This window comes from Schistocerca americana, chromosome X (genome assembly GCF_021461395.2).
Source record: "Schistocerca americana isolate TAMUIC-IGC-003095 chromosome X, iqSchAmer2.1, whole genome shotgun sequence".
NCBI classification, from domain to species: Eukaryota; Metazoa; Arthropoda; class Insecta; order Orthoptera; family Acrididae; genus Schistocerca; species Schistocerca americana.
The window spans coordinates 804,105,075-804,249,253 of record NC_060130.1 but is presented as its reverse complement, the minus strand read 5'-3'; the positions used below and the strand labels follow the sequence as shown (position 1 = coordinate 804,249,253).

Here is a 144,179-nt window from a genome sequence, read left to right as displayed (position 1 = left end):
GGGGAGGGAGTAGAATCAGATATGGAACTTCAGGTCATGGGTTTATGAAACATGTTTCCCCTACATGACTGAAATTAGAATCAGCTGGGGGAGACTTTTTAGAACAATTGACAGCTGTTGAAATATACTTTCTTCAATACATATCCCAGCACAGAGGCAAGTACTTGGGTTCTTCGAAATACAAAAATATTATTAAACTATTTAAAGGCAAAGTAGATGTTATGTTTGCCTGTACAGGTGCTCAAAAATGTTCAAGATTCATTGGTTTCCTTCAGAAGACAGATCCTTTACTGCATCTAATCTATAATGAGCTCAACTACACCATCAGGACACTCATGAATAGATTTTGTGTTAGTGCTGCTCCACTGAGTCTGGAAGCATTTTGTGATAATTCTTACTTGCCACTGAAAAACAGTCTTCAACACTAGAGAAAATGAGCATCTCAAGAAGCTAAATGCACAAGAAAGATGCTAAATTTCCATGCGAGCTAGAAAGCACAATGTGTTTGCTTCTACACACATTTTCGAAAAGCCTGTTTTCGATAAACCTGTGTTGTGGTGTCTGACTTTGGATCCTGCAGTAGTATCGTACACAAAGGTAGTGACATTAGCTGCAGTACTTCCAGCTGAGTACTGTGAAAACTCACTACTTGATGAATGGGAACTATTGACATTAGAAGATGACTCAAATAGTGTCAAGCACCCAGTGGACTTGAATCAGTTTTTTGAGAAAATATATACCTCTGAAGAAAAGAAATACCCTATTGTTATGAAAATTGTGAGGGTTTTACCTGCACATCCACAAGGCATTGTCGGGGAACATCTTGAATGAAGACACCGCAAACTAGTGTGAATGAACATTGGATACCTATTTGACTGTAAGAGATGCTGTGGAGAAAGCTCACTTCGGTAATTATCACTCAGTAACTTCTTCAATTTGCACGCAGAGCCCATGTCAGATACAAGCAGTAGTGAAAGATGAGAAGAGGGTGGCTGTGGCAGGATGGAGGAAACTAGAAAAAGAAAACAAAATATTGCAAGAGAGTATATAGAGTAAGTTTGAAAAAGAAAAAATAAGTATTTAACATGGTGAACAGCCACTGAAGAAAATGAAAGAGGAAGGAAAGAAGAAAAAAATGACTGTGACAGATTACCGGATGATGCAAAGAAGGGCTTAAAAGAAGCAATACATAAAAAAGGGTTTATGGGAATTAGTGTGGCCCAAGCAACATTGGGGAGTACTACAAAAATTATGCGACAAGAAGTGAAGAAAATTGAAGACATGGAAAAGGTACCAAAAGCAGCTGATTAGCAAAAAAAGCAATGTTATAACAACATTTCTTCACAGAAGTAAAAAAGCGAGACCCAATGACCTAATTTTGTAAAGAATGCTAGATGATTTTTCACACTACATTTAGAAATTAAAAGTTGAAAACATTTTGTTTGTATTATTCACAAAATGGTGCTGTACAGCTGCACTTTCAAGCTGATTCTAGTTTTAGGTATATTTGTGTTGAATAGGAGCATGCCAGTGCTATTGCAATATATTGAAGTGATGTTACATGAACTTTCGGGTTATTGAACACGTATCAATAATTACGGATTTCTGTAGTTGTATATCTACGTTTGGATGTAGCTGTATTGCATTGATGTACTGGTGGATATTGTGTGGTATGACTCCTGTAGTTGATAGTATAATCGGTATAATGTCAACTTTATCCTGATGCCACATGTCCTTGACTTCCTCAGCCAGTTGGATGTATTTTTCAATTTTTTCTCCTGTATATTTGTTGTATTGGGTATGGATATTTCGATTAGTTGTGTTAATTTCTTCTTTTTATTGGTGAGTATGATGTCACGTTCGTTATGTGGTGTTGTTTTATCTGTTATAATGGTTCTGTTCCAGTATAATTTGTATTCATCATTCTCAAGTACATTTTGTGGTGCATACTTGTATGTGGGAACGTGTTGTTTTATTAGTTTATGTTTATGGCAAGTTGTTGATGTATTATTTTTGCTACATTGTCATGTCTTCTGGGGTATTCTGTATTTGCTAGTATTGTACATCTGCTTGTTATGTGATCTACTGTTTCTATTTGTTGTTTGCAAAGTCTGCATTTATCTGTTGTGGTATTGGGATCTTTAATAATATGCTTGCTGTAATATCTGGTGTTTATTGTTTGATCCTGTATTGCATTTATTATTATTATTATTATTATTATTATTATTATTATTAGTATTTTAATTCTGTAATAGTTTTATAACTAAACCTCATAAGGAGTACAATAGTGGTATATGTGCAAGAGCTTTGGAGTACACAGTTCATCACACATTGTTGACCTTGAGGATCTGCAAGAGGGGATCCTTACCTGTCTCAATGTTGACCCAATTAAATCATCAATTGCTATTGCAGTGGGCACAGAATCATCAAGATTGGAAATTGTATCAATGGAAACATTTCACCTAGTCAGATTAATCATTTATTATTACATTAAGTCATTGGTGGTCTCCAGATATGTTATTAGCCAGATTAATATCTGCTCAAAACATACACTGTACCACAGATGCAGGCTGGTTGCTGTGAGGGACATTCACATGTGCTTCCATGGGCCCTGTGGTAGTAATCAAAGGCATCATGACAGCAGTTGACTACATGAACTTTATTGGTGACCATCCGCATCCCTTCATGCTTCACATCTTCCCTGACAGTGGTAGTGGTGGTGGTGGTGGTGGTGGTGGTGGTGGCAAGTTCCAGCAGGATAACTTCCCATGTCACAAGGCCAAAAATCTGCTACAATAAAGTGAGGAGGACGACAGTGAACTCGCATAGATGACTTGTCCACAAAATTTGGCTCATATGAATCTGATGGAAAACATGTGGGATCCTCTCTCTTTCTCTTTCCAAGCATTAATCCCTACATGCGGGGTCTGCTGTTATGGATAAACTGACATGACATGTTAATTTTTAAGTGATAGTTGGATGCCCTTCCTGTCGCCACCCCGTACCCCCCGGCACGGAATCAATGTACCCCAGCTGTCTGCGTCTAGTGTAAGCCATGGAATAGCGTGAACGATCCAGGATGGGCCCTTGTTGGTAGTCCACCGGGCAGATGCTAAAAAAAAAACTGCAGATTTTGAAATGTAGTACAATAGAACTTTTTTTTTTTACTAGTACAAATATTCTATTCACACTTTTAAAATGCATAGAAAAGCGTTAATGTTTTAAGATGTCTCGATTTCAGAAATATCACCCCCCCCCCCTTTTCCCCGTGGAAAGGCACAGTACCTTAACTTAATTTTTTACAAATCAAGCACTGCATACACTTATTACTGTCTGAATTATTTTTTACCTGAGATTGCTAATTTTCTTAATTTATATAACTGACTGATCTCATCTGAATTTATATGAACAGGTAAACTTCCTCTAGTGACCAGTTTTCTGCTAAAACTATTTTACAAGCTGCCTTACATTTATTACTGGACTGAGAAATGCAATATTTTTTAATGTGGTTCAGGCATGGCACTAGACATAAGAATGACATACACCAGCAACCAAAAAATCTGTCCCTGGTGCTGAGAGTGCTAAGTATGATCATAAAATATTTTCAACTTTCTTCTCGCTGAGCTTAAAATCTTAATGAATAGTGAGTCTCTTCTCAGAACTAACCTACACCAATTTCTGTTGGCTTATTCAATTTGCTCTGGTGAGGAATTTGTGAATGAGAGGTTACCGAAGAAGAGATACAGCTAAACTGTTGTATCATTGTCAAATGTTAACACAAGTGTTTTATGCAGATCATGTTATTTTCATTTAGTCATTGTATAGTACAAATACGCATTTTTACTGTATATGTATGTATTGTTGAAATGACTGTCCTGAAGCATGATATCAACTGTACCATATTGTTCTGAACATTTCATCAAGAAGGTGTGAGGATGGCAACCATTTATTGTTTTATTTATAATATTGTAGCATTTATTGTAAAACTGTTGAGTAGTAAATTGTAATTAACTATACCTATAAATATATGTAACCTTAATCTTGACATATTCCTCATCCAAGGGAATTAATTAGTATCTGCTACATGGATCAGCACAGTGAGGAGCTTGCCTTGGATGTGGAATATGTCAAGATTATGGTTAAATATATTTATAGTTACAGTCAGTTACAATTTTGCTATTAACAGTTTTACAAAATTATGTTACAATATTACACATAAACAATAAATGGTTATTGTCTTCACACTTCAATGACAATATGTTCAGAACAATAGGACATGCACAGTTGCGTTATGTCTCTCGAGGCAGAGGGCCAATGTGTAGGCTGGCCGCATGGCCTTGCCTGCTCACCCTTGAGTGAACAGGTGGCTGTTCCTTCAGCAGCACCTGACCAGAAGCACGTGGACAGAGGTTTGCTAGTTACTAGGAGCTCCAGTGTTAGGTGTGTTATGGAGCCCCTTACGAAGATAGTGTTCAGGGCTGGAAACAAAATATGTCTGTCAAGGGGTCTCATTTGAGATGTGGAGGCGGCCTTGCCTGTGGCTATCGAACATACAGGGTCCAGTTGTCTGCAAGCTGCGACTCGTGTGTCACCAATGACATCTGATGCATTGGTTCTGAGACTATACTCTGTTATTACAGTTGGCTGGTGGAGGTGGTGAAGATTGCTGGCCTCGCATGCATGGTGCAAGCAGAGCTTGCAATTTGGAGCATTATTTCCAGGGCTGATCAGGGTCCTTTGATTTGGAGCTGAGTGGAGAGTCTCAATCAAAGGCTTCATCATCTCTGTGATGGTCTTGTCTGCAGATTTCTGGACCTGCATTATCGTGTGGGGATTTGGATTGTACTTGTGGAGTGCACGAAGGGTTTTTTAAGGCTAGGCAGTAGTTTGAGATATTCTCATGAACACTTGCCAGTCAATATGCATACAGGGAAATCAGACCGCATTCAGAATAAAGACAGTTCGATTGTAAAAATTTTATAAGTAAATTGTCGAAGTATTTGTAACAGAGTTCTTGAATTTACTGCCTCCAGGAAAGTTCTCAACCTCAAATTATTCTTGGGACTGAGAGCTCACTAAAATGTGAAATAAAAAGCTCTGTGACAATTAGTGAGTCTTAGAATGTTTATTGGAAAGATAGATTAGATGCTGTCTGAAGGGGAGTGTTCATTGCAGTTGACAAAAATACTGTCTCTACTAAAGTTGAAACAGAGTGTGATAGTGAAGTTATCTGGTCACACATAACAGGTCTAGGTGACACAAAGTTAATTGGTGGATGTTTTTACCAACCACCCAACTCTGCTGTGACAGTTCTAGAGTCATTCAAAGGAAGTCTATGGTCAGCTGCAAAGAAATACCCAGATCATGGAAAACTAGTTGGTGGTGGCTTTAACCTACCTAGTATAGATTGGGACTTGTGGGGGTATAGACAGACAGTCTTGCAAAGTGCTTTTGAACACGTTTTCCAAAAGCATGTCTTGAGTGGCTAGTTTGGCAGCCCACACACAATGGAAGTATCTTGGTGTCTTGGACCTTGTAGCTACAAACAAGTATTGATGGTGTCAATATCATGATTTCATCATAGTGACTGTATTCAAAAGTTAATGAATCAATCAAGAGGGTTGGGAGAGTATTTCTGCTAGAAAGAGCAGATAAAATCCTAGTATATTTTACATTACTCTTAAGTTAATCAAGTATGGTTTATACCATGCACATAATCCACCCTTCTGTTCATTATGGACATATAATCAATCATGTTTTGTGAGGAGACAGTATTAATCAAATGTAGTTATGATGGTGTGCAAGAAATAATGAGAGAGTTTGTTCAGTGATACATTCTTCATAGCAATGGGACAAAAATCTTTCTTGAACCTAGTTGATTTTAGGAATACGCTATCACTGTCAGGTAGCACATATTTAACATCATTTATATTACATCCTCTTTCCAATTTCCTTAAATGAGATTTTCTAGACATGCATTGTGCCTGGTTGGTTTATTGTCAAGGCAAAACAAATTAGTATGCAGTCAAAGGCTACTTTCAGGATTTCTCAGAGATTCTTCAGCATTGGTGTCACCAGCAAACCAATATTCAGATCCAATGAGATACTGGTTTACAGTTAACCAATGGGAGAACTGGGAATCTGCTAGAGAATGTGTTGACATCCAGAAAATCCAGTGGGTGCTTGGAATGTTTCAATGGTTCAAATCACCAAGCCCAGATGGAATCTCTCTGGCTCATCTACAACAAGCAATACAGGGATGAATGAGATTCCTATGCAGACTGTTCAGACTCAGTCTAGCAGGAGTCATTCCTCACAGTTGGAGGACAGTGACGGTCACTCTCATTTTGAATTGGGGGGGGGGGGGGGGAATAGATCATGCCAATGCTAAGGACATGAGACCAATCAGTCTGTCTTCTTTTCTTCTAAGAATGTTAGAAAACTGCTTAACATGCACGTTAGACAAAGGATGTTATTACATAACAACTGACATAGTATCAACCAGTGAATCAGGCAAAACAGCACCATATCAACTTTGGAAGGTGAAAAAAGTTCTATACTTCCAGGAAATCACTCTCGGCATCTTCCTGGATATTGAGGTGTCTTATAGCAATATCACCTCTGAATCTGCTATCAGAGTTGCAGAAGAACATGGTATTAAGACAGGTGGATTAAGATCATGTTGAGTAGACGAAAGAGCAAAGCCACCATGATGAATGAGAAAATGGTGATCACCATTACTAGAGCATGTCACACAGATGGCGTTTGTCCTCAGTAATGTGGAACATAGTGGTGGCTGAACTCATCAAAGAGTTAAATGCTAGATGTTACTTATGCCTAGGATATGCTTAGTCATAGTAATACTTGGCAAATTTGCAAGTACCATTGGAGGAGGAGGAGGAGGAGGAGATTGGTGTTTAACATCCCATCAACAACAAGGTCATTAGAGATGGAGCAAAAGCACGGATTGTGGATGGAAATCGGCCGTGCCCTTTTTTACAGGAACCATTCCGGCATTTGCCTGAAGCGATTTAGGGAAATCACAGAAAACCTAAATCAGGATGACTGGACACGGGTTTGAACCATCATCCTCCTGAATGAGAAAACCATTGGAACAATGGCATAATGTGCTCTTAAAACTGTGCAAAACTGATGCAGGAAACAGGATCTAAGGGTCAGTCTCAATATCCAAGACACAGCCTGGAATTCTACCAGTGGAGGGGGTACTGAAGTATCTAGGAGTAACTGAGGCTGTGAAACTATCATGGACCCCTCACCTAAAGAATATATGTTCCAAGGCATAGGATGCTCTTATGTCCACTAAAAGAGCCTGTGGTAAAAACTGCGACCTAAGCCCCAGGAGCCACTACACCTCTGTAATAAGACATATGATAAATTATGGGGTTACAGTTAAGTGGAATAAGGTAGAACAGAAGCTTGCTGTTAAGAGGCTTGGCAAAGCCTCCTTAGCCACAGTAGGCAGAATTAGCAGCACACCCACTACTGGGATGGAGACCATTCTGGACATGCCACCACTACACCTTTAGGTTACAACAGAAGCAGCAGCAGGGGCATATAAATTAAAAAGTGGAAACATTTAGGATATCCAGAATACCACATCAGTATAATAAACATGGTACATACAGGAATGGCCAGGAAAATGTCAGGTGATTATACAGTAACTTCCAGCTGCTTCAATAAATCTTTCAGTATATCAGTTGGAAGGAGGGAGCAGTGGAAGAATGAACCACATTAATGCTCAGGAGAGACAGTCTGGTTTACTGACGGAATGAAAACAGACGAAGGTGCTGGAACATGGTATAAGGGTATAGCCTATACTAGACAGGGCAATCCCTCTAGGAAAGCTGGACATGGAATTCTAGGCAGAAATATTTGATATCAGAGTGAGTGCAGAGGAGAACCTATGTGTATGCTACAAGGGTCATGGCATCTAGATTCATTTGTTCATTCATTCATTCAGCTGAGCAGCTCTGAAATCTCTATCATTCCCAGCCACGAGGACAAAGATCATTGCAGAATGCCATAAAGCCCTTGTCTGGCTAGGAGCAAAGCAACAGGGTAAACCTACTGTGGGTCACTGGTTATTCAGGAATTAGTTTCAGTGAGCAAGATAATTGGCTGGCCTTGAAAATGCAACAGCTCCAGTGTTGGACCAGAAACTGTCACTGGTTCAGGAAGCAGCACGCAGAATATTGGACTAAATCCAGAAACAAAAACACAACAAGCTAATGATGCTGAAGCCATATTTTGAGAGCAGCTCTGCCACCCTGGGCTTCCACAGGAGACAGAGTAACTAGTGGTAGGTCATAACTGGTCATGGGAATTTCACAGAACAACTGCACATAAAAAAAAGGATATGATAAATTGAATAATTTCAATATAAAACTCCTGGTGCACAATGCTATCCTCTTCATCTTCTTTCAGCACAATTAACTCATATTAAGATGACTGTTGTTTTGTCTCCCTGTGTAAATCAAATAAAATGTCAGCAAAAAATGAAATATTATGCCTCTTGTATCTAAGTAAATACATTGACAGATTATCTATACATTCCACAACATTGTTGGAACCAGGTTTTTTTTTTGAGGGGGGGGGGGCACTTAACATCTTTTCACTAATATTATTATGATCATATTTAACTATTATGTATGTGCTACCATTTTCTTTATTTTATTTATAGTAACCTGTTAAGAATTTAAAGACAATTGTACTGTAACATGAATCACTTATATAAAGTAGTTTAACTTCAGGAAGTTTATTTCTTACTGACTGTATATTTACTTAGAAGAAAGAAAGAAAGAAATTTACCATTTTTAGTTTCTAATCCAAACTTATGTTTGTCATTACATGCGCATTTTTCCTTGTAAGACCCATGCATTTCATAGATCTATATTATCTAGTGACACAACATGTAAGAATCCCACAGGTATCTGTCTGTGAACCTGATGATGATGATTTCGATTGTCAGGTGAAGTCTTGGACATTAGAGTCAGTTTCCTTTAAGAAGAGACTTATATTTGAGACTGTGGATGGTGTTCTGGGATTTTAATTTACCACTTCTCCAATTTCTTCACTTCAGAGTAGTTAAACTTCTGACCATTTCATGTGTGATGACCCCTTTAAAAAGTACATGTATTTATGAGTGACAAATATGTAGGAATGTTCTGGTAGAATGTAAATAATGTAGGGGTACAGCAGACCACTCACTGATAGGAGAAGTGCACACACACACACACACACACACACACACACACACACACACACACACACACACACACACACACACACCCGCGCGCGCGCGCACAATGCAAGTAAAGGATCACTTTTTCAGAACCCCTTAACTGTCTCCCAGCGGAATGCATGAGTTGGAAATGTGGCTCAAAGGCGCCTACAACCTTCCTCTGTAACTATGTGAAAGCGCAGCACCCTGTGATATCAAACAGCAAGGAGTCAACACACAATGCCAGAGCTCAGAAGTTCATGATGTCACATTGGCACCATATCTCACTGCAATTCTATCCAACACTACCATTGACATGTCACACACTGGGAAGGTCATCACACCCCTTCTTATCCACGTTTTACACCTTCTTCTGATGCCTCTGCAATGGAGGTCAGAACTGTGATGCACATCATTGAAATTGTCTAATTTTCTTATGGGTCACCAAGAAAAACTTTTCAAACACAATCAGCACGAAAGGCCTTCAGGACGGGGCTAAAATGGCAAAAATGGAACTACCCCTTCCATTGGGCTGTCGATTCCCACACATTTTGAGGTTGAAAGCAACAATTTGCAAAGTGCTGAGCAACAAAACAATGTTTTTGACAACATTCAACACTGATGACCTGACCTTCCATGACCTGACAACCCCCCACCAAACACAAATGATTTAATGCTTTTCTAAAGAAATTGTGGGGCTGCAGCCCTAACAAACACGACCTGCCCTCTGTGAAGTGTAGCATCATTGCAGTTTTTCCATTTTTGGTCTGGTATACAGAGTGGAACCACTAAGGACCATTTAAAACCCTTCACCAAAATTCTAACATAATCCACAGAAGCAAAATATGTTTATGGTTTTTAGCTGTTTCGTACTTTTCTTGTGATGTGATCACAGGGGAGAGGAGGTGGAGGTGTGACACTGGCAAATGCATGAATAAAATGGTGAAAGGTCTCTCTGAGATGCCACAATGTGGCAACACCCATGTTGTACCCAATGCGCCTTTGTTGATTACATAAAAATGTACCTGAACAGAGACTTCAGCATCCATTAAACCGAGTAGCTCTACACTGCTACTCTAGAGCCTTGCTTGTAGGCACACAGAATCTAAGTGGTGTCAAAGGAGTTGCCTGCCCTCAGGCACTACAGCAGCAGTGGTGTGCAACTCATGTGAATGGGTATTTAAGTCTCCGTACAGGTACATTTTTGAAGTGCTCAATAAAGTTGCATGGTTGGGACTGAGGGCAATGGTAAACTGGGGGGACTTGGAGGGTTCCATTGCTATTTGTTCATGCATGTGTCAATGTTGCACATCCCCATATACACACCACAGGGGTGTGCAAAACAGGAGGGCTAAAAAAGCATAAACATCCTTTGATGCATCGGATCGCTTTTAAATTTCATTGAATTGTTTTGAATGGTCCCTAGTGGTTCCACCCCATATACCAGAATAAAAATTGTGATTGTGCTAACTCCAAAGGGGTCAAATCATGTTCAATGGGTTTGCAGTTCTACAATTCCTTAGAGAAGGTCTGAATCATCTGGGGGAGGCAGTTATCAGCAGTGTCAAGAGTTGTCACCTTTTTATCATCACACTGTGAAGTATTATTTTAGGCCATGAAACGTTCAGGTGTCAATGTCCTAAGAGGAGAGGAGGTTTCATTGATGCCCTTTATGCCATCTTCCAAAGGGTTTTTGTGTTGATTCTGAGCTGCAGTGGGTCTGCAAATACACCTCTCCCAGATTAGTTCAAAGCAAATCTCAAAAATATTTGAGAAAATTAACTTTGAAGTTTTCTGACTAATTTTTATAGCTGAACTTTGGCAGTGTCCTTTCAAGAAGCAGTGTGGCTATGTGGTACAGTGCTCACCTGACACATGGGGGGGGACATGGATTCAAATCATGGCAGAATCAAATTTTTAAACAAAGATGCATGTTCTGTGAGCATTTAGGTTAAGTGTAAAATACAAAAGTACAGAAAAAAAATTTAATTTGTAATTTTTTTAAAAATTATACAGAAGTGATTAACAAAAGGTTGGCAATTAAGAATTTTTATTTGGAATTTTTTGTGATTAATATATAATTAGAAATAAGACAACATGCACTTTTCATAAAAATAACAAATAGATGCGTTAACTAGTTTATATCTGATGAAATTTATATTTAAGTGATGTAAGTATTCAAACAGAATGGAAAAAATGGAAAAAAAAATGACTCAAAGGCTAATCGATCTAGCAATTACCACTCTTGTGTGTTTCTTTGTATTCTGTGCTTCACGGAAATGCTCATGGAACATGTCCTTTGTTTAAAAATTTGTTTCCACCTGGTATTGAATCCAGGCCCCCACACACTGAGCAGGCACTATTCTACAGAGACAAATGGCTTGTTGAAAAATGTGTTCTTTATTTTAGCATATCAAACTTGGTTGGAAAACTTCAAAGTTGATTTTCTTGAGAATTTTTTGGGAGTTTCATTGAATTGCTTTGGGAGATGTAGATTTGAGTTCTGGACTTCACATAACATAAATACAAAAAATTACAAAAATTCAACTGTGAAATGTTTTCCTCAGCAACCCATGAGAAAACCACGTGATTGACATGCTGGGAATTGCAGTTCTGATCTCCATTACAGAAGCATCAAAGAAAGGGGTAAAATGTGGGTAAGAGGGAGTGTGATGACATTCCCATCTTGTGACACATCCACAGTGACTTTGGGCAAAATTGTAGTGAAATTTGGTACCAGTGTGACACCATTAACCCATTTTGCACATCTCCACCCTCTGTCTCTCCCCTTCCTCCTGCTCCTCTCCCCCCCCTTCCACAATCCTCTTACTCTTCTCTCAGACCTTGAACCTTGTTTATTGTCACTGCAAATGAAACCTTGATTCAGAAGAGAAATCACTTAAAATCAATAGATAACTCGGTTGGGATCAATGGAATACGTGGTATGAAAGACAACCCTCCAGCTCTTGGATCTGGATGACAGTAGCTTCAATGACAGTATTTCTCATGGTTTTAATCTGTGCATGGGTAGTATTAAAAATTTTCAGATGATACAGATTCTGTAGTAATTATAAGCTGATAAACCATAAAATCAATTTCCCTGTTTTCTGTAAAACTGATAGCGAGGAAGGAAATGAAACAGCATATTATGTGTATACAATTTTTCTTTGAATAATTACATAAGGTAAAAGAATATAAAAAAAGGAGGAACAGTTTGTCCTATCACCTACATGCTTTCTTAGCATAGTTGAAACAACTGACTGAGAGAAAGAAATCTAAACCACCCATTTTCACAGCACAGTGTATCGTTTTCTTTCTCCCATTTGATTTTAACAGAAAATCGGTACATTAACATTTAAAAAAAATATATAACCTATGCTTGTCTGACAGTTTATGAGAATATCATGAGAAATATAACATGCATAGTCAACAACTTTTCCTCTTTTTATATAAGACACACACGGACGCGCACGCACACACACTTTCTCTCTCTCTCTCTCTCTCTCTCTCTCTCTCTCTCTCTCTCTCTCTCCATATGTTCATTAGAGTGGTGTGATTTTTGGCAACATTTACTATATATCTGGTCAAATGTTCCTTAGAGCATCATGTAAAAATTTGAAGTAAATCAGTCAAGCACTTTTTGAGATTTTTTGGTTATATATAACTTTTCCAGTAATAATTTACGACAGACAGTAAAATTATGATTCAATTTAATTCCTGCTGTAAATGTCTCAACCATGGTACATAACTGCTTAAAAACCTCCACTGATATCTTTATTTCATGACGTTTTGGGACTGCAACCAGACGATGTAAACATCTTATCATAATATTTTGGCTGACATACATTCATCCACCTTCAGGTGAGTGTTTTACACATACCTTTGTAGAAAGGCTTAATGAATAAAATTAGACTGCAAAACCAATATTCCATGGACTCTCATACCATGGCATGCTGTTCCTTAAGTTTGATGTTAATACTTGAATAGGATGCAAAAGGTACTGAGTTCAAGAAGGCTAGTCAGTAAAACAAAAATTGATTATTTTACATTACTCCTTAAAAACATTAAATAGAATGATTTATACATTGCTCATAACCTGAATGAAAATGCAACTGCTTATTAATAAAGTCTTTACCTTATTTGAAAGCTGCTTTACCCCAAAGGTAATTCAAATTAGACGAAAGTCTACAAAAGAAGTCCTGTCTCTTAAGGCAAAAAGGGAAATGTCTGTCAGTCAGAAACATCTCTGAGGCAGCTATAGCTCATTTCAAGACATACTGAAAAATACTGAAAGAGGTAGTGGTGGCGGCACAGACATAAAAGAAAACACATAATGAGGAAAAGATAGTCACATCCGGTGCCAAAATATAAACATTACCGGATATAATGAATGAGTGGACTCGTAGAACAAGACAGCATTTAGGGTAAATGGTACAGTGGTAACCCGCATGCAGTATTGCAATTTTTTTAAACATGCATTGTACTGCATTTCATTTCATTCCATTACTGTTACTAAGAAGACATGGTTGTGAGGTTCAGTAAATGCTTCTATAGTATAGCTCAGATCATGTTCAGTAACATGAATACAGCCTTCACTACACCAGTAAAGGTGGAGGTGGACGTAATGCCAACCATAAAATCTTTAAAAGAAAAAAAAAGTCAGTAAAATATCAACATAGTTAATTACAGTGTTCATGTGAGTTTAGCAACATATCAAGTTATTTGCATAATCAGTCATTTAACAGTGGAACATTTCCTGCTTCACTGAAATATGCTGAAGTTAAGCCTTTGTATATGAAAGAACATAAAAAAAATAAGATAAATTACCATCAAACCTGCTTCCAATTTCACTTTAGCATTCTCGAAGATTTTGGGAAAGGTGAAATATATGTGGCTTCTTAGCCATCTGACTACAAATAATATATTGTCAAAGTCACCATTCTCATCCTGAGAAGGCTATTCACACACATGGTGAGAATGTATTTAATTCATTAGACAATGAATTTCAGGTTAGTGTCATATTGTGAGGTGTGTAAAAGCATTTGACTGTAAATCACAATATTTCAGTGTAACAGGAAATGCCACTAATTGAGTCTCTCTGGAAAGAAACAAAGGGCTTCTGTATTAAACTGAAATCATTCAACATGGAAGTAATTTAAGGTGAAAGGTGACTAATTTTCTAAATGGGTGGTCACTAACATATCACATGTGGTGTCCCACTAGGTTCATTCTTAAGGTAAGTGTCCCAGGAAGAGCCGGCCGAAGTGGCCGTGCGGTTAAAGGCGCTGCAGTTTGAAACCGCGAGACCGCTACGGTCGCAGGTTCGAATCCTGCCTCGGGCATGGATGTTTGTGGTGTCCTTAGGTTAGTTAGGTTTAACTAGTTCTAAGTTCTAGGGGACTAATGACCTCAGCAGTTGAGTCCCATAGTGCTCAGAGCCATTTGAACCATTTGTTTTTGTCCCAGGAAGAATGGTCAATATTCAAGGATATGACAGAAACAATCATTCAAAGCAATGAGAGTCAGTAAATATGGGTTGTAAAACGCATACCTTAAAAGCTATAAGAACTTGTTTATCTTCAATAGTGTGAAACATCTCTTTTAGTGAAGAAGTGCCCGTAGCTCTTAATGTATGCATTTTAGAGCCCAAATTTACTAGACCTTTTTGCTTTGAAGGATTGTTTCTGTCATATCTCTTAACTTTCTTTAAACTTTCCTCTCAGGACAGCAGGGGAGGGGGGGAGGGGGGGAGGGAGAGAGGGAGAGAGAGAGAGAGAGAGAGAGAGAGAGAGAGAGAGAGAGAGAGAGAGAGAGAGAGAGTGTGTGTGTGTGTGTGTGTGTGTGTGTATTTTGTCTGCAGATTATTCAAGCACTACAATAACAGTGTTAGAAAAAGCAGTTCATGAAATTTTCACAGACATGCAAAATGGTTCCTATCCAATACTTTGTCATTAAACTTTGAAAAGACACGCTATATACAGTTCAGAGTATGTACAAGGTTTACTCTCACTGTGTGTCTATAATATGTGAACAAACAGGTAGAAGTTGCCAGTGCTAAAAGCTTGGGATTACAATGTGCTAATAAATTCAGTTCTGAGGAGCACGTAACAGAACTGCTGAAGAGCTTAAACAAATTTTTATTTGAAATGTGAACGTTGTCAGACACAGACGATACAAAAATAAAAAGGCTACCACACTTCACATACTTTCACTGTATGTCGCACATTTTTTGGGGTATCTCATCAGCCCAAGCTAAAGTTTTCTGAGTCCAAAACTGTGTAATATAAATTATTTGAGATGTCAATTCGAAGAGGTCCTACAGACACCTTTTTCAAGCAACTGGGGATACTTGCTATCACCTCCCAGTAAATTTTTTCCTCAATGAAATTTGTCAGATACTGTTTATTTCCTGTACAAAGAAAATGTATTTCTCCTGAATTAGATTATTACTTGGCACAGGGTGGGTGTAATACAGCCCTGTAACAGACTGTGAGCACCGTAAACTCTCAACAGAAAATAATTGCTGAGGGAATTGATTACTCATGTGACTGTCACTTTCTGTGGAAATATATTATTACAGCAACTGCCTTTAGTGGAATGGTTCAACACACTGGCAAGGAATGTGTTTCACTGACTAACATTAATACCCATTGCTTTGTTGTGTCTTTGCTCAAACACACCAACCATCCGTCTTTTCTCCAGAAGAGCAATTATTGTTTGTTCTAGTTGCCAATTTTTACAAGGAAACATCGGCAACTTGACCTCATATCTTATGGAGAATATAAAGCGTACTTGCAAGATATAAGCCCCTGCAATCAATCATGAGTGAAAATTTGAGCCATACTTCTGATAGTAAGCAGGTATGGTCTGAATGTACAGCTTTTAATCATGCATACCTACTGCGTTTCACTTGTGCTGCCCCCTGCAACCACTTAGTGCCTCAGTGGGAAGTACTGTATGGTGGAGTGAGTGAAAGGTTTGTGAAATACTTTGACATTTGTAACATGCTTTGTAACTGCTGCCAAAGATCTCTCTCCTTTGAACATTTGATGATGTGATTCACAAATGCAGTGTAAACAAATGAGTGTCATTAAAGAAGTAGTATGCACTATTTAATGATTAACATCACTGTTATGCAATATTTTCTTTGGATTTTGGAGCTGAATGCTAAAGTTTGGTACCTTTGCAGCAGAGGCACAATTCTTCACTGTGATTGGCATGATTAAATAGTAAATCATTAACTACATTTCAAAAAATTCGTAAATTGCTTAGGTCTATTCAGTTTCATTATATATATATATATATATATATATATATATATACACACACACACACACACACACACACACACACACACACACGAGTGCATACCTGTCCTTTTTTCCCCCTAAGGTAAGTCTTTCCGCTCCCGGGATTGGAATGACTCCTTACCCTCTCCCTCAAAACCCACATCCTTTCATCTTTCCCTCTCCTTCCCTCTTTCCTGATGAGGCAACCGTTGGTTGCGAAAGCTAGAATTTTGTGTGTCTATCGACCTGCCAGCGCTTTCGTTCGGTAAGTCACCTCATCTTTTATATATATATATATATATTTTTTTTTTAATATTGGATGTAGATGTGTGTGGGGTTGATGTATTAAGTACCTATTTTTTTCACATAGGTAACATGTACTATTACAGCATTTTGAAATGCCTTGAGCAGATGTGTCCATCCAGTAAACATGGAATAAAGAGTTTTAGTAAGTGTAAAATTCAATATTGGTGACAAGCATTTTTGGACCCACCATGCTTTGATACCTCTGTTGTCATTGACCCAGGATCGCTTCAGCAGTGGCTGCCACAATAACAGGAACAGCATCAGTTGAATAAGCAGTTAGTGGAGCAACAGCATCAGCACTTGGTTTTACTACAACAGTTGTCGGCATTGTCTCGTCCGCAGCTCTTCTTCCGTTTCCTTCCTTTCTGGATGGCGTTGGCCAGTGTGACATGTATTTACACCACCTCAACCATCATTCTGTGGTGTACCAGGTAATTGACACTGATCGCCCCATGAATCCTAATACTTTGTCATTCCCAAAAATTTCCACTTTGTTGTCAGACCACTGTGGAAGGTCGTCTTGGGTGGCATATGCTAGGTTGCAATTTTATCAGCAGTGGAAGTTGCCATCAAAATCTTATAAGGATTGGGCCACTGAGCTTTGCGACCTTGCTCGTCTTCGTGCTTTCACCTGCTCAGCAGATGTTTGTCTAAGATTGTATGCCATTGATTAGGGATTCTCTTCTTTAACTTGCACCAGATAGGAAAATTCACACACAACCTATGTGCCATGGAGATCTGTCCTTGGATGAAATTATCAAGATTGCTATGGCTTTTGACTCACATGGGACTCTAATTGTAGAGGGAAGTCTTGTTTTGCCATGTCGGCCATGATGGCAGTACAAATACCACGAGTAGACACCAGGAAAACTGGGGTATGCTATGGCATTCTGAGTCGGAGTTGGACAGAGACACATTGAGAGGTCCCTGTCATAGTTCCTTTTTGGAGGTTGCATCTTCTTTCTTGTGACAAGCACACGAGGCATCATTATCTTTCCTCGTGCCCTCAGTGTTTTTATCAACACTTGCACTTGTACTGCCGACACCTGTTGGCTATCTGTTTTGCCTATTGCCCTCATGGCTACATTGGTTCAGTGTGCCACGCCATGCCCGCACAGTTGCTTAGTGACATTGTGGTCATGCACACTGCATCATGTTTTCCAGTTGACTCCATTCAAACCATTGACATGCTCACCCCAGTTTCTTCCAATCAGTGGGCTTCTCTCCTCATTTTCATCAAAAAAACTGGGTGGTTCTCTCAGGCTGTGTGGTGGTTTTAAGGCTGTGAATGACTAGTTGATCTTCGATTCTCTTCCAAGTCCACAACGAGGTCCTGTCCTCCAAGTCACAGAAGACAGAGTATTACATGAAGATTGACCTGTTGGACACACATTTACAGCTGCCATTACATCCAGATTCCTGAGACCTGCTGGTGCTTAACACACCCTTTGCCCCATATTAGCGTAACCGAGTGGCCCAGCTGTTTTTCAGCACTTCGCGGAAGAACTGATTAAGGGCATTCCCTCATGCGGCAATTATTTAGATAACATCATAACAGGGACATCTATGGCTAAGCTCCTTCAGAAACTGCACTCCTTTTCTCAGGAATCAGCCGAGAGCCTGAAATGTAACCTCAGTAAGTGTAAGTTTTTACAGCCCTCAGGGAGTCCCTTTGTTTCCTTCTCTGTAAACAAGGCACTTGTCTAACCAGAGATCACATATGGGCCATCAACAATATGATTCCCACCAAACTCTGAAAGAACTACAGTCCTTTCTGGAGAAGATTAGCTATTACAGTCATTTTGTCCTCCAGGCTGCCTAGCTCACCACCCCACTCAATGTCCTGTCTAAGAAGGGAGCTCACTTCGTGTGATCACCTGCGTGTGAGGTGGCGTTTCTTGTGCTGAAGCAGATTTTGCCATGTCTTATCCCATACTCTGGGCTGTGCTCTCACACCAGATCCCCAATAGCTTTCAGTTGCTTTCGTTTCCAAAACTCTCACCCAGTCTCAACACAACTACGCAAAGATACAGAAAGAGGTGTTAGCTATTGTCTATGCAGTGAAGAAGTTCCATACCTACCTGTATGACATGAAGTTGCAGTTGATCATGGACCACAAGCTGTTACACGCATTGTTTGATTCACTGTCAGGACTCCCTGACATACTGGCATGAAAGCTTCATCATTGGGCTTTGTTTATGCCCACATATGTGTATGACATTCTCTGCTAATCTTTCAGTTGCCAAAAAAAAATATTCTTTGTCACGTGGCGTCTGGTGTGGATCTCGAGTTTGACACTCAGAAAGTCGCCATTTTTCAACTAGACTGTCTCACCGTTGGCCCTTCACAAGCATCCCCTTGATGCTTCAGCAGTTGTGCCTTCAACATGAGTAGGTCCTACATTCTTCTGTTGGCCAGAGGATTCAGCATGGTTGGCACAAGAAATTGCCCACGGACACCTATGGTCCCCTAAAGACATAATTTGTCCTCCAGCCCTGATGCCCTGCCATGAGGCATTGAGAGGGATACTGAGTCAACGATTGATCCTGAAGCACTGACCCACATGCACCCACCAGCAGATGCTGGCTTTCTTAATAACAAAATTTGTGACTGTGCACCACAGAAATGTATTATCACTTTTTTTGATAATACGTCACAATGTAAAGGTCTGCAAGGGCACAGGTCCTCACAGTTAAATAAAATGATGTTGGTCTTACCATAAAATACTGCTTTGTGGAATGTAGATAACTGCACAAAAGACATGAACAGTTTCCCAGTTTATATATCGAAATGACAAGCCATGGTATAGCAATATCCACATATACAGAAGGCAGTAGTATCATGTACACAAGGTATAAAAGGGCTGTGTATTGGCAGAGCTGTCACTTGTACTCAGGTGATTCATGTGCCTGCATGATGGCACTTACACTTTGAATGCGGAATGGCAGTTGGAGCTAGACACATGGGACATTCGATTATGCAGGATTCCAAGAGCCATAGAGTCAACAGTGTGCCGAGAATACTAAATTTCAGCCATTACCTCTCACCACAGAGAACGCTATGGCTGATGGCCTTTACCTAATGACAGAGCAATGGCGTTTGCATAGAGCTGTCAATGCTGACAGATAAGCAACACTGCATGAAATACATGTGGGGTGTATGATGAATATATCCATTAGGACAGTGTAGCTATGCTAGCAGACGACCTACCAAAGTGCCACTGCTAACAGCACAACACCGCCTGCAGGATTTTACTTTGAGACCATTTGCAGCCATTCATGGACTTCAGGTTCCCATGAAAATACACAATGTCACTGGGCCACAATTATTCATGATTGGTTTGGAGAACATTCTGGACAGTTCAAGGGAATGATTTTGCCACCCAGACTGCCTGAACTGAATACCGTCAAACATCTATGGGCCATAATCTAGAGATCAGTTTGTGCGGAAACTCATGCACTGGCAAAACTTTCACGATTATGGATGGTTATAGAGGCAAAATGTAGACTGGCAAAGGAAAGGAAAGCCTTTCTGAAGAAGAGAAATTTGTTAACATCGAGTATAGATTTAAGTGTTAGGAAGTTGTTTCTGAAAGTATTGGTATGGAGTGTAGCCATGTATGGAAGTGAAACATGGACAATAAATAGTTTAGACAAGAAGAGAATAGAAGCTTTCGAAATGTGGTGGTACAGAAGAATGCTAAAGATTAGATGGGTAGATCAATATAACTAATGAGGAGGTATTCAATAGAATTGGAGAGAAGAGAAATTTGTGGCACAACTTGGCTAGAAGAAGGATCGGTTGGTAGGGCATATTCTGAGGCATCAAGGGATCACCAATTTAGTACTGGAGGGCAGCGTGGAGGGTAAAAATCGCAGAGGGAGACCAAGAGATGAATACACTAAACAGATTCAGAAGGATGTAGGTTGCAGTAGGTACTGGGAGATAAAGAACCCTGCACAGGATAGAGAAGCATGGAGAGCTGCATCAAACCAGTCTCTGGACAGAAGACCACAACAACAACAACAACAACAACATAAACATCAACATCATAGAGGCAGCATGACTCTTAATGCCAATTTCTCAAAACATTTTAAAACCTGTGCCAAAACCATCCAACAGCCACTTAAAATAGAGAGCATACTTGTTCCAACCATTTCATGCCATCTTATTAGTATACAAACACCACTCGATTAAAATATGGTACAATTATGATTTGTTGCTTTCTGGAGGCTCACTACGACAAAAGAAAAGGCCGTGGTTTAAATTAGCACCCTGTTGGTTGGTTGGTTGGTTGGTTTAAAAGGGGGAGGGGGGGGGGGGGGAGAGAGGGGACCAAACTGCTATGTCATCGGTTCCTTGTTCCAAATAAAACAATGCCACTAGGGCGAGAATAAAACAAGCAAAACTGGCAACACAAAACAGAGAGAAAGGAAAAATCACAAGAACAATGGAAGGGCAACAAACACTTAAATAGACAAAAGAGGAGAAGAAAACCGCAGAAACAGGTAGAAGAGATTAAAACGACAAAATAGATTACCATGGCTGGCTGACCATAAGAATAAATAGGAGAAGCCAGCCACTCTGCAACACATTAAAACCTCCACCCTAAAAGCACTAGGGTGGAGGACACAGAGGGACAAAGGACGTGAACTTAAACTTAGATCAAATGATAAAACCCAACCTCATGAATAAAACTTAAAACTATATCAGCCGATGAGGCATTGTCAGATAAAATTAGCAGCAACGAGTCAGATAACCGAAGATTTCGTCGCAGGGCAATCAAAGTGGGAAAGTACACCAAAATACAGACCACTGTCTACCGAGCACCGCATCGACACTGAGGCAGGTCTTCACGGTGCAGGAGGTAGCCATAGGTCGCCCAAGTGTGGCCAATGCAGAGCTGGCAGAGAACCACACAGTCCCTGCAAGAGGCCTGCATTGAGGATTGCCACACATTCGTAGTCTCCTTAATGGCACATAGTTTGTTGTGTGTACTGAGACTATGCCATTCCGTCTCCCATAGTCGAAAAACCTGGCAGCATAAAAACAAATGCAGGTCAGTTATTGGAATGCTGATCTCCATAAGTGGTTTCCGTGTAGCCTGTTTGGCCAGCCTGCCAGCAAGTTCGTTGCCTGGGATTCCGACATGACCTAGGGCCCAAACAAACACCACTGAACGACTGGACCATTCCAGGACATAGATGGACTCCTGGACGGTCATTACCAAAGGATGACAAGGGTAGCACTGGTCAATAGCTTGTAGGCTGCTCAAGGAATCAGTACACAGAAGAAACAACTCCCCAGGGCATGAACAAATGTGCTCAAGAGTATGAGATATGGCTGCCAGCTCTGCAGTGAATACACAGCAGCCACGGAGGACATATTGAATGAGACCATCCTAACCAACAGTACTCAAGTAGCTAATGTATTTAACAACAATTTCTTAAGTATAGGAGAAAAAATTGGTGAGAATAATTCAAAAGAAAAAATCCAGGCAGTACATGGAAGAATCAGCTTTGAAAAATTTTAGTCAGATTAAGTTTCACCTAACAACCTCTTGTGAAATAAGTAAAATTACTAAATCTTTGAAAAATAAATGCTCTCTTGGAGTAGATGACATCTCTAATAAGATATTAAAACAATGTGGAGCAATTACAGCTGATGATCTGACACACACATGTAATGCATCACTAACTCAAGATATTTTCCCAGACAGGTTAAAATATGCCATTGTCAGGCCTCTCTGCAAAAATGGGGATACCACAGATGTCAATTATTATTGGCCAGTATCCTTGCTTACAGCATTTACAAAAACCTTCAAGAAAGTAACGTACTCAAGAGCGATTAGCCATCTCAACAGTAATGGGATACTTAGTAAATCAGAGTTCGGATTTAAAAAATGCTGTTCCACTGATACAGCAATACACAACTTAACTGTCCACATAATATAGTCTTTAAATAGTAAAATGTCACCAATAGGAATTTTCTGTGACTTGTCCAAAGTATTTGATTGTGTGAACCATGACTATCTTACAGAAATTACAATTCTATGGTATAAATGGAATAGTATACGAGTGGTTTAAGTCATACCTACAGAACAGGAAACAAAAAGTTTCTTTATATGGGTCAAGTGATATAAATAAGTTTGCCACTTCATCTAACTGGGATGTAATTACGTTAGGCGTTCCACAGGGTTCAATCACGGGTCCCCAGTTCCTTCAATAAACATAAGACATCAACCGAAGTCAGTAGACAGGGTACAGCATACTAAGTTTTTGGGTGTTCAGATAGATGAGAATCTTAATTGGAAAATTCATATTTTGGATCTTCTAAAGCGACTAGGTTCAGCAACATTTGCAATCAGAATAATTGCCAATTTTGAGGATATAGAAATTATTAAGCTAACATACTTTCACTCTCTGATGTCATATGGAATAATATTTTGGGGGTAACAACACTTAGACAAAAAGTATTCACTGCTCAGAAGAAAGTGGTTAGAATAATGTATGGGTTTCATAGTCGCACATCTTGTAGGCACCTATTTAACCCTTTAACTGCTCTGGACGTGTTAATGCATGCACCTTTGTACCTGTCCTGTGTGCTCTGAATGTGTGTTTACACGCGCCGCCAGTCCTTCCACCTGGTACTTTGAAAGTGTCTAAGTGTAGACATGTTCAGAGTACCAGGTAGAAGGACTGGTGGCGTGTGTAAACACGTTCAGGGCACACAGGGACAGGTACAACGGCAAGGTGCGCGTCTTAACATGTCCAGAGCAGTTACAGGGTTAAAAGATTGGGAATTCTTACAACAGCCCCACACTACATTTACTCACTAATGAAATTGTTCTCAACAACATGGACCAGTTTAAAAACAACTGACATTCATGATTATAATACCAGAAAAAAGGAAGACTTACACTATCCTTTACACAACCTATCTTTGGTGCAGAATGGGGTAAAATATGCTGCTATAAAAATTTTTGACAAATTACCAGAGGAAATAAAATGTCTGACAGACAGCAGTAATAGCTTCAAAAATAAATTGAAATCATATCTCCTTGACAACTCCCTCTATACCATAGATGAATTCATGAATAGGAATAAATAAATCTAAACATATAGTATATGTATGTTGTGGCATTTAAAGGAATGGGGTACATTTCTTGTGCACTTGACACGTTCCACATCATAACGGCTACCGTACGGTGCAATTGATCAATGGAACATCCAACCAACCAACTGCCCGCCTCGGCACATGTCAAGAATCGTGATGAAGTGACAGCGGATAGCTGCGAGGTGAACTGAGTCCTTTGGGCCATGTGAAAGGTACAGGCGAAGCCGCGGCATAGGTGTACCCCATGGAGCCAGCAGACCACCTGACTCCAGGACCCAACCTAACCGCTGACACATCATGCATTCCAGCATCTTACAAAGAATGTTGGTGAGGCTGATGGGCCGATAGCTATCCACATTTGCCATGTTTGAGTACTGGTGTGATGGTGGTCTCCCATCAGTGACATGGAAAGACACGATAGCACCATATCCGGTTAAAGATGACGAGGAGATGTTTCATCAGCTGATTGTGGATCTGATCTGGCGCAGGAGCTGTGTCAGGGCAATCTGCAGGGACACTGAGGAACTCCCACTCTAAATGGGGCGCTATAGGGTTCATTGTGGCATTTAGTGTATGAGAGGACTTTGCCTCCCATCCACTGTTGGAGAGTGCAAAGTGCTGGGGGTAATTTTCCGATGCAGAGGCGTGAGCATAGTGCTTGGCAGTTGAATTTGCGTCGGTAGATAACACGCCATTGATGTTAATGCCAGTAACACCTATCGGGGTCTGATACCTACAAACACGGCTGATCTTCATCCAGTCTTGGAAAGGTGACGTATGGCACCCAATGGTCGAGATGTACCTCAACCAACACTCCTATTTCTGTTGTTTTATAAGCTGGCAAACGGGGGGACGGAGCCGTTTAAAAGATATTAGGTGCTCTATGGAAGGATGCCGCTTATGTCGCTGTAAAGCTTGCCAACTCTCTTTAATGGTCTCAACGATTTCCGGCGACCACCAAGGTACTGACTTTCGTGAGGGGCACCCTGAAGAACAAGGGATTGTGTTTTCCGTCACAGAAACAATTGTTCTAGCAACCTGTTCAACTACCACATTGTTGGTACCTTGTGGGGGAGATTCAACGCTTACAGCAGAGGTGAAAGCTTCCCAGTCTACCTTGTTTAAAGCCCATCTTGGTAGATGTCCAGGAAATGGTGTTGAGGGAGTGACAGGAAGATGGGAAAGTGGTCACCACCACACAAGTCGTCATAGGCTCTCCAGTGGACAGATAGAAGACATCTTGGGCTGCAGAAGGATAAATCAATGGCTGAGTAAGTGCCATGAGCCACACTGAAATGTGTGGAGCCCCAGTATTCAAGAGGCAGAGGTTGAGTTGAACCAGGAAAGTTTCGACATCTCTACCTCAGCCAGTAAGCACGGTGCCACCCCACAAGGGGTTATGGGTGTTAAAATCTCCCAAAAGTAGGAAGGGTTTAGAGAGTTGATGAATCAGTGCAGCCAATGTGTTCAGGGGTACTGCACCATCTGGAGGAAGATATACATTGCAGACAGTTATTTCTTATGTCGTCCTTATCCTGACAGCCACATCTTCAAGGTGTGTTTGAAGGGGCACAGGTTCACTGAATACAAAGTTCAGGACATAGACACCAACTCCATCTGACACACTATTATAGTTGCTATGGTTCTTGTTGTATCCCCTATAGCCGCGGAGGGCAGGGGTCCGCATCGCCAGGAACCACGTTTCCTGGAGGGCAATGCAGAAAGCATTGTCCCCTCTGTTTGGGGTGGGGGGGCTTGTTCCCGAAGTAGGTACTTTGGGAGCAATGGAAGGAGATTTTCCCCCTACCACAAAGGAGGCGGATGTATTCAGGAGGCCCAGAGGGCCCACTGTTCGTTGCACATATTGTGGTACAACTGGTACTTGTGATGGTGGTGATAATGTAGTTGCAGCATATGTGGATGTCAACCGAACAGGATGTAATCGTTGAAATTTATGTTTATCCTCTTAGTAAGTCAACCAGTCCAGGGTCTTGTACTCCATGATTTTCCACTCCTTTTGGAGTACTGTACAGTCTGGCGAGCAGGGGGAGTGCTGCTCTCTGCAGTTGATACAAGTTGGAGGAGGGGCACAGGAGTATACGGATGCAGTGGATGTTCACAATCTCGACATGTGGCAGTGGAAGTGCAGCAGGAAGATAGGCTCCCTAATTTCCAGCACTTAAAGCACCGCATAAGGGGAGGGATGTATGGTTTAACATCACAGTGGTAAACTATCACCTTGACCTTTTCAGGCAATGAATCATCCTCAAAGGCCAAGATGAAGGCACCGGTAGCAACCCTGTTGTCTTTGGGTCCCCTGTAAAGGCACTGGATGAAATGAACACCCAGTCGTTCTAGATTGGCATGGAGCTCGTAATCAAACTGCAAGAGGTCGCAATGAAAAATAAACCCCTGGATCATGTTGAGGCTTTTGTGGGGAGTGACGGAAACAGGAACATCCGGGCACAAACGAGTAACGCCCGGGATTGGGCTGGGGATGCTGTCTGAATCAAGACTGCACCGCTTCATATCTCTGACAGCACTGTCATTTCCCCAAACTTATCCTCAAGATGTTCAACAAAAAATTTAGGCTTTGTAGGTATATCTTCTTTCTGTAGCCCTACATTCCCCCCATGGTGTAGCGAGGGAGGAAATGATTTACAGTCATGCGTGTCAGCATTGTACTCGATCTTACCTATCTTAGAGACTGCTGGTGCCATAAGGTCACCAGCAAGAAATGACATAGTCCGGTTCATGGCGGGTCATCCGCCCTGAATGCCACCCACTCCGATCAGGGGATCTCCCCACGGGTGCCACCCAGCCACAGCGAAGGCCACGTGGCATGATGACTGTTGCTGGGAGTCCTGATGCCCCAAGAAGAGACAGACAGACATCTACTCCTTGGCTTATGTGGGGAGTTTAAAGCTCAGCCGTCAGCAGCGTGATCCCTGTGTTGTCAGGGGGCTACCACCAAAGCGGTACATGACAGCCCCACCACAACAGACTGGCTACCGTGCTGGATATTAGATGCAGAGAAATCCAATATTGTCATGGGGGCCAAAGAGGACAGGAGACAATGGAAGATGACATACCCAGGGAAGTGTCCTCACCAAAACAGTTGAATTGCAGCTGAAGATGCAAAGCCATGACCAGAGGTTCAGGAGATAGAATCTAAGGGCACTCTGGATAACTAGTGTACCACGTAAGGTGTCCTTCCCCATATTGCCTGCACTTCTGTAGAATTTATAAAGTGGCAGGTCAAACCATAAAATGTGACCTGAACTTACCAGGCCCAAAAGTGCGAGACTCCTTTTAGTCACCTCTTATGACAAGCAGGGATACCTCGGGACTATTCTAACCCCTGAACCCACAGAGGGAAGCACCCTGTTGTAGTGGTCTTTCAGTAGGCTTTAATTAGACTCCTGTTGCTTGAATTAGTACTTTATTCTGTTGTTATATAGTGCAACATGATATGAGATGGATGAGAATTGTGCTTTTTGTGAGTGGTTAGAGCTAGAAGCTGTGTAGGCCATAGCCGACGGGCTTCAGTGTGCCGCCTTCAATTCCAGGGATATTGGTGAATCTGTGGCAAAGGCTCTGGCATCTTTGTTACTGACTATCAACCATGAGGTACCTGCACTTTCTGATGTGGATAGCCAGGTCAATTCATCCTCTCCAGTAGGTCAATGCAAGTAAGAGTGGATTTGCAAATCTCTGGGTGTAAGGCAAAACTGAGCACTGAATACAAGATTGTCTCCTCCCTCCTTAGCAACAGACACAATGTACTGCCCATTGTTGAAAGGACATCTGAATTAGTACAGGATGCATTGTTCACTGGGCATTTAGTCAATTTTCATGCACATAAAAAGTCCACAAAATGGATATGTCAAACATTGGGAGCCTGAGTGTTGTGTCAGGTAATGGAACTCCTCACAAAAATAGCAAGTGCATCTACTGCAGAGTCTTCTACAAGATGTGGAGTTGGCTATTTAATGCACCGAGTCGAACCAATTGAAAATTGTATATCATGCATGAATGATACTTGCCAATTATGTTCAGCGGCCATCCTAGTTCCTTCTGATGGCCAGCTGAATCATTGGAAACAGGTAGCGTCAAACACAGGGCACAAACAACTCAAAATTTGCAGCATTATACCCAAAAATGATCATGATCCTCTTGTTTAGAGCTGAGTCGAGGGCTTCAATAGAAGTTTATGTTATTTTGTAATGATTTTGGCTGTGAATTTGTTAACCTCCACAATCAGGCAGATTACTGTAGAACCCCGTTAATAGGTCAAGCTTGTACTACATACAGGAAGTAGCTACTTAGGTATTTGAGTAATTATGGCCTGCATATTTACATTTTTAGGTTATTGTGCTATAACCACACAAATTACTAATCAACCACATTAATTATAGAGATGAACATTTGTCCTTACATATCAGAAAAGGAAAATATTATTGTGGTAGCAGTTAACTGCACAAACATTCATGCAAGGTCCTAAAATCGGTGTCCCTCTACGATGCCACCATAGTGCGTAGAGCACAAAGCTTGCCGAAACCTGATGTGGAGAGCTGTGCAATCAAATTCCGATTGGATTATATATCACAAGGATATAGTGGATACCAACGGAGTTGGTTTATTTGTTATGCAAAGCGCTCAATAGTATCTAAGTTGTTACACATTCTCTAAATGCAAAATAATATGTGTGAAAATGCAAGCATAAAAGGGAAGTCTAACATGGTAATTCAAGGCTATTATACTCTACTAGTCTTGGGACCCATAGTGCCAGAATGATCAAAGGAAAACCTGTAGACTGTCACACACATATTTCCTTAGCATTTTATGGTAATAAAGTGAGATTTGAACTTACACGTTATAGAGTTGCTCTTGTGGTCAGTCGCAAATGTGGAAGCCAATTTGGTAAAATGAAGAAATGGCACCACAGTTGCTGAACCAATCATATTGTATACATGCCCAGTTTCAGAACACTATGTTCCATCATCTGGCATAAACTGTAGTAATGGAAATATTGTGTTACAGAACAATCGGAGGGAACCCACAAGATTTTTTAAGTGTCAGATAAGCAGCTATACAGTTAGAATTTCTAAAATAAAATGGAGAACAGGATGTTACATACAAATAAAATTACTTAATCATCTGTCATCTTCCCCCAATGCTGTCATAGGACAAAAGTTCCATGTCAATAGAGTAAAAAGGGGGACTTAAAAAACACTGAATGTCACCAGAATCATAAAACCTGTAAGATTCAGTAAAGATGAGAGCAAAAAACACAGTGTGTAAAAGTGCTTACATAGATTCCATAAAAGCTTGTCTCCCATGCCACCTGCATGGGGAAACACTGAGAAGATAGAACCATCACAACATTAGGAGGTAAGATAACCTGTTCAACTAAAAACAAGGAAAAATATTAAGTCACATATACACCTCAATTTGCCTGAATAATGTCATAGTTACCGAAAATATTTGTGTGTACAGGTCAGTGCATTCATTAACGGCATCAAGATTTCAATTTGTTCCAGGACACTGAGGATTGTAACTCACTCTGCTGTGTGTAACACAGTTCTGTTATTACCCTGCTGAAGTTGAAGCTGGTTGTCAGTCAAATGCTTTGTCAAAGCTGTCTTGGAATTGGCCAGATCTAAAATACTAGTGAAGGGTGGGGAGGGCGTATACATATTGGAGAGGATGGGAAAGAAACTTGTCAGCCAACATAGTTCCAGCATTTTTTCATACCAGAAGATTTGTGCAGTAGGTTAAAGAATGATATAGTTTTCAGAAAGGATACTTTCACCTATCCTTGCATGTATTGTATTGAGTAAGCCAGATGTGAAAGAGCAAATATATTGACCAGACAGGTAGCAATTTTGATACTAGATTCAAACACCAAGATCTCCCCAATTCCATGACAGCTTTTACAAATCATTTGATTAGCAATCAATATCACCTTTAGCAGGTTAGTGACAACTTAACTGTCTTACACGCTGCAGAGACATGTTGGATACTTAGTGTCCTGGAAGAAATTGAAATCTTAAGGAAGTATGTATTCCTATCCTCTCAGTACTATTAATGAACACACTGACCTGCATGAAACAAATATTTTAAGTGTTTACTACTCACATATCTGATTCATACTGTGCCTGTGTTATGTGTCGCATGCACTCAGGCTAGCAAGTACCTACTATTACATAGTTTTTGTGGTGGTGTTCCCAGTTGGGCAGCACAAGGAACAGTTTTCAGGGAATTTATGTGAGCAATTCCACACAATTTGAGTTTTTCCATCTAGTCTTCATGTTTCCATCTAGTCGTCATGTTTTATAATTCTGGTGAGTTTTGGTGTCTGCTTGTGATGTCTTTATTATTATTATTATTATTATTATTATTTTATGTCCCCTTCTTACTCTCCCGATACAGAACTTTTGTTCCACGACAACATTGGGAGGAGGATGACCTCAGATTGTTAAGTGATTTTATTTGTAAATAATGTCCTGTTCTCTCTTATTTTATTTTAGTAACTCTTAGTGCATAGTTCCTTATCTGACATTTTTATAAAAAAACTTGAGAAGCCCCTCCCTTTGTCTTTTAACCCAAAATTTCCATTATTACAGTTCACACCAGGTGATGGAACTTTTAGTGTCCTGAAATTAGTTATGTATGCAATAAAAGATTTATTCAACTGTTATGCAGTTTCTTGATGTTACAAAATTATATGCTTTAGATTGAGAGAATGAATGATTTAAAAAGGTTCCAGGGATAGGGATTCAAGTGAGACTGTTATGAATGTCTTTCCTGAAACTTACTATTAGATGCGGAACCGAATTTTGACGGCAAAGTCCTATTACTCTTTTGGAGAATGAATCTGTTCACTGTACACTCTGTTTGACCTTGAGGTACAGAATTCTGTAAATAACTGGACTCCGCAATTGATACTGTCTTCCTTGACTTCTGGAAGGGATTTGATACTATCAGCTAGAATAAAAATGAGCTTATAAAATACTGGCTCAGCTTTGTGACTGGATTCCAGCAAAATGCGTGATATTCCCAACAGACAAAAAAAGTAATTTTGGGCCCATCCCACAAAAGTGTTATAGTGCCATTACTATTCAAAACATACATACCTGAACTGGTGGACACCTCTAGCATTCTGAGGCTGTGTGTGGCTGTCACTATATACAGGAAAGTTGGAATGCTAGAAACCTGTAGTGAATGCAGGAAGACCTTTGTGAGGGACTGACAGATAGGAGGAAGGATGATCAGAGGGGGGACTACAGATACAGGTATCTGTAACAGGAAGGGAGGAGGGTGAGGCTAGGTGTGAGTGTGCTTATCAGGAAGGCCAGTGCATGTGCATGTTTGGCAGGTAAAGAGTGAATATGGACATACCCCACAATGAAAAAGACATTCCAAGGGATGAAGAGGCTTCAAAACAATGCTTGCACTTGGCAGAGGGTAGAAGGTCTGAGAGAAAACCTTTCATTAAAATGACTTTAAAGAAAGTAGTCACGTAGGCTCTAGACCCACATTACAAGTAAACTGTGTGGTTTTCTCAGTTTCAGTTTTGGGTGCCATAAAAAATACGTATGAAAAACATGCAGATGCATACAAGCAGATGTGTCATCTGACACATGTTTTACAAAAATTAATAAACAATGAAATAAATTACACACTGGTATAAAGAGTTATATGCACGGGCAGAAACAAAGTTTAAGAACAAAAATTGACAAACACTTTTATTTTAATATAAAACATGAAATTTTTCAACATAAGAAATCTTCAACAAACTTTAAATATCATATACAAATTAATGTCTGTCACATATCTGACAGCTGCTACCTGCCAGATTCATACTTTACTATTCTCTCAATTGAGCAGCACACAAATATATCTGCAACTTTTTATCCCCAAAATCAAAGTATTTACCTGTTTGCTAGTTATTCTACAAACATAGTAGTTCATAGTAAGGAAGCAATATGACGTTACTATCGATGTTTAGTATTCAATCTGAACTGTCAAAAGTAGTAAATGATATGACATTGTCTTCATCAAGGCAACAACAAATTTCTTCCCCTATCACAGCTCACAAAAATTGATCTGAACTGATTACTAATACTGTCATTCAGAACAACATTATTTCTGCCTACACACTACAGATCATAATAGTTATTTTCATTTCTGTTTTCAAATTAGCAGCAGGTCTTCAAAGTACCTGACAATCTCCTTATTGCTCATCTGGATTTGCTATGCTTCAACTTTTGAGATGTTTGTTCATATCTAAAAATTTAACCTTGTCTTTTTTTACGAACTTTCCTTGTACTATCTCTTAGACTAAATTCATGTGTGTTTAATGGTAACAACTGACGTTGCCACAACTACTGACAGACACTAAATGTGGTGGATGTTTCTAAATATGCAGACTCCAAGGATGTAGCAAAATGAAAGACATAAATACGGCAATCAGTCAATCACTGGAGAAAACAAAACATCTTTTATGAACTTTTCTGTTACAGCTGCTTGTAATGATGTACAAATAAAATAGCTAAAATGAAGAAAGAACGTGCATTGTGATGTTGTAGACTTAGAATGATTGCTCAAGTTGTCCGAGCTGCAAAACTTCACTGTTGACTTTATTATGCAGGTATACTACGGAACTGCACTACATGGTGAGAACAATCATAGGTTTTTGACAAACTGAAGACTACCTGAGACTTGGAGTTTACAGCCAAGAATACTGACTACGTTGATTGGTTTAAATCCTGTTACCCACGGGATTGCACATCTTATGAAGGAATCTGCATTGACAGCAATACAGAGTATAATTACTACATGCTGTGACATCAGACAACAGACCAACAAATACAGAATCAATCACAAGATGATACAGTCATCAAGTTATTGTCCAACAATACATCTTTCCACACCATGGCAAATTTTATCTCCAGAACATTTGGACTGCAAGCCACTTCTAAACAACTTTTACACCCATAAAAAGGAAATAGGCACTAATCACTGCCCAGACTAATAACTATTGTTCTTTCCCCCCCTCCTTTTGTTATACTTACTGTGGCCATCTATTTCTACCCGTATTTGGTGGTTGAATTTTTATGTAACCTCAGGAGCTTGACTCTCCACATTCCTCAACGAATGGAAACCAATGAAGAGGTTAGTCAAACTCAAAGAAAAATCCAAACGTGTTTCTATGTATAGTATGTCCACTATAATTAAAACATTTAAAATTCTTTAGGAGATTGCACAAGAGTCTCAACAAATATGTACTCAGCCACATTATTTTGAATAAGCTGGAAGAAAAACAGACTTTAATCACCCACCAATGACAATGTCATTACAGACAGAGCTAAAGCTCCGACTCGAAAAGGAAATCGAGTGGGTTCTTTCAAACAAACCATTCTGGCATTCACTTTAAACAACTAATGGGAATAACTGGAAACCTAAATGTGGATGCCCACACAGGGATCTGAAATGCCACCCTCTCTAATACCAGTTCAGTGTCTTTACCACTGTGAAATGTCACTCAGTCATAAGCTGCACTCACATCATCACAGAAACTGACATGGGACCTTATATGCGAAATCGTCAGTCCAGCTTGGAATATATTCTTTAATACTTGAGATATCCAAATTTTACTTGGGCATTACATATGGATTTCTATTCATAAATTTTATCTGGGCACTCATATTTGCTTTATCACTTCTCAACAATACTGCCCAATGAAACCATCCACAGCTCACTAACATGAATGGAGGCACTGATCCATTACTTAATTTTCTGTGTGAACAATGATGCAAACAGAATTATACTGAATTAAACAGCTCCAAAAAAGTTACATTTTCTACTTTTTCTCAACAGTACAATTATACAGACAACTCACTTAGCTTTACAGTTAAATACCTGTTTTAAAACCACATCTGAATTTAGAAACTTTCATTACCCATTTTTAAGCACATTCATTCACTAAATAAATTTACTATTTTCATCTCAAAAGACCTCAGATAGCACTCCATTAGATCAATTCTACCATGAAAACTACAGAAGAAACACTCCCTGCACCATGTCTCAGCTGTATACAAATCGTTGTTTGCAGCTACTGAAGAAATGTTACTGTTACTGTTCCCATCAGCAGTACTTCCAACAGAGTCTGAAGTTTTTGTACTTTCCACATGTGTTATTGTTTTTCAAATCCTTTTACACTTTGTCAGTCCTTTGCACTTTACTCCAAAACAGTTACATTTTCTACACTTTTTCTTAATCTTACAATTTTATGAGCAGCTTACTGCATGTATTTGTTACATATGTTTTTGGGTAACAATTGGATTTCATGACTATTATTAATTGGTTGTATGACTAAACACACCTTAAAAATGCGAAAATTTGCTTTCACCAGTGATCTTTCCTGATACACATCCAAATTAACTTCAAACAATACCACTGAAATTATTGAAACATGAATTAACAATATAAGAATTTAAAAGCTTCAATTAAAACATTTTGGAGATTTCTTTTCCTCACAGGTCAGCCAGACAGCCCTTCAGGCATAGCTTGGCTTCTGCATGCCCTTTTCCCTGGCCACAAGCGAACAAACATGCACACATACACACTTTACATGTATATGATAACAAATTTTGAAATATCTGCACCATATAAAAATACATTTTCAGAGATAGTACTACTGTCTTTGGAAGTGGAAAGTGACTGAGTATTATCTCAGATTTGGTGTTCACACAATTTCAGGTGTCACATGAACCATCACAAAAAATATGGTGTCGTCGTCCGAGGTGGTATAACTCGTTCAGAATCTGGAACAGCTTGGAAGAGTTTTGGTTCTTTGTTATCAATTGTGGTGAATTCAAGGATAGAAGCAATATTACCACATCGATAACAATAATTTGGTGCTGACCAGACTGTGACCAACTTATCATCAAACATGTACTTGTAACCTGGAAGAACAACAAAAATCAAAATTAAGACTCATACAATATGAAGTTATAGCACTTAGCACTATTACTAGCAGTTTATTCTCACAAAGTCAATATAATGATAACCACCTAGAAAATTTGTCCTACATAAAGCTGGAAAGCAATGGTTTTGATTCAACCTGAATAAAAGATTTCACAACTTTCCTCCATCATGTGATGCCCTAATTCCATTCTAACTTTGAATTTCGTTTCCTTACAATTCTGTATAAATTGCCATAGCCTGTATGTCCACCTTTATTTTCATTTTTACAGATCTTAAAAGAAAAATTTACAATGTCTGTTGAGTAAACTGAAAGTAGTATGAAAAGTTAATCCCTCTTAACATTTTTCACTCTTTTAGAAATGCTCTATATAGAAGAACTAACAACTTTGCTAAGATGCTTCCAATTACCTTAGAGATACTTTAAAAGATAAAAAGTAGACACTACCAAAACACTGTAAAAGTTGCCACAGTTCCACTTCCTGCACACAAAATACAACTTCTGCAAAAAGTTGGAACACACCACCACCTTAAAGCTAAACCATACTTCAGTGAGACATTTTTTTTCAACTATACAGAGGTTTAGCAGACAGAAAAACTTCCTAATGACTGAAAATGTGCCCTTGTCCGCCAACCACACAAAAATGTGACAAAAAGGATTTAAATAGCTTTCAAGGAATCGCCCTTCTCCAAGTTATATACAAAATTTGATCAAAATGCCTCCTCCAAAACGACCAGGAACAAATCTTATAACAAAACTGGTGAATGCCAAGCCAGCTTCTGCATTGGTCAAAATTGCATAGAACAATCACTCAAGTTAAAAACAATGCCTTCCGGAGGGCGGAGAGGGGGGGGGGGTGAAGGGGCGGAGAGGGGGGGGGGTGAAGGGGCGGAGAGGGGGGGGGGTGAAGGGGCGGAGAGGGGGGGGGTGAAGGGGCGGAGAGAGGGGGGGTGAAGGGGCGGAGAGAGGGGGGGGTGAAGGGGCGGAGAGAGGGGGGGGTGAAGGGGCGGAGAGAGGGGGGGTGAAGGGGCGGAGAGAGGGGGGGGTGAAGGGGCGGAGAGAGGGGTGGGTGAAGGGGCGGAGTGAGGGGGGGGTGAAGGGGCGGAGTGAGGGGGGGGTGAAGGGGCGGAGTGAGGGGGGGGTGAAGGGGCGGAGTGAGGGGGGGGGTGAAGGGGCGGAGTGAGGGGGGGGGTGAAGGGGCGGAGAGAGGGGGGGGGTGAAGGGGCGGAGAGAGAGGGGGGGGGGTGAAGGGGCGGAGAGAGAGGGGGGGGGTGACGGGGCGGAGAGAGAGGGGGGGGGTGACGGGGCGGAGAGAGAGGGGGGGGGGTGACGGGGCGGAGAGAGAGGGGGGGGGGTGAAGGGGCGGAGAGAGAGGGGGGGGTGAAGGGGCGGAGAGAGAGGGGGGGTGAAGGGGCGGAGAGAGAGGGGGGGGGTGAAGGGGCGGAGAGAGAGGGGGGGGGTGAAGGGGCGGAGAGAGAGGGGGGGGTGAAGGGGCGGAGAGAGAGGGGGGGGTGAAGGGGCGGAGAGAGAGGGGGGGGTGAAGGGGCGGAGGGGGGAGAAGGGGCGGAGGGGGGAGAAGGGGCGGAGGGGGGAGAAGGGGCAGAGGGGGGAGAAGGGGCGGAGGGGGGAGAAGGGGCGGAGGGGGGAGAAGGGGCGGAGGGGGGAGAAGGGGCGGAGGGGGGAGAAGGGGCGGAGGGGGGAGAAGGGGCGGAGGGGGGAGAAGGGGCGGAGGGGGGAGAAGGGGCGGAGGGGGGAGAAGGGGCGGAGGGGGGAGAAGGGGCGGAGGGGGGAGAAGGGGCGGAGGGGGGAGAAGGGGCGGAGGGGGGAGAAGGGGCGGAGGGGGGAGAAGGGGCGGAGGGGGGAGAAGGGGCGGAGGGGGGAGAAGGGGCGGAGGGGGGAGAAGGGGCGGAGGGGGGAGAAGGGGCGGAGGGGGGAGAAGGGGCGGAGGGGGGAGAAGGGGCGGAGGGGGGAGAAGGGGCGGAGGGGGGAGAAGGGGCGGAGGGGGGAGAAGGGGCGGAGGGGGGAGAAGGGGCGGAGGGGGGAGAAGGGGCGGAGGGGGGAGAAGGGGCGGAGGGGGGAGAAGGGGCGGAGGGGGGAGAAGGGGCGGAGGGGGGAGAAGGGGCGGAGGGGGGGGAGGGGGCGGAGGGGGGAGAAGGGGCGGAGGGGGGAGAAGGGGCGGAGGGGGGGGGGAGGGGGCGGAGGGGGGGAGGGGGCGGAGGGGGGAGGGGGCGGAGGGGGGGAGGGGGCGGAGGGGGCGGAGGGGGGGAGGGGGCGGAGGGGGGGAGGGGGCGGAGGGGGGGAGGGGGCGGAGGGGGGAGGGGGGGAGGGGGGGAGGGGGCGGGGGGGAGGGGGGAGGGGGCGGGGGGGGGGAGGGGGCGGAGGGGGCAGTGGGTGGGGGAAGGGGCAGAGGGTGGGGGAAGGGGTGGAAGGGGTCGAAGGGGGATGGGAGAGGGATCATGGTAAGAAGACTGTGTAGTGGGAGCCACAAGGGGAGGATAGTGTGAATTTGGTTTGGAAAAAATGAGGTGGGGGAAAGATGGGGGGCGTTGGCTGTGACAGTCACGTAATTTGTAATCATATTAACAGGATATTGGCATTCTTATTTTTTCTGCATCTCATTTATATTCTTGTCTCCTTTTCTTTCTCAAAGACTAGGTACATTGGTGAATGTGGAGGATGTTGATCCACACAACTTACACACTAAGGCAGTTGTTCGCAAGAGCTTATTTTGTGGATTCACATATCTGAAGAGTTTTAGACTCTGCAGCAGAGGCAGCTTTAATCAGTAGCTATCCAGTGTTCCTTTTTCTCAATGATTCAGCTTCTCCAAATTTATCTTCAATGAGTATCACAAAAAAATAATGATTTCATTGCAGTAAAAGTATCTTAACCTGTCCGAGAACGTACCAGGTGTTGGCTTCTCTCTCTTCCCATAAGGTAGGCAGGGTAGGAAAAGCAGTAATGTTATAATTTCCTGCATTGAAATTTCTACTCTTGTCTGATGAGATGGCATGATCAGAATGGCCATTGTTCTGGTTTTATTTGACACGTTTCGTGTGTAATGTCTTCCCTGATGCCACCCACTCTGATCAAGGACTCTTTTCACAGGCGCCACCAGCCGTACCAAGGTCACCTGGCATGACGGTCATTGCCGGGAGACCTGATGTCCCAGGAAGGTGGGCATCTACTCCTTAGCACGCATGGGGACCTAGCAGCTCAGACATACGCAACGTGATTCCTGTGTTGTCACAAGGATCTACCAAAAGAGTATGTAACGACCGAACCACAGCAGATTGGCTACTGTGTTGGCTTTTAAGCAGATATATGACTATGCAGTTATTGTGCAAAGAGTTTTAACACTGTATGCAGGAGGCACTATTTCAGGTGTTTTTCTCCAGTTGATCTATACTACACAAAAATTTTTGAGAATTAGGGTCAAACAGAAAACAGGGCAAAAAATTACTTCAGCCGAAAGGTGATGTAAAGTGAAGGAATGACAACAGTGAGCAAGGAAAGCAGACCCTAGGGGATAGCTGGCTGATCATCAAAAGTTGCCAACAAGTAAGACAGAGAAGCAGGATAGTCTGAGGTAAGATTGCAGCACAAGTAGTAGTAGATGCTGCCCCATACTCACCGCGCATGTACTTGTGGAAGAGTTGTGAGGCCCTTGAGGGATCTCATTTCCTTTGTTTTATCTGTATTTACCTTGGGGTCAACAATCTCTGTGAGTTTAATTTAGCTCTCATAGCTGTCAGCTTTCGAGCTAATAAGACTATTAGATTTACCTTCTCAAGCCTGCTATTCCTCGTCACAAATGAGTCAAGGACAAGTAAAAAAGTGTCTGACACCTGCCAGACTCTGGTTATTATCTCTTTTTGCTCTGTGAAATTTCCCTTGTGGAGCACACATTTATAGCCACCATACAGACCTTTAATGATGTTTAGAATCTTTTACAGTATAACGTACTTCTGCAACACCTGCCACAGCATTTGGCATCCAAGGGCTTTTCACAAACAATGAATGTCAGGTACGTGGTCACCAGGAGTTCTTTATTCTGTTCAAAGATGATCCTCTATGTATTAATAAGATAAACACAATTTTGCTGTTTCTGAAAACTGGCCTGTTCTTACGCAGTCAACTATCAAGTTAATCTTTAATCCTATCTAAAATAGGATTCCCTTTTTTAGGACCTTTACAACCATTCATTTTCCACTCCTTTGGAGATTTCTCTTCAAACCAAATATGTCTTAACAAGTGATAGTACATTTTAATAGTAATTCTGATATCACTTTTTAAGAGCTCTGGTGCTATGTTGTCTAGGCCTGGAGCCTTTGTATTGTTTAGGTTATCACACAATCCTAATTTTGTCCATTGTGGGGCACTGCACATTTATATCTTTATCTGTTTCAGCTTCCTCTGGAACATCTCTTACACGTTCCTCATCATTATCTTCATGATTTAACAGATACATGAAATGCTGCTCCCATCCTTATGGCTGTGCCTCCTGGGTCTTAACAACCCCATCCTTGCTCGTAACTGGCCCTTCATGTCTACAGTTCTTCATTGACAACCATTTGGTAATATTTTACAGCTCCTGTCTTGCTGCCTCTTCTGCTAAGTGTGATTGCTCATCTATGCATTTTCTTTTATTTCTCCTCGTCCATATCTTCACTCTTCAGTTTGCCTCTGTATATTCTTTATGCACTTCAATCTTCTGCACTTTTGTTTTATAAAGATTTAATTTTTGTTTTAGTTCTGTCCTGCAGCTAATTTCATTCCATGTGTCACTGGAGACCCATTCATTCCTTTGATGTGTCTTACATCCTAAGACATTCTCTCCAACATCTAGATAACGGTGCCTACGTTTTTGTCAATCTGTTTGAATTACTTCAGGAATAAAGTTTTATTCAGAGAGGTTGAAAAATACGGAATTTGTTGTGGGACACTGTGGAATATTCCCACTTCAGCCTCTATGGTTTCATGAAGTTCCAATAGGTGGCAGCACTATATGTAGCCTTCAAAATGGCATCTGTAATGGAGGTGCATTCCAAGCAGAGAGCTGTCATCGTGTTTCTTTTGGCAGAGCATCACAGATATTCATAAGCACTTGCAGAATGTCTATGGAGACCTAACAGTGAAGAAAAGCACATTGAGTCATTAGGCGGGGTGTTTGTCGTCATCGGAACGAGGTCAAGCAAACCTGTCCAATCTCCAGCGTGCTGGCCGGCTGCACTCAGCTGTGACTCCTTCAGTGCTGGAATGTGCAGACACACCCATTTGAGGTGATCAATGGACTGCAATCAAATGCCACACTGCTCAACTGGACATCTCTGTTGGAATTTTGACACCCTAGTCCACCAGTTGGTGTACACAAAGGTGTGTGCCCACTGGGTTCCTCTCCACTGCCCAACAGAAGACCATAAATACCAACAAAGGATCATCTGTGCAGAATTGCTCGTGGGTTACGAGGCTGATTGTGACAATTTTTTGTCGAATGTTGTCAAAGGTGATGAAATATGGCTTTATCACAGAGGTGAAAACAAAATGGCAATCCAAGGAGAGGCACCACACCACCTGTCCCCTGAACAAAATGTTCAACGCTGCACCCTCAGCTGCTTCTGGGACTTTGAAGGGGTTACTCTGATGTCCTCCCTCACGGTGCAGCAATCAACTCTGTAATGTATTATGCTAGTCTCAGGAAATTGAAGAAATGACTTTAGCATGTTCATTGCCGCAAAACTGCGAAGGGGCTTCTCCTCCTCCATGACAATGCAAGGCCTCACAAGTCTGCGCACCTGAGAGGATCTCAAAAAACTTCACTGGACTGTCCTTCCTCATCCACCCTACAGCCTGGATCTTGCACCTTCCGATTTCGAGCTGTTTGGCCCAATTCAGGATGCACTCCGCAGGATGCAGCATGTAGATGATGGGGATTGATGCAACACAATGACAGCTCTCACATTGACCTGTAGAGTGGTACCTGATAAGGTGGCATAAAACTGTCACATTGAACAGAGTTTTGTTTTGTAGCCACAAGATTGGGAAATAATATGCTGTTTTAGAGTCCTGAGTAAAACCAACCTGATTGTATATGGCTGTCTTCATCAAGCCAACTACATACTTCCTCCTCTATCACAGGTCACAAAAATGGCTCTGAACTGATTCAGAACATAATTTTTGCCTGCACATTGCAGATCATAAGAGTCCTTTTCATTGCTATCTTCACACTGGGTCTTCTAAATACCTGAAATCTTTTTATTGAACATCTGGATTCACTATTCTAAACATAAAATATGGGCAAATTGTGAGAATTCCATACTTTTTTAGGAATTTTAGCGAAATCCTGGAAAAAAATGATACCGAAAAATATCAGGCAAAACCTTAGAATAGCTTGCAGTAAAACATATACCATCATCTACAAAAAGTTTATGTCCATACACATGAAAATCAGGTACTTTAACACAGTTATAAAGGCGAGAAGCCTCGTACACTAGCGAAACGCTTACACTCTACAGAAGTGGTGATCTGGAAGGTAGCCTAGAAGAAGAACACAAAATTCTAAGGAAAGTACTTGGCCCCAAAAGAACAGAAGATAGACACAAAGTACAGTCCCGAAAAACAACTGAGGCAGTACCTTATCTTGCAGTAGCCATCAGAGAAAGAAGATTGAAATTTTACGGGCATATCTACTGACTCCCAGCAACAAGACTGACTCACAAAACTGAGATCCACATAGAACAACTCGAGATCATACCCTGGATCCAGAAGGTTAAAAATGATTTTGAAAGGCTCATTTAAGTCCATTAGAAATTTTCAACACAAACTTGGAAACAAAAAATTAGCCAGAGAATAACATCACCACTGGACCAGTACACAGTGGACTGAAGACTAGACTCCAAAGATAACCAATGAAAGCTTTGTGGGATACAGCTGAACCTATTAATAATATGTGCATCTGATGATCATATGTTTTAGACTGCCAACACTAATGTCTATGTAAAAATTACATATGTACATAAGGAGTTGTGTGTCCTAGACATCCTCTCTCACAGTAAGCAAGCTAGGCATTGTATGAAAAGAAGGCGTAATGGACTCCTTTGGAAACAATGCGCTGATGACCAATTCAGCATCCATTGTTTTTGGTGGCTAAAGTAGGTTACAATTTGATGTAAAATTATTTTTTACAAGAGTCGCATGAAATAGTTCTTTGGCATGAAACAAGGGAACATTGTGCACCAAACTGTGTTCATATACACACACAATTTTTTGGCAGAATACAACAAAGTTAATATATCTTTATCTGCATACGTACTCTGTAACCCACCATACAGTGCATGATGGAGGGAACCTGTCGCACTGTTAGTCATTCCCTTTCCTTTTCCACTTGCAGACTGAGCGAAGGAACAGTGATTGTCTATATGCTTCTGCACTAAATCTGATTTATCTTCATTTCATGGTCTTTACGTGAGGTGTAAATTGGTGCAGTAAGATCATTTGGCAATGTATAATGAATGCTAGTTCTCTAAACTTTCTAAAGAGTGTTTTGCAGAAAGATCATCATCTTCCCTCCAAGGATTCCCATTTGACTTCAAGGAGCATTTTTGTAATACTCAGTGTCACAATGTGCATACCTTCAGAGTAACAGTGACTGGCAGTGGTTTATGCAAGATTGCTGTAACTTGTGAACATATACTCTTATTTCTGAAATATGGCAGGCTTCGATACGTCAGACAGAGTGCAAATCATCACGACCTGGAAGAGTGTCTCGCCTTTGGCCACCACCGTGCTCATGCACGTGCACACACTACATGCGGCCTTATTTAAATGAATATGAAGGCTGGTACAGCCAGTTCATCTTACTTTGCTGTGTTATGCTGTTGCATATGCCATCGACAGAGTTACAACCACACTCTGAACTCTGGACTAGCATTTTGGTATATTCTACCATTAAATGTCTATGCTTTGTTAAACTAACTGGGCACTCTTTATCGGAATGGACTTTGGCTTGTGAATTGAACTTGTATTTTCGTGGTGTGTGTGTGTGTGTGTAAAATAAACATGTGTCAATACTGAGCGTGTTTTTTCAGTCATAACAGTTAAAACCATTCTATATCTTTATTCTTCATGTCAACATATTTATTTCTCAACATAGTCACCACGCCGACAAATCCATTTATCCCAACAAGAGATCAGCTTGTTGTAATTGTCACGGTAGAATTTTGGACTTTGTTGACTGAGCCACAACCTCATCACTGCTTGCACTCCTTAATCACTATCAACATGAAGTTCTCGAAGGTGTTCTTTACGTTTTGGAAACAGACGAAATCAGATGGGGCCAAGCCAGGAGTGCATGGAGGATGATCGAACCCAAGGCATCCGATCACTGACGATATTGCAGTACTCGTGTATGGTCGGTCTGGCATTGTCAAGCTGAAGGAGATGGTGCTCCATGTGTGGACGAACTCTTTGAATTTAAAACTATTACAGCACACTTTCTGATGCACTAACATAGTTACATTACACTCCATGTTATACACTACAATTAGGAGCCCTTCAGCAGATAAGGGCTGCAAGTATGTGGACATGAAGAATAAAGATGTAGAATGTTAGTAACATTTGTTTTATTTAAAAAGCTTTATGAGTTTTCACATAAAAAATCTGGAATCATTACTTTTCAGTGTGCCTTCACATTATATTTTTAGATGGACTGAGCAGCAAGAAATGTAGGTTTTATGAAGAATAGATGTGCTCTGAGAGGCACGATTTACAAAATCAGCATCATGAAGCAGTTGTACGAACATTTGTTGTAACAACTATAGGCACACAGAAGAAATGCTGCTGAGCCTGCTCTCACTGCAAATACATGGTGGTGGATGTGCATATTCTGAATTATAACTCCTCCAATCCTTAACTAATGCAGCCATGGCAGTGTATATATGAGACTGTAGTTTGAATTTATTTGATGAGAGAATGCTGCGAATCCTCTCTTTATAAATTTAATAGCAGCACTATTATAATGGTCTCTCTAATGTAATAAATGACATCCAATTACCCTGCCACTTGCTTTTAAACTGCATTAAGTGCCTATACTGCAATACCGTTCACACTAATGAGTATCTCAAATTCAATCACCACCAATACATAACAAAGATTGCTCATTATCTGTCAAGATGAAACCTTTCACTAGTTCAAAACAATTCTTCCACTAATCTCTAAAGATCTGATTTTTAACATTTCTTCAAAATTAATCACCACAAATGTTTCCAGTTTGTTGTTCATATGTAATACCTACACTCCTGGAAATGGAAAAAAGAACACATTGACACCGGTGTGTCAGACCCACCATACTTGCTCCGGACACTGCGAGAGGGCTGTACAAGCAATGATCACACGCACGGCACAGCGGACACACCAGGAACCGCGGTGTTGGCCGTCGAATGGCGCTAGCTGCGCAGCATTTGTGCACCGCCGCCGTCAGTGTCAGCCAGTTTGCCGTGGCATACGGAGCTCCATCGCAGTCTTTAACACTGGTAGCATGCCGCGACAGCGTGGACGTGAACCGTATGTGCAGTTGACGGACTTTGAGCGAGGGCGTATAGTGGGCATGCGGGAGGCCGGGTGGACGTACCGCCGAATTGCTCAACACGTGGGGCGTGAGGTCTCCACAGTACATCGATGTTGTCGCCAGTGGTCGGCGGAAGGTGCACGTGCCCGTCGACCTGGGACCGGACCGCAGCGACGCACGGATGCACGCCAAGACCGTAGGATCCTACGCAGTGCCGTAGGGGACTGCACCGCCACTTCCCAGCAAATTAGGGACACTGTTGCTCCTGGGGTATCGGCGAGGACCATTCGCAACCGGCTCCATGAAGCTGGGCTACGGTCCCACACACCGTTAGGCCGTCTTCCGCTCACGCCCCAACATCGTGCAGCCCGCCTCCAGTGGTGTCGCGACAGGCATGAATGGAGGGACGAATGGAGACGTGTCGTCTTCAGCGATGAGAGTCGCTTCTGCCTTGGTGCCAATGATGGTCGTATGCGTGTTTGGCGCCGTGCAGGTGAGCGCCACAATCAGGACTGCATACGACCGAGGCACACAGGGCCAACACCCGGCATCATGGTGTGGGGAGCGATCTCCTACACTGGCCGTACACCACTGGTGATCGTCGAGGGGACACTGAATAGTGCACGGTACATCCAAACCGTCATCGAACCCATCGTTCTACCATTCCTAGACCGGCAAGGGAACTTGCTGTTCCAACAGGACAATGCACGTCCGCATGTATCTTGTGCCACCCAACGTGCTCTAGAAGGTGTAAGTCAACTACCCTGGCCAGCAAGATCTCCGGATCTGTCCCCCATTGAGCATGTTTGGGACTGGATGAAGCGTCGTCTCACGCGGTCTGCACGTCCAGCACGAACGCTGGTCCAACTGAGGCGCCAGGTGGAAATGGCATGGCAAGCCGTTCCACAGGACTACATCCAGCATCTCTACGATCGTCTCCATGGGAGAATAGCAGCCTGCATTGCTGCGAAAGGTGGATATACACTGTACTAGTGCCGACATTGTGCATGCTCTGTTGCCTGTGTCTATGTGCCTGTGGTTCTGTCAGTGTGATCATGTGATGTATCTGACCCCAGGAATGTGTCAATAAAGTTTCCCCTTCCTGGGACAATGAATTCACGGTGTTCTTATTTCAATTTCCAGGAGTGTATATATCAGTGTGTTCTCAACTTACCACCTGAGAAGCACTGCTCAAATCTATGGTGAATATCACCATTAAAATACTTTTTCAAAGATTTTTCTTTTTCTTTTATAGGACTGGTTTATGTCTGTTGATTAATTCAAGTAATATCTTAAACTATAAGAAATATTTTAATCAAAGTGATTTTAAGAACATAGGTTACTAACTTAAGACTTATTTCCTTCTACAGTGCAGATTCCACTTCCAAACCATTTTATACTTTGTAGCGCTTTCTCAGCGTGTGAATCATATATAGCATATTCAACACAAACTGTGGTTGTAAATGACTATTTTTATTGTTTTCAACCAAATGAAACTATTTTAAATGAAGTTTACTTACTCTGTAACGAATTGGTTTAGCACTCTCAGATTTAAATACTCATGTAAAATATGGCAACATTTTATTGGTCCCAGAACGATGACTTGACTGTACACTTAAAAACCTATTTTACTACAGCTTATTTATTTTCCACACTGCACCTTTTTTTGTCTGTTTCACATCACTTCTGAATCTCACTTCTAAGAACACTATGCTGCCAGCGCAATGTGTCACATTGTAGATGTTTGAAGACAGACGTTATGCAGATGAACATCATGTATTTCCTTCCCCCTATCCTCATTTTCTCCAGTTAGTACGAAAGAGAGAGAGAGAGAGAGAGAGAGAGAGAGATGCAATGAATATGCTCTGCAATGCAGACATTGACCTTTCTTTGCCAATGTTTAAATAAATCTGACATCTTATATAATCATTTTTTCTAACGTGAAACTTCAGTATTTTCAGCCTTAAAAGTAGCTTTGGCTCAAATGGTCTCATGGAATAATATGAATTGAACTAAAATTATTCACACCCAGCCGCTGCATACTTCATTTGCATGCCTGAAGTATGAAATTTCTCCATATTATTTCATCATTTATCCAAGCCTCACTTTCACACACAGCTTGTATTCCCATATATTTGTTGATTTCCTCTTTAACCTGCCTTGATTTATGTCTGTGGAATCCCATGAGAGCTGCTTTTTGACTCCCTGAACCCCCCCCCCCCCCTTTTGCAACATCTCCCCTTCCCCTCTGACATTTTCTGTTAGATTAAAGACACATCTAGTAGTGGAATTTAATGTAGTTGTTATGTTTTCTACGTCTGACTACATAAGATTTCACTAGCTTTTATCACCGAAATATATGAACTAACATAGCAATGAGTAAAACATTGTTTAAAACAATCATTAGTTATGACAATAAGGTATTTCATTATTTTTACCTTCATGAACGAGCTGATGTGCCCTGCATATCAATTTGAGGCTGTTTATAGACATGAACTCGTGTGTCACTTTTGCTCCAAATAACCATCCCGCTCCTCTTGGACTAGCAGCCCATGTCTCCACATCATCAGGATCAGACCACACCAAATCACAAAAGGCACCTAGAGAAAACACACAGCCTTTATTTAAAGCTTTGCACTACAGACTTATTAACTAAACAATATTAAAATGAATAGTTTTGCAATACTTGCTTTTTAATGTACAATAAAGAAGAGCCATTTCGCTGAATAAATTACTTCTTCAGACACACGGTGGACTTATTTCTGCCAATTTTCAGTATCCAACATAATGCAATGAAATTTTGAGTACAAAATTCTGGTGGAACATATTAGCATTGTGATTTCCAGATGGTTATATTGATTTCACCAATACTGCATATTTAATGGGCAGCAAATACTGAAATATTTTCACCTGGGTGGTGCAATGGTTCACTAGGGAAGCCAAAAGTAATGAAATGTTAGGTTGTACGTGACAACAACACTTTATGAGTCAAGCAATATGTCTTTAAAGAATTTTTTGTGCATGCTACACTTTAAGATACATCACACAAATGTGCCAGTAAAATTTTTAACAGGCATCGTCATGCTTGCACAGCCACGATGACGCAGGAATCCCGTACATTTGTACATGTAAAATATTATAAGATCTTACATTATGTCATAAAAGAAACAAGACATTAGAGGATACTCCAAGAGCATGGGAATTTTGTGAGCCGTACTAAAATGCATAATTTGGCTTAAAGTGCACATTCGTATGTCCAGATGCAGATGTAAATTTTCTTGGAGGACCAGTACTGTATTATCTCATGTTTGGTTCTTTATTATGGTATAATGCCATACGTACTAGAAGATGAAAATGTGAACTTGAAATGCAGCTAATAGTTGAAACTAGCCAATAGTCTGGAATTAAACACTAAGTTTCAAATAAAATGACTGCCTCAACAGAAAAGATTAATAAGAGTCAAATTTCTTTAACAAATCAACAAAAATAACTTCACTGTTCTGCAAGCCGATTACCGCTTGCAGTCAGAAAGCTGGAAACAAAATAAAATCTGAAACTGATAACATATTTTAGCCTTCTGTAATTATGTGAATATATTTTAATTCACTCGATAGCGCCCGGCCACAGAAATCCATTTTGTTTTCATTTGACGTGAGAGCAATAAACGAAGAGGAAACAGCAAAATCACTTCACGTAAACACGGGTCACTTGGAGACTACCACCTCTCCACTATAACTCGGACTGCTCTGTGCATCAGGTCCAGATCTACAACATTTCTGAACTGGGGCAATATTAGATAGTGGCGCTCCACCTCTCTCGAGTGTTTGAGGTAGGACACCAAATATTTAAAAAAGTTGACTTTTCAAAAACATCATCTATTTTGTAGTGCACATCTTTCTGAAGAATCTGATATATTTTATATATATGTTTGATGGAACGTAAGATATGTTATTTTGTCTTAAGTGTGCCAAAGTGCAGTGCTAGGCCTCTTCACACAGCATTCTTCCATCGCATGTCTCTGTATTTCGCTCTGTGGAATTAAAAGGTGTAATATTTTGTAATGGGTTCCATCAAACTATATGCAGGACAATAGAAATTAAAATGTCCTGTGGTGCATCTCCTGCTCCCAGTAGGCCAGTTTGACATCCTTCCCCTCTTTTTTTTTTTAAAAAGAAAAAACCCCTCACAATTAATACTGGATGGGATTACTTGTAATCGGCAGAACAAGAACTCTTCAGAAAATTTGCAGTCTTTACTGCCTATTAGCTAATAACTTGCTGTTTTGTGTGACATAAAATTAAATATGGGATACATAAAACGAGTAAAGACAGGAGACAAGCACGACAGTACACATTTCTTCAATCCTTAAGCCCTAGGTCCCCCCCCCCCCCCCCCCTGTAATCTTGCCACAGCTTTATATGGCTTACTTTCCTTTTTGGGAAAGGATCAATTGCCTCATCAAAGTTCGTCAACATTTTGCTACATGAAAAAACGAAATGTCGTCTAATACTAGAAAGCTGTTAATACAAATAGTACCCAGGACTGGTGTGGTTTCTCGATCTGATTACGTGTATTTTGTCACTGTCTGGTAGATAAAACTAAACAGGCCTGCCTAATATTGCAGCAATTGTTACACACACCAAATAAACGAGACTATTTTGGTACAAATGGTCATTTTTATAACACAACGGAGTATAATTCATGCAGTACCAATACCAAATGCCTATTAGGCCTACTAAAAACAAAAAGTTTTATGTTATGAAATGGTTTCACATTTCATTCATACACTCTAGCTTCTGAAGCACGAGATCGAAAAGTAGTAGTGCGAAATTTTTACATAAATTTGGGATCGTCATATTCTTCGGTAATTTGCGCGAGTCCCCGTTTCTTCTTCCTTGTTTAAACAAACAACACTGTCATCACTAATTCTGTAACTATTCCTGCCAGTGTCAATACTTATTCTCCGGTTAACTTCACTAACCCTGCCACAACCACCGGTTTAGTTATCCTGCATTTATCCTCTGGTTAGGCGTTATTACGTGTTCTTACAACGCATTTTCCGCACTACTCCCAGAACAGAACTTTACAGGCTGCTAGCCGAGGACTGAATAACTAGCCCTCAGTAGTGTAGAGGTCTGGCCAAAAATTTTCTGTCAAAATTTCATTATCTTGGATACATGGAGAAGACAATACGTAATCTTAGTTGCCTGTTATTCCTGTTCGTCATTTATTTCCAATCTGGTAGTCTGAATCTATGGAATTTGCTAGTAATTATAACAACGCTGGTCATTTGCAAACCCAGTCAACCACAAACAGCAATTGGCATTCCTCTGTTCGGCTTTATTCCGCGCAAGTCGCATAGACCCATCCACTTTTGTCTGCAGGAAAGTTTATTTCTAGAGGTGACGGGGATTCCCCTGGCGGAGACATCATGTACACTATGCATGCATTCAAAAATCAACTTATGATTCACTCAGAAATCAACTTAGAATTTGTTCAAAAATGTTCAAAAACGAAGAGGGATGCATTCAACACCATATGAGTAATTGATACACCAATGTGTGCTGGATGCTACGCACAAGGTCTTTTTCCTCAATAATACGAATTTGATGCCCCCGCCAACACCCCCCCCCCCTTCCAGAAACTGCCGCCAGGGGCAGATACCCCAGTTTTCCCGCACCCCCTAGTTCCGGCCCTGTTGCGCATACGTGAATCTGGCAGCTTAGGCACACCAGTAAAATTTTTCTGGATAGCATCTGGCAGCTTGCTGCTATTGCTTACACAGCTAACTGCCACACTTCTGTAGCCAGAAGCAGGAGAAGGTAGTACTTATATGCGACTCAACTGCACATGCGCATAAGCTTGCTCGCAACCGCACAAACGAATGTAATGTAAACAGTTGGGACATCACGCTCATCGGAGGTAATTTGTTGTTATGAAACACTGCATAGTCTTTCTAAAGCCTTTGACTCATTTTGCTGTTGGCGGACACTTGTTAGAGCACTGTGTTTTGTTGTTTTATTTGGTGCATTTCCTTTGCAACATAAGTTTTATTTTCGTTTCTTTTCCTCTCGTTCATTTTTTATTTTCTCAAAATACATGAGCGACTGATTATGTAGGGTCAGTAGCTCTCTCAGCTTGCTCTTAACAATGTCATCGTGTGTGTGTGTGTGTGTGTGTGTGTGTGTGTGTGTGTGTGTGTGTGTGTGGGCGCGCGCGCGTAGGGGGGGGATCTATTTTCCATTAACGCACATTTCCAAATCTCTCTGTCAAAAAATTATCCAAGAAATGTCACCTTATGTGATGTAAAAATTGAGGGTCAGAAATTAATTCTGAATACTCGCTTTAAATTCACCCAAGGGCCATAAGACGACGTTTCTGAACTCACGATCTCCATATGTTCAGAGACTTGCCTTGCCAGTCTCTGGCATTACTCATTTCAGTGAGAACTTTTTGCTTGATTCTGTTGTCAGGTACATGTGGACTGTACCAATGTAAAAAAGAGCAAATACACAAGTTCGCAGGTATAACCAAGGACTCACTGGATTTCCATTACATACACAACTTTTGGGCATGATGACTATTATCTACCAATACAATGATTGATCATTTTGTGAGCTGAATACTGATGCAAAATTTATTAAAGCTTTTTACAGCCACCACTTTTCCTTTAATGCAGCATATTTGCAACTGTATACACTGAAACACCCAATTTTTTCCTTTCATACTCCGTAGACTCACAAAAAATACTTTCATCAAAAGCCATCATATCCCTAGAGAAGGTGCTACAGTACTACACTACAACAGGAACATTGTGCATCCAACTTCTGTGCTACATCATGGCTTTACACCCCTGCAAGCTTTATTAAGGGGGAACCACTGACCAAGTAGGAAACCACTGTAGTGCCATCATTCTCAGACTTCGTCGCAAAACTTCAGTGGGACTGGAGGAAGCCAGTATAGCACTCACATAACAATGTCACGCTGACTTCTATGCATGCAACCCTAAGCATTGGACTCGTATTTACTCAATTTCTGATCTCTAGTACACATTCATTCAGTAACAGTGTCAACGTAAAAAGATGTTACAACTTAAGAACACTTTTTTTTTTTTTAAATTGCACGTACAAAAATCATATGTACCTTTATGAGGGATTTCTTGATTTCGTTCTATACTTCGAATCTGGTCCAATGTTACAATGTCAGGAGAGAGTCCACCATGAACACACAGAACCTGCTCATCTATGAGCTGCAGGAGAAAACAATAAAATTAAAATTACAGTACTTTCAAATGTGCAAACACATACACACAATTAGTATTAAGTTACATGTTTGTTTTACGCAATATCTCCCAGGAAGTTAGGTCAATATTCTGGGAGGTGATAATCATCTGAAGCATGAAGGTTCATGTAGTTAGTGAGTCAGACACGAAAATACTTATCATACTTAAGAAATAGATTTATTTTTATATGCCCATTCTTTCTTTGTTAGACTATAAATGTAAAGCAGCTTGTAGTACATTTTCAAACACAGACAAGATTTCTGCAGAAGTGTGAGGAACATTTGTATATGTAAATAATAGTTGCGTGCTACACAAAACACGACGTGCTACAGGCTCTTAGTGAGTTCCATACCAACATCAGACAGTTAACTTCAGTGCCTGCAGTTATCTCATACAGTGTTCTGAAGACTAACTTCTGCTGCAGCAGTCACTATTTACAACTTCAATTATTAACAGTGTGTCTGCAAACATTACATCAGTTATACTTGCAGTACCATACAATACCGAAGTTAAGCACTATTTCATAACATACTCTTTCAAATGTTACTTCTTATTATGTTACCACATCTTTGTTACAGCACTGCCCTATCAGACAAGTGTTCAATCATTATAGTGTGCGAACAACCACCAGTAAGGAACTGTTGCAGGGGAACATTTTTGTGGTACCGTGGATGTTTAGGCTGAATTAAGAGTAGCATTCCACCACTACATTCATTCACAACGGGTGAATTTTTGAATACATATTATATGTATGTGTTTCATCATTCAAATTGAAGTTACAAGCAAACTACCTGTGTGAAAGGTCAGTATGAAGCCATAAACCCACTGAAGTGTTTTCTCTTTAATAAAAAAGGACATCAGTGAGATATTGAAAACATGAACCATTGAACATTATGATACATAACTTGTTTTATTTTTATTAATGGAAATGCACACAACATGTAAATGCAAAACTGAGTCACATTACTCTAGTTTTAATTCTATTATTTACATTTGTCTTTTCTGCAAAAACAAAAGACTAACTAACTTGTGGGACTGGTTTACTGTCCATCCTCAATGCAGTGAGTGTATGGAAACAGTCACATTCCCTACATGAAGTCAGAAGAAACTTCAAATGTTTTTAAACAAATCCTTCTCTTAACTCCGTGAAGCCTCTGGCAATTATCTACAATAACTGGAGTTTCAAGCACTTTGAAATTATGTCTTAAAATTACAATTTGGCATCAGTGTATATTTTAGCCTAGTGTACTTAGTTACTGAATTTGGAATTCATCTAGTCCTCATTTATTTGATAATGTTTATTACGTATTTCCACTGTGATATCATAGCCAATGTCTTACATGAAAATAATACAGGATACATTTGTAATGTTATAAATCAGATGCTGAATTAATTCCATTCTCTACATTTCATTTCACAAATGCTGGAAACTTTTCATACTTTTATTTTCCATTTTATGTAACAATTTAAAAAATTAGAATGGCTTCAAGATTTCTTCTTACTGATCTCTATGGCCTTAAATTCCAAGTTTCAGCTTTAATCATTATTGCACTGCTTCTTAGTGGAGCTTCCTTCTGAAGTTCTTGAACATTCTTTAAGGTAAAATTTGGAGAGTGCCGATATGATGCTGTTTATCACTCTGTAGCTTCAAAAATGTTGAGCACAGTTATTTTTTCTTTTGAGTATCTCTAAATGCAAATAACATTAATTCCAGGTGATGAAATCAGGATTTCTCCTCTTTAAATATTTTAATAACTTTTCCTAACATGCTATCGTATTCATTACAGTGGTATCAATGGTACACCTCTATTTGTCCTAACCACACAGTAAATTTCCCTTTCATTCCAACATATAATTTCAGAACTGTGTTGCGCGAGTGCCACATGTAATTGTTTCCTTCAGGAAAAGTGAGCTAAGTTAAAAATATGTATCACATTTTTGGTGCACATCACTTGCTGCTACCTTCTTTTTACTTTTTAGTGTTTCCAGTTGTGAAATTGTTAACTGCTTTTAGTTTTTAAACTGATATTTCATTTGACGAACTGAGATATTAACATTATTATTTGATCAACTTGACCACAGAATTTTAACATTTGTTAAACTCGTTTAAAATGTTTTATTTTTCTGCTCAAACTCAGTATAGATGTGCCAAAAAATTAACAAGTAGCAATACTGTTTTGGCATACAAATACCTTTATTCTCTTCAAGATATTTTATTCAGAAAATACATACCAAAATTGCCAGAAATTAACATAAGTGGTGAACTGGGCAAAGTTCAGTTTTTTTAATTATAAGAAAATTAACCAATTTGGATCTGTAGTACTACACTGTATCACTCCAAAGTTGTTACAGACAAAAAATGAGCAGTTTTGTTTAACTTTGATCCTGTAATCATTTTCCACATTAATTTAGTATAGCACAAAGCACCTATTAAAGTAACAACAAATGTCACTTGCAGATATGAAGGTTACTGTCACCAAATAATGCATGAATTTTTTTAAAGTCTTTTTGACTAAAAAGACTTTTTAACAATTAAGTCTCTGTATAGAGCTAGCTAACCATAAAGCATAATTACCCAGAATTGATACACAGTGAATGTAAATATCTCTAAGTTCTGTTGTTAAGGTGTAAGCCAATGTTTCAAGGGGCCTATGGCCTCTAGTACCTTGCTGGAGATTATGAATTAGGCTGATGACCCCACAAAGAAAATGATTACCAATTATCGCTGTTTCTATCTAGAAGCAGTTCAAAACTTCAGTAAATTGCACAAATGAGTATCACGAACTCTTTACGATCCTCTTCGGTGTCTACATGACTGTTGTACAATATCTGCAGCTAATATGATATTAGCAAGCAAACTAATGGTAATGTCATAAATGAAACTTATTCCCCTAAACTTGTCAAAAGTGATTAAGTTGGACCTTTTAGGCAACCAAAGTGACCAACCATCCTTGACCAAACTATATGTAAGTCCAGTCTCTAATTGTACCTAAAAATTATGTCACTGTTACTGGTAGCCCATGCAGAACATGTAGGAGGGCATGTTCTAGGAATATTTTACAAGTAATTACTTCCCATTTATACATATGGTCAACTGACAGTAGCTATGATTAAGCCATACATTTTAAGACTATTTCAGCTAGAAATCTAGGTGTAGAAATGTGAACTGGATCACTGTACCACTGTACTAGATGTCGATCTAGCTGGCACCTGAAGTTACTGATTTACCTTCTAATCCACTTAATAGATTGCTATTACACATATGGCAAATAGTTGCAAATGTGCATATCTACCTCACCTTGATGACGGGAAGCACTTAGCCTTGTTGTACATGAAATACGACACTGATTTTTTGGGACTTTTGCCATATTGGAAGTTACATCAAAACATGAAAAGACTCTGTAAATACTTAAAAGCAGTAAACAGAGCTGAATATACTCTCCCTGGCAACTTTCTGGATTGTGTACAATACAGAAGCTGAAATAGTTAGTTCTCCACTTGCCAAAAACATTTGCTAATTGCATCCAATATGGAAACTTCCACAGCAGTAACATTTGAACCTCCTACTGATGATACAGTTGTAAACTGTGATTGTGTAGACAGAAAAACAGACTAGTAGTTGGCTTACATTTGCATGTATGGCTATTTGCAGGATTGTCAAAACTCAGACAGTAGCAATCTCTCTTCTACATGACAATTCTGCAGCTGCATTATGCACAGACATAAGCAGTACAGTCATTTTTATGGCCATAGTTCTGTATAATGTTATCTAACAGCTTACACATGAATTGATAAAAAGAAGAAAAATTATCACTAAAAATCATCAAAATACTCAAGCATTACCCTTGGCTACTTCCTCAAAAAATTTTAGCACATTTTTTTATCTGCCTCAATTTTCAGAACATTTTGATATCTGCCTGTACAGTAGTACAACTAACTGTTTGCCATAACTACATCGTTTCTAATCAGCTTGCTCACAGTTAAGTGAAACAGTCTCAATCCTGAGAACCTATGGATCCATCAGGGTTAAAAGTCAAAAGAAACTGAAGAACTAGTTTACAGCCATCTAAGGAAAATAACGTTATCCTGTGTCCCAGAAACAAATGTTTTAGTCTGAAGCATATGCTATAAGCCAGATACAAAGGGCAATCCCTACCTGAACTATTCATATTGCTTAGAAAACTACAGATACAGTGAAGTAAACTTAAGGGGAGTACGTATGGTGGAATTGGTCAAAAAGTGACATTTTCAGATTATTATCTCTTATTAATATTTGATCTCTCCTGAATAATTTGATGCATTATTTGTCGAAAAATTCCAATTGGAAGTGTAGTTTTTATCATTTCAAAGTTAATAGTGCGTGTGTAAAATTATCCGGTCGTTCTGCACCGACTTTCCTAAGTATTTCTATCTCGAACTATTCAATCTAGAAGGCTGTGGTTTTCAGCTATTTATTCCTTGAAATCATGTTAATGTTCGTGTTAAGAGGTTGGATGCACTGTGTAAACAGAAATGGCAGTATAGTACATGCATTTTGTTTATTTACTTTGTGGTTGTCGCGTTTCATAAGTTTTGAACTGAAAACATAGTGGTTTGGTGTGTTGTTATACGCTCTTATACCTCTTTTCAACATGACAAAAAGAAAGGGTTGTTTTAAGAAGCGACGTTTCTGTGGAAATCAGCATATCACAAAATCTGCATCCAGTGTTGATCCTGAAATAGATTTTTCACAGACCTGTGATAAGGACACGCCTACTAGTGCTTCGAAGAGGAAACTTTGAGACCATGAGGATTTATTTATTGGCAAAGATCAAAATAGTTTAGGTTATGTTCTTTTAGATTTGAGAGTGTTAGGATAAGTTTTGCAAGATGCTGTGTCATCTAAGGTTTGTGGTGGGCAGATTAGCATCTCTGAGTACTCGTCTGCAAGGACTGAACTGGCTAACGAACTTGTTATTCAGTGCAAAGTTTGCAGGCAATCGATATCATTTTGGACTTCTGAAAAGTGCAAAAATGACTTGTTTGAGAGCAATGTTAGATTCCTGTATGGAATGAGGTGCATTAGGAAAGGATTGACTGCAGCTGAAGTATTATGTGCAATGCTCAACTTGCCAAACCCACCAACCAGATCAAGTAAGTACACAGAAGTAATTGGTGAATGTGTCAAATCTGTTGCTGTTGCTTCTATGAAATCTGCTGCTAAAGAAGCAGTAGAATTAAATAACACAACAGACTTAACTGTAGCAGTTGATGGCACATGGCAGAAGAGAGGTCACACATCAAAAAATGCAGTTGCAACTGTCACTAGTGTTGACACAGGTAAAGTTTTAAACATTGAAGTGCTAACTAAATACTGTCATCAGTGTAAATCAGTTGATGAAACAAGTGAAAGCCATAAAACAAATTGTGCTAAGAATTATGAGGGAACTAGTTGGGGTATGGAGGCTACTGCAGTTGTTTCTATGTTCAGACGTTCACAACAGGAGAGAGGTGAGTGTTACACTGAGTACTTTGGGGATGGTGATTCAAAAGCTTACAGATCAGTAGTGGAAAGCCAACCTTATGGTAATAAGCAGATTGTTAAGACTGAATGTGGGCCACATTCAAAAACGGATGGGAACACGTCTCCGAAAATTGAAGCAGACAAAAGGAAAAGAGAAGTTATCAGATGGAAAGACTCTAAATGGTAAAGGAAGACTTGCAAACAAAAATATTGACGAACTCCAGCATTATTATGGAATGGCAATAAGAAACAATACACATGACCTACAAGAAATGAAACGAGCAGTGTGGGCTACATTCTTCCACTGATGATACACCTATACATGGTCTTCGTCCAGCTGGTGCTGATTCATGGTGCAAGTACCACAAAGCTCAGGCAGCGGGTAGCGAGGAACAATTTAGGCACAAAAATAGCATACCATCTGCAGTGATGGAAGCTATTAAACCAATATACAGAGAATTAGCTCATCCTGACCTCCTTTCCAAATGTCTCCATGGTCGAACACAAAACCCGAATGAGTCTCAATAATGTAATTTGGACCTGCATACCAAAAAATGTCTTTGTAGGAAGAAAAACTCTATGCTTGGGTGTTTGTGATGCTGTGATAAAGTTTAATGATGGTATAAAGGGAAGAACTGGGGTACTAGAGGAACTTGGTATCACTCCAGGTGCCAACACACTGCAAACCTTTCAGCAAATGGATCGACTTAGGATCATGAAAGCCCAGCGTGGAGCAGAGGAAATGACTAAAGAAGCAACAGGCAGGAAAAGAAGGAAGCTTCCAGGTTTGCAGGATAGTCAAGAACAGGATCCAGATAATGCTGATTATGGGCCAGGCTGTTTCTAGAAGCTGGCACACCTCCATGTGTAAGTTAATATCAAATAAAATGTTTGAACTTGATTTACCGGAAATGACATTTTTAAAATTATTTGACCCATTATCTCAGGAACTATTACAGATATATATCTCTAATTTTACACTTGTTATCACTTAGTATACTGCAGCTACTGAACCTCCCAAAACATCTCTACCTCTACCGGTTTTTTACTTATGGAAGAAAAAGTGGACTTTCAAAAGAAAATATTGAACAACATTTTTACAAAAATCATAACTAGCTAATTATTTCTCTGTACATTCTGATTCTGGTTCAGTAATCAGGAAAGGAGTGATACTACACATTCCAAAAATTTCAGATCTCTATCTGTCACAAGTTCTGAGATAATGGGTCATCAATATTGCAAATTTAACACTGTGGGTATAGGACATACGTACTCCCTTAACCAAGTTAAAAAAAATTCCAAGTCCTTGGTAACACGACCTGAAAGGACAGCAAAAAAGAAAGTTGCATGTTAAATTATGGTTGAATGATTTTACACAAGAATGTAAACAAAATTTCATTCAGTCATATGAATTTTTCCACACCCTACTGAATTCTTCACAGAACACTTTCTATTTGTGGAAGTATCTAAACTTTTGAACAGGCAGAAAAATTTAGTTTTGTCTGAAAATGAGCACACACAAAACTTATGCAAATTAAAAGTAAAATCGGAGAAACTAACATCAAAATAACTATCAAAGCAGGTGCAAACTATACAAAAATTTCTTCTTTATTGACTAACAAAAACAGCAGTAAGTTAGCAGAATGGCATTTTATGACTCAGCACCCTGTCGACATGGAAGTCATTAGAGATGATGCACAACTTCAAACTGGGCAAGGAATTTGGCCATAATCTTTTCAGAAGAAAGATTCATCTTCTTTTCAGAAGAAAGATTCCAGCATTTGCCTCAAACAGTTTTGAGAAACCATCCAAACTTACATATGAATAGTCAGGCAGGAATTTTAACACTTTGAAGATCAAAGCTTAGGCAGTGTTTTTCTCAAAGGGCGAGCCATCTAGTGCTTGAAAACTGGACTCATTTTGTACAAGAACAATGTCAGGACATCTCGATACCTGTCCCTTGACTGATCAATTTATAGGACTGAAAGAAACATTAGCAAATGTAATGTCATGAATAGCTGAACAAATATGACCACACTGATATAATTCTGTGCATGTACTCACTGGGTTTCGCAGTTTGCTGAAATTCTGCTGCAAATAAATCACATTCGTTGTGAGAGCACGAAATTTTGGATGCTCAAGACAAAGAAATCGCTCAATAACTCATCTCCTACTTTTTTCTTGGGGGGGGGGGGGGGGGGGGAGGGGGGGGGGAGATAATTACATTTTATTTATTTTAGCATTTGTAATCTATTATAGAACTAAAGTGAATACGAAAAATAAATCACAGCACTAGGTCCTTTCTTAGTATGTGTTACTCTAAGAAACATCAACTACATATATGCCAATAATGTTTTAAATAACAGCATAAATGTTCAGTCTCCTACGCCCGATATTCTTCTAAGTGATTGGTCTCCAAACTCTTAACCACCATCCTCCCAAATGTGAAACCTGTGTTTTGAGCAATGTGCCCCCTTGTCCAGCAGCTACTAGTTTAAGTACATTTACTTCTGATCCTTTAGAAAACAGTCAGGGTGGTGTGAAAGCTCCACTCCACTGAATTTCAGATCGAATCTCACACTGGTATCAGTAACTTGCATTAAGCTCTCCTGCAAATCTTCCACTGATACTTCATTTGTTGACAGTGATTATGAGTCAAAAGTGTTACACAAAGTGGCACTTCAACACCAACCCTGACAAATCTCAAAGTGAAAGAAATGGATAACATTAAATAAAAACACTAAAACAGAAACAAACAAACACATGTTCTCCCCACTCTCAATCTATTAACTGAAAACTAAGGAACCTTAAAATATAGCACAAAACTAAAACTTTAGTGATAATGTCACCCAAATTTCAAAGAAACTTTTTATGTATCTTATTTCACACATCATTGCAAAACTAACTGAATGGACAGTTAACTGTACTTTTATTTTCACACTTTATACAGTGTGAACTTACGTGTGTTTTCCTTCATAAGATTCACATAACAAGAACTTTTTTAATTGTTCAATAAAGAATGTAGAGTTAATCATAGTGAAACGTTTTGAGATACCACTCAAGTTACTTTTGGTTTGTTAAGATGCATTAATCTTAAGTAGTGATTGAGAAGTTTCACAAGCTTAGTTAGCAAAAATATTCTAAAAGTGGTTGTGTAATCTGCATGTTTCACCACTTGGCTTCCTAAATTTAATCAGCTATGTGATTATTAGATTGAATTAGTATTATAAAGACTATTTTGATCCCTACTGTTACTCTAATTTGTGTGCAGCTTCTTGTCAATTTGCTGACCTTTGTATCTGACTGCATGTCAATAATCTGAAAACTGTCATAGGTCAGTACAAACTTGGGTAGGTCACAGTCCTCTCCTAGAACAGCAACTTTTGTAGTAGGAAAGATAATAGGATTTTACAGTGCAGTGCGAATGAAGAAACTAAGCACAAATATTTGAATTTAAATGCGTATTTCATAGCATCTGTGATTTCATATCAACGGATCACCTGAAGATAACATTCAAAAGAAATGACTACAATAATTGGCATAAACACAATGCACTATCGAGCAGACAGAACCTCCGTAAACCACTTCATGAGGAAGAGAATCCAAGAGCAACAATATCTCTCAGAATGGAAAGAGAGGGCGAAACAGAAGCCCCTGAAGATGAGAACCCAGGTATAATCTCTTAAGAAAACGAGTGTAGCGAAGCACTTGTGAGCTGAAGTCTCACATGTAAAACTCTATTTCTTTGCAATCTGTTAACAATGGGTGCCACTGCTTTGTCAGCATAATGTAGAGATATCCACACTGATGCACCTTTAAGCTTTATGTAAGAAAGTAAGGGAAAGAGAAGAAATACTCATTACATATCTCAGTCTGAGTGATACTCTCAGAGTGAAATGATTCAACTGTGTAATCTGCAAAATCTTTAAGTCTGAGTACTGATTCTCAGTTAACAAGTGAAACTTTTAGTATACGTGACAGTGGGTGTGGCCTAGACCTAGACAATGGTGGTAACAAAGGCCTGAGTAGTTGGAACAAAGCCCTAAAAAAAGTGAAGATGACATGACAGACAGTGGTGAGGGCAAACATGTTGGGGCAGTGAAATGGCTGCAAAAAGAAGTTGACTGGCAATGGGAAAAAGTAGACAGCTTGTACATGCCTTCAGAAACACGTATTTCCTGTAGCAGATGTGTGTAAGCCATTTTATTTATTTATTTATTTATTTTTTTTTGCGGGGGGGGGGGGGGTTACACCCCAGAAGCAATTATGAGTAAAATAACTTGTTTAAAAATTTTAATTCCATGAGGATTGATATAAAAGCACATTCCTGCCTTCATAATTAGAGGAATGTTTCTACAGATGAGTTGTGTGTCTTTTGCACTGCAGATATTGACAGGAATTTTTCGCAATCAGGCCATAAAATCCTATTTCAGCAAAAATTTACTTTTGAACAGACAGATTATGTAGCAAGACAGATTGAAATGGCTTTGCAGGTTTCTTCATTTTGGAAACCATGACAAAATAATGCATTTCAGGGGAATAACAGATAGTTTAAACTGGGATCAGACATTCAACACCTTTAATATCTTTAAAAATTCAACCAACCCTTGAAAAAATACTTCTGAGGATGAATCACTTACATTACGAAAAGAATGGCTGGCGACAAAAACCTACCTACCTACATCTAGCAACAGTTAAATTTGGAATAAAGTCCTACAACATATGTGAATCACCCACAAGATAATGTGACACTGTGTGATTTATAAAGGAAGTTCCACAAGATAGAAACAAATTTATTTCTACTTATACTCTGAAAACCAGCTTGACTGTTGTAATGCTTGTTGAGCCTCTTTTCAATTTAGATCACATCCTCTGGATGGACAATTATAAAAGTGTACATTTGTCTCACTTTTTGAAGAAAAAAATTCTATGAATGCATCTAGGACACTTTGAACACAAACAAAAAATGTACCTGATGTCTTCAAAAATGCTACAGTGAAGAGAAGTGAACTTTTATCCTATTACACTGTGTTACAGTGCTAAAATGGATAGACACGAGTGCCCTTAATATAAACATTCCATAATGATGCTGTTGCTACAGCAATCAAAAGGGGGCAACAAAATAAGAAAGCCTCAATGTATTAAGACATACAGTTCTATTATGGGCAGTATAAATCTTCAGAGATCAGAAACTAAAACTTACTTTCATGCAAAGGAGGAAAGTGTTACGTACACCATCAGATTTTCAGAAAGACAAATATTTCAGTGTACAATGTACTTCCTGTTTATCATGCTAGTGAGAAGGAAAAAGTACATGTAAATTCAGGCCACTTCTCTTAAAAGGACTGCTGGAAACATGGTAAGAGGGGATCTTCACCTCAATGAGAATGACCTTAAAAAATAACAACACTAACTGCTTACAGCAATGTACGTCATTGAGAAGGTACCACGTGCAAAGAAGAAGAGTACACTTACAAAGAGATGCTCAATATCCTGCAACACAATGGGGAAATGAAAAAGAGACATTGCTCTTACAGAAACTGTGTGTAGGATTCTGTTTTGAACGTTTCTTTAAGGTACACCACATTGAAAGTTCATTTTAAGTGGTCATTCATGTTTTAAATGTAATTGAGATCTACTGTTTACAATTTCTGAAAATTTTATTTGGAAATGATTCCTACACTAGTGTAATTTAAACAAGACACAGCATTGTTTTACCAGCTGGCTGTCAGAATAACCCCCAGTGGATTAGGCAAGAATAAATAAACCAACTTAAAAGTTTTACTCTTAATTATTTCAGTTTATCAACAGTACTGCTTGGAAGTCTTAAGGAGTCTTTCATTGACACCAGTAGACCCAGGAGGAGGCCCCTGCAACCATGGCCGAAACGTTGGTTTTTTTCCTGCTGCAGTAGTTTTATAAATTATGTCGCAATACCATACCCAGAAAACTTTTACGTCGAGACTTTCATCATTGCTGACAGACTGCTTGTGACTCACCATTTGAATGCATTGCAATCATCATCTACAGGGTTAAAATCAAGAGACCTCACTGATCAGACCATGCAATTGGACACTAACAGCTGTTATGCCTGTCTCATATGGAGTCAGATTTGTTGGAATCTTACATGCCAGCTCGTGCGATGGTTCCCTTGAGGGCTCTGTCATCTGCTACCTGACTGTCCTGCCGGGTGCTGTGGGTGTTTTCTGTAATAGGTCTGGTGCTATTTTACTTATGTGCCCTAGTTGGATTCCCTGCGTGCTACCGGCACACGCCAATCAGGAGCCCCGTTTGGTGGCTGACATCACAGCCTACAGGGGTGGGAACTCTTGAGACAACACCAGTTAACTCTCAAGACCAAACAGAATGTCACATGCTGTCAGCCGACCTGAAATCTTCCTCAAATGATTGTAAAAAAACTATCTGGTAAAAAAAATTTGATTCATGCACATCTTATAACTTCATCAGCTTCATGATGAACTGCTTATGTTCTCATTAATGGTCATATTTATTATGATACTTTACGATTAAGTAAACTGCGGCAAGAATTACAGAAAGTTTGCAGTGAAAACAGAAGTTGCTATGGATTCACATTTGGTGCATGTTAGGTCAATATTTTGCTGCATATGAAATGTAGTTAACACATTGAATTTTCCTCTAAACTTTGAAGGATATTGCTACCTATTATCAATTTCCAAAAAAATGGTTCATATATAAAGTGCTTTGCCCCGAACTCGCGTGCCAGCACAAAAGCCAGAATGAAATATTCACTAAACTTCTTGTATCTCTTAGACAGTGTATTTTACCATATGATTAAGATCAATATGTGAAACTTCCGTATCAACTGTGATATTCCACCAACTACAGATTTTTTTCAGTGAAACGATATAATATTTAAGTAGCGTCAATAGCTGGTGAAACAAGAATTATTGTGGGTTTGAAACAATACATGTGAAGAAATAACATGTTTATCTGTATACTGAGACTGGGCATTTTCATGAACTATTGATATGGCTTTACATCAATTGCTATTTTATGCTTCTTTCACAATTTCAACTGCATTAGAATGTTAGTGAGATGAATATTTATAGGCTCAGCTGTATTTTGGTGATATAAACTAATTAATATGGCAACAAGAAGTCTTACGTATTGCTCAAAACTCACCACCGATAATGTTTCTCTGAAGAAAAATGTAGGTGATGATAACTCAGGGGAAAATAATCACCACTTCTGTTGAAATTTCGGCAAAATCCCATACCACAGTTTACTTTTAACAATGAATTATATGGACTGAAACCAGGGAATGGATCTTATTTCTACATCTCAATAATTTAAGATATAGGTAAACAATTAACAGCACATATGATCCCATCTTTTCTTTCTGATCCATATACACAGTGAGGGATATTACTTTTTCACCACAAACATATTTGTCAGTCAAAGATATCGGTAACCTGTTTACACTTTGATAGTGTAGCTGACTGGATTTTTGCAAATTTAAACGTTTTCATAATTCTCAGCTTTCTACTTCGGGTTTCAGAAAGCTCTTAGTAGCAAGAATAATTTGAGTGCTACAAATTTACTAGAGCACAGTAGATTTGGTAGTTTTGTTAAGGATTCTTCAATAATTTACTGATAAAATTTTGACAGTTGAAGTGTCTTTACTCTGAAAACAGCCCAATTTCGCTATCTGCATGTCAACTGGTGAGTGTTCATCAGTGTACCTCAAACTACTGCCGAGCCTAGAAAACCCTACGTGTACATCACAAGCAGTCTGCTACCTGAGTAGCTGCTTCCTTTGTGTAGCGCACCCACAACTGAGGAAGTGGAGTCCTACAATTCCCCACCCCACAACGCAGGTCCAGAAATCTGTAAGTGAATTTTATCCATAGTGGATGCTGTTGAACTCTGTGACTGTTCCTTTATAGGGTGTAGAAAAATTTCCACTACCACTCACAATAAAATATTATTTATTCATCACATGACCGGTTTCAGTTTGTGCCCATCCTCAGGTGTTTATAATTCAAGTAGATGTTTATATTGCTGGAGATCACTGTATAGATACAAAGAATATTATTTGCTGGTGACTAAACAGATACAAGTGGAACAGTTTTAAGTGGCAAGGCAGCATTTGTCAAACATATGTCTGTACTTACATAAAGATGAAGCATCACTCTTATAATTACACTGTGCTGAAAGTTCTTGCACTTAGTTGAACATTTGTTATCATTTTCACATCCATGTTTCAGTTTTAGAAAATTTAGCTGCATATTTCACTATTGTGATGTGCACTCGTGACATACCCTGCTTTTACAGAAAAATATGTAGACTATGGACAAAGAACTTAGACATAGGCAGTGCAAAGATGTTACTTGTGGTGTCACCGCCAGACACCACACTTGCTAGGTGGTAGCCTTTAAATCGGCCGTGGTCCGCTAGCATACGTCGGACCCGCGTGTCGCCACTATCAGTGATTGCAGACCGAGCGCCGCCACACGGCAGGTCTAGAGAGACGTCCTGGCACTCGCCCCAGTTGTACAGCCGACGTTGCTAGCCATGGTTCACTGAGAATTACGCTCTCATTTGCCAAGACGATAGTTAGCATAGCCTTCAGCTAAGTCAATTGCTACGACCTAGCAAGGCGCCATTTATCCTTTGCTATGTATCTAATGAAGCATGTACAGTAACAAGACCAATGTTCACCAATTGTGGATTAAAGTTAAGTAGTCCAGCAGCTACGTACTTTTCTTTATAGCATTCATTACGTATACTGTTTCAGACCTCACGACATCCTGCGTGAGCTTATAGCGTGCATTTCGGCCTCCTCAAACAACACGGTGTTGGCACTTCTGCCGACACTTCATTGCTCATACAGAAACATGTAGGTTATGGTCAATGAACTTAGCCATAGGAAGTGCAGGGATGTTGCACGCAGATACTTAAAAAGCTATTGTAAATTTTGAAGTTTCTTGATCCACATTTTTGCCAGAGAACTTAGATATAGGATGTACAATGATGTTATACACATGAAATTTTTAAAGCTATTACAAATTACAAAAATGACAGTTAAAGTTTGTGTTTAGAATATGACTTTTACAAATTACAATAATGATACTTTAGCTATTGTATGATTACTAAATCAGATTTCCGTATCATGTAACTTTGTTATTATACACACATCAAAAAATGTTTTGCATCACCTCAGTTCCGAAACCTGTACAGAAAATTGGAAGAGAGATCAACATAAACATCATTTCTGCTGTTTTTATTGCTCATGAAAACCACACATTTCATGTTGTACCACCATAGAGCGAGACCTTCAGAGGTGGTGGTCCACATTGCTGTACACTACAGTACATCTAATACCCAGTAGCACGTCCTCTTGCATTGATGCATACCTGTATCCGTTGTGGTATACTATCCACAATTTCATCAAGGCACTGTTGGTCCAGATTGACCTACTCCTCAACAGCAATTCGGCGTATATCCTCAGAGTGGTTGGTGGGTCACTTCGTCCATAAGCAGCCCTTTTCAATCTATCCCAGGCATGTTCGATAGGGTTCATGTCTGGAGAACATGCTCGCCATTTTAGTTGAGTGATGTCATTATCCTGAAGGAGTCATTCACAAGATGTGCACGATGGGGGCATGAATTGTGTAATGTAATTAAATGTCGGAGATAAAGTTTATCTCATGTGAAAAGTACGATGCCCACACTAAAGAGTTAAGATAACTTCATTATGTTGCCATACAATGTATTTAATTTATTTATTTATGAATATTTTCTTTTATGATAAATAATGGATTTGTTTGAGATGTTAAATGTTGTATATTTATATGTATTTATTTATATGTGTCTTTGGAGTGTATTAAGGTCAGAAGACCAAAGAATCTGGAATGCAGGAATGTCTGCAACTTCCGGGCACATGTTGGCTTGTCCGCCACTTCTTTGTCGGTATTGGAGGGAGATGGACGTGTTTAAGTGACCAGTACAGTATAATGCATTTTTAGGGTATCAATGTTCGTAGTGAAAATATTGTAGTGACTAAACAAAAAGTACGAATAAATATTATTTTTAGCCGAAAGTAATTCGAATCCGGTAGTGTTTATTTCAAACAAGAAGAAAACCCAGACCATGCTTGTTAGAGTAATGATTTTGCAGACAAAACTTCGAAAACCCCTAGACAAACGAGATCTGCAGTGTGTAATCTTTCAGCAGCTAATAATAAATAAGCCTTGCTGAAATTGTGCTGGAACTACTCGTATTATTATCAATTACAAACACGTGGTGCGAATGTGGTCTTACCACAATATACCGCGTAAGATTCCACATCATTCAGTTATCAAGAAACCAGATAGGTAACAACCAGTACAATTGTCATCCATGAAAATGGATGCCTTGCCAATTTGCTGCTCATATCGTTGCACTATCGGTCGGAGGATGGCATTCGCATATCGTGCAGGCGTTACGGGGCCTTCCATGACCACCAGTGGCATATGTCAGCCCCACATAATGCAACCCCAAAACAGGGAACCTCCATCTTGCTGTACTCACTGGACGGTGTGTCTAAGGCATTCGCCCTGACCGGGTTGCCTCCAAACAAGCCTCCAACGATTGTCTGGTTGAAGGCATATGCGATACTCATTGGTGAAGAGAACGTGATGCAATATTGAGTGGTCCATTTGGCAAGTTTTTGGGCCCATCTGTAATGCGCTGCATGGTGTCATGGTTGCGAAGATGGACCTCGCCAAGGATGTCAGGAGTGAAGTTGGGTAGCAAGCAGCCTACTGTGCACAGTTTGAGTCTTAACATGACGTCCTGTGGCTGCACGAAATGCATTATTCAACATGGTGGCATTGCTGTCATGGTTCTTCAGAGCCGTAATCTGTAGGTAGCGGTCATCCACTGCAGTAGTAGCCGTTGGGCGGCCTGAGCAAGTCATGTCATCGACAGTTCCTGTCTCTCTGTATCTCCTCCATGTCTGAAAAACATTGCTTTGGTTCACTCCAAGACACCTGGACACTTCCCTTGTTGAGAGCCCTTCTTGGCATAAAGTAACAATGCGGACACAATCAAACTGCGGTATGAACTACAGACAACACAAGCCGTGTACCTCCTTCCTGGTGGAATGACTGGAACTGATCGGCTGTCAGACCCCCTCCGTCTGATAGGCACTGCTCACGCACGGTTGTTTACATCTTTGGGTGGGCTTAGTGAAATTTCTGAACAGTCAAAGGGATGTCTGTGGTACAATATTCACAGTCAATGTGAGGAGTTCTAGGAACTGGAGTGACGCAAAACTTTTTTTGATGTGTGTATCAGAGGATAATGAGCTATTGTTTTCGAATATTTTATGAAATATGTGGAGACTAGATTTGTTTGCAAGCTCCACTTGTTCATTGAGAATAAGGTGTGGCGAGTTAGAGCTGTGGATGTAAATTTCTAGCTCTTTGAGCAGATTCATTTTCTTTCCCTTGTCGACAGTGTGTAGTATTTGTAGGTTATCTGTAATGGCTGTGGCTGAGTGACCGTGGTCTTTTAAATGCATTGCAAAGGTGAATTTATCAAAGTTATTTAGCCGGAAGGCATCCATATGCTCACAGTACCTTGTAGTGAAACTCCTTCCAGTTTGGCCTATGTAGAACTGTGGGCAATTGTCACATAAGAGTTTGTAAGTACCTGATTTGTGGTGGCATTGGTTAGTTGTCTTACTGGATGATGTGCTGTAGTAGCTTGTAGTTAGTGCTGAAAGAAATTTGAAAACCAGTTTTCTGAAAGAGGTTGGCAATTTGGTATGAAATTTTAAATTTTACCTATAAAGGGTATGCCGGCAAACAAATCTTATCTCCACATATTTCTTGAAATATTCAAAAAGAAAAGCTCATTATCCTCTGATATAATAACAAAGTTATGTGACATGGAAATCTCATGTAGCAATCATACAACAGTTCAAGTGTCATCATCATAATTTGTAGAAGTCATATTGTAAACACAAGCTTTAACTGTCATTTTTTAAGTTCTCTGACGAAAATGCGGATAAAAAAACTTTGCAATTTATAACAACTTTTTAAGTTTCTGTGTGCAACATCCTTGCACTTCCTATGGCTAAGTTCTTTGTCCATAACCTATATGTTTCTGTATGAGCAACATCTTCCCACCTCCTACATCTTAGTTCTTTGAACAACATGTTTGTTTGTAAACACAGTGTATATTGCGAGTGCATGATGCGACAGTGAAATATGCAGCTAATTTTTGTAAAATTGAAACATGGACGAGAAAATGGTAACAAATGTGCAACTAAGTGGAAGAACTGTCACTACAGCATAATTATAATAATTATGCTTCATTTTTATTTAAGTACAGACGTATTTTCAACAAATGCTGCATTGCAACTTACAACTGTTCCACTTGTAGTCACCAACAAATAATTTTCTTTGTATTTATACAGTGATCTCCAGCAATATGAACATGTACATGAATGTATGAACACCTGAGGATGGGCACAAGCCCAAAACTGGTAGTGTGGCGAATAAATAATATTTTACTGTGACTGATAGTGGAAATTTTTCTACAACCCAGAAATCTGCAACCAAAACTGTCACAGCGTTTGGCTGAGATTCTCCACTCGGCTGCAAACCCAAGGATCCCAATCAATTTTGCAATGCGGCTGAAATTATGAGGAGCTCTGCTTGCACCCTGCTTGTGCTGCCAGCAGTCTTCACCACTTCTGCCAGCCACCTGTATGAAGTAAAGATAGCATCACAACCCATGTGACAGGAGTCACTGGTGAGCCACAACTTGCAGACAACTGCACCCTGTATGCTCGACAGTTGCAAGTTGACTGACATACCATCATAAAGTGACTCATTTGAACTGTCACCCGGGCCTGTACATTTTCCTGATATGGAGAATCAGTCACATCAAAATGACCCTCTTCGAGTAGAAAAAATCATTTTTTCGGAGTATTTAGCTTCAATTCAATAAAGTTCTGTGTTGTCTCCACTTCTTTCAGCACTCTAGTACCACAAGTCAACAATATATCACAAATATTACAGTTTTTTTCCACTTGACATTGCACTTCAAATGCCAACACCACACATTATATTCATAAATGGAAAATTCAATATGTAACTTCAAGAACAATTCTAACATTTCAAATGAAAAAATAAAAATTGACAAATTAACTTTTAATAGTCAGAGTATCAAAATAAAAATGCTTGGAAGTAGTGCAGCAATCTAATTTTTCTCCATAATACACACTGGAATTTTCTTTGTGCCCCATGCTGGGGAAAAAAAAGGGGGGGTGGGGTCACGTTGCTATTGTTACTGTGTTTTGTTCACTCTTTTTACCACAGATACTTTGTATGGGAACTCAAACAGTGACAACTAATAATGTGCTTGCCAAAGTGAGAGCAGCAACATCTACATCTACATTCCACAAGCAACTGTATAGTGTACGGTACCTTGTACTACTGTTAGTCATTCCTTTTACTGTTGCACTCTCAAATAGAGCGAGGAGGGTGGAAATGACTGTCTATATGCCTCTGTATGAGCCCTAATCTCTCTTGGAAATGACTGTCTATATGCCTCTGTATGAGCCCTAATCTCTCTTATCTTCATGGTCCTCACATGAAATTCACATTGGCAGCAGTAGAATCATTCTGCAGTCAGCTTCAAATGCTGGTTACCTAAATGTTCTCAACAGTGTTCCTCGAAAACAACATTGTCTTCCCTCCATGGATGCCCATTTGAGTTCACGAAGGATCTCCACAATAGTCGCACATTGATCAAACCTACCATTAACGAATCTAATAGCCTACCACTGAATTGCTTCAACGTCTTCCATTAAACTGACCTTGTGGGGTTCACCTAAGTTTCAGAATTATTCTATAGCACAACACTTCAAACGCTTTGTTGTTGTTCTTGTTTTAAAAATTATTCACTCCCATACAAATGCTGTGCTCTAAACCAAAATTGGAGCTTATGTTTGATACTTTTAGACTTCTTTCAGCCAGGAATGCCCTCCAACTGTGCTACTCAGCTTTTCACGTCGTCCTTGCTTTGTCTGTCATGAGTTTCTTGCTTACAAGGCAGAAGAATTCCATCACTTTGCTTACTTCATGGTTTCCAATTTTGATGTCAATATTACTGCTACTCCTCATTACTCTCATCTTTCTTACATTTATATTAAGTATTTGGTGTGTACTTATTAGACTGCTTATTTAGTTCAACAGGTCCTGCAATCCTGCCTCACTTTCAACGAGGATAGCAATATGATCAAGAAAACCTTATCACTGATACCATTTCACCCTAAATTTAAATTGGTTGGTTGGGTGTTAATCTTGAATTAATGACATTAGCAAGAAATTTGATTGAATTATGAAAGCATGTAGGCATTTAATATCTAAGCATTGGAACCAACACTTATTATTTATTATGAGGAGGCAGTAGTTTACCCATTGTTCTATCTCTGAGGGAGGATAGGTCTTATTTGCAGCTGCAAATCTGCACCTTGGATGGTCAATGCTGATGTGCAAGTAGTCACTTTTCTAGCCAAATGGTCACCTTGTTCATTCCCTCTGATACCTATATGACTTAGGGACCAAAGACATCTGCCTCACACTTACTTGGCTGTGGTGATCAGTTATATAGTCTTATCACCAGTTTCCTTTTCGACACTGACATTTTTGAACCAGTACTGAACAAACAAAACTTTTACAAATTTGAGAAATGCTCCTAGCAAATGTCTAGTTCGGCAAGTATTTGCTGCAAGATGCACGCAACTGTTCCCACTAACTTGCATCCCATAGTGTTATCAGTTTGTGCAAATAGCTAGACTTAAAATTATGAGGGTGGAGAAGTTTACTATTTCCTTAAGTAAACAGCTATGACTTAGTCAATATGGAGGACAGGTGGCAGCCAGGTGTTATGTCAAAGACTACTCATGGTCAGATTCAACAATTAATCTCTAACCAATAAAATGTTAGCAAATTCACACGTTCGTTTACGAATTACCAAAACACACAATCCCATTGTAACACGAAACTAGGAACTTTAATAAAAGCAGAGTATTATTGAAGATAAGCTGCCAGGTGATTTAAAAAAAGATATTATTTACTAAAATGTTGACATACCGCTGCAACTGTAAGAAGATCAAACACCCGACAGCAGTAACGCCATGCATTTGGATTTCCATATTTGTTCTGGCACTCATCTGAAAAGTTAAAGACAGACATGTATCTGTGTTTCGTAACACTAATTGCTTAACACAAACTGATGCACTGAATTGTTGCATCTGATGTACTGCAACTACATTACCAAGATTACTATGATGCAAGACTCATTTTGGAATTCTGGATCATTAGTTTCTTAACATAGTCACGTTAAAAGTAATCCTCACCATTACTACTACTACTACTACTACTACTACTACTACTTTCTGAAAGCAACGTCCCTAATATGTTACCATGTTTTCTTCAATGTAACATTAATTTCGAAATTAATATGCAACAGTTGAGAACTGTTGCATCTGTATACAACTGAACTAAACCTAATTGAGTCAACACCCAAAAATTACATTAATGTAATTTCAATTACAGGCAGATGGAATTACAGGCAGATGGAAGTGGAAGTTTAACACCACCAACAATAATAATCTGAATACATTTGTTTGTAGTCCCTTACAACATGGAATATCTGATATAGCCAGTATTAATTTTAAAAGACCTTTACTTATTGGCATTCAAATGTTCCCGAGACTGTAAACGAGGTTTCAAGCTATGTTTACCAGTTTTATTTTTGGCCATCCTGTGTAATTGCAAAATGATCCTTGGGCAAATAAATTACTATACTGTTACAGAGCAAAACAAGAGATTATCATTGGTATGGCAAATGTACCTCAAAAGTACAGGGAAGTGTACAAAATGAGAAACTCTTCAATTGTGCAACAGTTCTTTGTGATTATAGAATGGAGACTTACACGGCCATTACTTGTGTTACATTTACATGTAAAAGTAACACAAATAATGGCCATGAAAGCCTGAATTCTATAATTACAAAGACATTGTTGATATTTGTTTTGTGGGCATTAAGCCATGGTCCAAGGCTAATCTTTTGTCTTCTAATGCTGGGGACACCATCAGAGGTTTTAATGACTCAAAAAGCAGTTGCAGTCTGAAACTTAGTAAACCAAACTGTTTCTGTGTATCCATGCAACGGTCAGTTCATGATGGCATCAGACCACTGTATAAGATCACGGAGTTGTGCCGATGTATGTTATGGATCTAGTGGTGGAAAAGTTTTGTTTTATTTAGCACTAAGGCCCGCAACTTATCTAATTTCACACTGCATTAAAACCTGAGCTTTCTGGGGTCAAGGCATGTGACATCATGCAAGAGGTACCTAGTGCTGCTACAAGGTGTCACACTCAATGCGTAGTCTCGGTAAGAGTGGCCAGCACCATCACTGTACGGCAGCGTAAATGCAGTGGCACATAAAAATTGACAAAAGCAGAGCACGAACTCTGACACTGAGGCAAAACATAAGCAGAAATGGCAGAAAATATCTTAGTAAGCATGTTTTTAACTATTGTATGAATACGGGACCAAAAATAGATCACTCTAGCACTATATATGCTAACAATATATGGAGCTTAATACAGTGAAAGCAAAAGATACTTATGCAGTTACATATTTCTGCTTTGAAGCTTGTTCGGGAAACAAATCACTGAACTACCAAGAATACAGACAACAAATTTAGGTGTTTTAATACTTGTTTTCCATGACAAGTGGAAGTATTTAAACATGAAACACACATTATTCCAGATAAGATAAAACCATACAACATATATTAATGCCTTCATATAGACAGCAAATCCCTGTGTGTACTATTTATGGGACTACAAACCTCACAGATTTAAAGTGTTGTCAATCCTATGTGTTCACCAAAATATCTTCAGGTGGACGTTCATTTACAGTAGACAGTGCTACAGCCACCAACTACAAAGGCAGAAAAAAGGCATCTAGTAGATTCAAGCATCTGGATATTCAAAAGGCTGGACTGTATCTACAGAATTGGCTGGTCGACTGCAAATGCATTTTCCCTGGGTGTTTTGTATCTCCTCCATTTACTGCTAATGCCCACTAATTTATTCTTTCTTTGTTCTGCAGAGAAACGAGTATACAAAATGCATCAGTATCATTGGTGTAAGTCATTTCACATGTCTGTATCAAATTTTAATTTGTTTCATGCGACCTTAACTGAAAATAAAATCATGTTACCTTCATTAGAAAATTATGATTCAATACTTGTTTGTTATTGTTTCTACTTGCCAAAAAATACAGAATTTAAATAAAAATAAAACAAAATTATTGTATAGAGGTTCGAACCTGAAACGTGTTTTTGGTAAACACACTGCGACGCTATTTATTAAGCTGTTGTAATGCACCACATTGCTTTCTACTTAAAAGCAGTTGGAAATCGTCTCATTTTTAGAGGTAACTCTTTTGACATCATCTTTTGTAAACTGTGTTGCAGTGTATTAGCAAACCAATACCTGGATACGGACTTCCATATCCCATAAATATAGATAAAAAATATCTGAAAGGGCCAGTCTATATGGTCCCCTTCCCAGACAAAGGTTCATGCACTGAAGTGGCAAAGAAACTGCTATAGGAATTTGTATTCAAATACAAAGATATGTAAACAGGCAGAATATGGCACTGCGGTCGGCAATGCCTATATAAAACAAGTGTCTGGCACAGTTGTTAGATAGGTTACTGCTGCTACAATAGTAGGTTATCAAGATTTAAATGAGTTTGAATGTTGTGTTATAGTCGGCACATGAGCAATGGGACACAGCATCTCTGAGGTAGCGATGAAGTGGAGATTTTCCCATACAAACATTTCACGAGTGTACCGTGAATATCAGGAATCCGGTAAAACATCAAATGACCAACATTGCTGTGGCCGGAAAAAGATTCTGTAAGAACGAAACCAAAAACGACTGAAGAAAATCGCTCAGCGTGAAGGACGTGCAACCCTTCTGCAAATTCCTGCAGATTTCAGTGTTGAGCCATCAACATATGTCAGCGTATAAAAACATTCAATGAATCATCATCGATATGGGCTTTTGGAGCAGAAAGGCCACTCATATACCTTTGATGACTGCATGACACGCCGCTTTATGCCTTGCCTGGGCCCATCAATACCGACATTTTACTGTTCATGACTGGAAAAATTTTGGCTGCTCAGACGAGTCTCATTTCAAATTGTATCGAGCAGATGGACGTGTTCGGGTATGGAGACAACCTCACGAATCCATGAACCCTGCATGTCAGCAGGGGACTGTTTAAGTTGGTGGAAGCTCTGTAATGGTTGGTTGATTTAAAAGGGGGGGAAAGGGACCAAACTGCTTGGTCATCCGTCCCTTGCACCTGTTAAAACAATCATACAGGGGAAAGAAGAAAACAAATGAGATGTAAAGCACAATACTGAAAGGAAGAAAATTCAACAAGAACAGAATGACAAAGGCAACAAACTCTACAAAGAATAAAAGAGGACAATAAAATCACAGAGATGTAAGAAAGAGGTAGAAGAGATTAAAACAAGAAAGCAGATTACCATGGCTGGCTGACCATGAGAATAAAAAGGAAAAGCCAGCCACTCTGCAACACATTAAAAACTCCACCCTAAAAGCACTAGGGTGGAGGACACAGAGGGGCAAAGAACATTCGCTAACACTTAGATCAAATGATAAAACCCACCATCACAAATAAAATGTAAAACTAAAGCTGCTGTTGAGGCATTGTCGCCCAACACCGAAGGTAGGGTCCTGGGAAAGTTAAAAGCCCGCCGCAGAGCGGCTAAAAGGGGGCAGTCCAGCAAGAGGTGGACAACAGTCATTTGTGAGCCACAGCGACACTGAGGTGGGTCCTTGCAATGGAGGAGGTAACCATGAGTTAACCATGTATGGCCAATGCGGAGCTGACAAAGGACAACTGATTCCCTGCGAGAAGCCCGCAGGGAAGACTTCCACACATTTGCAGTCTCCTTAATGACACACAGTTCTTTGTGTGTACTGTTATGCCATTCCGTCTCCCAAAGCCAATAAATCTTGCAGCATAAAACAGAACTCAATTCAGTTTCAGAGATGCCCATATCCAGAAGCGGTTTCCATGTAGCCTGTTTGGCCAGCCTGTCAGCAAGTTCCTTGCATGGGATTCCGACATGTCCTGGGGACCACACAAACACCACTGAATGACTGGTCTGTTCCAGGGCAGAGATGGACTCCTGGATGGTTGCTACCAAAGGATGGCGAGGGTAGCACTGGTCGATAGCTTGTAAGCTGCTCAGGGAGTCAGAACAGAGAAGAAATAATGCACCAGAATAGGAATGGATGTACTGAAGTGTAAGAGATATGACCACAAGCTCTGCAGCGAATACACTGCAGCCAGCAGGCAAGGAATGCTGTTCAATATGGCCTCTGTGGACATAGGCGAAGCCAACATTACCATCAGCCATCGAGCTGTCTGTGTGAACTACTCAAGAGCCCTGGAACACGTCAAGAAGCGAGAGGAAGTGGCAGTGGAGAGAAGCGGGGTTAACAGAGTCCTTAGGGCTTTGCAAAAGGTGTACATGAATGGACAGCAAGTAGAGGGCTCCCGTTCAGACAGAAGGGATCGCACGCGAACCACAATCGTTAGCCCTGACCTGGGCTACTGATGCGGAAGATGAAGTGCTGCGGGTGGGAAAAGGAGACGGTAATTCGGATCCTCAGGAGAACTACGAATGTGTGCAACATAACTGGTGAGCAGTTTTGCACATCACTACATCACTAACTGCAACAACTGGCGGGGCATTACCCTATTGTCAGTACTGAGCAAGGTACTTTCGAGGATCATTTTAAACCGTATTACGGATTCTGTGGAAGCACAACTGAGAAGAGAGCAGGCAGGTTTTAGAAAACATAGAAGCAGCATGGACCTTATCAATACTCTCAGAATTATTCTGAAACGAAGCGCGGAGTGGCAACACTCCCTGTACCTTACCTTCATTGACTTTGAAAAGGCTTTCGACTCTCAATCTAAGAGACATGTCGGATACTCTTGCAAAACATGGCATTCCAACAATGATTATCATCATCATCATCATCATCATCATCATCAAGGAAATGTATGAAGACCATGAATGCCAAGTACTACATAATGGAGAACTAACAGAGCCTTTCGAAGTTAATTCAGGAGTACAACAAGGGTGTATTCTTTCGTCAACACTATTTCTTTTGGTGTTGGACCATGTGATGAAGAGAGTGATTTTTTGGGGGAGGGGGGAGGGGCGGAAGAGAGGTGTACAATGGGGGATGTGGGATAGGCTCCAAGATTTAGACTTCACAGATGACATTTGCTTAATGGCACAATGATATCGAGACATCTAAGAGAGAGGTGGAAATTGCAGGCCTCAAGATAAATGTTCGCAAAACTAAAGAAATGCGGATTAATTCGACCAACACAAATAGGCTGGCCATTAATGAAGAGGATGTAGAACAGGTCCAATCTTTGCTTTATCTCAAAAGTATAGTCACAACTACAGGAGGCGCTGAAGAGGATATCCGTAGTCGCATCCACAAAGCAAATGGTGCATTTCTACAACTGTACCCTGTCTGGAGAAATAGGAACATCTCAAAGAAGACCAAACTCCAACTTTTCAATAGCAATGTGAAGGCCGTTCTGTTGTGTGGTTGCGAAACGTGGAAGGTGACTAACCACATCGAAAACCAGCTCCAAGTTTTTATTAACCGTTGTCTCCGGCGTATTTTAAATGTGAGATGGCCAGATATAATGACAAATGAAGATCTTTGGAGGGAGACAAATCAGCAACCAATCAATACACAAATCAAAGAAAGAAAATGGAACTGGATTGGGCACACGGCACACATTGAGGACACCTGATGGAGCTATTGAAAGGATGGCTTTGGATTGGAACCCTCAAGGAGTTAGAAAATGTGGTTGTCCCAAACAGACGTGGAAAAGGACGATCAAGTGAGAAGCTGCGAAGGATGGGAAAACCTGGAGTGAAGTGAAGAAATCATACCAGGTGGAGGAATTTCGTCACGGCCCCATGTTCCAGAGGGAACGACAGGAACTAAGCAAGTAGGCAGTTTTGTACATCCGATCTGCAATGGAGAGACTCCGGCCTCCACCAAGACACTGGTCACCGGGCTCATTCTAACAGCTGCCGTCGCTGGGCAAATGCCAAAAACGTGCACTGGGTCGACTAAACACAATGCTGAGGGTGCTGCTGAACCATAAACCAGACTCCCATAGTCAAGGCGGTATTGAACAAGGGCTCTGTAGTGCTGCAGCAGCATAGAGCGATCTGCGCCCCAGTTGTGTTGCTCAGGTAGCGGAGGGCATTGAGGTGCTGTCAGCACTTCCGCTTAAGCTGACGAAGGTGAGGTAGCCAAGTCAATCAGGCATTGAAAACCAGTCCTAAGAATCAATATGTCTCCACTACAGTGAGTGGATCGTCATTAAGGTAAAGTTCTGGTTCTGGATGAACGGTGCGACACCGACGGAAGTGCACGACACACGACTGAAAACTGGAAGCCGTGGGCTAGAGCCCATGACTGCGCCTTGTGAATGGCTCCATGTAGGTGCCGCTCAGCAAGAAAAGGAATTAGAGGGGCAGTACAAAACGCAGAAGTCATCCGCATACAGAGAAGGTGAGACCGATGGCCCTAGAGCTGCTGTTAGATCATTCATAGCCACTAAAAAGAGAGAGGCACTCAATACAGAGACCTGCAGAACATCACTCTCCTGAATACGGGGGGAACTATGGGAGGCACTAACTTGTACATGGAAAGTACAGAGCAACAGGAAGTTTTCGATAAAAATTGGGAGCAGGCACTGGAGACCCCACACATACAATGTGGCAAGGATATGATGTCGCCAGGTCGTGTCGTATGCTTTACGTAAGTCAAAAAAGACAGCAACCAGGTGTCGGCACATGGAAAAGCCTGTTTCGATGGCACACTTGGGGGAGACAAGATTATCAGAGGTAGAGCAACCCTGGTGAAAGCCGCCCTGACATGGAAATCACAAGGTCACATGACTCCAGGACCCAACCCAGCCGCCGACACAACATATGTTCCAGCAGCTTACAAAGAATGTTGGCGAGGCTGATGGGCCGATAGCTATCCACATCAAGCAGATTTTTACTGGGTTTGAGCACCGGATTGATGGTGCTCTCCTACCATTGCGATGTAAATATGCCATCGCACCAGATCTGGTTGAAGATGACAAAGAGATATCGCTTGTAGTCAAGATAAGAGATGTTTAATCATCTGACTGTGGAACCAATCTGGCCCAAGAGCTTTGTCGGGGCAATATGCAAGGGCACTGAGGAGCTCCCACTCTGTGAATGGGGCGCTATAGGGTCCATTGTGGCATGTAGTGAACGAGAAGACTTTCCTTTCCATGCGCCGTTTGAGGGTGCAGATGGCTGGGGGTAGTTCTCCGGCGCAGATGCTCAAGCATAGTGCTCAGCAAAGCGCTTGGCAATCGCATTTGCGTCAGTAGATAACATGCCATTGATGTTAATGTCACGGACACCAGTTGGGGGTCTGGTACCCAAAAAGACGTCTGACCTTCACCCATACTTGGGAAGGTGATGTATGGAACCCAATGGTCGACACACACATCTCCCAACACTCCTGCTTCCATCATTTTATAAGCCGGTGAATGCGGGCACAGAGACGCTTAAAGGCTAAAAGGCTATTAGGTGCTCTAGGTAAGGGTACCATTTACGTTGCTGGAAAGCTCGCCGACGCCCTCTAATTGCCTCAGCGACTTCTGGCGACCACCAAGGGATTCTTTTGCCAGGGGCACCCTGAAGAATGAGGGATTGTGTTTTCCACCACAGAAACTATTGTTGTAGTGACGTGGTCAATAACAACATTAATGGCACCATGTGGGGGAGATTCAACGGTGGCAGCAGAGGTGAAGGCTACCCAGTCTGCCCTGTTTAAACCCCATCTGGGTAGGCGTCCATGGGCATGACGCTGGAGGAGTGACAGGAAGATGTGGAAGCGGTCACTACCACACAGCTCGTCATGAGCTCTCCAGTGGATAGAGAGGAGAAGGCCAGGACTGCAGACAGAGAGATCAATGGCCAAATATGTGCCATGTGCCACACTGAAATGTGTGGGGGCACCTGTATTTAAGAGGCAGAGGTCAAACAGAGACAGTAAAGTTTCAACATCGCTGCCTTGGCCAGTAAGCACAGTGCATCCCACAAGGGGTTATGAGCATTAAAATCTCCCAAAAGCAGGAAAGGTTTAGGGAGTTGATCAATCAGTGCAGCCAATGCCTTCAGGGGTACTGCACCATCTGGAGGAAGATATACATTGCAGACAGTTATTTCCTGTGTCGTCCTTATCCTGACAGCCACAGCTTCAAGAGGTGTTTGAAGGGGCATAGGTTCACTGCATACCGAGCTCAGGACATAGACACCAACTCCATCTGACACACTATTATAGTTGCGACGGTTCTTGTTGTATCCCCTATAGCCACGGAGGGCAGGTGTCCGCATCGCCGGGAACCATGTTTCCTGGAGGGCAATGCAGAAAGCAGGTGTAAAGCTTAACAGTTGCCGTAGCTCAGCCAGGTGGTGGAAAAAACCGCAGCAATTCCACTGGAGGATGACATTATCATGAGGCTGGGAAGACATGAAGAGTGCAAGGAGGCAGGTTATGCCTCAGGGTCACCTACTGCCACCGATTTAGTATTTGTATCCATTCCCATGGTGGATAAGGCATCTGTGAAATCCAGGTCCTCAGGGGGTGCAGAAATCTCCACCTCACCTGCAGGTGCAGAATTGGTAGGGAGTGGTGGTGTTGGGGCCATCAGAGGGTCCTGTTTCTTAGCAGACTACTACTTTGTTTGCTTGCTCTCTCGCTTTTCTTTAGAGGCTTGCTGGGGAGACTTCTCCGAAGCAGCTTCAGGCACGGAGGAAGACCGTGAGGATCTTAGGCCAGCAGCTTTGGGCTTCTTTAGCCACTGGCGAGTGTCTGCTATGGCATTAGTGGAGACCTTGGGAGGGAGGATCCCCTTCCGCATGAGAGGGGCTGGAGGAGGTTGTTGCTTCTTCGGCAGGAGGGAGGGGTCTGATATACACTGCATTTGGGGGACCTAGTTCCTTAAGTAGGTGCTTTGGGAGCTATAGAGGAAGATTTGCCCCCTATCACCAAGTAGGCGGATGTATTCTGGCAGCCCAGAGGGCCCACCGTTCATGGCACCGAGTGAGGAACCACTGGCACTTGGGATGGCGATGGTGAAGTAGCTGCAGCATATGTCGATGTCAACCGAATGGGGTGTAATGTTTCAAATTTACGTTTAGCCTCTTGGTAAGTCAACCAGTCCAGAGTCTTGTGCTCCATGATTTTCCACTCCTTTTGGAGTACTGGGCAGTCTGGTGAGTAGTGGGAGAGGTGATCTCCATAGGTGATGAAAGTGGGAGGAGGCACACATGGAGTACCTGGGTGCAGTGGACATCCTCAGCCTTGACATGTGGCGCTGGAAGTGCAGCGGGAAGACATGTGCCCTAATTTCCAGCATTTGAAGCACCACATACGGGGAGGGACATATGATTTAACATCACAGCAGTAAACCATCACCTTGATTTTTTTAGGGAATGAATCATCCACAAAGGCCAAGATGAAGACAACAGTAGCAACCCTGTTTTCTTTGGGTCCCCCACGAACGTGCCGGATGAAATGAACACCCTGTTGTTCTACATTGGTGCGGAGCTCGTCAACAGACTGCAAGAGGAGGTCGCAATGGAAAATAATCCCCTGGACCATGTTGAGGCTTTCATGGGGAGTGATGGAAACAGGAATATCACCCAGTTTGGCACAATCGATTAATGCCCAGGATTGGGCTGGGGATGCTGTCTGAATCAAGACTGCGCCATTTTGCATCTTTGACAGAGCTGTCACTTCTCCAAAGTTATCCTCAAGATGTTCAATGAAAAATTAAGGCTTCATAGGTAGAAAGGAGTCCCCATCAGTTCTGCTACAGTCTAAAAATTGAGGTGAATATGGCTCTCTTTGTTCTTCAGCCCTACATTCCTCCCATGGTGTAGCAATGGAGGGAAACGATTTAGGGTCATAACTATCAGCATTGTATTCTATCTTTCCCTTCTTAGAGACTCCTGGCATTGTACAGTCACCAGTAAGTGATGACGTAGTCCACTTCATTGTGGGTCATCTGCCCTGAAGCCACCCACTCAGATCAAGGGCTCTCCCCACGAGTGCCACCCATCCACAGCAGAGGCAATGTGGCATGATGGCTGTTGCCAGGAGTTCTGATGCCCCAAAGAAGACAGGCATCAACTCCTTGGCATACATGGTGAGTTTACAGCTCAGGCATCAGCAGTGCGATCCCTGTGTTGTCAGGGGGCTCCCACCAAATGGGTACACGACAGCCCCACCACAATGGACTGGCTACCGTGCTAGATATTGGGCGCAGAGAAACCCAATATTGTCATGGGGGCGAAAGAGGACAGGAGACAATGGAAGAAAATGGCACCCTGAAAGTGTCCTCACATAAATAGTTGAATCGCAGGTGGAGATGCAAAGCCATGACAAGAGATTCCTGAGATCGAATCTAAGGGCACTATGGATAACTTGTGCACCACGTAAGGCAGCCTTCCCCATGTGACCCGCACTTCTGTAGAATTTAGAAAGTGCCAGGTCAAATCATAGAATGGGACCTGAACTCATAGAGCCAAAAAAGTGAGATACTCCTTTTAGTCACCTCTTACAACAGGCAGGAATACCTCGGGTCAATTCTAACCCCTGGAACCGCAGCGCGGGGGGGGGGGGGGGGGGGGCTGTGAAATGGTGTGGGGCATGTGCAGTTGGAGTGATATGGGATCCCATGATACATCTAGATATGACTGACAGGTGACATGTCCATAAGCATCCTGCCTGATCACCTGCAGCCATTCATGTCCACTGTGCAATCCAATGGACTTCGGCAATTTCAGCAGAACTATGCGACACCCCGTATGTCCAGAATTGCTACAGACTGGCTCCAGGAACACTGAGTTTAAACACTTCCTCTAGCCACCAAAATCTCTAGAAACGAACATTAATAAGCGTATCTGGGATGCCTTGCAACATGCTGTTCAGAAGAGATCTCCACCCCCTCGTTATCTTACGGATTTATAGACAGCCCTGCAGGATTAATGGTGTCAATTCCATCTAACACTACTTCAGACATTAGTCGAGTCCATGCCACGACCTGTTGTGGCACTTCTGTGCACTTGTGGGGGGGTCCTACACAATATCAGGCAAGTGTACCAGTTTCTTCGGCTCCTCACAGTGTATACACACTTACAGGCACAAAATCTAAACAAGCTTTTGTCTAACCACAATGCAAATACAAACAGAGTGCGTAACAAACCCAACAATAACACAAATACAATGCAATCATTATCAGAAGTTAGGAAAATAACATCTCGCTGAGCATGACATTTGCTGGCAGCTCTAGTTGCTAGGTGGAGTGACATCTCGAGCCACGACCTCAGAAAGATCAGCATTTAACTTCAAGTAATTTCAGTCCTTTTCTTTTGAAATTGTTTTTGTGCTTTTTTTTTATTCTTATGGCCTCTATACATCCTTATGAGTGCATCTTGCTAAAACCACAGTCCCAGAGAAACTGAATTTTTGTGTTTTACTGGTTCCATTGCATTATCTGCTACTGCTGATTTACCGTCTTGCCCAGGTGACAACAGCTCTGATGTTCCTTAAGGTGCATGTTTATGCTTCTTTCTGTTGTTCCTATATACAGCTGACCCTAAGTGCAAGGGATTTTATATACTTCTGCTGTAGCAAGTGGCAGTTATAGGTCCTTTGTAGTTTTCTAATATTCACGCATCTTTCCTGTTAGTTTAACACTATATCAATACCATGTTCCCTGAGTACTCTGCTGATGCCACCTGTGGAAGGAAGACTTTCCATTTGGTTGGCACTTTTCTTTAGAAGTTCTAGACCTTTTCGGGTGTAGTGCCCTATGTATTTCTGCCAGCGTAGCTGTTTCTGCTGAAAGCAGTTCTTAATTGATCAAGCTTGTTCTCCATGTTCTGTCATCTACAGATTCCTTTAGAACAGTCCACCAATGTTTTGATAACTCACCACATCTGTGTGGGATGTCGATTGGAATTTTCATACAGGTATCTATCCTATGCCCACCACTTACCAGATCAGGAGTATGTAAAATGCCTTGTACTTGTGGTCAAGTGTTCATTGGAACTACAAAAAGAAACATTAACACATGCCTTAAAGAAAACAAGAACAATTGTCATCTGGGCAAGACTGGTAAATCACCAAATTCTTTTCTCTGACACCATGGTTTCAGCAAAATCTAGTGATTACAGATGTACTGGATGTACAGAGGCCATAAAAATACAAAAGCACAAGAACAATTTCAACAGAAAAGGAGGAGGACTGAAATTAGACAACTTGTGGGCCTTAGTGCTAAATATAACAAACAGCATCAATCGTTCCCCACTACAAGTTCCTTAACATATATTGGTATGACTCCGTAATCTTAGGCAACTGTCTGATGACATCACAAACTGACTGCTGCATGGATACATATGAGGCTAACTCCAAAAGAAATGTACACTATTTTTGTAAAAATACAGTTTTCATTCTGGATGTGAGAAAGTTTTACAGTGTGTAGATACATCCTTCCCACTTGTTTTCAAACTTAGTTCAACCTGTTCCCGTAAGTGGTGCCGTCACAGCTTGTCTTCAAGATGGCTGCTACACTTGACGTTCCTCAGAAGCAACATGCTGTCATAGAATTCCTGTGCTGTGAAAACGAGACACTGGGAAAAATCCACAAGAAGTTGAAAAAGGTGTATGGAGATGCTGCTGTCGATCGCAGTACAGTTAGTCGGTGGGCAAGCAGGTTACGTGATGAAAGTGGGAAAGCGGGCACGGCAATATTGAGGATTGTCCTCGCAGTGGCAGGCCTCGTACTGTGCACACTCCATACAATGTGCAGAGAGTTAACGAATTGGTGACTGCTGACAGACGCATCACAGTGAACGAATTGTCACGCTACGCTGGGATAGGGGGAAGGAAGAGTTTGCATAATACTGAAAGTGTTGGCATTGAAAAACATTTGTGCCAGGTGGGTTCCCAGGATGTTGACAGTGGCTCACAAAGAAACAAGAAGAATGGTATGCAGCGAACTTTTGGAACAGTACAAGAATGGTGGAGATGAATTTCTTGGAAGAATTGTGACACGTGATGAACCATGGCTCCATCACTTTTCACCAGAGACGAAGAGGCAATCAATGGAGTGGCATCATGCAAATTCACCCAAGGAAAAAAAATCAAAACCACACCTTCTGCTAGAAAAGTTATGGCTACGGTGTTTTTCGATTAGGAAGGACTCTTGCTTGTGGACATCATGCCAAGTGGAACCACCATAAATTCTGATGCATATGTGATGACACTGAAGAAACTTCAAGCTCGACTGAGTGGTGTTCGACCACATTGACAAAAGCAGGATTTTTTGCTGTTGGATGGCAATGCACGGCCACATGTCAGTCAAAAAACCATGGAAGTGACCACAGAACTCAGATGGACAACATTGAAACACCCGCCTTACAGTCTTGACGTGGCTCCATGTGACTATCATCTCTCTGGGAAACTGAAAGACACTCTTCGTGGCACAAGGTTTGAAGATGACTCCCTTGTGCACACTGTCAAACAGTGGCTCCAAAAGGTTGGTCCAGAATTTTACCATGCGGGTATACAGGCGCTGGTTCCAGGATGGCATAAGGCAGTTGAGAGAGATGGAAATTATGTGGAGAACTGAAAATATTGTTCCTAAAGGATGTATCTACACACTGTAAAACTTTCAGACATATAGAATAAAAGGTGGATTTAAAAAAAAAAAAATTGTGTGCATTTCTTTTGGAGTGACCCTCGTATAAACAGTCCAGCTTACTGAGCTTGTTTGAGACTGTAACTGGTTTCTGAGTTGTTAAAGCCTTTGGTAATGTGTATAGCATTGGAAGATTAAATGTTAGAGAATTATGCCTTGGACCATGGCCTAAAACGAACAAAACAAATATCGGCAATTATTTGTGAGATTTTAACTGATGTCCTACAGACGTGCTTGCTTTTTATTATTTACATCTTATTCCAGGTGGTGGTGAGGGCGAAACTTCATGAAGTATCGCTGTACAAAATCATTAACTGGGTAATGAAGAAGCAGTTGTGTATTAAGAGTAAAGACCACATTTTGAGGAACTCATTTCTAGTTTGCAGTTTGTTAATAGTGATCTTAAAATATGGATACATCATATCAGAGAGAGAGAGAGAGAGAGAGAGAGAGAGAGAGAGAGAGAGAGAGAGAGAGAGGGGGGGGGGGGGGGGGGGGGCAGATAGTGAGCAATTATACACCCAATAACTGTAAAATTCCTGCAAGAAGTACATGTGAGATAGATGTTTATTCTGATAACCAAGGGTGAAGAATGGTCTTTTAATTGTGAAGTACATGTATACATGATTAACAGAAATGTAAAACCAGAAGCAAATTTTACGGCTGTAGCTGCAGTCATTCATGAAAAAAATTTCAGGGTTAAGCTGTAATGCTTTTTGTGTACCACAGTGAGACAACTGAATTACCTTATTCTGTGTAAGTAAAGTAAGCAGAAAAGACAACGTGCAAAATGCATATATTTAATTTTAAAATGCAATGCACATTGATATAATCACACTATGGATATGATTTCTTCTTCAACCAAAGGGGGAAGAGGCCTGTTAGCTACAGGATTCTATACATAGTACGTATGAAATCAAATGTCCAGTATCATATTAAGCAAGTCATTTCTCTGGCAGACAAAAGTGACACGTCCTCAGAATTAAGCACGCAACACAATGAAGCAGTAGAGATTTCTCACAATGCAAAGTAAACATTCCACCTATTTCAACTCTGATAGTTCGCAATTCCGATATGCCACATACGAATGTGTGCTCACAGGAGAATGAAACTAGAGATAAATACTCTGTTTTGCTGAAAGTCAGTATCTGTTGTATAAGAAACAAACTGTTAGAGTATGTTCGTAGAATTAAGGATGTAGATGTGATATGTGGCAGAACACTGGCTAACAGAAAACTGAGCAGACAGTTTTGTTCCTCAACGACAAGTTGCGGACATAATGTGTAGGAAACAGAGCAGTAATGGTGGTGCTGAAATTTACATAAAGCATGATTTGACATTTCCAAAAGTGGATATGACACAACACTGTTCAGAAATAAATGTAAAGTTTGGTCATGTAAGATTAGTTGAAGAAAATATATCTGAGGGGATTTTAACGCTAAAATGGCAGATTCAGAGAAAAAAAACTCCAAAACTTTCTTTAAACACTTTAAAATCCTTTACTCTGCATTGCATGGACAAGTTTCCTGCACTTAATGGTGCAAGTCTACACAATACTATTGTTAATTTACACAGAGATGAAAATGGTGGATATTTTGCAGGCCACAATTAATTGCTTTCAACATATCATAAACAATGAACTTATGCCAATGAATTCAGTGTGGTATACGTAACAGGTCAGAGAGAGGAGCTTATTATGTAATTTATATACAAGTTAAATGTGTCAGGGGGGAAGCTGGAGCTGATGATTTTGACAACTTAAACAAAACAAAAAAAAGAGGGAGATTTGTGGTATTCTTGTTCTCCATTAATAAAAGTAGTCCTCAGATAAACATAAAAATAAAAAAGTTAATTGGTATACAAGCAAACTTATACAAATTATAGAATACATGCTGAGTAGCATCCAGAGAATTTGAGATAAAATTAAAACCATAGACACATCTGCATGTGATCTGCTCGTCTTCCTGCTGTCTTTCATTGGGATGTTACAACATCCAATGAAGTCTGTAGAACAGTAAATACTCTGATTGTAGAAGTATGGACAGCTACTGCGTAATTGTATTACTAAAGAAATAGTTCACTTGATACATAGGTCACTAAGTATTACTTTTAAAAAATGTTTGGAGTGTGGAGATTTTCCAGATTCATTCAAAATATCAAAAGTTATCCCTGAATTCAAAAAGGATGATAAACAACTGCTCCAGAGCTACCGACCAGTTTATGTTGTGCCATCAATCTAAAAAAACCAGCATGTTCTCATACACATTCAGTTAAGTAATTATCATGAAAAAAGGCAACCTCCTTTGCAATAATAAATATGGGCTTCTGCCAGGTACAGAAACAAATACAAACACCTTATTCACTTTTGAGCATATTCACACACAATTGGTATCATCAAATGCAATACCACTGCAACTGTTTTGGAAATTTCTGACAAATTAACAAATTTTGAAAATACAGTTGTTCAGGAGCACCCTCAGATGAGGTCACACTAGAATCCTGTGTTTAGGACAGCCCAGGTTCAGCCTGAGATCATTTTAATGTGATCATTGCAGTGTGAATTGATCGGTATATCTGTTTCATTTACAGTGTTTATGTTTCATTGGTGGAACTCTTTATGGTGTGAACCAGACTTGGACTGGAATGCTTGCATTGGTACAAGGAGCATTTGGTCATCTCTTTTAGTCTTGCATGTAGGTTGTCTTTACAAAAGGGATGATGACTCGGGACCTGAGATACTTGCAGATAAGACTTCGAACCTTTTCTGGTTAGATGAATGAGAGTGCGAGTTTTCAACCACAGAGATACCACTAACACAAACCATACAGTGTTATCAGAGCTAATGACAGCTGTTTAATAAGTAGTTTGAATGTTAAGTGATTGCAATAGGACCATCTTCCATGCCAGCCATTTTTATGGCTTTTCCACCATTTAAGGCATTTTCCTTGTTGCTGGAACATTTTTTTTTTTTAATGAATACATATTATTGCAGCTAGGTTAGAATATTTGCAGCAAAAAAGGGGCCCCGTCAATCTTATTCAGATTGCGCCACTGACCTACAGAGATGAAGTAGAAATTTCAATTTTAATATCTGTGTGCACAAATGTGCTGATTCTCTGATCAGGGACATTTTAATGCATCAGTTCTGAAGTGAGGAACCACATAATGAGGAAGTATGATCCTTCTCTGACAGAAGTAAAGCGAATAGCTCCAGCCTATGGGAATGTCCATGCAGCCCCGAGGTTGTTTATGAAGGAGGAAGACATGCTAAATTTGTCAAGCTTTTAGAAATTATACCGATGCCTGATTTGATTGGGAAGAACATATCAACACTATTTGCGAAAAGATATCGTGAGGCTCCAACCTCATGTGGAAACAGATGTGGTTACTAGTAATTGTCTCCATATCAGCTGAGAAACCTGGCACTGCTCAGGTATGTATTTATTCCAATCATGTACAAGATCATCTCCCCCTCCCACCTGAATCTGACCACCTCCCCACTCCCTCTATCCATTGCCCCTGTCTCTGTCTCCCCCCCCCCCCCCCCCCCCCACACACACAAAATACCCTGCTATACATCCACCACCCCCACCCAAATGGGAAGTTGATGGCTTTTACTCCACAGTATTCCTAGCCAGACAGGAAGTAATATGTGTACCAAGTTTGGTTGAAATTGGTCCAGGGGCTTACAGGGAGATGCTGAACATATGTGACTGCCTGTTTTACACCACATGACATTAGACAAGATGTTAAATTTATAGGTTGTATTCAGCCTTGTTGTTTGATCGTAGGTCCCAAAACAAGATGACAAAATTTTTTTGACATGGTTGACACACTGCACAGCACAAATAAGAGAAATTTTTCTTCATAATTTTAACACTGTTCCAAGTCAACTAAATACATAAAATAAATACTAACAGATCAGTTTTGAACCTTTTTTTTACATCGCCCACTCTCATCCTCATCCCTAATGTAGGGGTTCATATATTTTTATACCAACAATAAGTGGGGGACAGGATAATTTTGCAAAAACGATAATGGGAAACTGGCACTTTTAACAGGATAACACAAAATTGGCCATTTTTTATGAAATATCATGAAATTTGTCATTTTCCCCATACAGAAAAAAAGTTATAAATCCACAGGCAACAGATTACCAATATTCATAACTGATTGTTTTTTCATGCTGAAATTACATTTGGCCTTCTTTTTCCACAAGACTGAGGTTTGTGCATAATCTTCATGTGATAGTTTATTTCCAATGTGGCAAACTATGATGTGATGTAAGAAAATAACACCTACATAAAAAACTGCCAAAATTTATGAAAAATAATATGCCACAATTGGCCATAAAATATAACAATTTTTTCCTGTCTCTAATAAGTCATCTAACTAACAAATTTGTCTGACATTTCTCCAGGTGTTTCTGAGTTATGCTTCACTGTGACACTCTTCATCCCCACCTCTATGAGATTTAAGTGGTTCTTTAATCCACAGTGATTCTTTCTCGATAGTAAGTAACCTTTATACCCTCGATTCTTGGAACTGAGCTCTCCTGTACGAAACAGCTAACTTCTTATTTCATTATAAATGAGTTAATGTGTTAAATATCTGGCATTAAGCATATAAGTGAGAAAAAGTTTAGAACAGGTTTGAAATTATGTTCCAAGTTCTTTGGAAGTTCCTACGTGCTCTCATTATCAAATACTATATGAGTAGTGTCTGGGTAACTCTCACTCCGTTTTAAGAAAATCTGGTTTTTCACACATCTCAATTTTTATGATGTCAAATCTCCTGAACTGTGTCATACACTGATTTAATTTTTCAGGTGCATTAAATGGTACATATACTGCCTGCCATGCCTGACAGCAGTTTTAATGCATTAAGAGCGAAAATGTAGTAAACAATAAACTTTTTTCTTTTTATCATTTTGTGGGAAGTGTCAGCAAGGAAAAGTTTTGTAAAGGTTTGAAATTGTGTGTGAAGTTTACTGCAAGTCACTAAGTGCACTCATTCTCTAATACTGGGTGAATATAGTCTGGGTGCGTGCAGTGCATTATGCTTCCTCTATAAAAACCCAGACCTTTGATAGGTAGGTGGTTCTTACTCTCCCACACTGCTTCTTACCAGATAGAAACTGAGGTGTGTACCAATGGTATTGATTCAGTAGTTTAGGGCAATCTATTCTTCATTATCAATTAGTGAAAACATTCTACATCATATAGCTTAATAAATGAGACATTCTATGATCTTGACCGCTTTTACTAATTAATAGTTATGAATCTATACATGTATGTTTCTGCACTTTGTCTAATAAAAGGAATATGGCACACATCGAAATTCCTACACACAGGCTAGCAAGAACACGGAAATACCTCAAAGTGAATGCCTAAAAATTCTAATAGTCTCTCTTTCTGCACGATTCACACCATTAAAAAATAAAATTAGCTGACAGGAAACTCTTATTATAAATAAAAAGAGTTCTTCTTTATGTAAAACGCCGATTTTGATATTTAAGACTGTGGGTGTGGGTGCATGCACTACAGTCATGTACATATGATGAAGCCTATTTCATGTAAAATGAGCAAATGTGAATATGCAAAGTGGCAGTGTCCCCAAATGCAACAGTACAGTACAGTACAGTACAGAAACTGAGCAAAGAGGTCCATCCTTCAGAACAGTTCACTGCAGTTTATCAAGAACATAATAAGTCATATACAGCCAGAACGGCTCACTGTTTGGCTAAGAAAAATAGCTAAGCAAACCACAAATTCCACCATCATACCTAAGCAAAAATCTTGCCGAGAACCCAAGAAAATCAATAAGTGTGTTGGAGGCTTATATCGTGAAACTCATGTGGCAATAGAAGACAGCATAAAGAAAGATGAAGTTGTAAATTTCATCTACAAAAAATCATTAATGTAGGACAATCATTCAGACATATTGTTATTTGACTGCCACAGAGACAGCCACATTGAGGACATAGAAGCAGACATCCCTGACTCACAAAACAGCTGAAAAACACTAAAACAAGTAAGTTGCCATGTCTTGATGGTATCCCAATGCGGATTGACAGAGTGTACACCTCAGCATTGACCCTTTAATTAGCTTGCATTTATCGCAAATATATTGCCCAGCTGTAAAAAAAAAAAAAAAAAAAAAAAAAAAAAAAAAAAAAAAAAAAAAAAAGAGTGACTGCATATAACAGCCATTTACAAGAAGGCTAAAAGAATCGACCCCCAAAATTACAGACTGATATTGTTTGCTGAAGAATTCCTGAGTATATACCAAGTTTGAATACAATAAACTTCCTAGATTTCCACAAAGCATATGACACATTGCCCCTCGACAGACTTAATTAAGATCAGAAAATGCAGAATAGGTTTAAGACATGTGAGTGGCTCAAAGACATTTTAAGTAATAGAATTGTTGTGCTTGACAGTGTGTGTTCATCAAAGACAAAGGTGTCTTCAAGGAGTTCCCTGGGGAAGTGTGATGGAACTGCTCTGGCTCACTGTATACATAAACAATCTGACATGTAGGGTGAGCAGCAATCAGTGATGATGCTGTAGGGTACGGGACAGTGTTGCCACAGTGTGACTGTAGGAGAATGCAATACAACTTAGAATTTATATTTGGTGTGATGAATGTAGGAAAATGTAAATGAATGCTCACGTACAGTACACTAAGGGTGTACTGCTTGACAAGTCATGTTGATTAAATATCTAGGCATAATGCTGCAAAGCAACATGAAGTGGAAGAAGCACACAGAGTCGATGGTAGGAGAGTGTAGGTCATCTGGAATGTATACTGTGAATAGACCATTAATGTGACCCATTATTAATTACTGTTTAGGTGTGACATTCCTATCAGGTCAGATTAAAGGAAGACACTAATGAAATTCAGATGCATGCAGCTAGATTTGTTACTGGTAGGTTCAATTATATTACAGAAATGTTATTGCACACTCAAATGGGAATCCCCAGAGAGAAGAAGCTGTTCTTTTTGTGAAACAATGTTGAGGAAATTTAGAGAACTGCCATTTGAGACAAACTGCACAAACGAGTCAACTGTCACCAATACACAAGTTGCATGACAATGAGGAGGAGACAATATGGGCTCGTACAGAACCATATAGACAGTCATTTTTCCGCTTTGCTGAATTTGCAAGTGACACAGGAAAGGGAATGAGTAGCAGAAGCTGCAGATACCATCTGCCACACATTGTATGGCAACTGCAGTATTCATTTGAGATCTCTCACTATGATGTGCATATGCCACTTGGTTTCAGAATATACTACATTTTATTAGTGGTTAAATTCAAGTCATTCACATGATTGTGCTCTGTCTCTTAATATTGTCAACTCACAAATGAAAAAAAGATTATACTGATTCATACTTTACCCTCTACTGTGTTTCTGAAATGTGTATAAATCCAGTATACCATATCTGTTCTGATTGATTAAAATTTGAGTTATAACATGAATATACTTACACCTACACTCTGAAAGCCACTTCCACCTCACGGTGTGTGGGGAAGAGTAATTGATTACCACTGCCAATTCCATGCCCATGTTCCAGTAGCAAAAGGTGTGCCGCTAGAATGATTGCTGATAGGAATTCATCTGAGTTCAAATCCATTAATTTTACTTTCGTGGTCTTTTCCACAATATATACGTAGCAGGAAGAAAAAAATTGCTTGATTCTTGCATGGAAGTATGCGCACATAATTTTTGACAGTAAACAACACTGTGATGCACAATGCTTTCCTTTTTTAAGTCTACCACTCAAGTTGGACGAGTATCTCTGGGACAATTTTGCACATATTACACAAGCCTTCTCTATTTCTTCTGCATTTGTTACTGTAAAATGAAAGATGAAAACACTGACACATTCCTTATCCTAGCAGCTCTACTGGTGTTGGTATCAATGTGACTCTTAATCAAATAAGTAAATAATCAAAATGACAGAAGTTTTTAGAGTTGGTCTGGCTTATACAGGAAAACGGCTCAGTATAAAATGCATCAACTTCCTCATAATTAATACCAAACAGCGTCTATTAACATGTCATAAAATGTTCATGTGTGATGTATAATGCTTCACGTAGTTTCATGGATGGACAAACCTCCCTTGTTCAGCCAAAACTGGCACCGGGCCTGTTACATCCTGACTTCACTCTTAATGTTTAGTGCTGTCTTCAGTGAATTTTATTGAGCACTGAACTGGCTGTAATCGAAACTTTCTAGTTCTCAGTAAGTGCTTTACTCACCCTCTCGATTTTCCAGGTTTGACATACAATGTAAACAAAATCTGCTGAAATCCTAACTATTAAATACTTTACTGTTACTGCAATCTTAGTACAATATTCACAATAGTATCCACAAAGAGAAGACATTCAAGATTTATCTAATATATTGCATTTAAATGTATCCTACATGAAAGGTATCTTAAAAAATTAGATGAAAAGTAAAATATTTTAGATAAAAGCTCTTCTTTTCCAATGTGTTAGTTAATTTAAGTGCTAAGAAGCCAACTGGCATATCCAATAAAATTATATTCCTTGTAGAATTTAGAGAGAGATCACGTACCATAAAAACCATATACTTGGGTGATCTGCCTCGACTCGTGATTACCTCTCAGCAAAGTAATACGGTCTGGCCATTTTGCTTTTAAAGTGAGAAGTCTTGTGAAAGTTTCTAAACTGTAGTAGCCTCGATCCACGAAGTCTCCCATGAAAATATAATTAGTCTCTGGAACAGGTCCTCCATTTCGGAAAAGTTCTTCTAAGTCATAAAACTGAAATAGAAAAAAAATGGGTAACACCAGTTCCAAGACAGTGGTCTACAGAAAGTCAGACATAATTACCAATGACTCAGCAGCAGCAAGCATAAGACACAAATTGATGAATTTAACAATAGGTCTTCCGTTGTAACCAAGGAAAATACTGCTAGCTAAAATAACAGCTCATAATATATTATCTCTACCTCTCATAAAATTCAGTATATAATTTTTTTTCCTTTTTGAACTAAGAAAGTACAGATATTCCATGAACTGGATGTATAATATATCAAGGTAACAACTAAAGCATGTCAAAGGAAAAATTATCATTTGTTTGTATGTTCAAAGTACAGGAAAGAACTGCACTTAATAGATTTCACAACAGAGACACAATGCTACTTAAATTACTGATTTGTGTAAACTATGAAGATTTAAAACAAAGTAAATTTGGTTTTTGTGAAAGCAATTTATTTAAAAATGTAACAGCTCACTTTTGCACTCTAGGAAATACAGAGATTAAATCTGATACGAGAGAGAGAGAGAGAGAGAGAGCGCTTCTGGGCTACAAGTCATTAACTTGACGCACTTTGCACATTTTTGTTCTATGTTCTGAGGTGCAACATTCCAGATTTTTCTTGTACAGTTCAAGAAACATTATTTAATAAAATTAGAATTCTTTGAGCACTTCAAATTTAAATGGCCATACAATACAATTCACTTTTTGATAAAATGTGTTAACAGCCCAAGTTTGAAGTGACAGAGAGAAATATAATACTGGAAGGAAAGTTGTCACTTAGTATTGTTCCAGTACACCCTATATTCTTTAAAGAATCTAACTCCCACATAAACACCTTCAAACTTCCGATTACTTCACAAATAAGTTAATGTGTTAAATGTTTGACATTACACACGTGTGTGTGTGTGTGTGTGTGTGTGTGTGTGTGTGTGTGTGTGTGGGGGGGGGGGGGGGGGGGGAAGAAGGTTTGATGATATGTGTGAATGTTGTTGGAAGTCACTAAGTGTGCTCTTCATTTCACATACTGGATGTATATAGTTTGGGTATTTGCACATGGCGATTTACGTTGTTTCAAGACATATGCACAGTTTTTAACAGTAATACTATCATTACTGTCTTTAACCATTCATATAACATTATACCTCTTAATGAGTAGGTAATGTCAGGATGTTATGTTTTTGAATTTGATCACTTTTTATATTAAATGTAGAAACACAAATTTTTGTTGCCCCTGGACATTAGATAGGCAACACGCAACTGGGTCTTGATTTTGTGCCCCAGAATAGTCACTTAGTAATACAGTTACTGTGTAGTGTCACTGGTATTTTTCAGTATGGCTGCATAAAATCCACAGCCGCAGCTCATGCAAGAGACTGTAGAAGCCAATAAGAGCAGATCTGCCTCCAAACACAATTACAGCAGTGGCTACCTGCTGATATGGCAAGTACTGGGTCCAAGGCACTGGGACGATTACCCTATGTTGCAGCCGAGCAGAGGCACCTCAGGCGTAATAGCATTGACGCAGAAGAAAGGCAGAGCCATTGCTGCATGGGCAACCTAGTTTCTTCAAGCCTAACAGATTGTTTTTTGTAGCTTGTTAGGACATTAACCAATGGTGTAGCAGAACAAGGACAGACCAAGCCCATATAAATACGGATCATTTTTAGTCACAGGGATCGCAGTCTGGCAGCCACCAGTCTACTGTAAGTATGGGGCTGTGCAACCATTCGGCCATAACTGCTTCCCACCTGGGCTCCTGTGAGCAGACACTGAAGCTTCTATGAGCCATCTTGTCCATGCCAGATCCATGGTGTGATTAGATGCACCTCAATGTGCCTTGTCCGATGCACCCAGACAACCATTAGTCTGCAATGTGGGCAAAATCTTTGTCGCTCAGTGTTGGGGTTACTGTCCTTTCAGAACTGCTGCTGTCATTACCTGCCGCTACATGCTATCAGGCCACTAGCTGATGGCTGTGGCTACCCACAGGCCATGCACATCTGACATCCTGAGGATGACTTCTCAGAGCACCATAATGACTGATATAGTTTATCGAGTAATAAATGAATGTTTTAACAATGACGTTTCCATGCTGATACACTGGACAACTTCTAGGCACCCACGCACCACTGTGCTTCTACCCCACACAGGTGGTGACTACTGGTTTCCTTACACTTACAATTTAGTTCCGCCAACCACCGTAGTGACCATCCACCCCGGCCATTACAACTCAATCTAAATTTATCTCAAAAAGAAGTGAAACAACTCAATCCATATAAAGGGAAGTAAATTGTAAATGTCAGTGCAAGTATGTTAACAAGTACATGAAAGGTTTCTTTCCACAATTTCTTCCATATCATATGAAATTCTTAAAGAAAAATAAGTAATCTAATGACTAAAGGTAGGTATGCAGCAGTCTATAACTTTCAGAAATGTTGCCAACTGTAGAAGTTCTCTATTTAAACTACCATATACATGAAGTGCATAAATTTTATACTGTGTTGCAACTTAACATGTAATGCAGAAATTTGGGTTTTAGACCTATGTCCAAATCATAACAGTGTATTTATATGAAATTATCAGAAAGATATATTGCATACTTTCAGTTTCCCACAACACCAAAGATTTAGGTGTGCTAAAACTATACAATCACAGGTCTGTAAGGCAGGAGACACTGACAATAGTAACGAAGAATATGTAACACTGACAACATTTGTCAACAACCCACAAATAAATATAGCTTAACTTAAATGATAAGACACAAAAAATAAGGAGTTAAGATGTCTGCAGGATGTAACACATTGCCGAAATTATAATCGGAGTGAACAGAATTGAACAAAGTAATATATGGACTACTTAACGTTCAGCCAGGTTACAGTTTTCATTTTTTGACACTAACACTTCCGGAGGACAATAACAGCGAGGGGGGGGGGGGGGGGGGGGGGGGTAGTGTGTGAAAAATGAAATCAGTACTGCCACCCAGAAAGTTTTATATTAATAAAAATCCTAAGAAATCACACAAAAAACCACAAATTATTAAAAATATAAAAGATTTCTACAAGAAAGTTCTAGACCTGAAATTTTAAATTACTGTGGAAAATCATTAAAAAAGTGATGTTGCAGACTACTTTCTGAAGAATTACTAAATACTGAACCTCTGATCTACATGGATTTCTGTCTCACTTACTCAATAAATGCATTTTTCTTAAAAGCTAATTTCAACAGAGAGTGAATCTTTCTGCAGTGCCAGAGGAGGGTCATTTGTGTGCTAAAAAATTTCCTTGTGTTTGGAATGAGTGGCTTCTCAATGCCACAATAAAGTCAAACTAACTGAAATACGCAAAGTAAACCAGTTGATTTAGGTAACTGCATTTCACGTGTACTGTGCTTCCAATACAGCAGTTCTATTAACTCAAGATGGTTAGGGTCCAAGACTGAAGAGCAATGCTCAAGATTGGTTTAAATGACTGTTTTGTAAGAAACTTCTTTCATGGATGAGTTGCATTTCATTTAGGTTCTCCTTATGAATCTGTCTGGCACCGGCTTTTCCTATTATTTATTTTATGTGGTCATTCCACTGAAGGTTGCTCTTGATGGTTACTCCTCTATATTTTACAGTAGTTACTGTTTTGAGCAATTCATTATTAATAGCATAATTTTACAGTAGTAGATTTATTCTCCTATGTATGTGCAATACATTACATTTATTTATGTCCAGGGTCAACTGCCCTTGCACCATTTATCAACCCTCTGTAGGTCTTCCCGAAAACTGCTAGTGTCTACTGGACCTGCTACCTTCTTATAGAAAATTGCATCCTCTGTAAGGTCTTATAGTGTTTCTGATGTTACCTACTCCTTCCCAGGTGACACTGCTTTATCGAAGGTACCTACAGTGCCAGGTGGGAGGGTTTGTGTGCTTCGATGAAGTCAAGAGCTGTGTCAGCGGTAGTGTAGCTACTGGCAAGGTCACCCAAGCCGAAGTGGTCTTGACAAAGGAGCCAGACAAAGTGTGTCCCACAGCGTAGGGCAGGGAGGGCTCCACAGGCATAGTGAAGCCAGATTCCCTAAAGGAGTAAACCTCATACAAATCCTGGTCCTCCAAGTTGGGGGTTGGGAAGGCAGCTAACAACCCCTTCCTGTAAAAAAATTCTTGTTCAGAAATCTCAGAGTAAGTCAGATGGATTTATGGATGACATGGCACGGTTAAAGGCAAACGAAAATGAAAAAAAATGATGTGTTTATTGGAAACTGGAACGTACAATCGCTGTACAGGATGGGGGCCCTGAGGTCACTGCTAGATCAACTCGATAAAACCAAGGCAGGTATAATTGCCCTACAGGAAATATGATGGACTGGACATCGAGTGCTTGGTATGGTAAGCTGGATAATTTTCTACCATGGTTCAGAGAGCCACCATGAATTTGGTGCAGGGTTTGTGGTAAGACAAAAATTTAAACACCTAGTGAGTGGATTCACTGGAATAACATCTAGGATCTCACATATATGAGATTGAAGGCCCGATTCTCAAACTACTCATTGATCAATGTATATGCACCTACAGACGTATCAGATGACCAGGATAAAGACACCTTCTTTGAGAACCTCGAGAGAACTTGTGACAGATGCCCTGTGTATGACACTAAAATAATTATTGGAGACCTCAATGCACAGACTGGTAAAGAACAACATTACCTCCCTGCAACAGAAAAGCACAGCTTCCGTGAGTCGACAAATGACAATGGCCACAGAGTCATTTAGTTTGCACTGTCAAGTAACATGGCTGTAAGTAGCACTATGTTCCCACACAAAAGGGTTCATAAAGCAACATGGTTTAGCCCTGATCAGCGTACCTTCAACCAAACTGATCATGTAATTATTGATGGTAGGCACTCTTCAAATTTACTAGATGTAAAAACTTACAGAGAAGTTAAAGTAGATTCAGACCACTACCTTGTAATTGCAAAACTAAGAGCTTGAATATCCAATGCAAGAAAAGTCAAAGGAACACCTCAAAGTAAGTACATGGTATCAAAGTTAAAAAATGAAGACATCTCTAAAGCATACACTGAGAAGGTTGCTGAGAATCTTGCACTATACACCCCTAGTGTAAGTGATAACCTGGATCAGGAATGGAATGCTTGCAGGGATGCAGTCATTAAGGCAGCAGAAGTAGTGCTAGGGAAAGAAGGAAAAAACTGAGGAATTCCTGGTTTGATGAAGAATATAAGAGAATAAGTCAGGAGAAAAATCTGGCATACAGGCAAATGCTTGAGAAATCATATACTCATTTAGCAGTAAGAAATTAGCAAGATAAAAGGAAATAAGAGAAGAAACTGCATCAGAGAAAGAAAAGGGAATGGGAAAGAAAACAGATTGAAGAACTGGAGACAAGTGAAAAAACAAATTATGTTAGAAAATTTTATCAGAAAATTAATAGTGAAAAAAGAGAATTTAAGCCGTGCATCAACCTATGTAAAAAGTAAAAATGGGACACTACTAACTGATGATCAAGGGGTATTTGAGCATTGGGTAGAGTATTTCAGTGAACTACTGGATGCTTCAGAGTCCCCTATTGAAGATATCTCAGTTGCTCCAGAAGATGATGCCATAGTACCTCCCCCTTCCCAAGGAGAAGTGAACAAAGCAACTGCCTGATTGAAGAACAATAAAGCACCAGGGACTGACAATATAACATCTGAAATATCGAAAGCTGGAGGAATGTAGCTAAATTGTAGGATCTGCAAGATTGAGTGCCTCATCTGAGGAAAGGAAGAGTTACCAGCCAGAAGACTGGAATGTAGGGATAGTGTGTCTGGTGCATAAGAAAGGAGATCTATTTGAATGCAGCAACTACAGAGGCATAACACTTTTAAATATTATACATAAAGTACTATCAAATATCCTGTTTAGTAGACTTTCACCTATAGCAGAAGATATTATTGGAAGCTATCAATGTGGGTTCAAACCAGGAAAGTCAACTGTAAACCAGGTATTTACTCTCTGACAAATAGCAGAAAGATCAATGAATTCAATGCTGGTGTGCACCATCTTTTCATTAACTTTAAATCTGCATATGACACAATAAACTGAACCAAACTTTATGAGGTAATGTGGGAATTTCGAGTGCCTGGAAAATTGGTGCATTTAATAGAGTTGCCCTAAAGTATCCCCAGTGTACCGTGTGAATTCAGTGAAGGCTATCACCTTGGTTTCCCACTGGAACTGGGCTAAGACAAGGAGATGGGCTTTCCTGCCTACTTTTCAACCTGGCACTTGAAAAAGTGGTATTCGAATCGGGTATTTAGACAAGAGAAACTATCTACTATAAGTCTGCACAATTGCTGGGATATGCAGATGACTTGGATTTAATAAACAGAACACTTAGGGATCTACAAAGTGCATTTTCAGCTCTAAAACTGAGTGCAGAGAAGATGGGCCTGCGAATTAATGAAGGAAAGATGAAGTATATGTATAATGGTACTAACCAACCCTTAAAACACACAATAACCTTTGATGGAATGACATTTGAGCAAGTGGAATGTTTCACCTACCTGGGCTCATAGATAGAAGCAAAGGGCACCACCTTTACCGAAATTATAGCTCACATAAGTGCTTCTAACTGATGCTGCTTTGGAATGTCGCAACATTTTAAATCCAAGCTTATTTCATGATGGACTAAGTGCCGACTTTACAAAATGCTGATACACCCAGTACTTACTTACGGCTCAGAAACATGGACAATTACGAAGCAGGGTGAAAACAAACTGAGATCACATGAAAAAAGTATACTGAGGAGGATTTTTGGACCCGTATATGAAAATGGGACCTAGAGAAGATGAAGAAATGACGAACTTTATGAGTGCTATAAGGAGTATGATGTGGTAAAGTTCATAAATCTGTGTAGACTGAGATGGGCCGGACATATAATGTGACTTGATGAGACAGATCCCGCAAGGAAAGCCTGCTGCTGTGAACCTGGAGGAAGAAGAGCAAGAGGATGACCTACGTTGAGATGGAGTGACGAGGTTGGAGAGGATGCTACCCGAATGGTTGCCATAACTGGAGGTCCATGGTGAAGTCCAGAGAGGAATGGCACAAAATTATTGAGGAGGTCAAGTCTCATCCCGGGATGTAGTGCCAATGGTGGTGGTGGTGGTGGTGGTGGTAGTAGTAGTAGTAGTAGTAGTAGAAGAAGAAGAAGAAGATGTTACCTACTAGATCATTTAAAAATGGAATACATTAAATGTATTCTCATTTGTGAATGTGAACAACCATCATCTGTAGAATAGAAAGACAATGAAAAATTTATGCCGGACTGGCACTCGAACCTGGATTTCTCACTTACCACGAGTGGTCATCTTACCATTAGCCTATCCCAGCATGACTCGTGGCCAGACAAACTTCAATGTCATCAACCACATGTCTACAGGAACATACACAATGAATGCATGACTGCTGGGTGTAGACACATGGTTGACAATATGAAGGTTTGGGTCTGGCTATGAGTCATGCTCAGATAGCCTAATGGTAAGGCCACCACTTGCAATAAGCAGGAAATCTGGGTTCGAGTCCCAGCCTGGCATAAATTTTTTACTGTTGTCAATCTATTATACAGCTGACAGTCGTTAATACTCACAAATGTGAATACATTTCATGTATTTCATAACAGCTGTAATCACCACAGTGACTATTCCCTTGGGCAGGCGCACATGTCTGAAGGCACATTGCATTGTACTACTGACTAACATAGACAATGCAATATCATATTTATAAATGCTGTGAATGATAATGGTCCCATCACACTTCCTTGGGGTACCCCTGCAATGACCTTTAAGTCTCCCAGTTTTGTTCCATTAAGAACAACTTGTCAAGTTCTATCGCTTCAAACCAAACTTCAAATGACAGACCCCCCCACCCCTCTTACATGAAAGGCAGCAAGGATCATTACTCTTCCAGAACAAATGCCACATGATGGTGTTATGGGCATGTGACATTCTAAGGGAGGTATATAAGCAAAGCAGAGACGAATGGGAATCATTATAGTTGAGCACTTGGAAACTAGCATTTTGAAAATGGCAAAGCTGGTCAACTGTTTGCACAATACAATTGTGATCACTGATGGGAAGAGGTTTAATAACACTTGAAACCATGAATGGGCAACAAGGTGTGGGACATTCACGCCTCATCACACAACATGGAGGTCAGAGGCTTGCCTGTTCTGTAAAGGAAAATAAGCAATGATCCTTAGGAGATCTGATAAAGTACAATGTTGATGTGGGCACATGTATTTCACTGTTCAGCACTCATTGCTGAACATTGGGCTCCGCAGCAAATATCCTCCTTTTCCCATGTCGACCCAACGAGATCATCAATTAAAATTGCAGCGGCCGTGAGGATCATCGAGACTGAACCATAAATGACTGGAAACATGTTGCTTGGCCGTATGACTGACATTTCTTGTTACACAAAGTCATAGGTCATGTCCAGATATGCTGGCTTCCAGCTGAATGGCTTCTTGAAACGTGCACTGTGTCACAGGGGCAAGCCAGTGGGACAGTACAAGGCTAGAATCACACCACAATGGTTTGAGGAGCATGATAGTGCACTGACATTGATGTATTGGTCACCACATTTGCTTTATCTGAACTTGATGGAACAGATCTGGGATGCTAGCTCCCCACCCACTAAATGCCATACCATAATGTACGAGAACTGCGTGGTCTGTGCATAGACAACTGGTGCCACATACCTCCTGGAACCTATGAAGGAGATGTTGAATCCATGGCAAACACAGTTGCTGCTCCACTGCATTGCCACGGCAAACCAACACACTATTAAGAAAGTGATAAGATAATGGCTCATCAGTGTGTGTGTGTGTGTGTGTGTGTGTGTGTGTGTGTGTGTGTGTGTGTGTGTGTGTGTGAGAGAGAGAGAGAGAGAGAGAGAGAGAGAGAGAGAGAGAGAGAGAGAGAGAGATATGGAAGATCTGCTGTTCTGCAAAGCTAGCGAGCTTATGTTAGCCAGAATCCAGACAATAAGGATATTGACCATGAGTCTGATGCAGATAAATGGTGCCATTTTCCCCTTTTGTCAACAATGGACAAAAATGTAACATTATTTTCCTGAATATGCACAGAAACCATAAAAAACATAAATCAAGTAAACTGGTGTGGTGATTTGTACCTTGATTCTAACAAATACAATAATTTTCCTGTGTTACTAATATTAGCTTTCAATAAATTTGCACCAAATAATTTCCTTTTTTTGAAGCTCTCACATCTGATGTACTGATCACTGGCATCTCATCACTGTTTTTTATATTTGTTTTTTATCTGAACTTCAGCTGTCGGTACACTAACTTCCAATTCCTCTACTGTGCCTCTTGTGTTTGCCAAGCCTGAATGTGGAATGACTTCTCTCTTACCAATACCTGTGACACTTCCCCTTTGTTTCTTTCTTATTTACTATCAATTCTTTTGCCGACGAAGGAACTGTAACACTGGCACAATACCAATAGTGTCCATTTAACCTGATTGGCTAGCTCTAGTCATTCCAGTTTAAGCAACTGGTAAGAATTTGTTTCTCTTTTCTCTCTGTGTATGCATCAACAACAAAAGCAAAACAAGAAAATTTAACTGAATTAAATTATAATTAAATGATGTACAGGGAATTAAATTAGGAAATGAGAAACCAAAAGTAGTCAATGAGTTCTGGTAGCAAAATAACTGATAATGGTGAAGTACATGGAAATAAATGTAGGCTGACAACAGCAAGAAATGCATTTCTGAGAAAGAAAATTTTTTAACACTGAATATAAGTTTAAGTGATAATAAGTCTTTTCTGGTTGTATTTATGAAGAGTGTAACCAGGTACAAAAGTGTAACTTGGAAGACAGACAGTTTGGATGAGAGAATAACAGCTTTTGAGATGTGGCAGTACAGCAGAACAGTGATAATTATATGTATAGATTGTGTAACTAATGAGGAGCTACTAAATCACAATTTGAGGAAAGACCACATTTACGGAGCAATTTCACTAAAAGAAGAAGTCAGTTGACAGGGTACAGACTGAAGCATTTGAAATTGTCAGTTTGGTAATGAACTCAAGTGCAGAGGGTAAATATTGTAGAGGGAGACCAAGGCTTCAATACATAAGCAAGTTCAAATGGATCTTGTTTGCCATAGTTATGCAGAAATGGATAGACTTACATAAATAGACCAGTGTGGACAGCACCTCAAATTGGTCTTTGGGCTGAAGAAAACACCACACACAGCCACACTGTTAAATATAACACCACCTTGCCATGCAGAGAAGCAATGTCAGAGGTGTAGACTGCACATAGAGGTATCCCCCTCCTGTCCATCAAAGAAGCCCAAACAGATGTAGACTTATCTGTCTCACCACAGCACCAAGTGAAGCTGGACTTCCGTTTGTAAAGAATGAAATGATCATATTGGATTACTGACTGGGAGACCCTGCCTGGGACTGTGTGATTGCCAGGTGCAAGTGTTCACTTGACACCATTTCAGTGACTTGCACACTGATGGAGACGATACGAGATGAAACATTTAGGACAACACAAACATCTAGTCCTCAAGCAAAGAAAATCTGCAGGGATTGCACCTGGAAGTTCTCTGCCTAGAGCCAGTAGTACTAACAATTAGAATATGAACTGCAAACTACTACTATCCAAACAACCTCCATCACTGTCACTGATATTTATTTCCCATCATAAACTGCAGGCAGAAAATCAGTATTAATGAGAAAACATTTTTGATAACAAAATCTTTAATAATCACTTCCTGTAAACAACTCACAATTTAGATCAATATTGTATTGATACAGGCAAATGGGCAAATATGCAGTACTTTTTCAAGCTGATGTTCAATGACAATTATTACACATGGAGCTGAAGGAGAAAGGCAAAGATGAATCAATTATTAAATGGCTGAAGAAAAACTTTTAGGGCTTAAAATAGATAAGCCTTCTCAGAAGAAACACAGTCAGGATCTTGTACAGCAACTTATTGGGGCTATATTCACTAAAAAATCTCCATCACTAATAGACTGAAATGAAGAAAGTTTGTTTCCTTCATCATCTTTCTCTATTATATCCTGTGGTGTATTCTGGAACCACTCAGTGAACAGTATTCTTCACCCAGAAAAAGACATTCAGAATAATTTGTGGTGCCAGTTCCAGATCTCATGCTGACATTTTTCCTAGCATTTCAGAACTCTGATTCAGCCAACCACAAACATATACATATACATACTCAGCACTTTTGAGGATTAATATCATGGATTTATTCAGAACAGATGAAAGCATTCACTCTGTTAATACTAGATGGAGAAACAATCTGCTCATACTCACAATATGGCAATATCAGGAAAAGACACACAAGATATGAATTTAATAGAAAATAAATAACCAAAACTGTTGAGATTGTTGTTTACTGTTTAGAAATATTTTCAAGAATAATGACAACAGTCTATTCTTATCTACGCAATGTGTACTCATTCTTGTATTATGGTTTCACCTTTCCATTGTTATACTGTGATGTCACCACTATACTGTGTATAATATTACATGTATGAACTCACTCTCTTCAATTGTTATTCACTTTTAATTGCTTTCTGTAACTACACCTCTTATAGCTTATTTTAAGAGCCACCTCACAAATTCTGATTCTGGAAGGCCACAGCTGATAAGTACTCAAGAAACCTTTTTATTTCTCTGAAGCATCGTTTATGTCATCAAATTAATATTCTAATGACCATTTGTGGTCTTTTCAAATTCTTCCCACAGTGTTTTCATACTACACTTTCCTATGACTGAGTTTGACAAGTTGTGTCAACGTGAAACACACATTTACTCAATACACTATACCATCAAGACTACTATTTTGCTAGTAGTTTTCTTTGACAGATAAAATTAAGTTGCAGTGCTATCTTTTACAATGTTCCCATGCCTTCTTTATGTCAGAATTAGAACTGTCTACTTGATATGTTCAATAGCCTCTGCTTTGAGAAACTAAAATGCATATCTGCTATTTAAGCTGCCTACACTATGTTCTTCCAAGTATCTGCAATTTTTAGAAAGAAGGCGAAGATTAAGGTTTAAAATCCCATCAATGTGGCCTTTGCAGATGGAGAACTAATTCTGATATGATAAAGACAGGAGAGGAAATCAGTTATGTGTCTTTCACTGTGACTAGCACAGTATTTGCCTTAATTTAGGGAAACCATGAACAACTTAAAACTTAAAGGCTGGCTGAAAAACTAGAAATAATGAACCTATTGGTCTCACCTGTCTGCTTTGACCCATGAGCTGATTACAATGGCAGACAAAAACTACCCACCAAAATCAAATTTCTGTAAAACATGTGCCTTACCAAAGAATAACAGCTATTTTCATGACATCACATTCATTGGATTTGCCAATCACAAACTGTCATCTTGCAACCTAACCTAGACCTCATGTTACACTACAGATCAGTCTGTCACAACAGCCTGCTTTCCAAAAAATAATATATGAACAAAATGAATACTGTCTGTGCTCTCTCTCTGTTTGCATACACATGCCACACCTTCACTAGTTCATGGGTCTAAGACAATATTCGGTACTGGGTTTTTCAAATAAGATGGAGATTTTAATGTTCAGCTTTCCTGAATGTGACTTCAGTGCCTTAACCACTGTACCACGTTGATCAGTACAATCTTAGAAAAATGCCGCAAGTGAGTAAGTAATTACTTTTATTTGCACATGGACCTGGCCTCCTTTCAGTTTTAATATCAGCCAGTACTAAGACCTGGTACTTGTGGCCTGCAGAAGTCAATTAATGCTACTTTTTGAAGCATGTTGTAAATGGTGAGGTGCTTATGAGACTAATATTTACCTGAAAACTGCTACTTGCTGAATTCTGTTGGAAAGCTCGCAATTTTATAGCATCTCAAATTGTGATGCATGCGCAGGGGAGGGGGAGCATGGATGAAAGAATCAATCTCCTTCCCCCCTTCTGCATTATCTTAAGAAACTTATATTGACATCCAGAAACAGTACTAAAGTTAACCTCATCTAAAAAAATGAGACTGATATGCTTTCACATATGCTGTGATAACATCTGCAGAAATGGTAGGGAACTGTTGCTCCCTGTTATATTTAATCATTAAGCACTTTCAAACATTGATTCATTGAATGAATGTTTTACTCTGCAGCTAAGTGCAATGATATAAAACTTCCTGGCAGATTAAATGTGTGCAGTGTGTGCCAGACCAGGACTCAAAGCTGGAGCTTTTGCCATTCACAGACAAGTGCTCCACCAACCAAGCTACCCAAGCACAATTCACAACTCTGCCAGGAAGTGTTATATCAATGCACACTCCACTGAACAGTGAAAAATTCATTCTGGAAACATCCCCCAGGCTGTGGCTAACCCATGTTTCCACAATATTTTTTGTTACAGCAGTACTACTGCAAGAGGATTTCAGTTAAGTTTTGAAAGTAGAAGACGAAGTACTTGTGGACGTAAAACTGTGAAGATGGGTCATTAGTTGTGCTTCAGTAGCTCAGTCAACAGAAGACTTGGCGGTGAAAGGCAGAGGACCTGGTTCTGAGTCCCAGTCTGGCACACAGTTTTAATCCGCCAGGAAGTTTCATCGATTCACTGTTCCAGCGCGTCGCTTTTCCATTAAAAATGGTTGGAAATAAGATGGAGATTATGTTCTTCTACACATTTGTACTAAACAACAAATACTGCTTTCCAAAGAGCCATTTCCAATACTTGAGTAACTTAACAATCAAGAGATCATGAATCTGGCCAACATCCGAACTCCCATAACGCTGAAAATTTCTTGGTAACACACATTGTAAAAGATACTGTAATGTTTGCAGCTAATTACTTTTTCCATTGTGCATGTTCAAAATACATTTTTATAAATTATCAGCTGGGATGCATATTTAAATGTTACTAGTGTTTAATATACCTTACACCTACAAAATCATTAGTTAACAATTACACCTAATACAGGAGAGTTGATACTGCAACTTGTTGGCCATTTACTAACATGCAAATGACTACTTATTTCGACTAAAGAACTCATTTACATTGAGGAAAAAAAAAAAAAAAAAAAAAAAAAAAAAAAAAAAAAAAAAAAAAGGTTGAAGGAGATACTACTTTAATGAGATTTTCAAAATACTGCTGCTGTCATCAAGATCTTTAATAGTTTACAAGTGTATACTGCACTGTTGCCAAGGTGCACTTTGTAGAGGACAGGTAACACCATCATTATATACATTCCAAAATCGGACAGGTTTAACAATTACCTGAAGAAATAAATGTTCTGAGAACAATTTGTTAGCATTTCTATTAACTGCTTAAATAGACTCCTCCACCAGGTTTAACAGGAATAGATCCCACACATCATTCTACAGCATTTACTTTTTCACATGAGTACTTTTTTCTGAAATGGTTAGCCATAACAAAAGACATCAGAGTCCATAAATACAATATAGGAACTACTGCAACACTTTCAGTGTCACTAACTGTGAAACCATAATTGTACATTTTGACAGTTATCTTACAAGAGTGATGAAAATGTCAAACTTTCTACACACTTTATTAATTTTAGTCAGTGTACTTCTAACAGATATAAAGGGATTCAGTATTAGCTGCACTAAGTGAAAAACTCCAAATAATATTATTAACCCAACAGTTGTGTTATAGTCAGTGCAGTACAATATTAATAAATAAATAAAAAAAAAATTACCCTAGTATTACCTACTGATACATTAGTCTCCCCTGAGCATGGAAGCTTAATGAAGTCATGTCAAATGCTCCCAATACTAAGAGTCTTCTACAACATTATGTATATTAATATAACAGCAGGTTATAGAGAAAAGCAAACTGATGCCCTATAAAGTAAGAAGAGTAATTATTCTGGCAGATGAACTCACTGAATCAACACACATATTAGTAATTATCACTATAGTAATACGCTATGCTTCTGCAGTACCAAAACGCATCACACTGGAGCTGTCAATAATAAGGCATGAAGGAAGGGATTTGAATTTAATGTAAACAAACCCAAATTTCGGCTAAAGTGTGCTATGGGACTCTGAACCCCTCCCTGAAATTTAAGTAGTGGAGACAAACTAATCTGTAGCGTAACTGCCTAGCTCAGACTGGAAGATGATAATTTGGTACAGAGTTGGCGAAACCAACAAATGTGGGTACATCAAATAATTTGCGTTGAGGCCTCTGGCGTGGCCTAATGTTTACGTTAGTGCCTCATACACACACACTTTCCTATATTTAACCCATTTTTCCATCATCATAACTAAAACTGCAAGAGAAATTCAGAAAAAACCTAATGTACAAGGATTGGACGAGTATTTTCATGCGTATTATTTAAGTATATCGAACACCAACTATGAAAAATGTAATCTGGTGTCCGCTACGTAGCTTAAATTTCAATACAGGCGCAAAACATGTCAAACTATTATGTGCGGAAAGCTATACGACACAGATTGTACCATTCGAATTTGTACTGTCATTAGAACTTACCTGCCCATGTATATCCCCGCATACCGTAACTGGCGTTGATACTGGTTGAATATTTGACTCTTCTAACAGAATATCGCAGACCATATCACATAGTTTCTGCAGAAAACATGAAATTAATTTTACAGTAACTGCTACTTGCATAGCTTCATCAGAATCTGTTTAACAAGAACTGCTACCTTCAGATCATTCTCGGGAAGATACTTGCACTCCTTGGCGATTTCAATCCACATATCTACATCAGTCATATTGCTAAGAGAGAATCACAATCATTAAATGCAAATATCTGTTTTATGTGGTCAATAAGTAACTAAATCCCCGTTATCTCTGTAACGCTGCAACTCTTTTAAGATGTTTTAAACCCAAGGATGTTCACGGACTGTATTGTTTACTCCGTGTTACGATAAGGCCGTGATCTACTATAGTGTAACTTTGTAATAAACATTAAGAAATCTGGGCGGCATGGCATATCATATCAACTTATTCTTGAATTTCATACGTCATACACACACACTCGTATAGTAAATAGTAACACAAGACTGGTTATTTACGACTGTGGAAATGTTCGAGCTGCAGAACTCTCAGTTTGCTTAAGTCACGAAAATTACGTCTATCAATTTCCATATTTAGGGAGAGAGATTTTTTCCATTAATCTAACACGAACGTGAAATATCAATCTCACATAACCACAGCAAACGTCGTTCCTAAAACCTCGACTAGTAGACGTCTCACGCAACAGCGATATGAAGGTACAATCGACGTAAGTTTTACGCGAATGCCAGCAGACGCAAATATTAATTTAATTGTCAACAATAAAAACACAGTAAATGTTTATTTCAATATTACTGGAAATTATATAAATCATTTCTTTGGGTGAGATATTAATAAATTTGTAACAATTAAGTTCTGTTGTCGCAAAGAATTTATTTTATTTATTTATTCAAGGAGCATTTCACAATGACATAGGATTTCCCGTTTTAATACAATGATAATAGATATCTTAAAAGATACATGTACAGAATATAGAAGTAAATTTTTACAAATATAAGGCAGGTGCTCGGCTGTGGCCTTGTTGAACGAACCATCCCGACAGTTGCTTGAAGTAATTTAGGAAAGCCACGGAAAACGTGAACCACAATGGCAAGACAGAGCAAACTGCTTCCCCCATGGTATGAGATCATTGACGCAACAACTACACTGTCACATTCGGTCGGTAGGGCCGGTCCCAGTTTGCACCAGTAAACTTATAAAACATAGTTTATCACTCCACGCACTATGGACGCTGCTGACTCCTGGACCACGAGCTGCTCTGCCCCTTGCCTACCGTTTAGTCTGTTAGGAAAACTTACTTCAGGCCCATAAACACACAATATGACCAATGTTCTCGCCTTCAGTTCGTCTTAAAAAAATGTCAGCTTCCCACAATGAATGAGTTGGTAAGTTCAGGAGAACGACAAGACATTGCTATAATGCACTATATGTACTGGCACGTAATTTTCTTTAAAAGTGTTACATTGTGATAATGTATTGTAATGTGAATGGAAGATGCAGTTGTTCGCTTTCATGGTTATCCACAACTCTGAGTCTTCTAAGTAATCTTTAATTGTATAGCATGTATTAAGGCTAATTCACAATCGCCTTCATGCCACGTCTCGACACGTCAAAACATTCCAAAATTTCATTTCAAATGGCGGCATTCACACAGGCCATCAACGGACAGTCATCCTAACAACAAGATTTCTCGGGAAGGAAGTTTTGCCAGTGTCGTCGTCTGCCAATAGAGGAAGTTAACCTATTTTCGCCGCGCTCACTCATGAAAGCGAAAAATTATTTGGGTTTTACAATAACAGAACAAAGCTGACGCCCACGTTGTATATAAATAAGAACATAAATTGATGAGGCAGTTGTCATTGAAGAACATTTCAACTGAAAAAGACATCTCTAACGAAGGAGAAAAAATAAAGTTAGGCTAAATTTACACTGCCCGCGATGCGATGCGATGCGATGCCGATCCGAGCGGAGCGATGAAGCGCTGAAATCGCGTGACAATGGGCAGGCTTGGTTGAACAGTGGCAACAGAGCGGTGCCCGTTTAGACTGCAGGCTGGGCCGAGCGATGTGATGCGGTGCGATGCGATGACTCCGCTGTAGTCGCAACCGAGTTTGCGTTTCGCGCGAGTGTTTGGAGCGATTGCTTGTTTGCGCTAGCGTCTGAAGTAATTGCTTGCTTGCAATGGACATCGAAAGACTAATTAACAGTGTGCGTGAACCCTCCGTGTTGTGGGAGCAGAAAAATAAATATTACCACAATAGGGATTTTGTTCGTCAAGCGTGGAATGAAATAGCTGAAGATTGTGGAACAGACAGTAAGTACAAAAAAGTAAAATAAATAGCTACAAGACTCCAAGAAATAAGTAACACAAACAACTTCGTTTATTTTCTAATTTTAATTGTGTATAGATACTATTACAGTATTTTGATAATGAAATGACGTTCACAATAGTTACAGTATTTGATAATTTCGACATGAAATATATTTGCGTTAATGACTGTTGACATAGTTTTTTAAGGCCTCTCTGACACTCCTCGCTCTTCTTGAAGCACTACTGTTTGCTCTGTCATTTTGGAATTTCACGTCTATATTTTCAGGCGAGGTACTGAAGAATAAATGGAAGAACCTACGTGACACTTTCCGCTCTGAACTCAAAAAAACTCGTGCTGAACGTTCAGGAGACGAAGGTGGCATGCCGCATTTCCAATCCAATTGGCCGTGGTACGAGCTAATGACCTTCCTGACTGACATAATGACGCCACGGAAGACCAAGACTAATGTTCATCACAGTAAAAGAACAGCATCGCAACACGACGACGCACACGACGACGTACCATTTTCACCAGCTCTTACAGAGAAAGAGAGTGTTTCACCTGATGAAACCAACCAAGCCAGGTCTTCAAGAGTGTCTGTAAGTTCAGAGGGTAGCGTTTCGATGCCTCCTCCCTCACCCACCCTACACACAAACCAAAACAAGAGATCCAAGAAATCGACAAACTCTGAGTTGCTAAATATAGAGAAGCAAAAGTTGAAGCTAATTGAGCAACAAATGTCGAAATCAGAAACGCAAGATGACAGCTATCATTTTGAGTGAGTTTGCTGCCAGCAATGCGAAAACTATCACCAGCAGCTCAGTTGAGAGCCAGGATAAAAATTCAGCAAGTTCTTTTGGAAGAATTGGAACAATCAACCACTTCCACTGCACATTCGTTGATGTCACCCTATGCACCTGAAAATCCAGTTGAAATCGTAATTGCTGGAAATCCGCAGAATGAAATAGTCATTTCTGAAATTGAACCTGATGACATTGTTATTTCAAGCCACCAAGATTCTGAAAACTTTGATACTTAAGTGAATGAACTGTGATGTATTTTACTTCTCATTGTCAACTATGTCAAAATTTATTAAAAAAAAGTTTGAATCTATCACAATTTGTAAATTTTTCATAATAAAATGATTGCTGTAAACTTAATATTGTACTTACCTAATGGTGATCATAACTTTTTCAGGGGTAATAGTCATTCTGAAATTTATGTTTTGCTTCTGTAATCTATTTGAAACAGATGGCACTGTATAATAAAATGTCTCTGTACTCATTCTGAAGTAACTCCAAAATTTATTTTCAGCTTGTCTCAAGTCACTGTACAAATGATGAAATTCTCCTAAAGCCCTCCTCTCCTTGTTGATTTCATGCACCCATTCACGACTGCATTGAATTCTCAGAGCACTGTTTTCTAATAAAAAAGAATTTACTGGGTCGAGGAAACGTGACATCGTGCCGAGACTGCTCAATTGCTGGCTAGATCGCGTGCGCGCTGTATCGTGTGCAATGTGAACGCTCCATCGTATTGCATCGCTTTGGCCATTATGCTTCGCATCGCGTCGCGTCGCGTCACATCGCATCGCAGGCAGTGTAAACGTACACTTGCGTATGACATATTAGTATCAGGTGCACAAGGAGAAAAACCAAATGGATAAGCTAAACAGGCTCTATTTACTCCCATATACATATTGCTTGTTGTGTTTGTATGTATAGAACTTCCCTAATAAATAATTGTCGATGTTTTGAAACGTTGTTTCACTTCGCAGTAGTTTACGACATAAAACTAATAAACAACATATGGTACATTTGTGTAGTTTTCTTCGGCCATTAGGCTCGGACTTTTTGTATCACTGATGTTATAGCGTACATTCACTGTTCAGTACTTTGCTAAGTTACAGTGTGAAATGGTAAAACCATTAGTAAATACTTAGAAATATCTTCCCTGTATGCACAACAGATAGATACATGTACTCACCTGCTGCAGTATGGGTACCCAGCTTTTTAAACAGTTCTTTATAATGACCCCCACTACTACTTCTAGTTATTACTCTTATGGGTCTTTACTGTAGTTCGAAAACTGTGTTCATGTTTTGTACTATTGATCCACAGAAAAGTCAAAATATATATCAAAGAAATAATTTTTCTAGATAAAGGTGTTTATTCTTCATTAGTTTAGCACTAGTGTAATGTAACAACAAATGATAGATTTGAAAACATCTGTGCACTTGATTATAGTATGCTTTTCTTATAGTTGATTGCTCTAATATCAGAACCTTCAATTTATTCTGAATGTATTATCCATTTCACAATGTTTGATACTTAGCTTCGAGCTCCTCTTTTTGCTACATTGCATAATGATCATCAGTGTGTAGCACCTTGCCAAAATCGTTGAAATGTCTACTTTTATTTCATATGTGAACTTCATTTTTGGTTGAAACGGAGCCGACATAGGCGGAAATATTTACGAGAAAGCATACGTTTTCAAACATATGTAACAGTCGTGCGTAGATCCCAAAAATCTACCTTTCAAGAAGCAGTAATACTGTAAATTGAATACAAATAGTCGATAATTTACAGGATGCTCAAAATAACAGTTCGCAGCTCGTGGTCGTGCGTTAGCGTTCTCGCTACCCGCGCCCGGGTTCCCGGGTTCGATTCCCGGCGGGGTCAGGGATTTTCTCTGCCTCGTGATGACTGGGCGTTGTGTGCTGTCCTTAGGTTAGTTAGGTTTAAATAGTTCTAAGTTCTAGGGGACTGATGGCCATAGATGTTAAGTCCCATAGTGCTCAGAACCATTTGAATTTGAACCATCAAAATAAAACTGGCTCGCAAAATATTTATGATAAGACTGATGTGAATGTGACCCTTGTTAATGAACATCACAGAAAATGCTGAAAATGGACACCGCTGACGTCGATGCTGCGATGTGCTTGCTTTACCTAACTGTGAGACATGTGTCTGCTCTGCCTGAGGGATAGCAGCAATAGCGATTTCACTGTTTTGCTGTAGCTTTTCCACTGTGTGAGGGTTGTTTGAGTACATATGAAGCTTCAGTTCCCCCCACAGGGAAAAATAGCAGGGAGAGAGGTCAGACGATCGAGGTGGCTGGGAGATGACATTAACCCTGCTGTCTGTGCTCTCCTCACCAGACACCTGATATATTCATGGCAAGGTTGTCAAGGTGGTGTGTTCTGTTGCTCCGTTTTGATGAAAATAACTGTACAGTAGTTTATCTTCAGTGAATTGGTCCACATTATATTTAATAAATAGTGTCTGGACATATCGGTTTACAGTCTGATGAAGGAAACATGTTACAATGTGGACACCAGACATTGCACACCAAATACATATCTTGCAGCTATGCAACGACTCTTCAAAGTACTGCTGAGAATTTTCTGATGCATAATGGCGCATGTTCTGTGAGTTCACGTACTCTGACAGTCTGAAACAGTCTTCGTGTGGTTAAACGAAAAAGTGGTTATCCAAAAGTCCTGATTCCTCTTCAGTTAGAAACAATTGACAGAACTCAACAGGCGAAAGTTCGTCTGGACGCTTTAGCTCATGTGCAACAGTATATTTGTAAAGGCAAAGATGCAGGTCGATAGAATTATAATGTGCAACAATGAGCAATAATAAATTTGGATGACATGATGAATTTTTTAAAAAAATTCACCTTAATCGCTTTCACTTCTGCCTGAAGTCGTTTGTTTGAAGCAACAATGGTTCATTGACATATGTCGACAGTGTGCTCTTTGTGCATGTCTTTTATTGTCATGTATGGGCAATGAGCTCTTTGTGCATACATATCTTTGAGTTAGTACACATGAGTCACTTAATTCTTCCAGACAGTTTGGAGAATGCTTAGCTGAGTGGAGTGTCAGTACTACAGGGCACCATTTCTCTTGAAAATCTTGTTGTCTCTCAATGTCATGTCCTTGATAAGGACCGAAATAAGTTCAGTGACGTTGAATTCACCCACGTAACCACAGAAATGTAATTTATTTGTCCAATGTGTACAATACAGTCTCCAAAAGCGATTTTTATAATCTAAAGTGCAGTTATGGGAGTTTCAGCAGGGCTGCTTTGGTAAATTCCTCATAAGACAATGCTATTGTTTGCACGTTCTAAAATAACACAATCCTTCCTCCATTTCATTGACAGGTTTCATGATACTGGATGTATCATTGTGCAATAGTGAGTTTGATCTATCACAATTGCCAGTCTGTTGGGATACTTTTAGAGAATGCTTCTGAACCATGGTTCATTGTGACTGGCATTCATCTCAGAATGTCACTGCACCACCCTTTTCCACAGTAAAATCTTTCCATAACACTTGCTAAAGCTGGAAACTGTTTTCCACAGTTAAAAAGTAGTGGATTTTCCTTTTTATGAACTCCTGTCCAGACAAGGCCAAAATAAATTTCTGGTGCATGCTAGAAGTTTTGTTTTCTTTTTTGGTGATACAAACATCGAAGGTTTCTGATTTTTCTTTAAATTAGTTTCATCATTATTCACTAATACAAAGAGATTCAGCAGTTCTCTCTACTATCTTGGATGACCTCTTTACATAGCATTTATAGTACATCCACTTTTTTTTTTTTTTTTGTAACTCATAGAATAAACTAAACCAGCTGCATCTGGCTGTGGTATAATCCTTACACCATGTACTTTTTGTGTCTTACTTTTTTCCGTTTCAGCATGTTTCCAGTAGATGGCAGCATCTGCTTGAAGAAATCTGTTTGGAGCAATGTCAGTATGTCTTTAAGAAATAAATGTAATTTCTGTTTGTCTTTAGTAGTAATTCTCGACTAGAATGTATTTAGAATATGCTAATAAGCTAATAACCTTGCACTATTGAATAATTTATTGTTTATTTCATCACAACAGTAAAGCAATATATTTTTGCTAAGTAACACTGGATCCACATTTGGCAATGACATATATTTCCACATTCTAGTGTTATAATTTTTAGATGTTTGTTTTTGAGTTTTCTGAGTGCTGCATATATTTCTGTTGATTTCTATAAAAAATAGTGATCACATTGAACATGTCCTAAAAATTTTCATGAATCACATCAGTTTTCTTGTAAATTTAGTATTTTAGTCTTTTTTGCCTCAGAGCAGTGCACTGATCACCGATATAAACTTTTCATTCATAAAATCTAAGCTCAGGACTGTGCCATTTTCTTTTTGGGCCTCAGCATAAACACACAGACTAATTACCATAAACTCCTCACAATTCCATGCAGAATGTGTTGTCTCACACAAGAACAAGGCAAGAAACTGTATCACAGAAGCTATCTCACATGGGTACGCAACAACAGATGACAGCAACTTTATTATTTAGCTGACAACAAATCCGACATAAGGAAGGCGACTATCAGAGGCGAAATACAGCAGAGATATCTGGCAACATAGTGTCAACGAGCATACAGCACTTGATGACACAAAAACAAATAAGTTAAACATCTGATAATAGTACATTATGCAGCTCTATGTGTAATATGTACACAGGAGATTATTCACAAAACCACAGTCCAGGCATAGCAGCTTTTGAAATTTGCCAGTTCACAAAAAAACCAAAACAACAGGCTTTCACGTAGATATTTCCATGTATATCGTCCTTATTTCAACCAAATTATAATGTTCACATATCAAATGACAGAAGACACTTACACGATTCTGGAATGCTGGAACATGCCATTGCTTGTCATGCTGTAAACACATAAGTGTAACGTTGATCAATGGGTGAGTCATTATGAAATTGATAGCAGTTACAAGTAGTGAATAAAAGGGGTTTCTGGTGGAATCTGCATTCTTGCCAGTTTCCCTTCCCCCCTTCTCTATGACATCTTTAGGATTTGGAAATTTCTCCCCACTCTTCCCATACCACTCTGATGTCATAAACAGCTCACTTGTGCTAAATTTAAAATGGTGAAAAATTCAAAATAGCAGCCTTGTGCTACATTTAAAATGGCGGAAAATGTAAAGTAGCCCATTTGTGCTAAGTTTAAAATGCCGAGAAATTCAAAATAAACCTTTTATGTTTGTGTCATTAAACACTATGTTCGAACAATTGCCACCATTGTCGCCACAATTTGTGGTACAATGGAGGTTTGGTGATGGAACTAGAGCATTAAATGTTGTGATTCTGAAATAGGGACATTTTATTTCTACACCTGGGACTGTATGCTAGAAAGAGCCTCATATCCATGTGAGATATCAGAACAACCAGCGCAGATTCCAGAAATAGGTCACTGAGTGTTGCACCTTCTAAAATGCTCAGAGCAAATCGCTGCAGTGGCTCCCTGGGCTGAGCAGTGTGCTGAAGCGAGAGGTACCACACTAGTAGCAGATCTCACCATGCTATCTTAGGCATGTCTGCCTACCTCAGTGGTCACTTTCTATCTAAAGCTGTTGGACTGCTGCCACAGAACCCCCTGTTCAACACTGCCACCCATCCCGACAAGAGACTGTGTGATATCGAGTGATGTGAGCAGCCAGTGGCTGCCGTGTCGCAACGAATACTAACTGGCGCTCCCATACCTTGCTGTCACATGCATGCAGTAATTGTGCTGCAATGAGGCTGTTTCTAGCACTACACGTGTCAAGACACTCAGTGACCTATTTCTGGAATCTGCGCTGGTTGTTCTGATATCTCACATGGATATGAGGCTCTTTCTAGCATTATACATATGAAGGCATCCAGCAAGCTATTTCTGACGAGGCACAAACAACTTCCTGTCTCTTTCTGGCCATTTTGAGGTTAATCAGTATGTTAGTTCCAAGGGTTTATGGTACTGAAAAAATGCTAGATAATAAGAAAAAACGTATGGTCTGAGAGTATATAGAGATTGCATACTATCTCAAAGCCTGTTAATTTCTAACAACATGTCAGCAAAACAAGAAATATTTGTAACAAGAAGACTATTCGAGAGAAATTAAGATTGCTAAGGTTACAACATCTGGAAAGAGACCAGACTCTCAGAGAAAATTTTCAGCTGGTTACTAAAATTCTTGAACAACTCTAAGCACAAATATATACAAACAAGAAGAAGAAGAAGATACTATTGGTGATTTCATTAACTATCTCAGTGGTACTAAGACAGATAGAATACATGGAGTCAGCAGCAAAAAACTGTAGATATGTGGTAGGTATACAACCTACAACTTTGACCAAACATGAAATGGAGGCTGGGGATAGAGAAATTGAAAGAACGCCAGCTTTACTGAATCTGATTTTCTTAAAAACTTCAAACCACGACAGACATTTACCAAAAGAAGTGGAAATTTATGCTGAACTATACTAAGTATGACCGATATATAGAAGAAAGTCAGTGGGGCAACAAAATCCGAAACAATATGGAAAACAGGAGCATTATTAAACAGGTGTTAGAGGGTAGACAGGGTGGTACCATTATTGATATTCAGTTAGAAAATAAAGAGTTGATCTTTTCAATGTGAACATTTTGTTGATCCCAATGAAATAGTAGAATTATTAAGATTGTTCACAGCATCAGCCACTGCAGTTAAAACAACTCATACATGCATTATTGAATAATGGGGACAAAAATGCAGAACTCGACAAAGCAGCACTCAAAACGTTAACATGTGGGAGTGTCACAATTTGAGGCTTGGATGACTTATGGAAGGCTGATCTTGTAGATATGAGGTAATACTCATGGGAGAGTAAAGATTTCAAACACATTTTAATGCTCATTGATACACATTCCAAATTTACTGCAGAATTACCTGAGATAACAAACACAGGGAATGCAGTTGCACAGGTGATGTATTTGCATTTGTATTTATTTATTGGTCCTGTAAATCTTGTTTAGGTACATATTTTGCACAAACGATGTAGGACAAGTCAGGTTGGTGCAGTATATATAACATCATACACATTGTTATGTTGAAAAGATAAATAATTAAAAATTATTCAATACATGTTGAATACTGATGACAAAATTAATATATTGAAATAAAATGATAGATTGGTTAAGAATATTTGAGCAGATACACTATACTTTTCTGGTACTCTAAAAACTTGGAAACAGAATAGAAGCAGTGGTCAAGCAAGTACTCTTTCAGTTTCACTTTAAACTTTTGTAAATTTTGCATCTGTTTCAAATAGGATGGCATGTGATTGTACAGAATTATGCCAGTATGGTACACTCCTCTCTTACAAATGTTTGTACTTACTGTATTGACATGCAAGTAATGCTGCTGCCTAGTATCATGAGGGTGGAAATCACATTTATACTTGAAGATATTTCCATCTTTTAAAATACTTTCTTTTGTGAAATTCAATATTTCATACATTTATAAGCAAGGAAGAGGCAGTATATTGAGATTTTTAAATATTGGTCTACAGGAGTCTCTGTACTTAGCATGGTTTATTATTCTAACAATCTTTTTCTGTAGCCTAAATGTTTTGTTGTACCTGCGGAGTTCCCACAAAAGACAATGCCATATATCAGCAGTGACTGAATACTGCCATGGTACATTGTGATCACTGACACACAGTATGTATTTTGTGAGAGGATTCTTGCTGCATACCTAAGTGTGTTTAACTTTTTATTTACATGATTAAGATGTGTGTCCCATTTTAGGTTTTGCTGAATATGTATACCTAAAAATTTTTTGTCACTCAAAGATGCGACAGTTTTTCCATCAATTTTAAAAATCGGTCTTGCAGGATGTAGTTTGTGTGAACTGTGGAAATTGACTGTCATTGTTTTTTCATTGTTTATTATTAGCTTGTTTGTTCTGAATCATTGTGTTAAATTTTGTATTATACCTGTAGCTGTTTTTGTAGGCTTTCCTCATCACATGCTTTGATTCAGATATTTGTGTCATCTGCAAAAAGTAATGTTGTCCCTTTAGTCATTTTGTCTGAGAAATCATTAATATAAAGAATGAAAAGAATTGGCCCAAGGACTGACCCTTGAGGAACTCTATATGTAATGTTTTGTGCATTACTAAAAAAATTAAAAATTTGTTGTGTTTTTATGTCTTTGTATTTAATTTGAGTGATCTGTTGACGGTCATGAAGGGAGGAATGTATCCACTTGTTTGGCAGGCTTCATGTTCTATAATTACATAGCTTCTGCAACAGAGTATTATGACCAGTTACATCGAAGACTTTACTAAGGCCAAGAAATATCCCACACACGTTTCTTATTATCTGCTGCAGTTAGAATTGCACTTAAGAAGGTATAAGTAGCTGACTGTGTTGATCTGTCAGTTCTGTATCCAAGTTGCGCATCACTTATTACGTTTTCTTTATTTAGAAACGCTGTCAGGCTTCTAAGAAATAGTTTTTCAAGAATTTTGCAAAGGCCTGACAATACTGATACTGGTCTATAGTTTGCGGCTCCATGTTTGTCTCCTTTCTTGTACAATGGTGTCACGTTTGTCATTTCAGATTTTTTGGGGATATGCCACTCATGAATGATGGATTGAAAATATTTGTTAATGGTTCTGCAATAGATGTTGCATTTACTTTGATGATAATATCTGGTATTTCATCAGTACCTGCTGAATGCTTATTGGGTAACCTTTTTATAATGACAGATAATTCCTCAGGTGTTGTAGGAGACATAAATAGGGTTCTTGTCAGAATTTTTGTATCTGACTGGAGTGTATTGCTGTCTGGTTGTGAGTTGTGATATTTGGTAATCAGGTGGTGTGCTACGTTAGAAAAGTAGTTGTTAAATTTATTAGCCACGACTGTGGGGTTGATTATTTTATTGTTGTTTTCACGAAGTTCTATATTTTTGTGGGCTAATGATGAAATATCTGTTTCTCTTTTTATGATACTCCAGGTTGCTTTAGTCTTATTCCTGGAGTTTTTTATTTGTTTGTCATTTTCAATTTTCTTTGGTTTTGTTAAAACTTGTCTAAGTATTTGTTTATGTTGTTTAAAGTAGTTGATAAATAAAGGATTTGTGGTTTGCTATGAACATTCATATAAGTTCCTTTTATTCTGGCATGATATTTTTACTCCTGTTGTGATCCATTTATTTAGTTTGTGTACAGAATTTATAAGTGACATTTGTTTATGAGAGGCTATTTCAAAAAAATGTTTGTACATGGCCATAAATTTATCAAACTTGTCATCTGTGTTGTTTGAGATGTAAACATCAGTCCAGATTTCTCTTCTCAATAGAGAACAAAAGTAATCTATGTTTTCATTGTTAAACTTCCTGACAATAGCTCTAGTTTTCTGGGCTTTTGTGTTTCCTGGAATAGCGATTGTTAGTATTTGGGCATTGTGATCACTAAAACCAGTGTTTGCAGTCTGTGTGTTGCAGGTATATTTATCTGTATTTACAAACACCTGACCTATGGTTGTTGTACAAGTAGTGGTTATATGAGTTGGGTTAGTTGTAGTTGGTTTTAGGTTAAAGGACTTCAGTAAATCTTTGATTTCATCTTTAAATTTACTGGGTTTGGAGAAATCAACATTGAAATTTCCACATATGATTTTTTTTGAGGGTGTTGAAATCCTCTAACAGTTCTTCCATATGATTATAAAAACATATGATTATAAAAACCATCTGGTAACCTATATACACAGATGATTACAGAATTTGTAGTTGGCAGTTCTTCTATTGAGAGTTCTATGTCTCTTTCTTTAGATAAGTTGTCAAATTTGTTTATGTTAGTGAAGTCTATATCTTCTCGAACATATATGCAGCTACCACCATGCCTGAGTACTTCTCTACAAAATGTGCCAGCTAATTTAAACTGAGGTAGGTGTGCTAATTCTATCATGTATTTATTTAGCCAGTGCTCAGTAAAGCATAAAACGGAAATATCAGTCATATCATTTAACAAGATTTGTATTTCATTCAGCTTATTGGAAAGAGAAGATGAATAATTTGCTGCAGATAGAGACGAGCTACAGCCCAACACAACTTCCAACTGAAAATGATGGTGAGTTTTATATTAGATATTTCGTGGTGGCACAGGAGCACTATAGTATACACCACTATTCGACATTCTCCCAGATGAAAGCCTGTGTTGTGGACGTTTGAACAGAATGCTAAATACACACATGTGGATATATTTTAATCTTCGTGGATGATACAAATGCACTGATATTCTCCCACAAATAATTGTACGGTATAGCAGTACTGCACATTGAACAATAGAGATGAAATCATCTAGCATTCATGGTCGCCTGTGAATACTGTCTGCAAGCGTATTAAAAGGTTGAATCCATCCAGGCAAAAATTTAATGTACTTGATTTAATGTATATTTCAAAATATAACACTGCACTGAAGAAATCATACCTACCAAAGTGGTCAACAGAGATATTTATAATATGCAATATTCGGCAGATGAATCCAAGAACATTTATTATAAAGCACAGGTGAGCAACCAGTGGCCCATGGCCTGGATCTGGCCTGCAGCTGGTTTCCCTTCAGCCCACAGAAGAAATTCGTGGGTGAGAAAGTGAGGCGCTGCAGAATCTTGCAATGGAAGCAGTTAAGACATCTATTGTAAAATGTCGTAAGTAAAGAAACGATGTTCATATTGCACAAACAAATGAAAACATCTGAAGATGGTGTGAACATAAAATGAATGTACGCTCAGAAACATGTGTTTTGAGGCATAATTTGTTGGCATCATGTGTCGGGAAAGGATTGCGTTTCATGTAGAAGTGTTATGCCATAAACACTGACACCACGGTCTCTATAGTTTTGACTTCATGCACTAAGAGCGGTATTGTGATGTCACTTCATGAAGTGGTTTGTGGGCTTGAGTAAATATATGAATCAGACCCATGGGTTACCAAAGGTTTCCCATGTCTGTTATAAAGGAGAGCAGCACTAATGAAATAGCTGGACGTCTTCACACTGAAGAATTACATAGAAGCATTGGACTGGACATGTTCCACAGGAGTAGGTAATAAGACATCAGGGGAACAAGGCCTTTAGTTCAATAGCTTGGCTTTCCTTTGTTGCACTGGATGGATTTCAGAGACTTGATATATTGCGGATGTTATATTAATGTTTATGTACATGGTGTAAGCTGCTTTTTGACGGTAGTTTATTTTATCAGACTAGTTTCAGGTGTCCATTCATTATCAGCGGTATATGTAATACAGAAGACAAACATTTCCTATAATATGTATTTTAGTCTATAGTGTTTTATGAGTATGCATTTTTCTATATTACTGTAATGCGATGTGCATCATGAGTACTGCTTTTTAGCATATGCCAAAGATGATGGTTTAAAATTATCGTAAAGTTATTTTTATGAGAATATGTACTTGTCAGTGACAATTGCTGAATGGGCAAAGATTATTATTTATTGCAAACCATGGACAACAGATAACACTTCTTATAACTTGTATTATCTCTGTTAACAGAACAAGGAAATGTGTTAAAGGATACTAGTGAAATTTTAGACAAATGTTTTGTTTTTTAAAATTGCCTCTTCATTTAAAATATGTCAGGGTGTTTCATTGTACAGGTGAAAATTTCTATTTGTTCAAAATATTTAGTAAGGTGCCTGTTTCAGTAATATGTATAACTGATAGACATTCTATCATATCACTGACCATGCGGTTTTATTCCTTTAATGTTGAAATAAATGAAGATATGTTCATACCAGCCAGATTCAGCTCGTCTTTAAAACTTGTTTTAAAATTTCTTCATTTTTTCCTATGTAAATTTGCTCATGGTTACAGGACTTTAACTTATAAACAGGTGAACAGGCAAACTTATAGGGCTGTTCTACGTTACAACTAATTTTCGACTGTCGGCTGTTGTGTGTTCTGAAGCTTATTTTTAGGTTTCATTTGTTGAAGCCAGATTTTATCCAATAATTTCCCCGAATATGGAATAACGTTCAAATGTGAGGGAATTCCTAAGGGACCAAACTGCTAAGGTCATCGGTCCCTAGATTTACACACTACTTAAACTAACTAAAATTAACTAATGCTAAGAACAACACACACACCCATGCCTGAGGGAGGACTCGAACCTCTGGCGGGAGAGGCCGGTCAATCCGTGACATGTCACCTCAAACCACGCAGCCACTAAGCGCGGCTGTGGAATAATAGTGAATTGTGTAGATTGTGTATTTTTGCTATAATTTATCTGTCATAGGGCAATGCTGTCTTTTATTTTATTTCTATTTGCATGTAATTTGCTGGTATAAACTTTGTCGACTAAGGTGGGATTGTAACCATTATGTTTTGCAACTTTTCTTAGTGTCTCTAACTCAAATATTGTTTTCTTTAGCCAACACATAGCTCTGTACAGGTTAGAAAATATACCTCTTTATGTGCTTTCAGATGACAATGCCCATTTCGGTTTTACAAAGAGTAAATTTACTCTACTAAGTAAAGTTTGTATTTACTGCGAATCTCTTGCCCAGCGCAACGTCCCAAGGGACTGGAAAAAAACTCAGGTTACTCCTGGGTATAAGAAGGGTAAAAGAACGGACCCACAAATTTACAGACTAATACCCTTAACATTGGTTTGCTGCAAAATTCTTGAACGTATTCTCAGTTCGAATATTATAAATTTCCTAGAGAGCGAGAAGCTTATGGACATCAGTCAGCACTGTTTCAGAAAACATCGCACATGCGAAGTTCAGTTTGCCCTTTTCTCACACGATATACGGTGAACTATGGATGAAGGACAACAGGCAGATTCCATATTTCTAGATTTTTCCGAAAAGCATTTGACGTGATGCCCCACTGCCGACGTTAACGAAGGTACAAGTATACATGGTGGTCAACTGATACTGACCGGGCCAAATATCTCACGAAATAAGCATCAAACGAGAAAACTACAAAGAACGAAACTAGTCTTGCTTGAAGGGGGAAACCAGATGGCGCTATGGTTGGCCAGCTAGATGGCGCTGCCATAGGTCAAACGGAAATCAACTGCGTATTTTTAAAAATGGGAACCCTCATTTTTTATTACATATTCGTGTAGTACGTAAAGAAATCTGAATGTTTTAGTTGGACCAGTTTTTTCGCTTTGTGATAGATGGCGCTGTAATAGTCTCAAACGTATAAGTACGTGGTATCACGTAACATTCCGTCAGTGCGGACGGTATTTGCTTCGTGATACATTACCCGTGTTAAAATGGACCGTTTACCAATTGCGGAAAAGGTCGATATCGTGTTGATGTATGGCTATTGTGATCAAAATGCCCAAGGGGCGTGTGCTATTAATGCTGCTCGGTATCCTGGGCGACATCATCCAAGTGTCCTGACCGTTCGCCGGATACTTGCGTTATTTAAGGAAACAGGAAGTGTTCAGCCACATGTGAAACGTCAACCACGACCTGCAACAAATGATGATGCCCAAGTTGGTGATTCAGCTGCTGTCGCGGCTAATCCGCACATCAGTAGCAAGCAAATTGCGCGAGAATCGGGAATCTCAAAAACGTCGGTGTTGAAAATGCTACATCAACATCGATTGCACCCGTACCATGCTTCTATGCACCAGGAATTGCATGGCGACTTCTTTGAACGTCCTGTTCAGTTCTGCCACTGGGAACAAGAGAAATTACGGGACGATGACAGATTTTTGCACGCGTTCTATTTAGCGACGAAGCGTCATTCACCAACAGCGGTAACGTAAGCCGGCGTAATATGCACTATTGGGCCACGGAAAATCCACGATGGCTGCGACAAGTGGAACATCAGCGACCTTGGCGTGTTAATTTATGGTGCGTCATTATGGGAGGAAGGATAATTGGCCCCCATTTTATTAATGGCAATCTAAATGGTTCAATGTATGCTGATTTCGTACGTACTGTTCTACCGATGTTACTACAAGATGTTTCACTGCATGACAGAATGGCGATGTACTTCCAACATGATGAATGTCCCGCACATAGCTCGCGTGCGGTTGAAGCGGTACTGAATAGCATATTTCATGGTGGATTGGTCGTCGAAGCACCATACCACGGCCCGCACGTTCACCGGATCTGACGTCCCCGGGTTTCTTTCTGTGCGCCAGCGCATTGTCAATGCATGTGCGAACATTACGGAATGCGAACTACTCGCTGTTGAGAGGAATGTCGTTACACGTATTGCCAAATGCATTGAGGTTGACGGACATCATTTTGAGCATTAATTGCATTAATGTGGTATTTACAGGTAGTCACGCTGTAACAGCATGCGTTCTCAGAAATGATAAGTTCACAAAGGCACATGTATCACATTGGAACAACCGAAATAAAACGTTCAAACGTACCTTCGTTCTGTATTTTAATTTAAAAAAACCTACCTGTTACGAACTGTTCGTCTAAAATTGTGAGCCATATGTTCGTGAATATTACAGCGCCATCTATCACAAAGCGAAAAAAGTGGCCCAACTAAAACATTCATATTTCTTTACGTACTACACGAAAATGTAGTAAAAAATTGGGGTTCCTAATTAAAAAAAACGCAGTTGACATCCGTTTGACCTATGGCAACGCCATTTAGCGGGCCAACCATAGCGCCATCTGGTTTCCACCTTCAAGCTAGACAAGTTTCTTTCTTTGTAGTTTTTTCGTTTGACGCTTATTTCCTGAGATATTTGGCACGGTCACGATCAATGGAGCACCCTGTATGGAATAGACTCTCAGATACATGAGTGCCTCAAAGACGAAATTTAATGTCACATAAATCCATGCAGGGATCTGAAAACTGTATCTAAAGGAATGAATTAGATCATGTGACATTCAATTTAACATCCCGTATTTAACACAAATTACTCTTGCTCCTAACTACTTTTAATACTGCATCTGACTTACATGAATTGAATTTGGTCCTTGTCAATAAAGCATCTGACTCAAATGTGTTTAAATTTAGTATTTTTTTAAAAATCTGCAATCATAACACACAAATTTCAAGGATGAATGTTGCTACTATTTTAAACAAACATATACATTTACTAAGATGGTATCTGTTCTTTCGGACATGTCCCTGCAGTCGCGCTATTCTCTGTGTCCTCGGTGGCTCAGACTGCCGGCGCAGTAGCTCAGCGTGTTCGGTCAGAGAGTTACGTGCCCTCTGTAATAAAAAAAAAAACTGAGTTAATCGATCAACAACGAACTTCACTGGATGTCTTACGACGTCCGCCCCGAGCAGATGCAACGAACAAAAGCGAACAAAATAAGATTAAAAAAAAAAAAAAGGATAGAGCGTCTGCCATGTAAGCAGGAGATCCCAGGTTCAAGTCCCGGTCGGGGCACACATTTTCATCTGTCCCCGTTGACGTGTGTCAACGCCTGTAAGCAGCTAAGGGTGTTCATTTCATTGTAATTACAAACATATACGTTCAATGAATAGAATAGCATTTATTTTCACTACATAAAAAATGGACATTGAAAATGATTTCAACAGCTGTTGATCACATTAAATATCAGCCATAACCTCCAACAGAAGAACAACAAAGAGTTTAATTGAATTAGTTGATGTGTGTTTGGATACGGAAAAATGGAAATAGAAACCAACACATTTCTACTTCTCATTTAAAAGACAAATTGTCCTTCCCGAATAACAATGAATGTGCATTGAACATGTTAACGAAAATCTGTGCGTGCATTAAAGAGGAAAGCAAAATCTTGAACCGAAAGAAACTGAGTTTTGCCACCTGACTTCTCTAGCATGCCGGGGCTGAGCGGTATAGAGAGTGACTGTGCTGTGGCGTCTGATCGTAACAACTGGCGCTGGTTGGCGCGCGTTCTGCACGTTGGGTCTGTTCTTACAGGCTCGTCTGGTCTGATTGAATCACCATTAAATCTGCCCTATGCTGAAAGAATTTTCCGAAAAATCACATCTAAATTTAATTTAAGATGGATGACAGTATGCATCCAAAGGAACAGAAAAACCTATCTTTAGACTTGGGCAAAATTCAAAACAAAGCGAAGAAAAATACTCTAATGGAAGGGTTAATCATATGACCCTGAGTGAAACTCCTGAATAAACTTAGAGCGTAAACTGCCCTAACATGGATCAGCAAACGATCCTTTCCACTTTGCGTGACCATATCCAGAAGACTGTCAGATCTTGCAGTTATGAACATAGTTTAGTCTGTTACAACTGAAGGCTAAATGGGAAACTGTCTACTTGGCTGTGTGCTAAGGCAGATGGCCGGTCTGCACTTGGTACACTTCTGGCCATTAAAAATACTACACCACGAAGATGACGTGCTACAGACGCGAAATTTAACCGACAGGAAGAAGATGCTGTGATATGCAAATGATTAGCTTTTCAGAGCATGCACACAAGGTTGGCGCCGGTGGCTACACCTACAAGTGCTGACATGAGGAAAGTTTCCAACCGATTTCTCATACACAAACAGCAGTTGACCGGCGTTGCCTGGTGAAACGTTGTTGTGATGCCTCGTGTAAGGAGGAGAAATGCGTACCATCACGTTTCCGACTTTGATAAAGGTGGGATTGTAGCCTATCGCGATTGCGGTTTATCGTATCGCGAAATTGCTGCTCGCGTTGCTCAAGATCCAATGACTGTTAGCAGAATATGGAATTGGTGGGTTCAGGAGGGTAATACGGAACGTCGTGATGGATCCCAACGGCCTCGTATCACTAGCAATCGAGATGACAGCATCTTATCCGCATAGCTGCAACGGATCGTGCAGCCACGTCTCGATCCCTGAGTCAACAGATGGGGACGTCATTTTTTCGGACGAATCCAGGTTCTGTTTACAGAGTCATGATGGTTGCATCCGTGTTTGGCGACATCGCGGTGAACGCACATTGGAAGCGTGTATTCGTCATCGCCATACTGGCGTATCACCCGGCGTGATGGTATGGGGTGCCATTGGTTACACGTCTCGGTCACCTCGTATTCCCATAGACGGCACTTTACATCTCAGATGTGTTACGACCCGTGGCTTTACCCTTCATTCGATCCCTTCGAAACCCTACATTTCAGCAGGATAATGCACGACCGCATGTTGCAGGGCCTGTACGGGCCTTTCTGGATACAGAAAATGTTAGACTGCTGCCCTGGCCAGCACATTCTCCAGATTTCTCACCAACTGAAAACGCCTGGTCAATGGTGGCCGAGCAACTGGCTCGTCACAATACGCCAGTCACTACTCTTGATGAACAGTGGTATCGTGTTGAAGCTGCATGGGCAGCTGTACCTGTACACGCCATCCTAGCTCTGTTTGACTCAATGCCCAGGCGTATCAAGACCGTTATTACGGCCAGAGGTGGTTGTTCTGGGTGCTAATTGCTCAGGATCTATGCACCCAAATTGCGTGAAAATGTAATCACATGTCAGTTCTAGTATAATATATTTGTCCAATGAATACCCGTTTATCATCTGCATTTCTTCTTGGTGTAGCAATTTTAATGGCCAATAGTGTAATTACCAAGCAGGAGTACCTCCTGTCCGTTGCCATGGCAGTCAGACACAGAGATGCCTGTTAATCTTGTAAACCGGTGAGCCTGACTCAGAAAATAGAAGTGATGTCAGACTTTCAGGTTGGACCTTATGAAGCTCCACGTTCCACTCTTAATGTCATTTTTTGAATGCCTCGGCCAATCACAGGCCAGACCACAATGCAGAAAGTATTACAAATTAAAAAAAAAACTGTTCAGTCGCTCATGTTGTTACATTTTACGCTTGTCAGAGAAGCGCCTCCTATGGCCCCTCTGATGTCATGGCATTTAAGTCAATGAGCAATTTTCTTTTTACACATTGCTGAAGTCACAGCATTCTCACACACGGTCCAGAGTTCCTCTAGAAAGAACAAAACTAATCAGTAGTGGTCGGGGGAGGAATTCCACTGTCCCTCTGACTAAATTCTCAGATTTTGACTTCCGAGAGAGCCACCTCCCCAGTGTGTGGTGAGGAACGATCTTTCCCACTTAGGTGTAGGATAATGGTGACGAGAAAACTTGTTTCGAGTTTTCGCTGGGCCTGAAGCCTGTTGTCTACTTCAGAGGCAAAAACGACTTTATATGTCCAGCCGTACATGGACGATGGCTCTCTGTGAAGCCATAGTGTCTGCCTCAGTAGGAGGTGGCGCCTTTCCGGCCATCTCTTCTCGTCAGCCATTGTCAAGATACACTACTGGCCATTAAAATTGCTACACCACGAAGATGACGTGCAACAGACGCGAAATTTAACCGACAGGAAGAAGATGCTGTGACATGCAAATGATTAGTTTTTCAGAGCATTCACACAAGGTTGGCGCCGGTCGCGACACCTTGAACGTGCTGACATGAGGAAAGGTTCCAGCCGATTTCTTATACACAAACAGCAGTTGACCGGCGTTGCCTGGTGAAACGTTGTTGTGTTGCCTCGTGTAAGGAGGAGAAATGCGTACCATCACGTTTCCGACTTTGATAAAGGTGGTATTGTAGCCTATCGCGATTGCGGTTTATCGTATCGCGATACTGCTGCTCGAGTTGGTCGAGATCCAATGACTGTTAGCAGAATATGGAAGCAGTGGGTTCAGGAGGGTAATACGGAGCGCTGTGCTGAATCCCAACGGCCTCGTATCACTAGCAGTCGAGATGACAGACATCTTATCTGCATGGCTGTAACGGATCGTGCAGCCACGTCTCGATCCCTGAGTCAACAGATGGGGAATGTTTGCAAGACAACAACTATCTGCACCAACAGTTTGACGACGTTTGCAGCAGCATGGACTATCAGCTCGGAGACAATGGCTACTGTTACCCATGACGCTGCATCACAGTCAGGAGCGCCTGCGATGGTGTACTCAAAGACGAACCTGGGTGCACGAATGGCAAAACGTCGTTTTTTCGGATGAATCCAGGTTCTGTTTACAGCATCGTGATGGTCGCATCCGTGTTTGGCGACATCGCGGTGAACGCACATTGGAAGCGTGTATTCGTCAGTGCCATACTGGCGTATCACCCGACGTGATGGTATGGGGTTGCATTGGCTACACGTCTCGGTCACCTTTTGTTCGCATTGACGGCACTTTGAACAGTGGACGTTACATTTCAGATGTGTTACGACCCGTGGCTCTACCCTTTATTCGATCCCTGAGAAACCCTATATTTCAGCAGGATAATGCACGACCGCATGTTGCAGATCCTGTACGGGCCTTTCTGGATACAGAAAATTTTCGACTGCTGCCCTGGCCAGCACATTCTCCAGATATCTCACCAATTGAAAACGTCTGGTCATTGGTGGCCGAGCAACTGGCTCGTCACAATACACCAGTCACTACTCTTGATGAACAGTGGTATCGTGTTGAAGCTGCATGGGCAGCTGTACCTGTACACGCCATCCAAGGTCTGTTTGACTCAATGCCCAGACGTATCAAGGCCGTTATTACGGCCAGAGGTGGTTGTTCTGGGTACTGATTTCTCAGGATCTATGCACCCAAATTTCGTTAAAATGTAATTACGTCAGTTCTAGTATAATATAAATGTCCAATGAATACCCGTTTATCATCTGCATTTCTTCTTGGTGCAGCAATTTTAATGGCCAGTAGTGTATTTATTTGGAAGCCGAGGGCTTGCCGCTAGTGGTCACTCCATGTGAAACCCACCTGTTACTCAACTCTGACATAGCCTGCTCTGCTGCGAGGAAAAGTCATTGCAGCTAAAAGCTGAACTACAATTGTCATAAGAAATGGCGAGAAGGTTATCGAATTAAAGAATGAAGAGAATAGGAAGGAGAAAACTGCATGCACAATCACTGACTACTCATACTAGTAACACAGCGAAATTTGCATATTTCTCGAGTTAATGTTCTATTAGGCATTTAAAAAGGAAGTTTTACATGTATAAAAACTATGAGAAACGGTGCTGCATCAGGGATATTGTTCAGAACTAGACAAAATTTCTAGTTGGTGTGATGAATGGCAGGTAGCTCTAAATGCAGAAAAATGTAAGTTAATGCAGTTGAGTGGGAAAAACAATCCCGTAATATTTGAATACATTATTAGCAATGTGCTACTTGACACCGTAAAGACGTAACTTTACAATGTGATATGAAATGGAATTAGCATGTAAGGATTGTGGTGGGGAATGCGAGTGGTCGACTTCGATTTATTGGGAGAATTATGGGAATGTGGGGTTCATCTGTAAAGAGTAAAGCGTATAGCACACTAATGTGACTCATTCTACAGTACGGCTCGAGAGTTTAGGATCCCGACCAGGTTGGACTGAAGGAAGGCATCGAAGGAATTCAGAGGTGGCCTGCTAGATTTATTACCGGTAGGTTCGAACAATACGCAGCTATTGCAGAGATGCTGTAGGAATTCAAATGGGAACCCATGGACGGAAGGTAATGTTCTTTTCGAGGAACACTATTGAGAAAATTTAGGATACCGGCTTCTGAAAATGACTACAGAACGATTCTACTGCCGCCAACCTACATTTCGCGCGAGTACCAGGAAGATAAGATCCTAGAAATTAGGGCACATATATAGGCATAGAGTAGTCGATTTTCTCTCGCTATATTTGCTAGTGGGACTGGGAAGGAAATTACTGGTGTGGTACAACGTACCCTCCTCCACGTGCCGTATGGTGGCTCGCGGAGTGTGGACGTAGATGTAAAAACAGAAGAGCTATTGCGGATTATGCAATCTGTGGCTGTCTGGTTTTGATAGATGGTAAACTTGAGTATTGGTGCATGTTTTGTGATTTCAAGATCTAGGAAGTTTACTATTGTTCTTTTCGTGTTCTGTTGTGAATAGAATATATTTACATAAACTATTTCACTGTAAATTGAAGATGTCTGTTTCGTTTTATGTTCCTTCAAGCAAAATTAATGTGTCATCTACATACCTGTGACAGTGCTGAAATTTATTAGTCGATTCTGGATGGTTTAAAAAATTGTGCTTGATATGATGAAGAAATATATTAGCTAGTGTATCAGCAAGGCGATTTCTCTTTGCCAAAGCATGCTCCTGTTCGCCCTGAAACACTTACGGGAGAGTGCCAGTTTTAGTAAAGTGTAAAGTAATGATTTGTTCCATTGCAATTGCTCACATTTTACCACGTGTTTCTAAATTATGCTCAATTTCAATAGTTTCACAAACTGGTACGTTGGTTTACACATTGTTTACATCTAAGGTAATACATTTTGGATAGGTTGCAATCTGATCCTCTTTAATTCGCTGTATCAGGTCGCTTGAGTTCTTTACTGCATACCCATTATCATATATGTAGCTTTGAGTCAAAATATAAGCGTTTTTTTTAGCTTTGAGTCAAAATATAAGTTTCTTTCTTTTCTTTTACTAAGTATGCATGCTGGACTGCTCATGTATTTAACTATTTGTCCGATAGGGGTTTGTCGAGCAAATAATTTGAAAAATTCTAAATGTAGAAGCCCAAGGTGGATTACCTCTACAGTGACAGGGTTGAGTTGAAGCAGTGGGTTGTTGTCACGGTGATGACTGATTCAAGGAATCTTCATTATTAGTCACGCATTTTATTGGAGAACAAACAACAACACTCATAGTGACACCGTACAGTGCGAACTCTCCCCTGGGAATGTAATGAAGACAGTGAGTGTGGAGGCACTGAGGCAAGCAGATGGCCAGCGTCCTGCTGTGCTTCCAGTACCTGGACAGGAATGATGGAGTGTATAGTCTGCAACAACACATGTACCCCCTGGGCACGGCTCTAGAGCTTAAGCTAGAATGTGCTGGAAGGCCTGGGGCCCTGCCCTAATTTTTGAAGAGGAAGGCAATTCTCAGCAGTGGTGTCCACACTTGCAAGCAGAGGCATACAGCATCACTATACTTACCCAGGCATAAATTGTTGAGTGGCTGCACTGCCCCAATCTCGAATGGCTGCTCCACAGCGCAGAAGGCTGGCCACAGTTGAAGTGAGCCCACAACTGGGAGGCTCTAAGTTCTCAGTGGTGGAGTCAGAGCCATTGGTAGGTCTTCTGTGCATGGAGACCAAGTCTCACGGTGGCTCCTTGGAGAACTATGTCACTCGTCGACTGATGCAGGTCTTCCCTCACATATGATGCTGCCAGACTGCAAACTCTTGGGCTAAAAATGATGGGTTTTACACTGGTAGAGTGACTACTTATTTTTCCAATGCACTGCTTCCAGCCACATATGCTAAGACAAGTGAGTAGCTAGGGTGTGTAGGAACTGGTCAGCTGATGTCTTAGTTGCCCTACCTTACTGCTGTGTCGTCATTATTGTAGTGCTGGCCACCGGCTCATACCTCAAGGTGGAAACCTGCTGATGGGGTTTCTGTAGCTGACATAACGGTGTTTTGGTCAAATCTGTGCTCATCTGCTCATATCACGTTTTGGAACAGCCATGGCAGCATCACTATTTTACTAAGTACTGCCGAAAAATAGTGGGGCCCTACAGAAGATTTTATTTATGTGGTCTAGTCTACTTTCTTCTTTCGTTTCACCCTCTTTGGGGTACACTGGATCAATCATTTCTTTGCGCGTTGTTCTTTTCTTAGGGCCCAGTATTTCTTCATTCTTTCTGATCTTCTTTTCCTCTCTTCTTCCGAGATGCAGGGTTTGGACTTTTGTGTAGATTTGTCTTGGAACCTTATGTTTTCATCTTTAGTAATTAATGTAGCTGTTCGATCAATAAGTTAATCTTCTGAAATCTTTAATTCTACTAGGTCTTTCTCAGTTTCTTTAAGCCAGTTGGGTTTCGTTTTGCGGTTACGGAAAAAGTCTAAGATTTGTTTAGTTAATCTGTTGGAATTCATTCTGAGAAGGCCATAAAAATGAATCCTCCTTTTTCGCATAGTATCTGAAAGCTTTTCAGTTTTGTTGTAGAGAGTTTCGTTTTTGATGTATATAATCTTATTGTCCTGAAATTTTTGTCCTATTATTTTTCTTAAAATTTTTCTTTCCTTTAGCTCAGGTTTCTCCATTTGGTCTTTGAAATTCATGTTCAGCGTTTCTGCTGCATACAGTGCTTCTGGCTTAATCGCTGTCTTGTAATGTATAATTCTTGACCCCCATAAAAGGGATTTTTTGCTGTATGTACTTTTTGTTATTTGGAAGGCCAATTCAAGTTTATTTTTGCTGGATTCTATTGCTTTGCTTTCCCCAGCATTCCAACTAATACATTCTCCGAGATATTTGAATTCTTTTACTACTTCTATCTTTTGTTCTTGAACTTTGAAGTATTTACATGAGTGCTTGATGTTTGTCAATATCTTAGTTTTTTCAAAGGAGATGTGAAGACCTATTTTAGCTGCTTGTTTCTTTAGTTCAACTATTTACTCCCGTGCTTCTTCCATTGTTTCAGCAAACAGGGCCATATCATCTGCAAAAGCAATGCAATTTACTTTAAGGTCCTTATTTTTGCAACCCAGTCTTATACCACTCTTAATATTTGTGTTCCATTCTCTGGCTACTTTCTCAAGCGCACAATTGAACAGCAACGGTATGGGCCCATCCCCCTGTCGTACTCCCGTTTTTATTTCAAAGGGTATCGATAATTCGCCCATAAATTTAACTTTCGAAAATGTATTTGTAAGGGTCGCTTTTATAATATTAGTTGTTTTCTTATCAAAACCCATTTCTTCCAGGACTAATAATAGAATCTACATCTACATCTACATCTATACTCCGCGAGCCACCTTACGGTGTGTGGCGGAGGGTACTTATTGTACCACTATCTGATCCCCCCTTCCCTGTTCCATTCACGAATTGTGCGTGGGAAGAACGACTGCTTGTAAGTCTCCGTATTTGCTCTAATTTCTCGGATCTTCTCGTTGTGATCATTACGCGAGATATATGTGGGCGGTAGTAATATGTTGCCCATCTCTTCCCGGAATGTGCTCTCTCGTAATTTCGATAATAAACCTCTCCGTATTGCGTAACGCCTTTCTTGAAGTGTCCGCCACTGGAGCTTGTTCAGCATCTCCGTAACGCTCTCGCGCTGCTTTTTTGAAATCAATGAAGGAGATTACGTGTGTCTTTGTCCTTGATTTTTTGTTTGCCATGATGTTTTTGAGGTTTAGTATTTGTTCCGAACATGATCTGCCGGCCTCGGTGGTCTAGCGGTTCTAGGCGCTCAGTCCGGAACCGCGCGACTGCTACGGTCGCAGGTTCGAATCCTGCCTCGGGCATGGATGTGTGTGATGTCCTTAGGTTAGTTAGGTTTAAGTAGTTCTAAGTTCTAGGGGACTGATGACCACAGATGTTAAGTCCCATAGTGCTCAGAGCCATTTGAACCATTTGAACATGGTCTACCCTTTCTAAAACCTCTCTAGTATTCCCTGATTTGTGGGTCCAATTGCGGCTCTGCCCTGTTCAAAATGACTTTAGAAAGTATCTTGTATGTTATATCCAGCAGTGATATTCCTCTGTAATTGTTGGGGTCTGTCTTCGAACCTTTTTTGTGGATAGGGTGGATGACAGCTGTTCTCATTTCTGTGGGAATCTCTTCTTCTTTCCAGATTTTTTCGAAAACACACGAAGGGATGTAATTGCATTTTTGTCAGTCTTTTCCCGTAGTTCGGCCACTATTTGGTTTTCTCCGAACGCTTTGTTGTTCTCAAGTGGCCTTCTGTAGTTCTTTAGTCGTCGGTGGTTCTGAATCCGGATTTTCACTGTTATTTGGGACGGATTCAAGATTTTTAAGGATGGGTTCACAATTCAAGAGTTTCTCAAAGTAGCGTGCTAGTATTTTGCAATTTTCCGTGTTATTGTGAGCGATGGTCCCATTTACATCTCGAAATAGGGGGGTGGGTGCTTTGTATCTTGATAACCTTTGTTTGAAAGTTCTGTAAAAGCTTCTTGTATTGTTTTTAGCAAATTCTTCATCAATTTGGAGGAGAGTTTTGTTTCCATGTGACTTCTTAATCCTTTTTATATTTTTATCTACCAGTTTTATAGCTGTAATAAAATTCAATCTGCTTTCTTCTGTTTTCTGTGATTGCCAGTTTTGGCATGCCTGTTTTCTTGTTTCAATGAAGGCATCACGTTCCAGCGACCACCAGGCATGTTTTTTACTTTTTATGTTAGGTGCTATCCGTTCGGCTATAGTAATGAGGTTTTCTTTGATATCCTCCCAGCTTTGTGTCTGAATGGTTTCTGTTGCTTTTGTGAATTCATGTGATTTTAATATCTTGTCCGTGCTGTACTTCCGACCCTTAATTTGTTTCATGCTGTGTTTCCTGTTTGGGATGACTTTGAACTTAATTTTAGAAAGGTAGTGGTATGAAGCCAAGTTTGCACCCCCGAGTACCCTAGTCTGTTTGTTACATAATTGTCAGCTTTGAGTACTATGCTGTTGTTTGTGTCTATTTTTCACAAACTGTACAAATAATTTCGGTTTCTGTTTTTTGTGGATTTTATTATATTTACTGTATTGACTAATCTTTTGGAGATATTATCAGTAATGAAGATTTTCTTTACAATAGAAAGCTTGACTGTATCAGCTGCTGTTTTTACATGATTAGTAATGTTTGCCATATTAGTATAAGTGTTTTATTTGGTAAACTAGAAATAGGGCATTCACATTTGCATGTCAGTTTCATTGAAAGCAAGATTCTATTTTTAATTAGAGGACGCTATCAGACTAGGTTCGTAGGAATGTCTTTATTTAAATGTAAAGAATCACAGTGACAGTGCCGAGCGAGGTAGCCCACATTTGGAGGGGGGGGGGGGGGAGGGGGGGGGGGACGGTTCAGACCCGTGCCCGGCCACCCTGATTTAGGTTTTCCGTGATTTCCCTAAATCGTTTAAGGCAAATGCCGGGATGGCCGATTTCCTTTTCCGTCCTTCCCTAATCCGAGCTTGGGCACCATCTCTAATGACCTCGTTATCAATGGGATGTTAAACACTTATCTCCTCCTCCTCCTCCAGAGTGACTGTAAAATCTGAGCTCTATGTAGCCTTGTGTAGCCTCGTTTCCTTTCATTTAACGTGGTTTTCACTTGATTTTTCATGATTTTGTGTGCATGGGAAGGTACAACACGTTGGATTAGAGACAGGGTAGATAACGAATATAACGAAATTACGGGTCTTTGGCGCGAGAGCAGGCCAGTGCCTCAGGTTTTTCGCTTTTTGTGTTGGACTAACAAGCTTTGCGATTGATTGTCTGATCGACTTTAGTTTCAGCAGGGCATACTTTCTCACCCAGTCTAGTAACACTGCTCATAACTTAAAGCCACTAATTAGAATTTCTAGAATTTGTGTTTGTAAACCATTCCACATTTTCTTATGATTTATGGTTGTGATTGGTGTTTTTAATGAATAAATTAACGTGTTTAACTGAAACATTGTTTCTGTTAGACACCTTCCCCTCAAATTAAATATTTTATGTGTAAATCCCCTCCTTAGAATCTATAGCTAGGGCTAATAAAATCATTCGTATCCAATTAAGTTGTTCACATTAAATTCATAGCGTAGGTCTTAAAGGTGTGGCCTGCTCAAATATAGTTTTCTGCGTTGAGGTAACTTTCCGTGGGTGAGGGTTTCGCATCAATTGGTAACCTGTACTTAGGATCCGAGTCCTTTTTGAATATCCTGGAGCGCAATCAGAGTCATTAATGTTAGTTTTTTGTGTTCATTCATTTCGCTTTGTTGGTGTGACTGGACAAGAGGCAAAATACTGTACCACCGAAGTTCCTAGTACTGAGTGATGCGATTTAATAATTCATGTATTTTATCAAAGTTTTGTTGATTCTGCTCCACGTCTGATGGTATATCTTGTTGAATACTAGTATTCTAGCGTTGCAAAACGTCTGGATGCGAATGTGTTATGTTGCGGGAAGCTACGATACGATATGATGAGTAAAAATATCAGTGGTACTATAGGTATGTCAATTTTTCTATCACATATAAGTATATAGCCAAATGTGAATGTTAACACGAAGCAAAGCATGACACATATTAAGTCAGGATGGTTAGGAAACATAACATGACGGATCGAGGTAAAAGTACAGATTTTTGCAAGTCAGGAGATGATCTTGTGACTTATCTCACGGAACAGTCAAGCCAGTACGTGGTGATTATGAGAATAATGTAACGGAGAACATCCAGTTATAGAATGTAAACAGTACAGCGAACGGTAGTACTTGCGACGAAATAGAAGAGGTCGGACCACAACTTGTGGAAGCGGTTGTGGTGATTTGTAAGGTGGAAGAAGATGAAGGCAGGGAATCGAAGCAGGAAGTGATCGATATCACTCTGGCAAGATCACAAGCAGCTTCACCAGACAGAACTAGCGAAACAGGAGATGATGAGTTCACTCTCCTAAATTTTTTGAAACTTACGAGGAATAAAATAAAGAATGGGAGAAAAAAATACAAAAAAGTCAAGCAAGAGAATAAAGACACGGGAAACACGAAAAGACAAGAAAATAAGGACATGGGAGCAAAAGACGTGAAAGAAAAAAGGAAATGGGAGAGAGGAAGCAGAAAGAAATTCGGGGGGTTGGGTGACGGGAGAAACAAAAAAATTGCTACATTGGCAGAGGAAAACGAAGAAAACAGCAGACGGGTGGGGGGCGAAGCACAAGAAGCGAAAGAGCTAATGAAGCGAAAGAAGGAGTCAGAAAACAGATAAGAAAACTCGGGAGGCAATCTTAAAAATTGGAGGAAGAGTTGAAAATGTGGAGTCGTGACAAGAATGTTTGAGAGAAGTGGCAAAGCATTTTGAGAACAAGAATCGAGAGAAAACAGAGAAAAAATTCAAAAACTCAGTACAGCATCTGTTCTAACAAGCCCAGTACTGCTTGCGGAAATTCAAGAAGTACAGGCGCTAATCACTTTCAAAAGTCAGCAAGAAGTTATCAGTTCGTGGATGAAGAAGAAGATGAAGGAGGAGTTAAAGAAGAACGTGAAACAGTAACGAAAGGACAAGTCAGTGTCGTGTGAGAACGGTGGATTGAGCAAATCACACAACTGTGTACCAGTGCGGTCGAGTCACGATCATGGTACAGCGAATTCAACTTCTCAATTATCAATAGTGGGAGCTCACAAGGTACAGAGGCAGGAACATGTAAGACCGGTCGAAACCAATGTCATGGTGAACATGGCAAGCGAGGTACCTGATGACTACAGACACTTCCTGCAGGTCAAGAGATTCCAGGAACTTGGATTTCGCAGTTCAGTTCATCGTTACCTCCGTATTCGCCACTACAGTGCGAACTTGAATTTATTTGCAGACAACTGGAAAGAACAATGGCGGAGAAAATGAGAGGTATAGCACCTATATGTCGCTCATATGAAGAATTTAGAGACAGGTTTCTGCAGAATTGCTGGTTGAAGGCAACTCAGGAGAGAACAGAATACGAGATAATTATTGCAAAAGACTACATGGGGTCTTGATACAAAAGCTGGCTGAAATTTCTAGAAGTAATGATTAAGGTAAACCAGTTCTAGACTACCATGCATGCCAGGAGAAATGATTAGACAGTGCTACAGGAAGCTACCGTCACACTACCAGCAAGTGATAGCATGAAGAAGAAACATGGGTAAAAACACAGTCGAGGGGAAAAGCACGATAACGAGGGCGCTTTGGAAGACCGTCGCATCACCAGAACCAAAATAATAATCACCAGAGCAGTGGTTCCCAACTTTGTTAAGGTAATTACCCCTGAACGAGATCATATAGAAATCGATATATCCAACAGAGTTTAGTGTCTAACTTAAAGTTGAGAGTGGAAAAAAGTACAAGACGCATTTATTCACGAACGAGCAGGAGAAAATGGCATTCCAAAGACATAAAAACTACAAAAAACACGTTTGGTACAAAAACAATCCAGCCACAGCACAGGACAATCCAGATTCAGCAAGGATGACATGGTTTACTAATCTAGACCTGTGGACGATTCGATTTCCATTGGCATCCACAGGACTTACCTAGTGTAAATTGCAGAAAAAATAAAAGAAAAGGCCCACTATTGATGAAGCAATTGTGATGCATGCTTGCAAAAAAAGCGGACCCATCCTTAATTTATTATTACTGGGGAAAAAAGGTTTGAACGTTCCTAGCCGGCCGATGTGGCCGAGCGGTTCTAGGCGCTTCAGCCTGGAACCGCGCGACCGCTACGGTCGCAGGTTCGATTCCTACCTCGGGCATGGTTGTGTGTGATGTCTTTAGGTTGGTTAGGTTTAAGTAGTTCTAAGTTCTAGGGGACTGATGACTTCAGATGCTAAGTCCCATAGTGCTCAGAGCCATTAAAACCATTCTGAACGTTCCTGTTTTTAAAATTGCAGGAAGATAAACAACATTTTATTAACGTCCAACAAATAGAACTCACATGTTTTGAAAGCGTTGTATTAAACTAAGAAGTAATGAAAGTCAATGAGATGGTTGGTACTGCTTATTTTTAACAATCTTTTTTATATTAGATCTGGTCTCGGCTAGTGCACATAGTAGATCGTGTTCCAAATTTAGTTGATTCCTTGCTTTTGATGGTTCAGATGGGTCTGAGCACTATGGGACTTAACGGCTGAGGTCATAAGTCCCCTAGAACTTAGAACTACTTAAACCTAACTAACCTAAGGACATCACAAACATCCATGCCCGAGGCAGGATTCGAACCTGCGACTGTAGTAGCGGTCGCGTGGTTCCAGACTGTAGCGCCGAGAACCGCTCGGCCACTGCGGCCGGCCCTTGCTTTTGTTTTCATTGCCACCATAGTTGCAAATCCACTTTCACACCTGCAAGTTGTAGCGAATGGATTCAATACTGTTAATGCTTTTTCTGGTAATAATGGATACTCGCCACCCAGCTTTCTGCAAAATGATGCCAGTTCTGTTTTGAAGACATCTGTTTTCAGCGTGTTGTCTTCACGTAGCCCAAGAAATTCTGCTTTGGCTTGAATTTCACTATCTGAAAATATTCCTTCATCCATTGAAAACGCTTTTAAAACCCAGGCACTGACTTGTCAATTCTTCAGTTCAGGAAAATAGTTACTAATTGAATTTATTACTGATGGGAAGTGCTGACTTATTTAATTTGTGAATGAGCATTTTTCACTGTCGGTATTGAACCTTACTGTCAAGTTTGGGAACACCGAAATGTCTTGAACTTCAGCTCTGCGTTGGCAAAGCTCCAATCTTAACTTAATCTTGTGCCGTCAAAATATTCACCATATTTCCTTGCAAGCTGAGGTTAAGTGTTTTAATTCTCGCAAAAAAATCAGCAAGATATGCCGCTTTCGAAATAAATACATTATCTGTTATTTTGGCATGTGAGTCTTTCTTCTTTTGGGTCCTCACTTTTTCCAGAAACAAAGCAATTTGGGATCAAG

The 144,179-nt window shown here is 40.0% G+C and overlaps 1 protein-coding gene across 1 annotated transcript; it reads right to left on the bottom strand.

Moving 5' to 3' along the window:
- Positions 1-31,676: 31,676 nt before the first annotated feature.
- LOC124554916 (serine/threonine-protein phosphatase 6 catalytic subunit) lies at positions 31,677-111,338 on the bottom strand. Its single transcript, XM_047128605.1, has 7 exons — positions 110,792-111,338; positions 110,616-110,711; positions 94,848-95,055; positions 72,430-72,509; positions 51,654-51,759; positions 46,949-47,110; positions 31,677-34,925 (listed from the first exon to the last, which is right to left on the bottom strand). Exons 1-7 carry the CDS (start codon positions 110,858-110,860, stop codon positions 34,735-34,737), a joined length of 912 nt encoding a protein of 303 aa, XP_046984561.1. The 5' UTR covers positions 110,861-111,338; the 3' UTR covers positions 31,677-34,734.
- Between the last annotated feature and the right edge of the window lie 32,841 nt (positions 111,339-144,179).

What these genes read in the sequence shown, in the direction of transcription:
- LOC124554916 (XM_047128605.1), bottom strand. Translation starts at nt 110,860, where the DNA reads ATGACTGATGTAGATATGTGGATTGAAATCGCCAAGGAGTGCAAGTAT. An exon ending in GCGGGGATATACATGGGCAG is followed by an intron (nt 95,056 to 110,615) that starts GTAAGTTCTAAT and finishes TTTCTATTTCAG; the next exon opens with TTTTATGACTTAGAAGAACT. An exon ending in CCAAGTATATGGTTTTTATG is followed by an intron (nt 72,510 to 94,847) that starts GTACGTGATCTC and finishes TTAACTTTTCAG; the next exon opens with ATGAGTGCCAGAACAAATAT.